The sequence below is a fragment of the Acinonyx jubatus genome, chromosome D2 (assembly GCF_027475565.1).
Source record: "Acinonyx jubatus isolate Ajub_Pintada_27869175 chromosome D2, VMU_Ajub_asm_v1.0, whole genome shotgun sequence".
NCBI classification, from domain to species: Eukaryota; Metazoa; Chordata; class Mammalia; order Carnivora; family Felidae; genus Acinonyx; species Acinonyx jubatus.
Window position 1 is genome coordinate 65,489,885 of NC_069393.1, and position 121,896 is coordinate 65,611,780.

The window sequence follows — 121,896 nt, forward strand, 5'->3', positions numbered from 1 at the left end:
ATTCCAGAGATGGAATTGCTGGATCACATAGTAAGTAGCTCTATTTTTTAATATTTTGAGGAACCTCCATACTGTTTTCCACAGTTGCTGCACCAGTCTAATCTTTAAAATGGGTCTGATAGGGGTGCCTGGGTGGTTCAGTTGGTTGGGTGTCCAACTTTGGCCCAGGTCATGATCTCACAGTTCAGGCTCACTGCTGTCAGTGCAAAGCCTGCTTTGGATCCTCTGCCCCCCTTTCTCTCTGCCCCTCTCCTGCTCACACTATCTAAAAAATAAAAATAAAATGGGTCTGGTGGAAGAAATTTGGGTTGGCATGTTGTCTCAGCCTCCTACCCCCATCACTGTCCTACAACTAAAAATCCTGTGTTTTTGTATTAAAAGTCTTGGTTTTGAGCGGCTCCCATTATATTTAAAGAGATGGAAAACAAAAGAACGTGAGATGCTTTTTGATGCACCTTACAGAAGAGCATCTCTTTGTCCACTCTTGCCGGGGGAAAGAGCGGTTGAAAGTGGGGAATGTAAACTTCAGAGGTGGGTCAGCTCTGAGAGAACAGGATAAGTACAACAGCTGGGGCTCTAGCCATGGGATGCATTTGGCAAAAGTTAGATAAGCAGAGGTTGAAATTTGAGAACTGGGACTTAGAAAAGAGAGCACTTAAGGGAACATAGACTGTGTTTTCAAATATTTGAAGGGCTGTCAAATAGGAAGAGGAGTAATCCAACCTGTGTGTAGAATTAGCATCTGGGGGGGAAAAAAGAGACAGTTTTTGGTTGAGTACTAGAAGCATTCTACAAGTTGCCAAATATGGACAAGGTTCCTCCAACTAGTAGTGAGTTTGGTGTCTCTGGAAGTATTTAAACAGATGCCAGAAGTACACTTGCTGAAGAGATTGCAGAAGGGATCTAAAAAGTTGGAGGTGGGATGAATGAGGAGAGTAGGAGTTCAAGACCCTTGGCTTTATCCAAGCCCATCCAGCTTCCAAGTCTAATTACCCATCATACCACGTGAGAAGTTCATATCTCGTGGATTAAGCAGAGAGATGCTGATACATCAGGTTAAGAGAGAGCCTAGGAATCTTAGGAATCTCTATTTTTAGCAAGCAATCCCAAGTGATGTCTGCAGGGGTAACAGCACTCTAGCTGCACTTAAGGTTTAACTTGCTTCAAGATAATACACTCCTTACTTGCTGACTGACTTAAGTGCCTCGATCCGTAACAGAACTGACTTTCTTCGAGGTTTACAGACCACTGGCCTTGAGGAGTGAAGGACCAGAACTTCCCCAGGCCACAGAGGCCAGCAAGCCTGTTTGAAGCTGCCTTGGCTTTCTGATTAAACCAGCAATTTTTTAGCCATTTTTTTTCTTTTTTTAGGCCACCCAAATGACTTTACTAACCTCCCTTTGTGCACCTATAGATCTTGCCCTCCTTTACAGAAAGAACAGAGTCCTGCACATCAGGAAACAGAAACTGGACCCCCTCTCACAACCCCCCGAACACTAAGATAGTATCTGTAGCTAGCCCCATCGAGTCTGTCCATAAACAAGAAATGTTACAGACTACTGTACTCCCTTTATTAACTACCCCAAATCCCTTTCAAAACCCTGAGCCAGGTGGAAGCCTCAGAGTTGGGTTTTGGACAAGAATCTGCCGTCTCCCCAGGTTGCCAACCTCCTGAATAAAGCTCAAACTCCTTTCCAGTCAAAATGTGTTTCTTGAATATTGGCCTTTCAAGTGTTGAGCAGCCAAACTTGGGGTTCGGCAACACAGGCATTCTATAATTTCTTTTTCATTTGCTGATCTCAGTACATTCTCATCCACCCCTTTGAGGTATGTGTGAATTTGCACATGAAAAGATTGAGGCTTTGAGAGATCATGTACCTGGTGAGTGACAGAGCGGAACTGTCAGATATGTTTTACTCCAAAGTCCCTTATCCACTATATATACACAGAGTCACAAAGTGTTTCTTGCCTACACGTAAGGTCTGTTCTTAGGATCAGGAGTTCTGGGAAGACACAAAAGAGGTGCCTCCAGGAACAGAACTGCACCTGCTTCACATCTTTGAGCACCATCTCTTGCAAAATCTTAAAAGAAAAAGTTATAATTGACAATATCCTCCTTCACTCTTGTGCTCTGAAGTGGCCCTGTGAGTATACAAGTGTAATGAATTAAAGGACAGGGATAAGGGGGGTGGGGGAAGAGGTGAGAGATAACTGGAAGGAAATATATTTTCTTACTGGAATAATATTTATCTGAGTCATGCCTTGGGGTACCTACCCATGTTGAATGAAACTCTGATTTCAGAGCCTCACAAGAGTTTGCTATAAGAACTGGTTGGGCAGAAATGTGATGATTATGTAAAGCAGAACCAACAATACAAATACAATTACAGTGACCTGTTTCAGAGGAGGGGCAGTGCCCACGGTGTTCCAAATTTCAATTTCCGATGCCTCCCCAGCTGCAGGAAGGCAGAGCCCGCCCTTTGTGATGATCAGGCAGCTCTGTTCACCTCTTTAGTTTATTTTTCCCCTCAGGATAGGACAATGAAAACAAGAAAGTCAATTTTCTTTTCATCTCAGGCAGATTGAATTTTGCCGAACTAAAACAGGCTCTGGATAAGTAAAGGTCAGCCCAGTCATGGATCTTTTTCTTCATTAACAAAAAATCAACACCAACATTGTTGCTTCCAGCGTTTTTACCAAAGATACTTGGAGATGCCATCACAGGGGCCAGTGAAGCATGCATTACCTTATCAAAATCATGGACGGCTGAGACAAGAGACAATTATATCTTATGTCAATGCATATATATTTTTCATATAGCATGGTAAATATATTTCACCTTGGTTAAATATCATACTATTAAGACTAGAGAAAATTACTTTCTGTAAAGAACAATGGGACCATTGTGTTATCCAGTTCTGCTTTCTTAACTGTCTTGTGTCTTTCAGATATAGGAGTGTCAACAAAGGAAGTCAGATGAGACACCATGTGCTACTTTTCTCTTTACCAAAGTCTTGAGCTATGTTAATATTCCCTTAGTGGTGCTATGTATGTGTGGGATCTTCAGAGAGATTGCCTTAAAATTCTGTCAGTAAACATAATCTGGAGAGGGAAGAGAAGGAGGAGTCGGAGAGACCAGTAAGGAGACTCCAGCGATGGAACAGCAGTGAACAATAGAACCAGAAAGAAGCAAATGAAAATAGACCTTGTTTCAGAGCAGATTTTGTGCCTGGCCCCATGGCCTGATCAAAAAAAAGTAAACATAAAAGAAGGAAAGAAAGAAAATGAAAGAAAGAAAGAAAGAAAGAAAGAAAGAAAGAAAGAAAGAAAAATGAGGTCATGAGAGCTTATTGTATAAGGACTCAACAAACATTTGCTTAACAGAATAGAATTTGGCAGCTCATCAGATAAAAAAGTTAAAGCTAATTTTAAGTTTGACATTTACATGACTATAATATTGATGGTAGGAGACACAGAAAAATTTCAAGTCTAGGAATAGATGGATCAAAGCTTGGTTTTACCCAGCTGGCTTCACCAATTGTTGCAATTATTGCTGGATAGATAGATAGATATAGAGAGAGATAGAGATGGATAGAGATATACAGGTAGAGATATAGATAGATATATAGAGATATAGAGATAATATATATGTACATGTACATGTACATGTACACTATAAATTGTGAAGTGTCATAACACCAATCAGCTACTTTTAATTAAATGTCATTATAACATATAAATATGGTTTCCATGTTTAGGGAGTTGGGGGGGAGTTTTTAATACACTAAGGTCTTTTTTTAAACTTACATCCAATTTAGTAGGCATATAGTGTAATAATGATTTCAGGAATAGAATCTAGTGATTCATTCCCTACATATAACACCCAGTGCTCATCCCAACAAGAGTTCTCCTTAATGCCCCTTCACCATTTAGCCCATCCCCCCACCCAAAACCTCTCCAGCAACCCTCAGTTTGTTCTCTATATTTAAAAGTCTCTTATGTTTTGTCTCCCTCCCCGTTTTTATATTATTTTTGCTTCTCTTCCCTTATTTTCATCTGTTTTGTATCTTAAATTCTACATATGAGTGAAGTCATATGATATTTGTCTTTCTCTGACTAATTTCACTTAGCATAATACACTCTAGTCCCATCTACATTGTTGTAAATGGCAAGATTTCATTCTTTTTGATTGCTGAGTAATACTCCATTGTGTGTGTGTGTGTGTGTGTGTGTGTGTGTGTGTGTGTGTGTATACACCACATCTTCCTTACCCATTCATCTCTCAATGGACATTTGGGCTCTTTCCATACTTTGGCTATTATCAATAGCATTGCTATAAACATTAGGGTGCATATATTTGGATAAATACCTAGTGATCAATTTCTGGGTGGTAGGGTAGTTCTAGTTTTAATTTTTTGAGGAACCTCCACACTGTTTTCCAGAGTGGCTGCACCAGTTTGCATACCCACCAACAGTGCAAAAGGGTTCCTCTTTCTCCACATCCTCACCAACATCTGTTGTTGCCTGAATTGTTAATGTTAGCCATTCTGACAGGTGTGAGGTGGTATCTCATTGTGGTTTTGATTTGTATTTCCCTGATGATGAGTGATGTTGAGTATCTTCTCACGTGTCTGTTAGCCATCTGTACATCTTCTTTGGAAAAATGTCTATTCATGTCTTTTGCCCATTTCTTCACTGGATTTTTTGTTTTTTGGGTGTTGACTTTGATAAGTTCTTTATAGATTTTGGATACTAACTCTTTATCTGATATGTCATTTGCAAATATCTTCTCCCATTCTGTTGGTTGCCTTTTAGTTTTGCTGATTGTTTCATTTGCCGTGCAGAGGCTTTTTATCCTGATGAGGTCCCAGTAGTTCATTTTTGCTTTTGTTTCCCTTGCCTCTGAGACATGTTGAGTAAGAAGTTGCCGCAGCTGAGGTCAAAGAGGTTTTTTGCCTGCTTTCTCCTCTAGGATTTTGATTGTTTCCTGTCTTATGTTTAGGTCTTTCATCCATTTCAAGTTTATTTCTGTGTATGGCATAAGAAAGTGGTCCAGGTTCATTCTTCTGCATGTGGTTGTCCAGTTTTCCCAACACCATTTGCTGAAGAAACTGTCTTTATTCCTTTGGATATTCTTTCCTGCTTTGCCAAAGCTTTGTTGGCCATATGTTTGTGGGTCCATTTCTGGGTTCTCTATTCTGTTCCATTGATCTAAGTGTCTGCTTTTGTCTCAGTACCATACTGTCTTGGTGATTACAGCTTCATAATATAGCTTGAAGTACAGAATTGTAATGCCTCCAGCTTTGGTTTCTTTTTCAGGATTGCTTTGGCTATTCAGGGCCTTTTCTGGTTCCATAGAAATTTTAGGATTGTTTGTTCTAACTCTGTGAAGAATGCTGGTGTTATCTGACAGGGATTGCATTGAATATGTAGATTGCTTTGGATAGTATCAACATTTTAACAATATTTGGTCTTCTGGTCCATGTACACTAAGCTCTTTTAAAAATGTCAAGTAAAAATCAGATGGTAAGGTGGAAATAAAACCCAGTGGTTATGTAGACAATGGATAATCATTATCAACTTTTTCCCAGCCCATGAAACTATTTTCAAGGAGAATTAAATGATGTTTTAGGATAGCACATCATTCAGAGTCCTGTTGGGAAAATTAAAACCACATTCTGTTTCAACCATATTAATTTAACAGAAGGAATTGGTAAGGTTATTACAAGGTCTTCAAGTAAGGGAAAGCTAAACTTTTCAGCTGCAGGAATGAAGGTCACATCTTCTAGCAAGGGAGACTCAAAGAGACTCAGGGGACTGAGATTCTCAGCTTCATCTTTCTGTACCCACCCAAATATATTCATTCCAACTTACAGGCCCTTAGTCTTTCCAAATCAGCATCCTGTATTGAGTTAGTGAAACCGTAAATTCAATCTAGTTTGTAACTTTATAACATGTACCACAATTATATTTATAGTGTGATTTTTCAGTGAGATTAGACCCACAGCTAGATTATTTCTATCCTGATATTTAGAAAATTGCTTTTATTAAATATAATGTGATACAATATAGTAAAAAAAAATTATACAAAGGCATAAAACATTAAAAAACAGTGTGGTAGTGGGAGTTTATAGATACTAGCTTATACTGCGTTTTCCTTTTTTCTAAAAGGATGCATCATTTATAAGAAAATAGTTTATCAGAACCCAAATGCATTAAACCATTTAATTTGTTTACATATTAAAGAGTAGAGGCTTTTGGAATTTTTTGCTTACTTTACCATAAAACTTACCTGGTGGTTAAAAAAAAATTGAGGGGCACCTGGATGGCTCAGTCAGTTAAGCATCTGACTTCAGCTCAGGTCATGATCTCACGGTCCATGAGTTCGAGCCCCGCATTGGGCTCTGTACTGACAGCTCAGACCTGGAGCCTGCTTTGGATTCTGTGTCTCCCTCTCTCTCTGCCCTTCACCTGCTCTCTCTCTCTCTCTCTTTCAAAATTTTTTGAAAAATAATTGAAAGTATGCATGGTAATGAATGCTAACTAGGCTTATTACAGTGATCCTTTTACAATATATTCAAATATCTAATCATTATGTCATATGCCTGAAACTAATGTTATGTATGTCAATTATACATCAATTTAAAAGTTTTTAATAATATTAATTTGACTAAAAAAGAAAAAACTTCCCTGGTGGTAATAAAATGTTTTCACATAAGTAGCAGTTCAGTTTTCCTTGTACAGCAAGTTAAGGGAATCAGGAAGTGAAAAAAATCAGGTATATTATTACATGAGTTAATTCCTATATGTTTCCTATTTTCTCTGGAATTCGGACCAAGCAGAAAAGAGGACTGCTCTGGAAAGGGTATGTGGCAAAGTAATAAAGCGAAGCAAAAAAGGAGAAAAAGAAAAAAAACAACTAGATTTTGAGCGCTAAACTTCAAACTGAAAGCATGAAATCGAAGTTTCATGCAAACTCTTGACAATTACAGAAGCATTGTCAAGTAATCCTGGATGATCAGAAACAAGAGCCATTAAAGTTGTCTGTGTGTAAAAGGAAAACATTTTGCAAGAGATCCTTGGTTGGCTGAAAAACTCTGATGGAACTTTTTGGTTGGCGGTATTTTAAAAATTTAATCCCTCCAGAAAATTCTGTAATTTATCAACAAGTTCAGGGATTTTGAGAAGTAAAAGAGGAAAACAGGAGAACAAGCTTCTCCACAAGAGAAACTGGGATCCAATATTGCAGGTACTTCCTCCAGGTAAAACGACATATTCTTAATTCTGGAGATACTGATCCCCCTAGAAAGAGCAATGTGTCCAAACCAATGATGACTGTTGTGAAATCCAAAATGGGAAGATAAAAAGTGGAAATGGGTCCCAACTTTCCATGTTTGTCACTCTTGAAAAAGTGGAAAATTGAGCAGATTCCAAAAAAAAGTAAAACCTTCACATATTCATTTCTTTACATTTACCTTAAAGATCTTTTTCATCAAAAAAAAAAAAATTATTGGTTAGCACTATGTTGCTCATACAGGATTCCTTGCATTTGGAACCATATGAAGGAGCTAGAATTAAGCCACCTTATTGTTGGCGTGATTTGGGCTTTGGCTATGTCACATTTGTTTGGATCAGTGTTACCAGATGTCTTAGTGTGTTTGGGCAGCTGTACCAAAATACCATAAACTAGGTAGTTTATAAACAACAGAAATGTGTTTCTCAGCATTCTGGAGGCTGGGAATTCCAAGGCCATGGCACCAGAATATTCAGTGTCTGTGAGAACTTGCTTCCTGTATCTTTTCACTGTATCTTCTCGTGGCAGGAGTGAGGGATGTCTCTGGAGGTCTCTTTCGTAAGTGCGCTAATCCCATTCATGAGGGCTCTGTTTTATTATCTAATCACCTCCCCAAAGTATTTAGCCCCGCCTCTAAATACTGTCACCTTGGGGGTTGGGATTTCAACAGATGGATTTTGTGGAGGGAGGAGATGACACAAACATTCAGACCATAGCACCAGATCTCACGCCAATGAGTGCTCAGCTGGCGAGATATACCTTTCAACTACGGACCTAGAAACTGATGACCTCCATCCTCCTAGCCAAAAACTACCAATGTCCTGGCAACCAATGGATGTGCCTCTTCATCCCTGCTAAAGGTGGACCCTGACAGTCAGTGACTTTTCATGAGGAGCTCGCCTGCACTGAAAGCCAGCAGTGGCTAAGATGCTGGCTCTTCAGATTCAAAGATAAGGCACAGCATCTGTGCTTACGATGTCCACAGTCTTCTGAGGGGAGGAGAAAGATTGTAATGAAGTCAGAGCTAAAATGAAGGTATCCCAAGTTATAGAGGGAGCACAGTGTAAGACAGAGGATGGGGTGGGATGAGGAAGGTAAGTCAAAATATATTCTGGGTGGCTCAGTAGGTTGAGAGCCCGACTTCGGCTCGGGTCATGATCTCATAGTCCCTGAGTTCAAGCCCCATGTGAGGCTCTATGCTGACAGCTTAGAGCCTGGAGCCGGCTTCAGATTCTGTGTCTCCTTCTCTCTCTGTTCCTCCCCTGCTTGTGCTTTGTGTGCGTGTCTCTCTCTCTCTCTCAAAAATAAATAAAGATTAAAAAAAATTTTTTCTAAAAAGAAAATATTCTTTCAGACATATCGTCTGAGTCTTGAAATATGAATGGGGCTTGTAAGGTAGATAACAAAGGAGTGATACTATTAATACCAAAGCCCACACATGTGAGCACTTGTGTTCCAGGCATCTGCTAAGTGGCTTTTAAACAGTACTACACTTAATACTTCAACATTGCTATGAGGTAGATATTATTATTATTATCCCTGTTTTATGGATAAGGACATGCAAGCTCAGAGAAGTATGTGGTAGACAGAATATTCAAACCCAGACTACCTGGGTTCAACACACCTACACTTAACCCCCTGGACCTTGCCTTCCATATAGTAATTGAGAGGAGGGCACATTAGACAAAGAGAATAAGCTATACACATAAAGGAGAGATGAGGGAGTATGGCAAAGCAGTAGAATGACTTGAGAAGGACCATGAGAAATATATATTATGGAGCTTGACTTTTATCTGGAAGTGAATGGAGGGCCACTCAGTTGTTTTAATCTGTGAAAGGGAAAGTTCTGATTTGCCCTTTATATAGCTTACCCTGGTAAGGGTGATTTGGATGAGCCGGTTGGATGCAGAGAGAGTCAGGGAAACAAGTCAAAAGGCTGTTGTGATAACCCAGATGAGAAATGAAGAGGGCCGGGGCAGAGGAAGGCCAATGACATGTGATAATAGAACAGTAAATCAGAAGCCATGTACAAGGTAGATTTCACTGGTCTTGCTATCTACTGGGTTCATAGGGTAAGTGACAAAAAAGGATTCCAAAGTTTTAGGGTAGAACAACTGGCTAAATAGTGTGCCACTCATTGAGATGTGGAGTCCAGGAAGAAGAGCAGATATAAGGAAGAAAATATTGGAAAGGCTTCTCAGCCATCAAAGGGAGACACCCAATAGGAGTATGTAGGTGTGGGATTCTGATAAAGGACATGGCTACATGAATGGCCAGAACAAGCCCTTTAAATTTAGCCATCTTATTTTTATGGGATATTGGAGGGAGGACTTAATCACCAGTTGGACTGTCAGATTTTAGACGTCAGAGATTTCCTGTACCTGTTCTAAAGGCTCAGTATAGTGTTTGACTAATACATCTGACTGTAATTTTAGTTATAATAATAATAATGATACAGATTTGGAATTTGATGGAGAACCTGAATTATGGTCACTCCTTCAATATTAAAGGGATGTTGAAAAAATGCCATGAGAATTCAGAGACAAATCCTCAAGAACGTAAGTGATGAAAAGTTCTCGAGATATATGTAATCATATGCACATGTGGTTTGCATGTCCTATTATACACGTATTCACATATTTATGTGGCTTGGTCCACATAGAGAGGAAATTCCTGTTTCTTCCACTGTGGGATTATTAGGAAGTTGTTTGCTAGAACCTGAAGATTGCAGGAGATTGGGGGGGCGGCGCCTGCTGCCTGAAAGAGCTTTCCTTCTCTGCAGCTTCACTGTTAGCCCAGAGCAAGAGCCCCTCTGATCTCTGTTTTCCCTGTTTGCTTAATCCTTCCAGAAAGAGAAAAGATGACTGTTTCTTAACATTTGTGGGTGACTTATTGTATGAAACAGAGTGAACATATGCAGAAGGACTCATATGCCCCTTACATAGCTTACCCTGTAACAACAACAACATCCCTTGGGAAGGGGAAACAATCAGGTTAAAAAACATTAGCCAGAGGGCCACCAGGGCAAGAGGCCAGGAGGGCAAGACTGTGAGTTGCAGCCCCTGAGCAAATTCCAGGGTCTCTGCTTCACCCATTGGGACACATCGGTGTTGATGCCAGCAAAGCAGGGTAAGTAGCGTTGCCCTGGGGGTCTTTTTGGCAGGCAAAGACTTTCAACATTGTACAAATCTACCAGCCCATCTCCTTGTTGTTCCTTGTGTTCTAGAGAGGATGGAGATAAATCCAGAAATCTAGAGCCCATCCCTATCCTTAAGGATCGGTCACCAGGACTTGTCAAACAAGACAGAGAGCTCCACTGTCCAGTAGAACTTTCCGCAGTGATGGAAACATTTTATAACAGTATCTGCGATACAGTAACCACCAGCTACCTGAGGAAATGAATTATTCATCTTATTTAATTTTACTTAATTTTAATTTAAATAGCCACATGGGGCTGATGGCGGCAGGTACAGAGCAGTCGAGCTGGAATGTGCCATAAATCACTGCTATCCTGCGAAATGTGAACACATGGTCCCTGCTCTCAGGAGCTTTATAGCCCAGTAGAGGAGCTAGAAATCACCAAATGTTCACATTATCGACTATATATTCACAATTATTAAGCGTAATATGTTAAGGAGGTTTAAGGTACAATGGAAGCTTGTAAAAGGAGAATTTCACCCAGACTAGGGAATCAGAAAAACTGACAATCAATCCAGGAAGCAGGAGCAGATTCAAATGAGCCAGTTCAGTCACCATCTATTGCCCAAAGAGAACAGGAAAAAAAAAGGACTTGCCTCAAGCCAGCGGATGATGGGACCTACTCAGCAGAGAAGGAAGGCAGCTTCCCAGAAGTGCGTCTATCTATGACTTACTCCCAGCCCATAGCCTCACTCTCCCTTGTAGACAGCTGTTTTGTGGGGAGAAGAATTTACTGTATCTTTATAGCAAATAACTTACTGACCCATTTAGGACTTTTGGCAGAATAGGCAGTATTTTCTACTTTGCTCAGCCTACGCTGACAAATGACTACATTGAAATATTCTTTAAAATAAAGGTAAGAGGAGACTCAGAAGTTGGATGAGTTGAACATGGGAACAGAACAGAACAGATTTTGTGTGATTACTAAGACAACTTGAGATTTTTCGTAGCGCGCGCTTCATTTTCCCTCACATCAGCTACAAAAATTGGCTCATTTTCGTTACCAATCCTGTTTGCATGGCACCAACATTTCAAAGACATTTTCTAAAAAAGAAAAAGAAAGAAATTGAAATACTTTTTTTAATTTTTAAGTATGAGCTACAGATATATTTAGATTTTAGGCATAAGCCCCATAACCTAGAAATGATTTGGCATACCAAAAAAACAAAAAACAAAAAAATGCCAACATGAAGACTGCATTTCAGGAAGAAAAAAAAAAGCATCCTGAACCTAAAGCAATATTAACACATTTAAGATAAAGAACCGCATGCATAAGAACGAGCAGAATTCTTAAACTGTTATGAAGGTGAACCGTGCACACCCCCACTCCCTAATGTAAGTCTAAACATGTGTTAATACTTATTCAACACTTTTCTGAGACCCATGGCTATTTACAGAACAAGGGGAGTTTTTGAGTTTCCAGGGGATTCATTTCAGGCTTCTCTCAGAGAGTTGTCCTGGATTAAAGTGCAATTCAGCTTATAAAAAAACTAAGCCACTCTACCTTCGTCAGATTGAACAAGTTCCTCACTCCTTAAGGGTCAGCTATGCAAAGTGACTCCCTTCCAAAGAGTGTGTATGGCAGGGAGACAGGGAGGTGAGGGGGTGGGTAGTGACTTTACAATAGAGAAACCGGAAAATCATAGGACATCAGATAAATCCCAGCTGAGGTCATTCTACAAAATTCCTGACCAATATTCCTCCAACTGTCAAGGTTATCAAATGCATGTTATGTGTGAAAAATTGCCCAGCCAACAGGAGTCTATGAGACATGACAACTAAATGCAATGTAGCATCCTCAATGGCATCCTGAAACAGGGGGAAAAAAAAGGATGTTAGGTTAAAAAGAAAAGAAAAGACAACCTGAATAAAGAATGGCATTTATTTAATAATAGTAGCAATATTGGTTCATTAATAGCAACAAAGGTACCATATTAATGTAAGATGTTATTAACAAGGGAAACTGGGTATGAGGTATAGGGAAGTCTGTGCACTATCTTTGCAATTTTTCTCTAAATTCAAACTGTTCTAAAATATCAAGTGTATTTTTTTGAGTTCATTTATTTATTTTTGAGAGAGATAAAGAGCATGCATATATTCATAGGAGCAGGAGAGGAGCAGAGAGAGGGGGAGAGAGAGAGAGAATCCCAAGGAGACTCCACACTGTCAGCGCAGAGCCCGACTCGGGGCTCCAATTCACGAACCATGATATCATGACCTGAACTGAAATCAAGAGTGGGACCCTTAACCGACTGAGCCACCCAGGTGCTCCTAAAGTGTGCCCCTAAAGTGCCCCTTTTATTTTAAAGCCTTAAGTGCCCATGACTACAGGAATGTGGCTGATTACTCTGGTATAAACCTAGGGAATTGGGGGCCAGGGGTGTTGTAGTACCACCTGTGGCCCAGAGGGGTCTTTTCGGGGGAATTATCCATAAACCTCGGTGGTATGAGGCTGATGTGTGGCCCCAGAAAGGTGCTTTCCAATGACCACCCTGGAAGTCGGTTGTTTATAGCAGCTGTTTTCCTGTAATGGCTCTTGACAGAGGTGAAATTAGCGAACACAGCAAATACAACCAAAAGCAGCCCAAGGCCATGAAAAGCCTTCTGCCCACCCAAGTGTATTTTCTGAGGCTTCTCGAGATTTATTTTCTTTATTTGGCTGCCATTCCCTAAAAATGATGGAAGATCTCAGCCATCAAAATTTGTGCAGCTTTCGGATCAGGCCGCTGTCTCTCTGGAAAGACAGCATGCCTCGGCCAGCAGAGCCAGAGTGAAGAAGGGGGTCAGGGATGAGGGAGACGCTCTCACAGCCTGGCCTGCTACTGCTTATAGAGCCTGTGTGTCTGACAGTCCATATTCTCCTCTCTACTAATGTAGACGAAGAGTCAACAGATCTTTCTACATGTTTCCAAGAAAAGTTTGGACTCAGTTAATACTACAGTTTGAAATAGCAGCTTTTAGTTTTGCTGCTTTATTATGACTCTCTCCAACTTAACTACATGCCATGTTTTCTTTAGGACCACCATGCTTTAGCTTGTGGGGGATACAGAACGCAAAGAGTCTCGGTGGTCTGGACACATCTGCTGCCTCCTGGGTTCAGTTGACTCCCATGGGCCCAGTACCACTACACCCAGCAGTGAATAACACCATCTCTGCTCTGGAATGCGAGGCAATTCCATGGCCTACAATCCCTGGAGCCTCTCTCTGGGATTGCCTCTCCTTCGATGTGGGGGTTTTGGTCCACTTCCCTTCTCACCAGCTTCATACCCATCCAACCCTCTCAGGCAGCAGTCGGACTTGACATGTGTCTTAGCGTGGGCTGCCATAACTAAACACCACAGACTTCATAACTTAAACAACAGACATTTATTTCTCACCCTTTGGAAACCTAGAAGTCCAAGGTCAAGTTACCAACAATTCAGACACAACAGTATCTTGTGAGACTGCACTTCCGGCTTGCAGACGGCCACTCTCGCACTGTGTCCTCACATGGCCTTGACTCTGAGCTTGCATGGGGAAGGAAAGAGAGATATCTCTGGTGTTTCTTCTTTTCATAAGGGCACTAGTCCAACTGGCTTAGCACCCTACTCTTATGAGTTCATTTAACTTTACCCCCTTAAAGACCCTATCTCCAAATACGGTCACATTAAAGGTTAGAGCTTCAGCATATGAATTTTAGACAGGCACAATTCAACCCATAACAACATGGAAACATAGGACAAGTAATTTTAATAATGTAAGAGAAAAATCATGAGCTTCGAAGTAAGAAAAGCCCAGTTTGAAACCAAGCTTACTAGAGGGGTCACAGAATATAGGCCACATGTCTTCTCTCATTTGTGTCTAATATAAAAAAATGAGAATAAAATCAATGCCTATAAGTCAGAGTTGTCACGAAGGTAAAATGTGACAAAGCATGTAAAATTCATTGTAATTGTTAGCATCCCTCAATTGTAATAAATTATGGGCCCGCGGGTTCTGGAAGTAAATGCCGCAAAAATGAAGGATTCAGAAGAGAGAAGTAACAGATTCTAATGGTGCTTCAATCCATAAAGCAACCAGGACAACTCTGAGCAGCCCAGAGTGTGACCAGCTTGCACTTTCTATCTCTCTGCAACCTCAGAACACAAGCCGCTGCACCCATCTGAGTATCTTCTGAGTACGAAGTTCAGTCAGGTAAAATCTGCACCCTACAGCATTTACTACCTCTGCTGGGGGGAATTTCAGAAACTAGATCGAGGCAATGGAGTTCTGCCTTTTTCCTGGACCCAAGCTTCAAGCTCCTAAAACTGAGACCTTCACTGAAAGGACTGATCAATGAATAGATTGGATCCCCCAGTGGCCAGCATTTTTGCTTCATACAGCTAAATTTCAATAACAAAGGAGAGATTTTCTTTGATCCAAGCAAATCCTTCATCCCTAAGGCCACGTGGTCATCCAAAGCAGAGCCAGGACCCAGACCTGGCCTCCCGGTTTACAGTTATTCAGCGTGTCTAACAAATGGTACCGAGCAGCAGCTGTGATGGGTTCTAAGAATACAGCAAAGAACAAAGCCAGATATTGTTCCTATCATTGTAGAGCTTCCACTCTGAGAGGAGACAAATATTAATCAAGTAACTACATCTATTGTATTAAAGTGTATTACCCAATGTATTACGCTTTATTTAAAAAGAAAACTGTTGGGGCGCCTAGGTGGCTCGGTGACTTAAGCGTCTGACTTTGCCTCAGGTCATGATCTCACAGTTTTGTGAGTTTGAGCCCCTTGTCCCTCAGGCTCTGTGCTGACAGCTCGGAGCCTGCTTGGAATTCTCTCTCTCTTCCTCTCTCTCTGCCCTTCCCCTGCTCACACTCTCTCTGCCTCTCTCAAAATAAATTATAAATATAAATATAAATACGAACATAAATATAACTTTCAGAGATGTATGGTGCCATGGGCGATTAGCCCAGAGGTCCTAAGCGACATGTGAGCCGGAATCTGGAAGATGAGCACCAGTTAGCTGGGAGGAATTGGGGAAGGGAGAGAAAGGTGGATCAGGGAGAAGTTCTGGCAGCAGCAGGAAGGTGGCAAGCGTGAGGCATAAAGCAGAGCGGTGTGGGTGCTGTGTTTGAAGCAAAGACAGAAGGTGGAGCATGGTGTGAGATGAGGCTGGACAGACACGCAGTGGAAAAACTATACTGGCCCTTATAACTCATGTTACAAATTTTTAAAATTGTTTTTAATTTTTTTTTAATTTTTTTTAACGTTTATTTATTTTTGAGACAGAGAGAGACAGAGCATGAACAGGGGAGGGGCAGAGAGAGAGGGAGACACAGAATCCAAAACAGGCTCCAGGCTCCGAGCTGTCAGCACAGAACCCGACGTGGGGCTCGAACTCACAGACCGTGAGATCATGACCTGAGCCGAAGTCGGACACTTAACCGACCGAGCCACCCAGGCACCCCTCTTTATTTATTTTTGAGAGAGACAGAGACAGAGCACAAGCCAGGGAGGGGCAGAGAGGAGACAAAGAATCCAAAGCAGGCTCCAGGCTCCAAGCTGTCAGCACAGAACCCGACACGGGGCTCAAACTCATGAACAATGAGATCGTGGCCAGAGCCAAAGTCAGACACTTAACCGACTGAGCCACCCAGATGTCCCTCATGTTACCAATTTTTAATCTTAACCAGGAGCAATGAGAAACCATTAGCATGTTTTAAGCTGGAGAAGGAAATGACTTGATCGGATTTGCTTTTTTGGATAGATCCCTTTGCTTATAATAGGGAACACTGGTTAGTTTGTGGGAACATAGGTCGGTGAGGCCCATAGTAAGAGTCTTTGGAGGCCATTCTGGCCAGAGATCATAGCAGCCTGGAGTGGGAACCATTGGTGGAGATGATTTATCCATCAAATATTTACTGAGTGCCTCCAAATGCCAAGTTCTACAACCAGGGCTGGAAATGGACAGGGTTGAGCAGTAGTTAAAAGATAAAATAGACAAGACTGACTCAGGAACTAGACGTAGACAGCAAGAGGAGAACCTGTCATCTCTGAGCCCCTAACTCATCAAATATGGAATGGATAGTGGAGCCCAAGAGGCCCATGTTGGGGGGAAAGTGAGCATTTGGACCTGGACATTTTGAGTTTCAATGCCTTTGAGACACTGTGGGGAGATACCAGTGGGACAGCCCGTGAAGTGAGTCCACAGCTCAGAGGGGAGTGCGTAAGTCACTGGCACACAGGACAGAGCAGAAGCCACGGGTGCCGTGAGATCTCTCAGGTCGAGTGTGTGAAGTGTGAGGAAAAAAGCAGAGATTGTAGCTAACCCTCAAAGGACAACCAGCACTTAATTTCTGAGGTCAGAGGAAGACAAGCCTGAAAAGGAGTCCGCAAAAAAGAGTAGCAAGAGAGATCAAAGGAAAACCAGGGTAGTGTGGAGCCATGGAAACCAAGAACAGCACAACTGAATCAATAGTGGAAAATTCTGCTGATGGGTCGGTCAAACGAGAACAGGACCAGAAACTTCCTTGCTCTGATCACAGCACTGAAAGCAATGAGAGGGCAGGGAAGGGACCACAGGCAAATGGCAGAAGGAAGACAGGGAAGGGGAGTGAGAAAGTAGAGAAAACTCCAGAGACGTTTGGCCAGGAAGAGCCAGGGAAGATGCAGGGCAGATACTGGAAAATTTTCCTACTATGATGCATAGCTTTACTTTGGCTCTGACATTCTAGGATTTCTACCTCCATATTCCCTGCTTCTCAAAAAGCACATGCACTCAGACCTCAAGGTGTCACATAGGGAGCCTGAGGGCTCAGCTCAGAGCATCCGCCCTGGCTCTGAAATACCATTGTCAATACAATTGTCAATTCATCTCAGGGAATAAGTCCCAGAGAAGGCCGGGACCTACCGTCAGGACCCTGCTTGGAAGTGTTCCAAGAATGAGAAGCAAACATTTGACAACCTGTATCTTTATTAACAAAACTGCTACTCTGGGTAATGTTTCCATATGAGCAAATGTTTCTGCTAATGCAGTCTCATTCACAAGTAACAAATGTTTTACATGACAGGCAATGTTGACAGATCTGTGTTCCTAAATACTCCATTTCATTAACGGAGGCTGCCTACTTCCTTAAGCATTAATTCACCAAATCCTACCACTGGGAGAAACTGCCTGAAGCAGACATCTATTCCTTAAGATCCCACAAACCTTGTTTCTCTATAGCTCCTTGTTGTTTTATTGTATGAGCTTTATGGTGGTAGAAGGTTGCAAACTGTCATTTGTCACTTCTTGGTGGCAGTAATTTAGCATCTAATGAGCAAAACTCACAAGTGCCCCAGGCGGTGCAGAAGCACAGGAGCTAATACCACAGGCACAAACAGGAGATAATTCATAAAGGAAGGGAATGCTAGCTCAGACACGGAAATCAGGCTGAGAAAAGAGGCTTCGACTGTGCTTGGGAAGGAAATACAAGGAAGCAACTTTAAGGGCAGGTTACTGATGGATGTCGACTAGTCTGAAGAGGGTAAGCTGATGTCACAGTAGTAGTAAGAATAAAGTAATAATCATAATATTGATGGTTGTCGCCATTTATCAGGGGCCTATCCCATGCACTGTACTAAGGGTTTTGCAGGATGATCTCATTTGATCGTTATGGCAATCTCATGAATTGTTGAAATCATCCAACTGCCCTGAACTTCAGCTAATAAATCTGCAAATAAAATTATGATGACTAGCATCACAAAGCTAACTTCGAGTGTTAGAGACAGACTTTTAAACCCACGTGCATCTGCCTCATGAGAGCAATTGTCCAGGGGCTGGAATGGCACAGAAATAAAGTATCTGAGATTTTTCCCACACTCGGTTACAAATGAACTATGTGCCTGAGGATCAGAAAGGTAAAATAACTTTTTCTGAGTTTCACATCTATACATAAAATGAGGAACTTGGGCTAAGTGATTTCTCTCCTCCTCTCCAGAATTAACACGAATCATCTTCATTGCCTTCCTACCTAGAAATTGCCTGAACTGTGGTATGTAACTAGTGACGGAGAGTTTTAAGACATAGTCCATGCTATTTCAAGAATAGAAATGACAGTTTGTGCCACAATCATTGTGAGGCCGAAAGATCTAGCAAACCTTCTTACAGTGTTAGCTGAGTGAATCACATAACCATCCTCTCCTCCTAGCTCTAGCCAACTGGTAACAGAAATTTAAAACCAAGAGCCAAATAAACATGAAACTGATTTCTGGGCCAACTTTGTCGCTGAATGAAGAATGTTTTGTGACTCCTCCCCACCCCCCGCCCATCTCCCATCTTATACTTTTATTATTTAACAGCATTACTGAAGTACAATTAACATGAAATAAACTATACATATTTAAGGTATAGAGTTTGAGAAGTTTTAACACATGTATATACCCATGAAACCCTCAACACAATCAAAAACTTCCTAGCACCCCCTTGTCATTCCACCCCTGGCCCCTTCTTTCCCATACCCTACCCCCAAATAACCACTTATCTGCTTCTTATAGATTTGTTTGTATTTTCTAGAATTTCATCTAAATGGAATCATAATGTGTATACTCTTTTTGTCTGACCTCTTTCCCTTGGTGTGATTATTTTGAGATTCATTCATGCTTTAGTGTGTATCAATAGTGCATTCCTTTTTATTGCTATGTATTCCATTGTATGTTATAACAATGGAATGTTTACCCATTCATCTGTTGATGGACACTTAGATTGTTTCCAGTTTGGGGCTATGACAAATAAAAGTGGACTAGTCATTATATGATTGATGTTTCATTCCTAGGAATGGAATGAATCCTATGCTAAGTATATGTTTACTTTTTTTTTTTAATTTTTTTTTTAACGTTTATTTATTTTTGAGACAGAGAGAGACAGAGCATAAACGGGGGAGGGTCAGAGAGAGGGAGACACAGAATCCGAAACAGGCTCCATGCTCTGAGCTGTCAGCACAGAGCCTGACGCGGGGCTCGAACTCACGGACCGCGAGATCATGACCTGAGCCAAAGTCGGCCGTTTAACCGACTGAGCCACCCAGGCGCCCCTATGTTTACTTTTTTAAAGGAATTGCCCAACTACTTTCTGAAGTTTGTGTACATCACTAACAGCAGTGCCTAAAACTTCCCATTCCCCCGCATCCTCAGCAACACTGGGTATAGTCGATATTTTTGTAAATGTTTATTTAGTTTTAAGTGAGTGCAAGTGGGGGGAGGGACAGAGAGAGGGGGCAGAGGATCTAAAGTGGGCTCTGCGCTGACAGCAGCGAGCCTGGTGTGGGGCTCGAACTCACGAATCATGAGATCGTGAACTGAGCCAAAGTAGGATGCTCAACTGACTGAGACACACAGGTGCCCTGGTATAGTCAATATTTTTTTATTTTAGCAATTCTAATAGGTAGCATCTTGTTGGGGATTTAATTTACATTTCCTAATGATAATGATGTTGAGCAAATTTTCATGTCCTTATTTTATATCAATATTTCCTCTTTTGTTAAGGGTCTATTCAACTCTTCTCACCCCCACTTTTTTCCCCCAATTTTATTGAGATATCATAGACATATGGCATGATGTAATTTTAAGGTACACAACATAATGATTTGATATATGTATACGTTGCAAAATGATAACTACAGTAAGGTGAGTTAACACACCCATCAACTCACATAGTTACAGTTTTTTTTCTGTGTGGTGAAAATTTCACCTTCATCTTCACCCATTTCACAAGCACTGCTCCCACCCCTAGCAACAACCTACCTGTTCTGCTTCTATGAGTTCAGTTTTTTTAAGATTTTGCATGGAAGTGAAATCATATAGTACTTGTCTTTCTCTGCCTGATTTATTTCATCTAGCATAATACCCTCAAGGTCCATCCATGTCTCAAACAGCAGGATTTCCTTCTTTATATGGCTGAATAATATCCCATTGTATGCATACACATTTTCTTCAACCATTCCTCTGTCAACAGATACTTTCTTTTCTTTTTTTTTCAATATATGAAGTTTATTGTCAAATTGGTTTCCATAATAGATACTTAATTTACTTAATTTCTAAAAGTCTTCAAGAAAGAATAGAACCAAAATTTTGTCCCCACCCAAATTACCATTTCAGTGAAAAGGCAACAAACATCCCCAAGCATGCAAGAAATTTGGGAAGAAAATTCCCCCCAAGTCTTTCTAGAAGGTGACTTTCTGGAAGATTCTTAAGGTCAAATTTTAACCAATTAAGAGATGAATAGAGAAATTATTCTAAATGTAGTTTGATTAAGTGAGGGGACAAAGCAAAATAAATATGGGGATTTTAGTTACACAGCAAAATATAAATGTTGTATAAGCCCTGACAAAAACAGAAATAATAGAACAATGTTGGAATAGGAAGAAGGAGAAAAAAAAATGGAACATAGTGTAAGCATCTTCACAGCTGGTAAATTGTAATAGAAGTGTATGTCAAAATCAGTGAAGAGTCCAGATTTTACACCATTTGCACGCTAACACGTTATTCTGCCACATTTCACGGATGCTTACAGAAAACCCTCCTGGGTCAGAGGCAAAGCAGCATGGGCCTCAAGCTCAAATAAGTTCCTCTTGTGCCCCCAAGTCCTACAGGGACAATGCAGAGCAGCCTGGAGCAGTCCTGTGCAGGCAGTGGCTCTGATCGGTAGCTGGGGACCCAGAATTAAGGAAACCCCAGTCTTTATAAGGGGTCTATTTGCAAACATGCCCTATACTTGCCTCAGAGGGAGACAGTATATTTATTATCTTAGGCAGCAAACAAATCTTTCCTCTGCCCTGGAGGGTGACATTATATAACCCAAGATTATTTGTGATGTAAACATCCTTGAAAAGACTCTTCCAAACAGAAGCTGATACAAAACATGCAGAAACACAGAGACCCATAGATGATTGTTACCCAACTATATAGAAATACTTAGGTGTTTACAGATAGGGACTAAGGAAAATCTGATAATCTGCTATAATCAGGAAGTGGACAGGAAAGAGGTGAGTTGAGAGGAAGCTGATACTGATTTCACTCCTGTTCATGGTAAGGAGTCAGTGGTACTAGTTACATATCATGAGAGTAGATGTAAAGAAACAGCCCACAGATATACTTGCAACATGAGAAACAAGAAATGCAGCATCATTTGCAAAAGCAAGATGCCTACTTAACCTTGAAGTTTCAGCTGAAATGTGGCTGCCTTGTGGCGGCCTTCCCTCAACACCAGACCAGGTTTGCTGTCCTTGGTAGCATCCCCCATAGCTGCCAATGTCACATAGCTAGTTAGTGTTGGAGCTGGGATTCAGGCCTCATAAAGCTGGTGCTGAACTCTGTGCTCTTAAGTAGCTCAGCTCCGCTGGCCGCTCACTGGCGCATCTAATTATATTCCATTCACATGTAATAGTACAGCATTTTATTTTAGCCTCTAAGTTTTCATAAATACAAGACTTAATTCTGCAGTACTCTTGTAACATACCCTGAGACGTATCTTATATTTCCTGAACATTGTCCCTAGGACCCGGCACAAAACAAGCACCCTTTGAAATCATTCAACACATGCTGTTGAACACAAATGAACACTTGGGGAACGGAGGTAAATGAAGATCAACCACATTGCCTTACAGTACACAAGTAGCAGATTAAAGGAGAAAAGTCAGGAATGACCCTATCTCCTGTTCCCAAGCACTAGGTCATTATCTGTCTCTAATGAATTATGTGTGAAATTTCTGAGGTTATACGGGAAAGCCCCATAAGACCTTGAAAGAGCTTTGAAGGGCGAATAATGCATGCTCTTTATTGGATGCATGAGAATGAGAAATGCAGAAAGTTGCACAAAAGAGGCCAAACTCCCATTCCTCGCAAAGATGGTGCATTCTATCTTCTTACCAATAAATGAGTCACTGGTTATTATGTATTTTTAAACACCTAAACAGTACGGCAGAGATTCTGTTCTCTGATCGCTTTGTGACAAACCATTCTTCCTAATCGGGCACATAATTGCCTGTATAAGTGATGCCAGGGATTTTTGCACCTTTTTGAAAAGTGGGCACCACAGCCACAGTTCCTATAAAACTGGCCATCGTGTTGCAATTAAAGAAAAACTAAATCTCACCGTCCTAATGACAGTCTCTACAACAAAAGCCAGGATAGAACAGGCTCTGAGAAAATGGAATCTTTGACAGCATAATTTTAACACTGTCAAATTATTCAGCTTTCTTCATAAAATTCACTTAACACTTCACACAGATACTACTTTTCCCATCAAATATCACTTCGGGGAAAGTTAATAATTGAGGAACTATTAAATGTCTTTTTCCATAGACTAATACAACAAATGTATGAGATGCCATACCCAGATAGCCCTGTCCCCCTGCAAGTTTTATGTGGTGGCTTCAGTTGGCATCAACAAAACGGGGCCTCCGAGAAAGGGAGCAGCAAAGAGGCACTCCCAGTAACCTGGAGGCCAGGGAGTCAGCAGCCGCATTGGAATGGCTTAGGAGGATGCTGTGATTTTTATGTAGAGAAGACACTTTTTCTATCCAGGAACAGCCTAATCTTTGACTTCAAAACTTAAACAAAAAAATACTGTTATTGCAAAGACCTCAGTCTTTGGGTTGAACCTCATTGATGGAGGAAATGCATTTTGATGTGATGACGGTGGTGATGATATTGATGATGATCACTGAGCTGACTGAGTGCTCACCACTGGCACATTTTAACCATCTTTTACAGATGTGAAAACTGAGGCACACGGTAATTTGGCTAAGGTCACACAGCTAGTAGGAGTCCTAGGTACTGTAACCACCACACTTTACTGGTTCCTAGCGACAGCTACGTGTGAAGTACGTACCAATGGGCCCCAGGGCAAGCATTTTCTCATTTGACCCCCACCAGAAAAAAATGAGGTAGATCCCGTGTTCTCATTTTATATGTGAGGCAACTGAGGATTATGAAGATCAATAACTTGTCCATAAACACACTGCTGTAACTACCTAATATTTAACTCTGTAGTGAAATAATAAGTCTAGGACATTAAAGGGTATTTAATTTACAGCATTTTTTATAGGTTCAACTTTTCTTGTTTCTTCTTTTTTTTAATTTTTTTTAATGTTTATTTATTTTTGAGAGAGAGCAGGCTCCATGCTCTGAGCTGTTAGCACAGAGCCCAATGCGGGCCTCGAACCCACGAACCATGAGATCATGACCTGAGCTGAAGTCAGAGGCTTAACCTACTGAGCCACCCAGGTGCCCCTTTTCTTGTTTCTTCTAATGGAACCTCGTTTCCAATTCATCTCAGCACACCCAGAGCCTTTGCAGTTGGAAGGGGCTGTCTGGCTCTGGTAGAAGTCTCCCGTCTTTGGAACTCCAACCACATGTGATGTGCCAGTGGGCAACCATGCTTCTCTGAAGAGGCCCATGTGGTATCTCAAGAAATACCTTTGGGGGATGCAGAGGCTGAATGAGACTCTGGCCTTGGAGGTGGCTTCCCTGGGGTTTTGCCTTTTTCACGCTGCCCCCGGTTGCCCCAATTAGAGCAGTGAGGGAGAGGGACAGGGAACTTAGTGTGCCCAGACACAATCAGTAGCGCCTTTGTTTCCTGAGCCTCAGAGTGATAACTCTGTGATACAGCCCATCTCTCTCCTCCAATCCATCCCTCACTCTTGACATTACCTCCGTGGCAACAGGAATGCATCCATGACCTGGAGGCTATATTTCTCTGCCTGTCTACGTATCTTAGGGTTACATTCACTAACCTACTTGTCATGTACTTGTCAGAACATGATGGTTTCCGCACACGTTTGAATTACCTTAGTGATGAATCATGAAATTCCAGGAATCACACTGCCCTCTTTCACACTCATGCTGTGCAGCTGGTCACCTGTATGTAAACTTGAGCAAGTTAAACTTCCTTCCTCATCTACAAAATGAGGAGAGAAATATAAGAATATTATCAGGATAAGCCCCACGTTGGATGTAGGGATTACTTAAAAACAAAATATTGGGGTGCCTGGGTGGCTCAGTCGGTTAAGCATCCAACTTTGGCTCAGGTCATGATCTCAAGGTTTGTGGGTTTGAGCCCCACATGGGGTTCTGTGCTGGTGGCTCAGAGTCTGGAGCCTGTTTCAGATTCTCTCTCTCAGCCTCTCTCTCTCTCTCTCTCTCTCTCTCTCTCTCTCTCTCTCTCTTTCTCTCCCTCTCCTTCTCTCTCTGTTCTCAAAAATAAATAAATGTTTAAAAATTATTTAATAAAATAAAATCTTTTTTTAAAAAATGGAGTGCCTAGCTGGCTCAGTCAGTAAGTAGAACATACTACTCTTGAGCTCAAGGTTATGAGTTTGACCCCATATTGGATGTAAAGATCACTTTAAAATAAAATATTTTTTAAAAAGAATATTATCAGGATTGGATGGGATCATTATCCATATTTTTCATATCCCATATGAAAAATAAACCTAGGATAATAACTGGTCTTTAGAAAGTGTTCAATGAATGTTAGCTTCACCTTTGGAGAGCACAGGGTAACTTTGCATTCTTTTAGTTATATAATGTGTTGGTCAAATAGACGTGGAAGATTTGTCTTGGGTTTTTCCTCACAAAGGGTTCCAAACGTTTCCCTTTGGTCACTAGTGATAACACCTCCCACAGAATAAGGCACCAATTATGTTTCTAGCTCACTCCAGCAAGTCATCTCAGAAACCTGGCAGGGAAATCTGAGGACACCCAGAGTAGAGGACCTTATAGTGAAACACATAGGTTCCTAAACCAGTCAAACCCATACTGCAAGCAAGTACCTTTAGTGACTGAAGAGAATTGGCTTTAATTACCAAAGCACCCCCTTCTAAACTGCCTTTTTGTTTCAGAAAATGAGCTAGAAGAGACTGAAGGAAGCCACCTCTTTCCTAACTTAGTCAGGCTCTCCAGGGGTAGAATGAATGAAGGCTTCTCCTTATCACACCATCAAACTCGGGGCAGGAATGCCCAGTTTTTCCTCTGGGGAACTTGAGATAAGAGACCCGGGGGAATCATCATGAATTGTCAGCTGCTCTACGGGAGGTGCCTCATTTTGTGGCTCAAAACAGGATGAAATCTAGGCAAACCTCCTGGATGTGCACTCATTGGAGCAAAGTCCTGTCTGTAACAAATGGCAAAGTTGAAGTTTTTTGCGCTGTATTTTTTTTTTTCAAATGATGCTCTACTCCAACCGACAACAAAGCGATTCAAGTCCGTACTTCCCATGTTTCCCCAATGCACACCACCTAGCCTCATCAAACCCACTGACCCACGATGACACACATGAGCAACTTCTGTACACGGGGTCTCCTGCCCCATTCAGCCTTGGAGTGCCTCTCTTCACCACCCTCCGCTTCACATCCTCTAAATCCAGAGCATCTTCCCCACTTGCACATGGTTGTCTCCATCAACTCCTGTTCGCACTACTGTCTGTCCTCAGAAATCCAGAGTAACTTATCATCTCTACCAAGAAGTTTCTTACACGCTGTTTACTCATTTTCTGTAAGTACTAGAAATTGCTTTTCTTCACAGCTATAAATTATTTAAAGACCGTTATATGTTCCTCTCATCTTTTCACAGCATAATAGACTTGAGTAAGTACTTGTTGGCTGGCTTATAATGACTTTTGTGTAAATACAGACTGCAAATTTTATAATAACTAATTTGAATATTTCACAATAAAATATTCCTTCCCCATCGCTGACCTTAAGAACACAGTGTTTTTAAAGCCAGAGGAAAGATTTCTCAACCAATCTCCTCATTCTTTAGGTCAATCAACTGAAGCTAAGGGAGTTAAAATGACTTGATTAAGGGCACAGATTGAAACAGAAGCCAGTCTAGGGCCAGGGCCCAGATCTACAGACTTGTAGTGATGTACCCTTTCTGCTACACAGCGCAATACCCCATCCTCACACCCTATGTGTAAGTTGGCCATCACAGCTCAGTAGAGGGAAGATCAGACTGGGAGTCAGCTGGCACAGAGCCAAGTCCTTGTTCTTTCACTAATTCACTGTATGGCCTTAAGGAAAGCATTTAACCCTTTAGACTCAGACTCCACAGCTACAAAAGCAAGGATGATAAATCCTACGTGATCTAACTCAGAGTTTGGTAAACTATAGACTACAAGCCAAATCTGGTGTATGCCTGTTTTTGTAAATAGAGTTTTATTGGCTTACCCATTCATTTACCCATTTTCTATGGCTGATTTCATACTACAAAGTCAAAGTTCAGTAACAATTAACATAGAGACCATTTGACCCACAAAGCCAAAATGTTTATTATTTGTACCTTTACTGAAAACAATTGTTGACTCCCAAACTAACCTATATATAGTATGGTTGTATGAATCGAACCTACAGTTAATAATGCACACAAAGCTTCTCTTAAACTACAAAGTGCTATACTCATATTTCAAAAATCACTATCAGACAACAATAGTAATAGTAGCAATAATAAGTCATGAAAGATGACTGTAATAAGAGACAACTAAAATTTCCTTTAATAGACGGTATCTATGTGACAGTATTGCTTGATTTGAAACCACTGTCTCACATATTATTCATAGTAATGTGTTTTTTTGCAGAACCAAGTGATAACTTTAACAGATCCAGGAATATTCCAGAAACAATTAGATCATTTATGTGTACAATACAAAACAAATGTTCTCAGAATAGCACGTCTTCCATGGAGGGCATCTGCCTTCACTTTCATCACTGACCTGACTCCAGTGTGTATTGGGATTAACATGAACCTGGGAATACTGACTTGACACACACTGACCTTGGATATTTAGCCCTGTTGATATAAGTGTATTGAGCTTTTCCATTGGCATTTCGAGAGGGAGATTGGTAGTTCAAAGTGGTTCTGCCCTGGCATGTACTGTGGACATGGCCACTAGCCAATCCTTGGCCATGTCCAACTCACTGCCACAGCAATAACAAGGAATTGTATCCTAAGAACCACAGGCAGTTATTGAAGGGCATTAGAAGGGCCCCTCTTCTGAAAGACAAATATCTCTTATATGTAGAATCTAAAAAAACAAATGAATAAATAAGCAAACAAACAAAAAGCAGAAACAGACCCATAAATACAGAGAACAAACTTGCGGTTGCAAGAGGGGAGGGAATTGGGGGGGTTGGGCATAAAGGGGTAAAGGGGAGTGGGAGATACAGGCTTCCAATTATGGAATAAATAAGTCACAGGGATGAAAGCTACAGCCCAGGGAATATAGTCAGTAGTATTGATAATAGTGATGTTTGGGGACAGATGGGAGCTACACTTGGGGTGAGCCTAGCATAATGTGTGCATTTATTGAATCACTATGCTGTACACCTGAAACGAATGTAACATTGTGAGCCACCTTATCTTCAATAAAAAAAACAAAAGCTCTTCCTCTGATACAACCACAGTGTTGAGAATGAGTTGGGGTATAAGAGTAGATGTGGGAACTGGCTAGGAACTTGTCAGACTAGTCTAAGCAGGGAACATGGATGACTTTGACTAAATCTGCAAACCATCAATGACAAACTGAAGCTGAGGTGACGTGGGAAGAAAGGGGAAGAGGAGGGGGCGGGCACTGACTTTATATTAGCCCAACCCCAACTTAGTGCTGCACAAGGGCAGTTAGGGAGAATCCAACCAGATTTCTCCTCCCTCAAATCCATTTCCTGCCCCTATTTAAAATGGACTTCGAGGCCCATAAAACCCATTCCAATTAGGGCCCTTTATTCCTTTGCAATAAAACTCAAAACTTCCATTTGATCCAGTAAAATTCTTAACAACATCTTTTTATTTCCCCTCTTTAAAAATTCATTTTACATGGTCTAAATAAAGCAATTATTTAGCAGTGGTAAATATATTCCTAGTCAAACAATTATTTTACTATATATTGTCAGCTTAAACATGTTTAAAGTCTGAGATCTTTCAAGGAAAGAAATTATTTTATTTATAGGCATTGGGCCGAGAGGCCTAATATTTGTGACACAAACGAGGCAGAAATGACCAGTATGAGATGAGGCAGGATTTGTTAGGCTATATGGTTGGGGTCTCTGCTTCCTCTGAAACGTTCCTCTGTGTTTGTAGATGCATGTTTGTGTATAAGTGTGTGTGTTGTGTGCACATGTGTGTACATGTGTATACAAGGCAGTTTTCCATGAAAGGTAAGAAATGCTTATGCAATGTGAATCCTCTCCCGTCCCCATCAGAAAAATATCTCTGAAATCTTTGTGTCAGAAGAGAGCCTGAACCCCCAAAATGTTAAAGGCAAATACCCCTCAGAGAGGTGACAGCCATAAATGACTCAGTGGGAGAATGTGTATCAGGTCTTTCATATTCTCCAACAGCTGCTCCAACAGCTGTGAATACAGCATCGGGACCATGCTTTGATGCAGGCTTTGTTGAGTCACAAACTGTTGAGTCATAAATTGGGACCTGGCACTTCCAGGCACCATGATGGAAATATATATAGACTAATTGGCATTATTAGGCTATTGGTTGCAGGGACAATAACCAAAGATCAGATTTTCAATTTCACAACTTTGCAGATGCCAGCTCAGATGACTCCTAACCAAATCATATATTAAAGTTGGGCTTGATTTCTGCCCATAGGGACAGGCCTCTCCAAGGTCTGTCTTGGCCCAGTCCACGGCCCTGGAAGTTGGTTGTCTGTATGAGAATAAGGGCTTTTCTCAGATACCGTATGTTTTCACTCTTATGTGGATCCTGAGAAACTTAACAGAAACCCATGGGGGAGGAGAAGGAAAAAAAAAGAGGTTAGAGTGGGAGAGAGCCAAAGTATAAGAGACTCTTAAAAACTGAGAACAAACTGAGGGTTGATGGGGGGTGGGAGGGAGGGGAGGGGAGGTGATGGGTATTGAAGAGGGCATCTTTTGGGATGAGCACTGGGTGTTGTATGGAAACCAATCTGGCAATAAATTTCATATATTTAAAAAAAAAGAGAGAGAACAAGGGCTTTTCCCCTGACCTTGTGAGGGTTTTTTTTTAAAGTTTATTTATTTATTTTGAGAGAGAGAAGGAGGGGCAAAGAGAGAGAGAGAGAGAGGGAGGGAGGGAGAAATTTCCAAGCAGACTCCACACTATCAGTGCAGAGCCTGACATAGGGCTCAAACTCTTGAACTCATGATCTACAAACCGAGCATCATGATCTGAGCCGAAATCAAGAGTCAGACCCTTAGCCCACTTGAGCCGCCCAGGTGCCCCATGAGTTTGTTTTTTAATAACAGAAATAGACTTGTATAGGCCTAGCTACACTCTTTTTCCTGGATCATTTCACTATCACACTCTATATGATGAGGCTGGGACAGGGAAGAATAGGCTGTCTGTGGACATGGAATGAGAAGAATTATCTAAATTGTGCATCCTTCTGTTCAACCACCTTTTCATCAATTCATTCATTTATTCAACTACTCAACTTCTATTTCCAGAGCACCCAGCTGTATAGATGCTGTGCTGGGGATAGGATATAGGGACAAGCAAAAGAGCTCTAATTCTAATCTCCTGAAGAGAAGAGCCAGTAGTGGACCAAGACTTAACTTCACTGGTCACATGTTGTCCTGGAAGAGTGGTGGATAGGGTCACCAATTCCATGCCGGCTTCACCGTGTGAACTCAGGAAACTATCTTGGCCTCTGAGCCTCATGTTCCGCATCTAGACTTCAGACCAGATGCCCCCCAAGTCCTATAATTCTGTCTCTTGTGGACACCCACCAAATATGACCTACTGTTTGGTAGGCACGCTTCTCATCAACACAGACACATCTGGATTCCTAAGAAATGCCTCAGGAGGATTCAGAGGTATGTGAGACTGTGTCGTTAGGGGTAGTTTCACTGGGGACTCTGACTTTTTTTCATTCTTCCTCTACTTTTCTAAATCCCTCCTGTGCACTGGCTAGAGAAAGAAGGATGCACGCCCCTGACACTTTCAGGGTGTTTTTTCTGAGCCTCAGAGTGATAAGAAAGGAGGAGAGGGGGTGTGTCTAACCCCTGCACTCTTCAGGGAACTAACCTAAAGTCCAGGGAGTGGAGTGACCCGATGAAGATACCACAGAAGAAAGAAGTCAGTCTAAGGTGAGGATGCGCATCTCCTACTTGCAATGGCATGCCCCTCCTGACACCAGCATGATGCCACATTGTCCCACTGTCCTGGTCATGTGGTGCTCGTGGTCTGGGAGTGGGGGGAGGGGAGGGGGATGGGGAGATGAGCATACCAGGAGTCCTCGCTCTCTCCCTTATCCCCTCTGCAGCCAAATCACTTAATGCCGATGGCCTCAGCAGTCACAGCTGCCGGAGGAGGAGAGATGCCTGATGCAGAATGCTGCTGTGCAAACTGAACGCAGGTCAGTGGTCACAGAAAGGCACTTTTGAAGTAGACAGTGCTACATGCACACAAACCACTGAACTCATAGGTGTTGGAAACGGAAGCAGTAGTAATTGTCACAGCAAGTCGTGAAAGAAACTTCACCCAAGCCCGCCAAGATTCTCGTCCCTCAAATGTGTGGCATCCAAAATGCTTCCATCATGTCCACAATAAAAGGGGAGTTCAAACACTAGATGATAGCTTTGAAGATTCCTAAAGTATTTTAGAAACAATTAATATAAAAGCTTGCAAACAAAACACAAGTAAATGTCAGAAGATTAGTAGCTCCCCCACAGCGGGTATCTGCCAGGACCTCACCAGCGTGCCTGCCCACGGACATCCTCGTGTGTTGTAAGTGTGCAGGCACACCAATCACCCGGGACATGGACTCGAGAGCAAACTGACTTCCCATCTTTAGATTTGTCGTGGTATTGATTACATTCATTATTAGTACTGTTATTAGCGTAGGATTGGCATTAGCACTTTTGAGAAGAAGGTTTGTGCCTCCGATGATTTATTTCCTAGTGTGCTAGGGACATGAGTATCGGTTAAAGAAAACACCATTCTCAGGAAAGAAAATTAATACTTGAACCCACTCAGCTCCCTACCCTTCCAGTCCTTGGAAGTGAATTTCTTTGTGGAAAGCTCCAGCCCTGAAGACAGAAAACCAGGTTCTCCAACTATCTACCTGGGTCTAAGTTTCCTCTTTAAATACATGGAGAGGGGCGCCTGGGTGGCTTAGTCGGTTAAGCGTCCAACTTCAGCTCAGGTCACGATCTCACAGTCCGTGAGTTCGAGCCCCGCGTCGGGCTCTGGGCTGACAGCTCGGAGCCTGGAGCCTGCTTCTGGGCTGACAGCTCGGAGCCTGGAGCCTGCTTCCGATTCTGTGTCTCCCTCTCTCTCTGCCCCTCCCCCGTTCATGCTCTGTCTCTCTCTGTCTCAAAAATAAATAAACGTTAAAAAAAAATTAAATACATGGAGAAAATATCTTTTTTTCCTCTTCATAAATAGTTTTGAGAGAAAACGAAAAGTAAAATAGATGTTATTGTGAACACGGAATATTCAAAAAGAATGCAGTACCAGGTAATTGTGTCATTTAGAGAGAAACTAGCCAATCCTTATGAAGTTCTTATTTTGTGCCATACACCATTCTAAGCGAATGACATAAAATAAACACTATCAGCCAGTAGTAGTAATAAAGAGTAAGTGTAATAGAACTTTATCCATATGGATATTCACAATTTTCAAGCAAAGTATCAACACTTTTTACCTCTCTCTACAACCACTCCATCTGGATTTCAGGACAGGATGTAGAAGTGCCTCTAAGCTTCATGTGATCTGTAGGAAAACCATTACAGTCCCTTCTACCCCTAAAGGCTCTTGAGTGAATGATTCCTGATCTTTGCGGTCCTCAGTTCAGTGAATGGAAAAACAGTCTCTCCCAGAGGGGAAGGGAATGAAATTGCATTCTCTCCTTCAGATATAATTCCCCAAGTCAGGATTAAGGTACTGGCTGCAGTTGTAAACCCCATGGATAAAAAAAGATAACCTAAAATGCACACTTCATTCCATTTGTGGGCATTTCAAAGGACTTCAGGGTTGGTCAGAGGACAGGAAGGCAATAACATGGTAGTTATTTGAAGAACCAGAGGATCGAGTGGCTTTGTTCAAGTACTGCTGGACTGATGTGTCCACAAATAAAAGATTTAAAACGTTGGTGTCCAAGTGCAGGAACTAAATAGACCCTGGGTGTTGTTTTTTTTGTTTTTTTGTTTTTTTTTTATCGTTGCTGTTGTCTTTGTTTTCCTTCTCCAGAAGGTTATACCTGCAATGTAAATAACTGGAAGTTTCTCCAAGACAAACACCCACTGACAATTCCCAAATGGGATGGAGCATGGGTGGGTCCGAGAGTCCTACTGGTCGCTCGTGGAAATAAAATAAGAACTAAAATTCTGTAGGTGGTGAGTGTTTGTTGTCAAAATCACTTAATATGTTCATTTTTTGCGTGTCAGGTGCTATATCAGGTGCTGGGTGGGATTTTAAGGGGAATAACAGCCCTTCTACCTTCAGTAATGCCAAGGTGCCATTTCTTGAGTGCCACGTTTGAAAGTGCAGTGCTGTAAGTGCCTTACACGTATTAATAGATTCTCACTGCAGTCCAAAGACAAGTGCTGCTATTCACCACTATTTTACATGTGAGGAAACTGAGACACAGAGAGGTTAAGTAACCTGCTCAAGGTCACTGGCTAGTGAGCGGAGTTGCTGGGATGTGAACCCCAGCAGTCTGGCTTTCGTGCTCATGAAATTAGCCATCACATTTGACACCTGTCCTGTGGGGGACAGGATATGGCAGGCCACGGGCATGATGATGCCCTCTGCTCAGTGCCACCCAAATGGTTCATATGTGCTTCAGAAAAGGGACATGGTTGCTCAAAGAAGGTTTCATGGTGGAGGGTAGGGGCATAAAAGTCTTCTCTGTTTCCTTCGTGTTTTGTAGCATGTAGATATTCACAGGCAGGGGTGGGCGGAAGCCATGTGTGGCTAAGGGGAATGGCGAGAGCAATGTCACTCTGGGACAAAAGCTGCTGGGTGCAGTGCTTCTCAAACTTTGATATGGATACGAGGCACCTGTTTTTTGCTAAATGTAGTCCAAGCCCAATTTAAAGCTGCATATGGGGTTCTAGCGAGAATCCAACCAGATAAGGTTTTCCCACAAATTCATTATCTGCCCCTGTTTATTAAAACGGACATGCAAGCACAGAAAACCGATTCCTATTAGGGTCTCTTTATTGTTCTCCGACAGAACTTGAAACTTTCATTTGAGCCAATAAAACTGTTAGTAACCTTTTTTTTTTAATTTCCCTCTTTTAAAATCTATTTTATATGCCCTATGTTAAAGAATTACTAACCAGTGAGAACATTTCCCTAATTCCAGTTGCTTTCTTAAAATTACCAACTTAAAAAATGCTTGAAGTCTGAGATTTGTCTAGAAAATAAAGTATTCAACATGTATAATAATTGTCTCTCGAATAATTATCTAGGCGTTGGAAAGAAAACGAATTGGGCTGAGAAGCCCTTCCTGACAGAAATCAAGCAGAATTTGTCACTAGAAATAAGGCAGGAGTGATGAGCGAGCCTCTGTGGCTAAGGCCCTGGTTTTCTGTGTAGGGTGGACGTGTGTATGTGTGTGTGTGTGTGTGTGTGTGTGTGTGTCGGTGTGTGTGTCTGTGTGTTGATGTGTGTTCACATATGTGCATTATGTGTGTGTGCATGCATATGTGTGTATTCATGAATTATCATAAAAGAGGAAGCTCTTATCCTCAGGCCTCAGATCCATATTATTTCTTCTGGAAAGGCCCCCCCAATTACCCCTCTCCAGTCTCCCACTCCCCAAATTACATTAGTCACCCTCCTCTGTGCTACCCTAATGCCCTGCCCTCCCTTTATCAAGGTTCCCACTTTGTATTGTAATTATCCTCTTACCTGAGTTATACAGATGGGGGCTGGGGGCTCCCTGACCCTTGAGATCAGGATAAAATTAAATTAAACCTCTCAATCCTGTGAGCTAAGGAAGTCCAATCCTTCCACAGGACACCTTCTAACCCTGAGATGAGGAGAGGGGGATGTTTCCAGAGACAGCCAGGCATATCTTTCTTACGTGAAAGTTCAGCTGAGTCTTCTTTTGAATATGAGAAAGGGTTCTTGCCATATACGTTTAAAGAACTATTATTATCTATCAAATACCAAACAGGGACGCCTGGGTGGCTCAGTCGGTTAAGCATCAGACTCTTGGTCTCGGCTCAGGTCACAATCTTACCATTTGTGAGATCAAGCTCCCCATTGGGCTCCCTGCTGACAGCATGGAGCCTGCTTGGGACTCTTCTTTCTTTCTCTCTCTGCCCCTCCCCAGCTTGTGCACACATGCTCGTTCTCTCTGTGTGCGTCTCTCTCTCTCAAAATAAATAAACTTAAAAAAAATACCAAATAATATTGTCATCAATGCGACAGATGCTAAAAAGGAGATTGCTGACCCCTAGCTAAGGTTAGCAAGGAGTCAGTTACCATCCATGGAGAGCTCTTTGGGTGCCACACACTGTGCCAAATGATTCACATACATCACCACAAACTCTACTTGATTCTCCCCATTTTACAGATGCAGAACAAGGCTTAGCAAGTCGAGGTGACTTGGCCACACTGTTCATCCACAGGAAAACTGGGAAGAAGACTGATGTATCTGACTCACAATTTCAAGCTCTTTCTACTACACCACACTACTCTGAAAGCCCAGTTAATGTCCAGGGACTATGGTCAAGAAAAGTGTTTTCAATCTGGATAAATAAAATTAGTATGTGTTGAATGTGATCAGATTGCAGTGCACACCCGGACAGTTGTTAAGTGTTGGGTTGCATAACTGGTGTGAACCTGACTATAGTCCTTCCTTTCTCCCTCAGAGACAGGGCACGGAGTGCTAATATGTTCTCTAGTTGGTTATTTCCATCAGAAGAGTGCTGGGTAGTAAATATTTCGTGCATTGTTTTTCAAATCTTACCCTCTATTCATAAAATCCTGAAACTTACACATGTGTCGAAATATAAGTTTGGCTCCCCATGTGCGACACGCATTAGGTTCTAGAAATATACAGATGCTAGTGGACAGGGGAACCCAATGTGGGTAAACTCCATAGTGCACAAAGAAAGTCCACCATTCAGTGGGTCACTGCATTTCTTGCCGCATTTCAGTGAGAAAAAAAACAGTTACAGTAAATCATTCCAGAGTGGACACTGGCTGGGGCCAAGAGGCTAGAATTCCAGGCCTTGTTCTTCATGAACTGTTGATGTGACCTTGAGTGAGTCATTTCATCTTTCTGGCTCTTACTGAACACGTTTAAAAAAAATTCTTGGGGCGCCTGGGTGGCTCAGTCGGTTAAGCGGCCGACTTCGGCTCAGGTCATGATCTGGCGGTTCGTGAGTTCGAGCCCCACGTCGGCTCTGTGCTGACAGCTCAGACCCTGGAGCCTGTTTCAGATTCTGTGTCTCCCTCTCTCTGACCCTCCCCCGTTCATGCTCTGTCTCTCTCTGTCTCAAAAATAAATAAACGTTAAAAAAATTTTTTTTTAATTCTTTTAACGCTTATATATTTTTCAGACAGAGACAGAGTGCGAGCGGAGGAGGGGCAAAGAGAGAGAGAGACACAGAATCTGAAACAGGCTCCAGGCTCTGAGCTGTCAGCACAGAGCCCGACGCGGGGCTCGAACTCACCAACCGCCAGATCCCGATGCGGGGCTCAAACTCACAAACCGCCAGATCATGACCTGAGCCGAAGTTGAACGCTTAACCGACGGAGCCACCCAGGCACCCCTGAACACATGTTTCAAAGTGGTGGTTTGGTTTAGGGAATGCATCTATGGAGGAAAAAAATAAACAAAATAGTGTTTACCCTGGGAGTGAGAAATAAACAAATAGTGTCTACTCTATGACTGAAAGAGAGCAGGAATGGGGTTGAGGTCCTGATCCTGTTCCGCTTCTTGATCTAACTGCTGTGGCAGGAAAGCATTTACTTTGCAAAATGGCATCAGTTTGTAAGCTTATTATTGGTGCACTTTCTAGATGTATTTTATTTTTTAAGAAGACAGTTTACATTAGAAACAAGTGAAACAGAAAATATACTAGCCACTTCAAATCCTAATTGGAAAAAAAAGGGCCAAGTGTAAACAGAGAAAAATGTTTCTTAAAGTGTTTAGGCCCCCGATGAATCTCTATCACATTCGAAGGGAAAAGTAAGTATAAGAAGGGGGAAAACCACCTCCACTCCAAATCATGATGGGATACTTCAGGCAGCAAATCCTTATTTACATGCTCACCTAACACGTGTTTCCATTTTGAAATATGATCCGAACACTACACAGTCTGATTTAATACCCTCTATGCTGAAGCATTATGGTATCTAATAAATAGTCGTTAGGAGGTATTAAGCTGAGATTTATTGTTACCAAAACCACAGAATTCTAGCAGCAACATTGTCACCCTACGGTGCCAGGATCCCACAACACAATATAATGGGATATCAAAGACGTCAGACACAGGGAGACCAGGCACATAGGAAAGGGGACCACACGCCGTCCTGTTAACACAGATGACATTTAGATGAAGGGAGTGCTTCCTTCGCCATTAAAGACAACCTTCTATTTTGGTGGAATCTCTGTTTGCAATAAGTTGGCTGTAGACAGTCGAAGGTTAGGAAGAGAAAATTTCAATGCTGTAGACACCGAGGCAGCACTCTAGCACACCACTCAGACCTCTGTGGACAGAGCCCTAGCCCTCAGACAGGCATCAGCATATCTCAGAGGCCCTCAGGCAAGTCTGACACAGAAAGACCCTCTTGTAGAAGTCAACACCCAAGGAGGCAAGCATTAATTTTTATAAATGCAGACCCATGGAAGGATAAATTGGTACAATCACTTTGGATCCTTATCCAGAAATCCCGGTAAATTTAAGAATACACATCCGTTGTGACCCAGCGATTCTGTTCCTTGGGGACTGCAGAATCCTATCCACAGATGCCCAAGGAGACATGGGTAAGACAGTGATTCCACCAACACGAACACGGATACATTTTGATGACATATTCACACAATACAATACTGTTCATCAAAGATGCCTGAATAAGAATGATGTGAATTGGGGCACCTGGGTGGCTTAGTCGGTTAAGCATCCAACTCTTGATTTCAGCTCAGGTCACGATCTCATGGTTTGTGAGATCAAGCCCCACATCAGTGCAGAGCCTGCTTGGGATTCTCTCTCTCCTATCTCTGACCTCTCTCTCTCTCTCTCTCTCAAAATAAATAAACATTTAAAAAAAGAATGATGTGTATCAACATGCATACATATGCATACATATACATCAACAAACATATTTTTATTCTAAATCCAAGTTTATGAAATATGTAGATACAACAATACTTTGTAAATTTTTAAAACAGGCAAAAAATAATGTAGTTTTTGTTAGGGATCCATACAAATGTAGTAAAGATAATAAGAGTAAAGATGGAAATGATGAACACCAAGTTTAGTAACCTCCTGAGAAGGAGAAAGGGGAACATGAACAGGGAGAGGCATGAGGCATTCATAGTGTGAATCAGAGTGGTGGGTCCACAGTTATTCATCATATTAGTGTATAGACCTTTTTGTATATTCAATATTTCAATATTTCACAAAATTCTTTTTTTAATTTAACCAATAAAATAAGAGTAGGATTCACTGGCACATTCACCCATCTATATGTCCGTTCATTTATTAATTAATTCGGCATGTATTTGTGAGTGTCTACTCTGGCACCCTTCAAGCATCCTTCTTGAGCCAAAGAGGGAAATGAGAAAAGCAGAATGGTTAGTCAGTGTCCTCAAAGGTATACAGTCTAGTCGGGGTGGAGAGACACACAGAGAAACTTCGACAACAATGTAAGCATTTAACAATGAAGGAATCTGTGTCTAAGAGGAAGACATAGTTTGGGACAAAAACACACACAGAACCTGTCTCCCGGGCGTATGGCTTAAGATGAGAGAGATCATGGGAGTGAAGCAAACCCAGCTCACAGGAGCACAGGACATAAATCCCACATTGGATTCCTGGCTCTTCTTTCCAGGATACAGTGCAATCCATTATCCTGGCAAGGGCTCCCACTCAGGTCTGGGTTGTTTCAAACACTTTTTACAATGGCTGAAATTCTGCACAAAGGGTGATTTCATGCTGTCTTGTGCTTCTTTTTCAATATAAGTGTCACAATTTTTCCCGTGGAGGCATAACAATGATAGGGGCTATATTCATCAGTCATTCTAATGCCTTGTGTTTGAAGAGCACTTTAGAGCTATTTTTTTGCCCAGAGCACTTTATATAAGAACATATTGGTTCAGACTAGAGCCTGTGCTCTCTCTCACTAAAGAACCAAAGGATGCATTATGGGAGGGCTTGGTTGTCCTTATGACAACCAGTTGTGAGGGACTGGGTGGGGGATGTTCCTGGTCATGGCATGATAGCAGAAACTGAACAAGGCGGAGGATGGGGCAGTATTCCATCATACCCAAGGGAGGGAGTAACTTACAACAGTTTTTACAGCCTGTATGATACCAATAATAACAATAAGTAGCAAACTAACAAGGGAATGATATACAAACATATTATATTTGAGTCATAACTCCAAAGATGACCATTATCTTTCAATGGTATACCGAAAGCCCAGAAGTAGTTTCTGGTAGAAATAATATTACTTTTACATTAAATACCTATTAGGCATCTGGAACAACAACAACAAAAAGATGGTAACTAAACCTCACTAATGTTATCCACATCCATGATTCTAAATGCTTTAATGATATGCACATGAATGTTCATTTATACTTTATAGCCTCACAGCCTATTACAGGAGGATGAAACTAACCCTCACATGGTGCAGATGAGTACACGGATATCCAGACGGGTTAAACAGGACAAATTAACAGTTTGTAGAAGGGCTGGGGCAAGCACCTGGCTCTCTTTATCCGCCCAGCACAGAGCTTGCGATCTTCCATCAGTGAACATAACAGTGATAAATCATTGTCAATAACTCATGAAGGCTGTGGTTCTCACTTAAACTCTCATTTGGGTTGGAGTTTAGTGACACTTCTGAAATAAGCTGGTTTTTCATTCACGGGCAACCAACGGAGGATTATGACTTTGCCCTCTGAGTAGGATGAGAAGTGGGAAGTAGCTGTATGCAGCATTAATTAGCCACAAGGTCCCCTTGTGTAGAAATACTTCATAGGAGCGCCTGGGTGGCTCAGCGGGTTGAGTACCTGACTCTTGATTTCAGCTCAGGTGTGATCCCAGGCATGGGATTGAACCCCACATCAAGCTCTGCACTGAGCATGGCTCTTGCTTAAGATTCACTCTCTCTCCCTCTGCCCCTCTCCCCTGCTCTCACTTCTCTCTCTCTCTAAAAAATAACAAATAAAAGGAAAATACTTTATAAAGATCATGACTACCCTCTGTCATGGCATCTGTGCTGCAAAGAAATCAGGGCAGTGGTGGACTTCAAGCTGTATCACAAAGCTGTAATCATCAAGACAGTATGGTACTGGCACAAGAACAGACACTCAGATCAATGGAACAGAATGGAGAACACAGAAGTGGACCCACAAATGTATGGCCAACTAATCTTGGACAAAGCAGGAAAGAATATCCATCGGAATAAAGACAGCCTCTGTAACAAATGGTGCTGGGAAAACTAGACAGTGACATGCAGAAGAATGAACCTGGACCACTTTCTTATACCACCACAGAAATAGACTCAAAATGGATGAAAGACCTAAATGTAAGACAGGAAGCCATCAAAATCCTAGAGAAGAAAGCAGGCAAAAACCTCTCTGACCTTGGCCACAGCAATTTCTTACTCAACACGTTTCCGGAGGCAAGGGAAACAAAAGCAAAAATGAACTACTGGGACCTCATCAGAATAAATATCTTCTGCACAGCGAAGGAAACAATCAGCAAAACTAAAAGGCAACCAACAGAATGGGAGAAGATATTTGCAAATGACATATCAGATAAAGGGTTAATATCCAAAATCTATAAAGAACTTCTCAAACTCAACACCCAAAAAACAAATCATCCAGTGAAGAAATGGGCAAAAGACATGAATAGACACTTCTCCAAAGAAGACATCCAGATGGTTAACAGACACATGGAAAAAAAAAATGCTCAACATCACTCATCAGCAGGTAAATATAAATCAAAACCACAATGAGATACCACCTTACACCTGTCAGGATGGCTAACATTAACAACTCAGACAACAACAGATGTTGGCGAGGATGCAGAGAAAGAAGATCTCTTTTGCACTGCTGGTGGGAATGCAAACTGGTGCAGCCACTCTGGAAAACAATATGGAAGATCCTCAAAAGATCAAAAATAGAACTACCCTACGACCCAGCAATTGCGCTACTAGGTATTTATCCAAAGGATGCAGGCTGCGCTGTTTTGAAGGGGCACATGCACCCCAATGTTTATAGCAGCACTATTGACAATAGCCAAATAGGGAAAGAGCCCAAATACCCATCGATGGATGAATGGATAAAGAAGATGTGTTGTGTGTGTGTGTGTATATGTGTGTGTGCATACAGTCAGAGAAATACAAATATCATATGCCTTCACTCATGTGAGGACTTTAAGATACAAAACAGATGAACATAAGGGGAGGGAAGCAAAAATAATATAATAACAGGCAGGGGGACAAAAACAGAAGAGACTTTTAAATATGGAGAACAAACAGAGGGTTGCTGGAGGGGTTGTGGGAGGAGGGATGGGCTAAATGGGTAAGAGGCACTAAGAAATCTATTCCTGAAATCCTTGTTGCACTATATGCTAACTCACTTGGATGTAAATTAAAAAAATAAATTAAATAAAAATTAAAAAAGAAAAAAAGAAATCAGAGAAATGGATGCAAGAACCATGAAGCATATCAAGCTCAGAATAAAAGAGCAAAGGCTTTCACTTCCCTTGAAATATACAGTGGAATGAAGCACAGTGCAATTTGGATTAGTTTCTGTGTTTTTAACTGTAGGAGAAAGGGAGATCTAAGATTGCTCTTCCTCAGGCCTGGGCCATGTGTCTGTGGGCAGGCTTTGTGCCAGCTTCACGGTGACACGGCATCCCATCACTCACATTGGAAGGAGATCATTCATTTATCTTTCCATTGATTCCTTTAGGCCTGAGCACTGGTGCCAAAATCTGAATTACCCTGGAATGTACAACTCTCTGGAGTCTAAGAAATACCCATGCAGTCTAGAAATGGCTGCCAAATGCATATCTGGCCCAAGTTCTTCTCCATGTAAGGGTCTGTTGGGGGCCCAGCTTTGTCCCAGTCATGGAAAGGGGTCATCCACTTGCCTCTCACTGGCTCTAAAAACAAATCATTCTACCCAGCAGACAGTAATCTTTGAGCTGGTTCAGCAGCCTCTCAACATGGCCCCGGCTTTCACTTGGGTGCCCCCTGGTGACTGGGCAGTGCTTGTTTTCCAAATACATTGATCCCCAGACTTCAGATCCTCCTATCTGGACTGCTAAGATCTGCCTGTATCATCTTCGTTTACCTTGGCTCTCTGGACCCGGTTACCTCACCATCTGTTATTTACAGTCTCCTGGGATGGGGTGAAATGTGGTGTTGATCTTGCACTTAACAGTATTACCGGGAGTTAGCCGAGGAAAAGGCCATGTACCTTCCAGAGAACTAGCTGCAGAGTCTGACCCTGTTCTGATCTGACACAACAGTAGCACCCGCAGCAAGGCCTCTGAACTGACGTCCATAATGCCACATGACGTATAGAACCAGTTTAACATGGGGATGGGCCTGGTGGCATAGAACATAAAGCCGCCAGATGACGAAGGCAGCGGGATGTAACAGAGGCTGGTGCTGAGCCCAGACTCCATGCCTTCACGACTTTCACTCTTTCTGTCCCTCATTAGCTGGATGGCCTTAGGACAGATACTGAACTTCTTTAAGTCCCAATATCATTTGTAAAATAGGAATAATAATCTCAAGTCCACTCAGTGATGACTACACCTATTACATTTCTTGCTGTGGGGCCTGGAGCATCATAAGCTTTTAATAAATGGTGGCTTTTATCATTATTATCATGACTAATAGAATGTGTGGAAGTGCTGGAATATAGTAATTGTTAAACAAGTGTTTGTGGAAGGCTGCTGGTTATTTCAAACCTTTTTTATTAATCTCCTCATAAATATATAGGACAGCAAGTGCCCATAAATCTTTTTTACTGACTCCTACCTTTACTGTGTCTCTTCTTTCCTGCATCGTGTAATTATCACTATGGCTATTCCCAAGTCCCAGAGAGTGCCACGACACAGTGTCCATAATAATGCTTAGGCATTTGTGTGACACTAAACAGTGTCTGCATTCCTCATATCTCGCATCCTCACAGCAGCCCAGTAGGGCATCGGAACAGGTGTTATCCTCATTCAGTGGATGAAGTCATTAAACATCATTTAACCAATTAGGTGTCAGAGAAAGGACCAGAGCTCAGATTTTATGATTTCTCACCCTGAGCTCTAGTTCCATACCATAGGCAAGTGTATTATATGCTCCAAATGACCCCCAGGACCTGTGAGTCAGATGGTTAAAAGAAACTATGTCACATAAAACTCCTTCCACCTGTTCTAAGTCTATATTGAGCAAAGCTATTCTGCAACGCATCAGACATCAACTAGAAGCATAACCAACCCCGTGTAAGGGGCAGTGGTGACTCTAAAGCACTCTCTCTGTCCATAAGGTGGCTGTGGTCTCTTTAAAGAGATAACATAACCATCATGATGGCAGCAGCATGAGGTCAGATATAATTTTGCAGCTACAATGTAAAGGAGCATTAGAAGACTTACATACTAGAATCTGAGCCAAGGTGGGCTTGATTTTGTGTAATTCTTTTGTATTCCTTGAGTTTCGAGTTGTTTGATTATTCCTCTCCCAGAAAGGACCTAGAAACAAGACAAGCAAAGGTAACACTTTGGCAAACAAAGATAAATAGGATGTCCTATTTAAGATCTACCCCCAGATTGGGAGAAATTATCTCTATCACAGACTCACAGACACTTGCACGCGCGTGCGTGCGCGCACACACACACACACACACAGCAGAATATTGACATGATAGAGCTAAAAGCAAAACGCAAAAGATATTATTTTTAAATCTGTCTGGCCCTGGGATTCATCTCTTTATACCCCATTACAACATCCCAGGAGCTGCCATTTCGTTTGTGAAGATGCCTTAGTTTCCTGATGAACACCTGCATCTGAGATATAGTATAGATCAGAAAGAAAGAAACCTCTGAAGCAATGTGGTTATGACATTGCAGGATGGTGACCCATTAAAAATGCCAACCCACATTAAGGGGAATGAAACTTGGGAAGAATTGTTGAAAGCCACCTACGTCATTAGATTCCTTCATAATATAAGTTGCTGTGCAAAGAATTGAGACATTTGTAACACAAGAGCTCCCAGAAAGGAGAAAGTTCTAAATATATTCACAGCTGTCTCCCCTCAGGGTTTAGGTTTTTCTCTGGAGCCAGTTTCAGAGTCTTATTTCAATGGAAAGCTTTTACCCAAACTGAAATGCATTGTGATTCCATCAGGTAGAATCCATTGAAGGAAATTGCTTCCTGCAATGATATATGATTCATTCATTCACATCTCTGAGCTATTTAGAGGAAATTACCCATGGATTGTATCATTAGTTTAAAAGCCACTGCAGTTGTTTTTCTGTCAGTATAATTTTAAGCCACGTAGGATCATTAGTTGGGAAAACATATTTGAAAAGGGTATATAACTAGTTCTCTCACTGGAACAGGATGATTTGTATTGGAGAAACATAGCATTGGAAATTAAACTTTTAAGCATAAATCATTCCTGGGACTGACATCTGAGCCGCTCTTCTCCCTTGACATACCCCACTGCAAAGGCACCCAAAAAGTGCAAAGAGAACTCTAGGGGTACAAAATACTACTGTGAAGATATTTACTAATTACAGCTGCAAAATTGCCATGATGGCAAAATAAGTCTCCGTTGGCTCACTCAGAAAAAAAAAAAAAAAGGCAAGAAAACATTCTAAAGCTTCATTATTCTATTTGACCATTCAGCAGCCTTAGCTTTCCTTAGTTTGGCAGCCTCCTTGAGGGTGGTCAATGTGGGGCTGCGGACAGATGCTTTGGCATGAATTGGGAGGCAGAAGGGCCACCCAAATTGCTGAAATTGCCATCTTTCTTGGGGTTCTGTTCTTGACTCCTAGGTCACCTCTTCCTCTTTCCTCTACATAAAGGTAAAATTCAACATGAAGATGAAATTCAACATGAGACCCATAAATGTCATTTTGTGGTTTTGCCATCCAGAAACATCAGCGCAGCACAGGATTGTTTATAAACTTTATCTTTTGTTCTCACTGTATTTCTTACTATCCAGCACTAGCTGAGCCATTAGAATCTTTCTTGGTGATGGAATATAGTCTGAAATATCTCCATAAATTCCTTAAGCAGAGAGATGATGGAAAATGGAAGGGTGAGTGCAGCCAGACAAGTTTACTAGAAGGAAAAGATTATCGTTTGCTTGTTCATTCTTTGGGCTACCATCAGAACTTTGATATTTGTGACTTGCACACATTAGGAGATACAGAGAGACACTGAATGATGTTGATTCTCAGGGGACGGAATGTGTCTAACCCACAGCCTTCCCTGATTCAGATGCGACAAAAAGAGCTGGAGGGGTCAATCCCAGCTTTGTCACCTTAATAGTTTTGTGATTTTGAGCAAATCATTTAATCACTTAACCACTCTGCATTTATAATCTTCAGATATAAATCCGAGGACATAATAACCAATAGAATTTTGAGAGCTAAGTAAGCTAACTTATGCAAAGTACTTGGTATAATGCCTAGTTTATATTAAGCAAGTGAAGAGTAGCTATTATTGTTAATAATAATCACATTGTTATATTTTTTCTTATGGACTTGTTTTATTTCTCAAAGCAATTTCTCTCCCCAATGTACAAATAAAGAGAAAAAAGTCATCCCCAAATCCAAATTCACATGATTAAATAATAATCAAAGCTTTTAAAAATAGCCCATTTTTGGGGTGCCTCGGTGGCTCAGTTGGTTAAGCGTGCAACTTTGGCTCAGGTCATGATCTCACGATTCGTGAGTTTGAGCCCTGTGTCGGGCTTTCTGCTGCCAGCGTGGAGCCCGTTTCAGATCTTCTGTCCCCCTCTTTCTCTGCCCCTTCCCCGCTCGTGCACACTTGTGCTCTCTTTTTTTTTTCTCCAAAAATAAACATGGAAAAATAAAAATAAATAAAAGAGCTCACTTTTCCCAAATTACATGTTTATGGTAGGTAAATCAATGTCACCCAGTTTAGCAGTAGTGGGATCTATAGGATCTGTCTTCAGGAAAGATGGTCAAAATTTTGTGGCTCCTGAGTGGTTCCCATCAGTTGAGCATCCGACTCCTGATCTCAGCTCAGGTCCTGATCTCGTGGTTCATGGGATCGGGTCTTGCATCAAGCCCCGCTTAGGGCTCAGTGCTGATAGCACAGAACCTGCTTGGGTTTCTCTCTCTCCCCTTCTCTCTGCCCCTCCCCTGTTCTCGTTCTCCCTCTTTCAAAATAAACATGAAAAAAAATTTTTTTAAAGAGTACAAGCTAATTAATTATAGAATGTCCTTTGGGTTAAGGTTTTCTGCTGTCCATCATTAGCTTTGCATTTTATCAAGAATCCCACAGAAGTGATGCCATGTTCTCAGCGCATCGTATCAGGAGACCTGATATTCATGAGCCCCATGTTGGGAGAGGTAAACTTGTACCTGCCTGGTGCCTGCCAGATTTCTCCATTGTAGAATTAATTGATAAACACATTGTAATTATTTGAAGCTACATCTCGGGAATCTTTGGCTCCGCATCATGAAAAGTCTTCCTACTCAGGAGAGAAAAAAACGGTGTTCCCTAATTCATAGGAGATGGCTGACTGTCATAATTTTAAACAAAGAGTAAGGATTATTTAAATAATTTAAATAGATTAATAAAGGAATCATACTTGCTTTATTATCTTGTTGTCAAAACCATTGGATTTTTACCCTGATCTTATGTGACATCTTAGTGGCATTTGACATTTTGGCACTTCCTTATGTAAAACACTCCCTGTTTTGATACCTGTGATGGCAATCTCTAGGGTCTCCATTCCTAAATGGCTGGCCAGACTTGCTTCTCTTTCTGACCACTTATATATCTGTTTGGTTCTTTAGCTATATAATGATATATAATGATTAAATATATCTTCAGATAAATACCTTTTTGACAAAAGAAGAAGCTTATTCTGGTAACATAATTTTATGTAGATTTTTTCACTAAGTACATTGGGATTATTTTCCTATACTTTGAAATACTCATATAAATAATTTTAATGGTGGCTTTACATTCTATAGTGGAAATGTACCATTATTTATCTATCATATTCAAGGATATTTATGTTTTCTTTTTAAAAGACATGTAGTAATGCCATAGCAGGGGTCAGGAAAAAATACAATAACAACAGAAGAGAAAAAAGTTGTTATTTCCCCTTCTCCCAAAATTACTACACATGCACACACACACACACACACACACACACACACACGAAATACTTTGGAAGAACATATACCAAATATCTACAATTAATGTCTTTGGGGGATAGGTTTTGCGTAAATTTTATGTTTTTTAAAAACTTTTAATGTTTATTTTTGAAAGAGAGACAGCATGTGAGTGGGGGAGGGGCAGAGAGTGAGGGAGACACAGAATCTGAAGCAGACTCCAGGCTCTAAACTGCCAACATAGAGCCTGATGCAGGGCTTGAACTCACAAACCGTGAAATCATGACCTAAGCCGAAGTCAGACACTTAACCGACTGAGCCACCCAGGCGCCCCAAGAGTAAATTTTATTTTTAAAGTAAAATAAAACCTGAAAAGTATTTTATGTTACTGGAACCAAAGGACCAAATCAGACTCATCCGGGGGGAACGGAACGAATATCGGAAAGAGAAACACTGAGTCGGTAACAGAGACCTAGGAGGGAGAGTCCCAAATGGGAGATGACCTGTCCATCAATGTTCACGAGTGGTGCTGCTGAACACTTAACACAAACATGCAAGTGTATTGGAGAATAGCTACATGCACATCCATGTACACACATACATATCTAGGACGTCTGGTAAGCAAGACTCATGCGAGCACTGAATATTAAAATTTTTGAAATATAACATAGGCAGAATATTATTTATTTGGTATCATGGATATCTGAAGGTACATCAGAACAGAAATGAGTGGGATTAATGATATTTATCATAAATATATAATAACTGCGATCACCATCACTTCTTGACAATATTTGAGTCTTAAGATGTGCCAGGTTTTGTGCTAAAACTTTTTATCAGTATTATCTCCTTTAATCTCATCAATTGCTTATAGGGTAAATACTAGTATTATTCACATGAGTAAGAAAACAGACGCTCAGAGAGGTTCGATAACTTCCCAAAAGTCACATAGCCACTAAAGCAGCAGAACCTATGTTTGGTCCCATCTAGTCTGACTCCAGAGCCCATGTTCTTAAAAACTATACATACAATGTCATTAATTGATTTGTCTTTATTTATTTTTAAGTTAGTCATATCTTTGGGCCCAGCTAGGTAGAAAACATAACAAAAAATCTGAAAAAGATTACATAATTTCTCTTTTTTCTTTATTTATTGAAGTATAATTAGCATACAGTGTTATAGTAGTTTCAGGTGCATAATATAATGATTCAACAACTCTGTATATTAATCAGTGTTCATAGCCACAATTTTCTATGTTAAAAAGCAAACCCGAGAAGTTTTTTAACCTTTCACAGTTTAAATAGCTGAAATTTGTGGCTTATTTTGTTTTTTAACTCCCACCCTCTTTATTTTATTGTTTTTGTGAAAACAGCACTTAACATGAAAACTATCCTCTTAGCAAATATTTAAGTATACAATACACTATTGTTAATTATAGGTGCTGTGCTATATTGTAGATCTCTAGGATTTATTCATCTTGTCTAACAGAAACTTTGCACCCTTTAATTAATACTTCACCATTTTCACCTCCCTGGAGCCCCTGACAACCACTACTTATTCTCTGCCCCTGAGTGTGACTATTTCAGATTCCTCATATAAGTGGTATCATGTACCATTTTTACTTGTGTGCATGGCTTGTTTTACTTAGTACAGTATGTTCCTTGTTCATCTGTATCATTGCTAATGGCAGGATTTCCTTCTTTTTATGGCTGAATAATATTCCATTGTGTATATACCATATTTTGTTAATCCAGTCATCCATAATGGTCATTTGGGTTGCTTCCAAATCTTGGCTATTGTGAATAATGCTGCAGTAAATATGCAAGTGCAGATATCTCTTCAAGATCCTAATTTCAATTCCTCTGGCTAAATATCCCGAAGTGAGGGGAGCCTGGGTGGCTCAGTCAGTTAAGCATCTGACTTTGGCTCAGGTCACGCTCTCACAGTTGGTGGGTTTGAGCCCCATGTCAGGCTCTGTGCTGACAGCTCAGAGCCTGGAGCCTGCTTCAGATTCTGTGTCTCCCTCTCTCTCTCTGCCCCTCCCCCATTAGTGCTCTGTATCTCTCTCTCTCAAAAATGAATAAAAACATTTTTAAAAATTTAATAAATAATAAATGAATAAATATCCAGAAGTGAGATTGCTGGATTATACGGTAGTTTTATTTTATTTTTTTAGGAACTTCCATGCTGTTTTTCACAGTGGCTGCACCAATTTTCATTCCCACCAACAGTGCATACCTGTTCCCTTTTCTCAACATCCTCACCAGCATTTGTTGCCTCTTGTCTTTTTTATAATAGCTGTTTTAACAGATATAAGGTGATACTGTGGTTTTGATTTGCATTGCCCTGATGATTAGTGACGTTGAGCACTTTTTCATAAAACTGTTCACCATTTGTATGTCTTCTTTGGAGAAATATCTATTCAGTTTCTTTGCCCATTTTTTTAAACTTTGTTTTGACTTTTTTTAAAAAACATTTATTCATTTTTGAGAGACAGAGCACAAGCAGAGGAGAGTCAGAGAGAGAGGAAGACACAGAATCTGAAGGAGGCTCCAGGCTTCAAGCTGTCAGCACAGACACTGACACGGGGCCTGAACCCACAAACCGCAACATCATGACCTGAGTGGAAGTCAGACACTTAACTGACTGAGTCATCCAGGCGCCCCTCTTTGCCCATTTTTTAATTGGATTATTTATATTTTTGACATTGAGTTATAGGAGTTCTTTATATATTTTGGATATTAACCCTTTATCAGGTATGTGGTTTCTTTTACCCCATTGCATAGGTCACCTTTTCGTTTTGTTAATTGTTTTCCCTTTGCTTTGGAGAAGCTTTTCAGTTTCTTGTTTATTTTAGATTTTTTTTACCTGTGTTTTTGGTGTCATATCCAAGAAGTCATTGCTAAAACCAAAGTCAAAAAGGTCTTCCCTGTTTTCTTTCAGGAGCTTTAGCATTTCAGATATTACTTTTATGTATTTAATCCATTTTGTTAATTTTTATGTATGGTATATAAGGGTCAAATTTCATTCTTTTATATGTAGATATCTGGTCTTTCCAACACCATTTATTGAAAAGACTATCCTTTCCCCATTCTACATTCTTGATACCTTTGTCAAAGATCAGTTGAATGTATATGTATGAGTTTATTTCTAGGCTCCCTGTTTTGTTCCATTGGTCTAGGTGTCTGTTTTTTATGCCAGTACCATACTGTATTGAATATTGTAGCTTTGTAATATCCTCTGAAGTCAGGAAGTATAATGCCTCCATCTTTGTGCTTCTTGCTCACAATTGCTTTGGCCATTTAGATTCCTTTGTGGTCCCATTTAGAATTCTAGGATTGTATTCTCTATTCCTGTAAAAAAAAAATACCATTGAGATATTGATATGGATTTTAACAATATGATTTCTTCCAATCCATGAATATGAGATGTCTTTACATTTATTTGTGCCCACTTTAATTTCTTTTATTAGTGTCATGTTTTGCAGTATACAGATTTACCACATGGATTATTAGTTCTAACAGTTTTTGGTGGAATCTTCAGGATTCTCTACATGTAATTTCATCACATCTACAAACAGAGATCATTTTACTCTTTCTCTTCCAATTCAGATGTCTTCTATTTCTTTTCGTTGCCTAATTGCTCTGTTTAGGACTTCTAGTACTATGTTAAATAGAAGTGGAGAGTGGGGATTCTCACGTTACAGGAAAAGTTTCAGTTTTATGTCATTAGATATGATGTTAGCTGTGGGTTTGACATATATGGCCTTATTGTGTTGAGGTAAGTTCCTTCTATACCTAATCTGTTGAGAGTTTTTCATCATAAAGCATGTTCAATTTGGTCAAATGCCTTTCTGCACCTATTGAGATATCATAGATTCCATGTCTCCTTTTTATTTATCCTTCATTGTGTTAATGTGTTGTATCATGTTGATTGATTTGTATTTGTTGAACTATCCTTGCAACCCAGTGATAATGAATGAATGAATGAATGAATGAATAAAGAGGATTGTTGAGGCCCCCTACTATTATTGTATTGCTATCTATTTCTCCCTTCACATTTGTCAATGTTTGCTTTATACATTCAGGTGTTTCCATGTTGGGTGTATGTATATTTGTCATTTTTATATCTTCCTGTTGAATTGACTATTTTATCATTATGTAACAATCTTCTTTGTCTATTTTGACAGTTTTTGAATGATATAAATATAGTCATTCTTGCTCCTTTTGGTTACCATTTGCATGGAATATCTTTTCTCATCCCTTCATTTTCAGCTTACGAGTGTTCTTAAATCTAAAGGGTGTTTCTTGGGGCACCTGGGTGGCTCAGTCAGTTAAGTGTCCGACTTCAGCTCAGGTCACGATCTGGTCCATGGGTTCGAGCCCCGCGTCGGGCTCTGGGCTGATGGCTCAGAGCCTGGAGCCTGCTTCCGATTCTGTGTCTCCCTCTTTCTCTGTCCCTCCCCCGTTCATGCTCTGTCTCACTCTGTCTCAAAAATAAATAAACGTTAAAAAATTTTTTTTTAATTTTTTTAAAAAAAATAAAGGGTGTCTCTTATAGACAGCATATAATTGGGTCTTATGTTTTTATATCCATACAGCCACTCTGTATCTTTTGATTAGTAAGTTTAAACTGCATATTTGAAGACACAGTCATCTCTTCCAGTCTTTACAAATTGGCTTCAGCAGGGAAAGCCCTTCACCAATCAGTCCAGTCAGAGATTCTGAGCAGACCAGATGGTAGGAACCACAGAGAAGGTAGGCTAGAGGGCCCATGGCTGGACCCACTCACTGGATCTGCAGGTGAGTGGGGCTGGTGATGGGGTCTACGAGTTGGTGGGTCCAGTTCTGGGGTCCACAGGTGGGCAGGCCCAGGGTCAAGGTCTGCAATCAGGCTTTTTTTTTAATGAATGATGCTTCAAGGATTTCTTACAGCTTTATCTAATATCACTGACATACAAAGAACTACACACATTTAATATGTACAATTCACTGAATGCATAGACCACAATTATCCATTCATCCATCAGTGCACACTTGGTTGCTTCCACCTTTTGGCTATTGTGACTGATGCTACTACAAACATGAGTATAAATATATCTGTTGAAGCTCTTGCTTTCAGGTCTTTGGGGTATATTCCCAAGAAGTGGAATTGCTGAGTTGTATGGTAATTCTACTTGTAATTTTTTGAGAAAATGAGTCGATGAATACATTTTCATTTTTAAATTCATACATCTTAAATTATTAGTGAGGAATGACATTTGGAACATTTTTATGGGTCTTGACATTTCTTTGTGACTTATGAGTACATAATAACATTTATAATTTTTCTAATATCAAGGATAGTAACTATTTCCTCTCATGTAAGTTTTGAGTATTTTCCCACTCGTTATTTACTTGTTACTTCACTGAAAGGTGATGTGTCTGCTTGTGTATGGATTTATTGTAGGAGTGGGAAGGGAGGGATGGGGCCATTCTTTCTAAAACAAATATTTGCAATGTGAAAATTGAAAGTTCACATTTTGATGTGAAACATAGTCTTATGCAAATGGCTTCCAGAGAAGATCACATCTGGCATTTGATTCTTTGTCTTTGACATGATCCCTGACAAGCAGGCACACCTGTTTCACACCCCAAGTTCCTTCTGCCCAGTATTTAAAAAGGTGGATGTTCTTGCAGGAAAAGCAATAAATCTATGGAAGAGAAGCCCATAAAGTCTCGTTCAAGGTGCTTAGTGTGAGAGACTTTGGCAGAAATAGAAAATTCCAACTATATTGTCACTAAGCTGTTTGAGAAATAGGCAATCAGGCTTTGATTAATGAGCATTTCCTTCATCACTTATGCCCAACCTCTTTACAGCTTATTTCTGTAAACTCTAATACATGGCCCCAGAGGAAATGCTGTTTTCTCTGGTTTTGAGATCTCTTTGCCTCCTAGGTCTAGACCACCCAGGCAGCAGGCAGGCTGGGCAAAAAGACTCCAAAAATTATTAGGCTTAAAAAACAACAAACAAAACAGACAACTCTCAAGTATGAAACGTCTACTTTAAATCTTAGCTCACAGGTATCTTCAAATGTCTTGAAATTCTTTTTCTTATATCCCTGGACTGCCAGGTAACTGTTTTTCCTATTCAAAACTTAAGAGTAGCATCAATATGTGTTAGTCAAGCAGAAAGGAAGATGGAAAATGTGTATCTTTGCTTTAATCTTAAGATCAAACACACTCCTTTATAAAAGTGTTTCTCAGTATTTTTTTTTCATTATAACCCCCCTAAGGAGCCCTTTTAGACAATTTTTCCTAACTGCCCTCCTCCAATGAAATTTTAATATCACAGATATAAACACAATACATAAAGAGATAAACAGTATACCTGTGCATTCAAAGAGTGAGAATTTTTCCCCACCATCCCCCTTCTGCAAGAAACAATTTTGGGGGGGGGGCACCTCGGTGGCTCAGTTGGTTAAGTGTCCGACTTTGGCTCAGGTCATGATCTCTTGGTTTGTCAGTTCAAGGCCCACATCAGGCTCTGTGCTGAGAGCTCAGAGCCTGAAGCCTGCTTTGGATTTTGTGTCTCCCTCTCTCTTTGTCCCTCCCCCAATTCATGCTCTGTCTCTCTCTCACTGTCTCAAAAATAAACACTTAAAGACATTTAAAAATTAAAAAAAAAAAAGAACCAACTTTTGAACCCTATTGGGAATGAATGATCTACAAAGTTTTCTCTAGCCATCCCACATTCACCTTTGAATCACAGACTCTCAGAGATATAAGGGAACTTGTCCTAATTGAATTATCCTTACCCACTCATTTTTAGTAGACTCAGCTGGGAAGGTTCTTTTTTAAAAAATACAAATGCTGGGGCTAGCTCTAAGATGTACTCTATCAGATTCTCTATAGTTGGAGCCTGGATCATTTGTTAATGCCAAGTGATTAAGGGTACACTCTAAATTTTGAGCCCCTCATTGAGTCCAATCTTTATCTAATAATAACTTTTAAAGTGGCTCATGTTTATTGAATGCTAATGATGTGCCAGGCCCTGTCTAATTCTCTCAAAGTGCTTAAATCAACCCTATGAGTTAGGTACTACTATTATTTCTTTTTTAAGGAGAAACTGAGGCATAAAGGAATTAAGAAATTAAGCCAGCGATACACAACTGGTCTAGGCAATCCGAAGCCACAATTGTCACTCTTCACCATTAATCCACACAGCTACCATGTTTATGCCAAGTTTATGCATAAACCCCTTCTTCTCCATGTCCCTCTTGTCCATGTCCTTGCTCAGGAAGACACGAGGGTCTGTGCCTAAGATGCCAGTACTGGTGGTGCTGGAGGGATGCCCTGCAGAAGTGGGGAATGGTCCAGTCACAATTCCAAACATCACTGCTTCTATGTCCCAAAGGGAAACTGCTTGAGCCCAGAGTCCCATAGATCCCCCTTTCCAGTTCTCTCACTATGGCCTCCAACCCTTTCCTACAAACCAAAACAAGACCAGGGGATGAGGGGAGAGGCATGCCTTTCCCTCTGATATCTACTCTCTCTCTCTCCTCCTGTGTCAGCCCGTAAATAAATGCTCTTTTGCCAAAATAAAATAATAACAGCAAAACAAAAGTCATGCATTCTGATTCATGCAAATTGGCGCCACGTTCCCAGCCAGGTCTCCCTGCTCCACAAGAGCAGAGGGAAGCAAGGCTGCTCAGACTGAGGTTGCTGAGCTTCCCCAAAAGTTTCCCTGCTGAGGCTGTAACAAGTTAAAAAAAAAAAATTCTTGTTTAAGAAAGTACCATCCCTCAAGGGGCAGCCCTGTATTTCTCTGTGACTTGAGCAATGTCACCACTCTCCAGAGAATGGAAAAGAGAGGGGATTTACTGCTTAAAAGGCTTCTCAATAAGTTACTGGCCTCAGTAGAGAATGCATATCCATAATTTGTGGAGGAAGCGATGAATCACTAGAAAATACATCCTGCCCATTAAAGTGAGCTGTCGGCCTCCGGACTCGTTAGCCCAACCCACTGCAATGGAGGGTCTGGGCCAAGGACACCTGGAACTGCTTCTCTCTCCACTGGTGTTCAGGGCACAGACAGGACCTTTGTCATTGCCGCAGAGGCTTCAAGGTCTATGAAGCTAGGGGTGTGCAAAGTAAGTTCATATGAGGAAAAAAGAGGGAAAAAGAGAGCCCTACTTCATCAAGTCTGTCTTAAAGAGAGAAACTTTTAGCTATTCCTGCAGGTGATGGGGAGTGTGCATGAATCGGCAAGATTCACATCTGTGGCCAGAAATAAGATCCGGAGGGTGAAGCCTGGGGAGCAGGCTGGGGATATAGAGACATACAATGAGCATTGGTTTATCTAATCCACTTGGCAAAGGGAGACTGAAGGGAAAACAAGAGAGCAAGTAGGACAGAAGTAACCAAAGAAGAAAAAAGAAAATATTTACTAATCAACCCACCAAAGGGAGACAGAGAAAGTTGAAATCAGCATCATAATGTGTCTGTAATTACTCAGCAGTCTGGCAAACTTGGCCCAAGTCTAATGTCATTCTTATTTTCAAATGCTCGGGAGCTCAAAGAGATAACTGTTTCCTGTCCCCGTAATTAATGGAAGTGGAAAGCTCAGCAGACATTCTGAATCACACCGACCTGAGCCCCACTGGCTCTTCTGACCACACAATGGTAGCTCTGGGGCTGCTGCCTCCTGACCCACGGGAGCTTTCCATGAGTCCGTGAGCACCTTGCCCCCGGGAGAGGAAGAAGGCCAGTAGGAACAACTGGGAGGTATTACCCTCTTCTGCTCCCACTGAGGCATCACTATAAGAGCCTTTGCAGACTGAAATGAGAAGCAGCCCCCTGCCCCAGTATTCTTATTTCTTTCACCCAGGGCTCTCATAAAAGAAAGCATCCACTCCTCCTCTAATACAACCTCAGAGACATCACTTATACCAAGATATCGCTGAAATTTCTTCCCCTCGGTGTTTTCACATTTTAATTAGGACCAATCCCTATGTCAAAAAGAATGAATTGCTTAGAGCAGGATTTTAGTTAATAGCCACCCTTATGAGTAGGCTGGGCCCCAGGAAATCACCCTTGATATGGCTTATAAGACACTGAAGGACCCAGTCTCTGCCCAGGTCTCTAACGTATCCAACCCTTTGGGACACCCATCTCCCCCTCAAACACACCACCATCTCACCAGCCCCAGGGTCTTTGCACATGCCCTTCTTTCTATCTGGAACTCTCCCCTACAGTTCCTCACATGGTTAATAGTCCAGCTTAGCCTTCACATCCCAAAAAAAATATCATTCCTTCAGGGAAATCCTCCTTTGTTGCAGACTATGAATCTGGAATTCTTCCTTGTCCAGCAAAAGAACAGATGCAGAACTGAATACAAGAGAGGGGCTAATGCCCAGGAGGTGACAAGAGCCCTGAAGAGGGGTTTCGTCTCCATATTTCTTGATCTCACAAGATATTACTCACATGGAGAACATGAAAAAAACAACATCTTACATGCGTAAATGTGGAGAAGACAATCAGACAGTAATCATTAACTTGTGTGTATAAGAAGCAAAGGGTCTGGCAGGGGTGGGGTGCAAATGGAGTTTGTGATCAAGGTGCCAGATGGAAAGTAATTTCCTGCAGGTGATCTAACAGGTTACTCGTGATCCCATTAACATTAAAACATCTTGCTAGCTAACCTTGGGCGTTTTGCCCTAAGCTTTTTTCTAACCCATTTATGTAAGTAGAATCTATTTCCCCACACTTCCTGCTTCCCCAGACAAAGTCAGGCCTCCTTACTCTAGGCTCCCCAGCATCATGCACTGCTTCTCTGCAGCACATATAATTCGTTCCTTCCTGCCATAAAGGCCCTAAAGGGTCACAATAAGCTTGACAGCTTCCAGCTACTTAAAGAGGGTCTGTGAGGCTGGGAGAGTGGAAAGGGGGAATGAGTAGGTTCAAAAGGCAAATGAGTCAGGCCCATAAAAGCTTAATTCAGGATTTTATTCTAAGCGCAACCAGAAGATGCTGGAGGGTTTAAACAATGGAGTGATACAATCTGATTTATATTATGAATGGTTCCTCCAGCTTCTGTGTGGAAATGGATGGAGGTAGGAACAAGGCTAGGAATATAGTGGGGTTGTGCTAGGGGTATTTGGTAGAGGAGGAGTAGACTGATTCAATGTGTATTTTGAAGGAAGACATCACCCAGTGTATCGATAGATGGAATGGAATGTTTGAGGAAAAGAGAAGAATCAGTTTGTGGCTTGAAGTAACTAGTAAATGTGGCATTGTTTATTAACATGGGGAAGACTGGGAAGGAGTAGGCAAGGGAGGGAAATCAATGTTGTCTTGGTGAGTTAAACTTGAAAACTCTTTTAGATAAGTGGAAATGTCAAGAAAGCAGATGGTCCTGCTAGGAAAAGTCAGAGCTGGAAAAAGATACCCAGCCATCATCGACCTATAGGCAGATTTAGCAGGATCAAGGCTACTGGCCAAGTACAATGAAGGAAAGGGTTGGCATCAGTATGGAACCACAAAGCCTGAGTGAGCAGGGAAAGAAGGACCTGAGAACAGTGGGACTAGGGGAACGGAGCAGTGAACGTCACCAGAAGGTGATGTAATTGCCACAGAGGGAGCCCTAGAGCAGGAGGGGTGCAGGGATAGGGGGTGGTTGTCAGAGGGTATTTAAGGAGGCAGTGACCTCTACTTTGGGACTCACCTCTTTAGGTTAGCTCTCACATTCCAGTCCCAAGCCCCTGCTATGCTGCTGGAGTTACTCTGCTCCAAAACGTCTTCTCTGCTTTTTAGGTTCCCCTCCTTCCATGGAGGCTGTCGCACACTCTGCAACTTTAATCCAGCTTAATGTGCCTGCGGACCGCCTACACATTGACCATTATATGAGCTCTAGAAAGGCTCCACATGCATTCATGAACACCTTCCCAAATCACTTCCTGCTTGTCGCTGCTCTGCTTGATTTCTCACCCTGCGCTACTCTGCGCAGCCCCCACACTCTTTGCCCTAGTCCAGAGTCTCGGGTCCACTGTCCATGCAAGATCGTGCTTTCTGCTCTGGATTCCATCAGATGGCAATCACTGCTCCATTTAACTCTGTGGCACTAAGCCTCTGACTGACATGGCACCCCAGCTGGCCCTGCCTGGTTCTCCCTGAGGGACAGGATTAGAAAACACCCACAACCCCCTCTACGACCCCCTCCGTGGAAGGCCTCCACCAGCAGGTGCCATCTCTGCCCTGACGAGCTCCACCTCCCATTTTCTCTTTATACTTGAGAATATGTTCCCATCCGCTTTGTAAACATGTTCTTTCTGGCATGTTTTAATTGTCTGTAGAAATGTTATTCTTCTCCTTAGTTTCTTTTTTTTTTTTTAACATCTTTTTATGGAATTCCATCTCTATCTTTTTGTTGTTCATTTTTATGAGGAATTTGGTTGCTCTTCCTTCCTAACGTCATGGCTCTAGAGCCCCCTCTTCTGCTGCTTTTGTGAAATGTTCACAATAGGTTTCCCTGTCTAAAAATCCATCTCTCCTCTTCTTTCACCTGGACTTTCTTTTTTCTTTGTCTCTGTTGATCCCGTGCTGCTATGTTGGATCTTATTCCCAGCAGTCTCCACTCACGGTGGGGCCCTGTCTTGGAAGGGAGTTTTGTCTGGTTAGTTTTGAGGGCTTGTGGGTCCCTGACTACCAGGCCCTTCAGATCTTGTCACTTGCACACAGCCTAGCAGAGTCTAAAAACTCCTCCAGTTCCAGCCATCATTCTCAAGTTGGCCTAGTACATTTCCGGTGAGTGCCCATCTACTTGTTTGGGAGATTATGGCATACATCAGATGCCCTGTTGCTCCCCTTTGCTTTCTCCAGCACAGATGTTGATACAATTCTAGTCTTGGAGTGTTGGTGGGTTCATGAAGCTACTTTGTCAATTAGCTTTTGTGCCAGTGTTGGCTATGGATTTGGGGAGTTGGGGGAGGAGGGTCTATCTAATTGCTTTAATTTTAGAGGTATATGTGGAGAAATTACAATATTATGCCACCACTGCCATTTTCCCAGAATCCCTTGGTTTATCTGTTTATCTGTTATCTTTTAACAACACTCTGAGGTGCTTACCATTATTATTCCCATTATACAGACGAGGAAGCTAAAGCCCAGAGAAGTTAAGCAAATTTCTTAAGGGAAAACATTGTAAGCAGTAGAAATCAGATACAAATCCAGGCATTCAGCCGATGTAGCATATACTAACCACTCTGCAAGGCTTCATTTAGCTGTCCGTAAGCCATCAGAAGGATGAGTAGAAACTGAACAAATGAACAATAGGGAAACACTTGTTTTCAGTTGAAAGAACAGGATAAACAAAGGCCCTGAGGCTTCCCTGATTTTGAGGAATTGAAAGAAGCCAGTGTGGCTAGAGACTTGTGAGACATGGGAGGATTGCATGAGATGCTGCACGAAAAAGAAGCCAAAGTAGATTATTCAGGACATTGCAAGCCATGGAAGGATTTTGCATTTTATCCTATATGCAATGCAAAGTGGTCCAAGAAACTCTAATTTTACACAATGGAACTCAGAAGAAGGATTACTTTACTCCACTTAAAGAACTAAATTCTGTGTCTTTGGACCTAAAAAATGATTTGACCACAGAGAAGATGGGTGAATCACACAGTATAGTGCATTCATTGCCTTTTAGGAAATGAACCAAGATAGGAGGAAAATAGTACCCAGGGAATGGAAGAGTCATGAGAAAGGAAGATAGATAGCTTGGATAGGGGACCAGTTGGAGAAAACCCTGGACAGTCCTGCTCAGCAGGCTCCTGGGAGCAATGGCCTTTCTACATATCAGTTGCTCCTGAGGGAAGAATGTTGACTGAGCCATGGATCCCGTGACATAGGCAAAGCTAAAGAGAGCTGCTGCTTTAGGCTGACTACAACAGCACATTCTTTCAAGAGTCTGCATCCTTTTACAATTTTTGGGACTCTGCATCAGAAGGTCAGCAGCATTCACCTGTCAAGATATTTTGAGTAGTAATGACTCCCCTTTCTTGCTCTTCATATCAATCGCCTTTTGTTATAGTCACCAAGGCTTTGTGAGTTGGCTTTGTGATATGTCTTCCAGACAATGTAATATTTGGCACTTTCTCTATTCACATTCAAGCTTCAGGAAAAGTATCAGGGCCTGTGATTCAGGCATTATTTTTATCTACACTACATGGAGGAGAGTTGCTAAGATGCTGTGGGATTGTCTTTCTGGGATTTCATATCTTTGATAAATAAAGCAGAGTCACTTTTCCACACTCACTTTTAATTTCTAGAGCTGTTCTAGGTTTGCATTTTAAACTCTGTCTTCTATGGAATCATTGGGAATTATTTTTTAATGTTTTCTATGATTTATTTTTGAGAGAGAGAGACAGAGTGTGAGCAGAAGAGGGGGCAGAGAGGGAGACACAGAATCTGAAGCAGGCTCCAGTCTCTGAGCTGTCAGCACAGAGCCCGACATAGGTCTTGAACTCGTGGCCTGCGAGATCATGACCTGAGCTGAAGACGGACACTTAACCAACTGAGCCACCCAGGTGCCCCTGAATCATTGGGAATTATTTATGGAAAGGCCACAGGAGAGGGAAAGGGTCATGGGTCATAGGCCATAGCCCAAAGGGAGGTCAGGACAGCTCTGCTCAGCTAAGGGCAATCATGGGAGATTATCACTAGCCATCCAGCTAGTTTAGATGGCAGGTAGGAGGTGGGGTAGGAATAAGGTGAGGGACTCAGGACAATGCTGGGGTGTGCAGCTGAGGCACTTGGTCCCTGGAAGGGAAAGGCGGCAGTAGTGATGCCATCATAAGATTTGATGCTTGACATGAGCGTGATTGTTTTCTACTCAGCTGGAGCTACTCTGGATGGAAACTGGTGCCTCCAATTTACTTACACACCCCTACATGAAACCTCTCTTCCTACACCAAATGAGCCAGGGATCCTTTACTTAGCATACCAGTGCTTCTCAACATTACCTGGGAACACGTCAGAATACAAAACAGGGACCCCATCCCAGAACTACTGAATGAGAAACTCTGGGAGGGGGGCCAAAAATCTGTCTTAACAAGCCCTCCAGGGCATCCTCATGCTCCCTGAAGACTAAGAACCCACGCATCACGTTAAGCCTAGAAGCTAAGTAGGAAGCATGGGGTGGCCTCTGAAGTCTCCTTACCTCTGGGGATGTGGCATTTTCCCTGCATCGCTGGCACAGACCAAACCGTGTGCTTTCCATGTGCTCTCCATTCAAGCCAGACCCTGTGGAGGAGTCAGAAGTCAGGGCCAGCTGGAGGGCACATCCTGGCAAACTTGCTGGGGAGCAAGGGGATCTGTGCCTTCTACACAGTCACAACGAGTAGGCTTTAGAACATGCCCTTTTCCAAACTCCTCCTTATGCAGTCAGAATCTTCATTATCCACTGGTAAAGGAGAGCGGAATAGCCACCTTAAAATATACCACATTGGCATATTGATTACTTTGAATTAAAGTTACTTGAGAAACAGCTGATTCAAGAAGGACACTCTGACCTCCTTTGTCCTCCTAAAAGCAGGAAATAAATCTCCCATGTGAATGTACACTCCTTATATCAAGAGGATGGAAGGCATCCTTATTGCCAGAGACAAGGAATTCGGGGCTGAGGGGGCTCTATAAACAAACCTTGTTACCTCATTACTAATTAGCTATCCCAAGCCCAAATACCTTTTTTTCATCAATTCTTCACAAATTTGTTTCCTTGCCTAAAAAGTATAAAAGATGCCTGCTTCAGCCAGTTCTTTGAGTCTCATATCTTTATGGGCTCCCCTACATATGAAATTAAATTTGATTTTCTCCTATTAATCTGCCTTATGTCTATGTAATTATTAGACCAGCCAAAGAATCTAGATGGGAAGAAGGGAAACGTTTTTTTCCCCTCACTGACAACTCCTTGTCCCAGGTTGAATATCAGTTTATCTGCATTTGTCTAAGCAGCAAAGGAAGGCAATTTCCACAGATGAGGGTCAACTAACTGTGTTCATACACTCCACCTCCCATATAATGATGATGACGACGACGACGACGACGACGATGATGATGATGATGATATGATCCCACTGGAAAGTCATCTGCTTCATCAACAATAAGATTAATTGGGACACCTGGGCGGCTCAGTTGATTAAGCATCCACTCTTGGTTTCGGTTGGGGCCATGATCTCATGGTTCGTGAGTTCTAGCCCCGCATCTGGCTCCTTGTTGACAGTGTGGAGCCTGCTTGGGATTGTCTCTCCCTTCCCATTTCATGTGTATGCTTGCCAACGCACACTCTCTCTCTCTTTCAAAATAAATAAATAAACTTAAAAAAATAATGAAATGAATGTACGATGGATACTTGGAAAAATCTCTCCAAAGGCAATCTTTAGGAATCTTCCCTACTACAAAAATGAGGAAACATTTCTCTCCTCTTGCCCATCACTCAGAATCCTTTATAGAATCACTTGCACTAATGTTTGCAATAAATCCAAGTTTGGGAGGGTGGAGTTTGTTCTTGTTGTTTGTAGTGTTTTATCTTATTTTAAATGGAGGTTTGGAACAAAGACTTCAGAATCAGAAAGATTTAGAAATACACAACTCACTTGCTGTGTATCTTGTAATCTAAAGCAATCGACTTAGCCTCATTCAGCCCTTCTAGGGCTCTGTTTTCTTATCTGTCTAGTGGAGATGACTGTCTATTTTACATAGTTGAGCAAATTATAATAAAATAACTTGTGCTTACTCTGTAGAGTACCTTTTTGTCTCTCCTGCTGTTTTCTCTTTTACTTGCCTTGTGTAATATTCTTGCACACAGGAACCTCATGGGTGAGACTCCTTTCCATAAGGGAAAATGAAGGATATTACCTTGTGACTTTCCAATTTTTAATAATCCTTATATTAGTAAAATCAAATCCCCCACTGGACTAGAACACTTCCTTCTCTCTATAAGCCTCTAGAGTTTGTGTCTCATGTCCACCTGGAATGTTAGAACCAAAAAGGGCCTTAGATTTGGTCCATTTAATGTATGTTTTTTCTTTTTACAGTTGAAAAAACAGTGATCACTAAAGCCAAGATGACAGGTTCAAGGTCATTTGGTTAGGTAGTAGCGAAGCACAGATTCCAATCTATTCTTGTCCATCTTCCATTCTGTTATCCTACCTAACAGCGAAATTGAAGACACCACAATTTTCCCTTGGTTAGCTTCCTGCTAAATTTTTTAAAAACTGGAAAGAATCTGATTTTTCTTCCACTCATTCCTGGCTCAACATTATGCACCTACATTTTTTAATCAACAAATAATGGAACAGGCATGATCATGAATATACTTCAGAGAGCAGAAAGAGCAAAATAATTCCATGGATCTCAAACATCTTTTTAAAAACAATAATCTTTGCAGAGTCCAGTAAGGAAACTCAGAAGCCCTCCCAGACCACCCACAGGTCCTGCATTCAGGAACACCCAACAGGAAGCCGAAGACATGACCCAGAAAGGAAGCTAATTAAAGCACACAGCAGGGAATGAAGCCGGCCACCTGCATCATCAATAACCAGTGTTTGTTCAAACAACTGTAGCATTGAAAGAAGAAAAAGTAAAGAAAACTCCACTGTTGTAGTTGATTCCAAGAGAGGCGTGCTATGATTTCTTTGATGTTCCACCACAGGATTTCTGCAATAAGCAGCCCGGCCTGAAAACAGAGCTGCCCCATTGGGAGGTCAGTACAAAACCAAATGATATCAGGAGAGGATGGACCCAAAGATCACTACATGTGTGACGAGGATACAGAGCAAGACTGTTTCCAAATGTCAGATTTGTACTTCCTGATCCCCTCCTCTTGGGCTCATGGGTCTTAAACCCTTGATAATTCACTTTGGGCCATGATAGTATCATCCACTACTGACCTCTTTGTGTTCCTACTCAAGACTTACAGAAAAGTTGGGAATGTGAGCTCCTGCTTCTGTGTCCACCACTTTCTTGTGGCCCCAACACTGGCAGAGGCCATATAGGAAGCTCTTCACCAACTCAACCCTAACAAAACACATTGCTGATGGTATCATAGTCCTGCTCATACATTCCACAGACCCCCTGTCTTTCTCTCAGATAACACTATTTACTCCTACTTTTTCAACTCTTCATGATCCCTTTCCCTAATGATGCCTCTGGAACAGTCTTCTCTCCCCTCCCCCACCCCCCCAATGACTGAAAAATAATCCTCTGTTTCAGTGACTCCTACAGCCACTGGGCTTTCTATTCACCAGTTCCCTCCACTTATGTCTTTGAATGATACAGCTTTTGGAATATCAGTGATTTGTGCTTATCTATGTAATACCTGGGTGTCTCTTCACTCTTCTTATCCACATTTAACTTGGACTTAAATATCCCAGTGAGCTATCCACAGTGTAAGAAAAATAAAAATGTTCTCTAGGAGCCTCCTAATTTTCCCAAGACATATGCTTTGGTTGTTATCCTTAAGTATTATTGTTAGCATTATTTAACAGTGAACTGGCTGCTGAGAAGAAACAGAGATGTATTCCCTTCTCAGTGAGTTAACAACTTAAATCATAAAAAAAGCACATATATATGTTTGTTATACATAACTTCCTTCAGTTTCTGCATATGTGTGTGTGTGTGTATTTAGAGAGTATACACACACACACACACACACACACACACACACATCAAGGAAAGCACAACAGGAGAGGAAACAAAATACTAAGGAGATTGGTAATTACGTTGTAAGGATGTTTGAGGTGCACAGAGGGGTGTATGCTTCTGAGCATATGTTGGCTAAAGCCTGGGAACCCGCCAAAAGGCACTTGTGAGACCCTTGGAGCATTTCTTGGATGACTTAAACTGGCAGCAAGCTAGTTTCCAACTGGAAAATAGTTCCTTTACTCAGTTTAAACAGTCAGTGTTAATTGTTCTAATCACTTTGAAAAACCACCTGCAAGTCCCTGGATCATGGAGGCTATTCCTTGGCCACTCCCAGATGGGTCACAGCTTGCTGTTACAGCATGGGCTATAACCTACACAGTCATTTTCCCTACAGAAGAGAGTATGTTTCCAGTATGCACAAGACACTAGCAGGCCCTAGGTCTCTGTCTTCATGGAGTTTACACTCCAGTGGAGTGGACATGCTTACATGTAAACCCATGTGATTATGTGTTTCATTATACCTGCTTTGGAGGTCAAGTCCTGTGAGAGTTCATGGCAGAGACCCAGCCTCTGGGAAGGGAGGTGGGCAGAGAAATTTTCTCTGGAGATGGGGCAATTAAGCAATGATATAAGAGGTGAGTAGGGATTAATCAGAAAAACAGAGGGGTTGGCAGCATCTGGAGGCCCATTAGCATAGAGAGGGTGACACATTTGAGGAAATGGACACTGGCCAATGTGACTACACAGGCAACATTAGCCATACATGAGGTTGGAGAGCCAAACATGGACCAGATCAGGAAAGGTCCTGTGGCTCATATAGACAATTTTGAATTCTATTCCAAGTACAATTGCTAGTCACTGGAGTGTGTTAAACAGCTGGATTTGTGGTCTGGTAACTATGGAACATGGAGCAAGGTTGAATGTTTAAATCACGCTTATCTTTGGCCGATATAAAGAAATAGTGCTTTGAATATCTCTCCAATTTGTGTATGTCTTTTTACAAATTAAGAATGTCATGTGAGGCCTTTATCCTCTCAACACCTGGGATCCGGAATTCCATTTGGAATCTGCTTCTAACTGCCCCGACAGGATGGGGGATGAGTCTGGTTCTGTTTTGGCTCTGGTGACAGCAGACACACCACTTGTGTGCTACTTGTCTGCCCTCTTGTGTTTACTTCAGATCCACTACTGTGTAAGCCTGGTTTCCACTATAAAGCAGACTGGGAGTGTGAATGAGGGAGGAGACGGTGGGTTGGGACTGTAGGGAAAACAGCGTCTAAGTCACAACATGGAGGAAAGTAACGCCATCTTCCTCACCTTCATTCCCCTGACCTCCCGGGATGAGTGTTTAAAACTTGGGTTTATGAGATTAGCATGAATAGCTATGGAGTTTTGAAGTGGATTAAACATCGATTCAAAGTTAGCAGCCTAAAAATTGACCAAATCCATACAGATTACGGAAATCAGTATCTTGAGGCATAGTCTAGTTTAGTAAGAGTTCATTATTAAGAAGAATATTTTGTTGATCCTGAGCCACTTCTGCCTCCTCAGATCCATTCTGGGGGTCATCGCCCCCCAACTAGTCCTTCTGTCAGCATTTCCTGGCACAGCCCTTGTTTGCTCTCATTCCTCTACCAGCCAGCAACTACTCCACACCCACCCAGTCTATCTCCTCATGACTCTTCTCTCTCTCTCTCTCTCTCTCTCTCTCTCTGTCTCTCTCTCTCTCTCTTTAATTCTTAGTGATTTCTTTATGGAATAAAATTGAATAAAGGGAAATGTATGAGGAAATTGTACACAATATTATTATCTCAAGAAGACCTTCCTAAAAGTCAGTTCCATTACATGGTAGAATGAGTTCCCTGGAGAAATAAGAGGACAGTCACCTGAGTTATTTAAAAATCAACTGGACAAAGCCACCAAGGATGTGCTGGCAGGAAGACCCCAGTCTCAGCCCTCCTAGAATGAAGGAAAGGAACCTAATAAGATTTTTCTCTCCTTGTCTCCCTTTTTCTATAGGCTGAATTCTTTAACTCATACTGAAATCAGTTATATCCAAAGATAGCAAGATTCACTGCTTTCCTGTGGCCAAATTCATCAGAAAGTAGAACAAAAGCTAAGGAGGGGGATATTAAAGAATTCCTTCTTTGACTATCAGTGACCACCCTGGTCCCATGGGAGCAAATCAATGCACAGCTTTCATTCTACACCTGCTCATGATTCTGTGTTCAAAGCAAAAATTCTCTGAAAACAGGAGGGTAAGTTCTGCTAACATTTCATGGCAAAAACTGCTATATTATACGTAGCTTCCTGCAGTGTCTGCAGATAATTTTTGTCCATCAACAAGTAAAGTTTTATCCCCCAAATAACACCTGTTTTTCTATTATATGTTTATGGTAATTTCTCTGAAGTCCAAGGATTATTTTTTCTTTGTTTACAGCCTTGCAGAGCTTTGCAGTAATTTTTTTTTCAAAATCAAAACATGTAAAATATAAGCATTACTGTCTTAGGACAGGTCAACATCCTTACTGTCTAGCACTCGAGGGTCCAAGGAAGTGTGGTGGCTTTCTATAGGGCATGCTCAAATAACCACATCCTTTGACTTTACCCCAAACTTCATTGAAAAGTCTACTATAATTTGATCATTTGATAGTGCCTCATACATAGAGCACTTGTACTTTGTAAGCTCTTTTACAAATACCCACTCTTTTGATCTTTAATTTGAGCATTATTGAGCTCATTTTACAAATTAAGGATCTGAAGCTCAAAGGGGGGAAATAATTTGCTCAGTGAATAACACAGAGATAGCAAGAGGAGGCTGGAATACAACCTCGAATCTGTCTACAAAACCCAGGATTCTTCCTATTCAACTACCTTGCCCTTCTCAGGGATTTGGGGAGCCTTGACCTAGAAACCTGCAGATGACAAGTTTTGAATGCTGAATCCTCAGTCTATGTCAGACTGAAAAAGCTATACACTCAAATAGAAATGATATATTAATAAAAATGCTGTTTTAATCAATAGCCCAGATGAAATAGCTGCTTATCTACTTTCAAGTATTTTTCATTCACAGGGAAACAATCATGCAAATTAATATGGACTTTTTGTCTCTAAGTTGAAGGAATTCACCTGATTCCCCCAAATTGGATCCATTCTGCCTAATCTCTTTGCAGAACCCTCTTTTCCCCACCTCTCCTACACAATCCCCTTTACTCCACCAGTCAGAGTACCTCGGGGTGAGCCCCTGAACTTCGAGAAAGCAGTGTATTGGAGTATCAATAACTTACTGTTAACTAGATTTCGCTGGAAGATCAAGCAATGTAAACCCACACAGCATCTTGAGCAGGAGCTCTCTGACTTCTAGAGCTGACTATTTCTCTGCTAATTCCAAGGAACCAACAAAACTGCAGAAACTTAACCTTAAGAATGGCAAAGAGTAAAGGAAGCAAGCTTGCAAACAGAGAATTAATGCCTTACTAAAGGGGGCCTTGATCAAGTCTTTAATGAGACAAACCATCACCCTTTGAAGAAAGGCAGGACCTGATATTTGCTTCTAACTAACAGAATATGGCAAAGGTGATGGGACGTCATTCCCATCTGACTGGATTGACGAAGTAAACAGTCATGTTCATAAAGCCCATGTAATAAGAAACTGCAAGTGGCCTCTAAAAGCTGAGAACAACCTCCAATCAACATCCATCAAGAAGCTGGGACCTTCAGTCCTACAACCACAAGGAAATTAATTTTGTCAACACAGGAAAGAAAATTAATACATCATGCAAAGATACATTTGCCCAAAGAATGAAATAATACTTGAGTGGACCAGTTAGACATCAAAACGGTACACAGTTATGTTTTCAATAATTTTTCTTAACAGCTAAATGGCCCTCATTAAGTGCCTTTGCCCTTCTACATCTTGGTTACTGTATCCTTAAGTTGCTGGAGGATTTAGTGAGATAGTATATGTAAATCACATAAGTACCCCCTATGACCTAGGTGTCTTTGCTTCTTTCCTTTGGCTTTTAAAGCTAGCCATGTCAGTAGTGATCAGATTTCCAAGCAATATCCTGGTTGACCAAGCTTATGCTAAATGGTCTTCTGCCTCAGATATCAAAGATATGAAAATACTGGAAAGCACCAGTGCTACACCAACCTCCTCCCCAAACCCAAAATAAAACAACCCATTATTACACTGTAAGAAATCTTCACAGGAGAAAGGGTAGTGTATTAGTGTTCTATTGTTCATAACAAATTACACCAACTAGAGGCTTACAACACACCCAGTTATTATCTCACAGTTTCTCTAGGGCAGGAATCTGGGAATGGCTTATTTGAGTCCTTTACTCAGGGTCTCCCAAGATTGCAGTCAACATGCTGGCCACAGTGGGAAAGATCTCCTCAAGCTCCCTCAGTTGTTGGCAGAATTCACTTCCTTGTCCTTGTAGATCTCATGGTGGCTTGCTTCTTCAAGATAAGCAGGAGAGTTTCTAATCTCAGGGAGAGCCCCCAGTCTCTCTTTTAAGAGATTTCACCTGATTAAGTCAGGCCACCCAGAATGATCTCCCTTCTGATGAACCCAAAGTCAACTGATTTGGGATGTTAATTACATCTTCAAAAGTCACTTCATTTTTGTCAAATTCTATTGGCTAGAAGCAAATCACTAGTTGTACACACACACACACAATGGGACGAAATAAAAGGACATGACTCATTGGGGGTCATTTTGTATGTCCAATACAAGCAAGGTGCAGTCCAAACATTCTGATCAGTGTCAATACGTATTTTCTTTTAGCCATATTACTTTACCAATTTTCATTAACTTTTAATACGTTCGTTTAGCCACTATTATTTTACCAATTTTTTATTATCTTTATGATGAGGATCTATATCTCATACATATTGTCAGGTGGCTCTCTATTAGGTGTCAGCACGCAAATTAGGTTATATTTGAGCACATACTGATTTCTGTACTTATAAGACCCAATTTAGGGGTTCCTGGGTGGCTCAGTCAGTTAAGCGTCCAACTTCAGCTCAGGTTATGATCTCACAGTTTGTGAGTTTGAGTCCCCCATTGGGGTCTCTGCTGTCAGCGCAGAGCCTGCTTCTAATCCTCTGTCTCCCTGTCTGTCTGTCTCTTCTCCGTTCACATGTGTGCACACGTGAGCTCTCTCACTCTCTCTCTCTCTCTCTCTCTCTCAAAAATAAATGACATTAAAAAAAAACAATTTATAGGTGAACCAAAAGGATATTACAGTCTCCTAGCTGCTAGGTCTTATAACATGTTAGTATTATTTAATCTTGGAAGAGGCAAAGCTTAGGGTCTGCAACCACAGTGCCTGAGAGTTACTTGAACCCCTGTAATGTACCATGCTGACCCACTTTATGATGAGAGTGTTTTCCCACAGACCTCCTTCCCTGCCAGCCTGTCTCAATTTTCCAATCCTGAGCAGGGGCAATGAGCAGTGGTCACCAAGGGATTAGAGGATAAGGACTGAGTGTGGGACTCTGGCAAGATTCTTAACTTTCATGTTTAATTTTTATCTCTTTGGATTAAATAGGTAAGTGGTCTAGACATACCCCACAGCCTTCATTTTTAATCTGCCTACAGAAAGTAGGAAGAAGAGTCTGTCCTTTATCCAAAATTGGTCAAAAGAGCAGAGAAAGAAAAACACCACATAGGATCACCTATAACCTAATAGAGCGGAAAAACAGAGTAGAAAAGTGATTGTCAGGGGCTAAGCATTGAAAGAAATAGGGAGATTGGTAAAAGGTACAAACTTTCCATTAGAAGACAAATAAGGTGTGCGGATCTAATGTATAACATGGTGATCATAGCTGATAACACTGTATTAGGTCATTGAAATTTGCCGAGAGTAGAACTTAAATGTTTTCTCAAGAAGAAAAGAAATTTTTGTTTTAAAGGGGTGGGTGCACCTGGGTGGCTCAGTCGGTTAAACATCTGACACTTGATTTGGACTCAGGTTATGTTCTCATGGTTTGTGGGGTTGGGCCCCATGTCAGGTTCTGCACGGACAGCAGCAAACCTGCTTGGGATTCTCTCTCTTTCTCCCTCTATCTGCCCCTCCCATGTTTGCACTCCCTCTCTTGAAATAATAAACTTTTAAAAATTTTGTTGGTTTTTTGGAGGGACACCTGGTGGGGCGGGGGGGGGGGCGGTGCTCAGTCGGTTAAGTGTGTGACTCTTGATTTCAGTTCAGGTCATGATTCCAGGGTCATGGGAGCATCAGGCTGCATGCTAACCATCCGGCCCACTTGGGATTCTCTCTCTCTCTCCCTTTTCCCCTCCCCCACTCATGCTCACTCTCTCTCTCTCAAAATAAGTAAACATTTAAAAGAAACAAAAAGAAAATGCTAATGCTCGCATTTCATTCCCAGATATTGTGTCATAATTCTAGGATATGAAAGCAACATAACTATTCTTTAACAACTCTAGTTGACTCACCTGTGAAGCCAGAATACAGAACTACTGGTTGATCTTATCAACACATCCTATGCTCCTAGCTATAGTGACTGCTTCGGAGATCAGAATTCAAACGTACCTAATATAATGAGACCCTGACTCTAAATATTTGTCTCTTTGCAAGAGGGAAGAGGAGGAGACAAAGTTCTCTCTTTCCAGCTGGAGGTGAAGCTAACATGCTATAATGTTTGGAGACACGGTGACCTTTGGAAGCATAAGAATGAAACCAACACTTGGAGGAGCACAGCACTGAGCAGAGAGAAGGAGGAAGATGGGTCATTGTTCCAGGCTGCACCTGAAGCTACCAAGAGCCCAAGAGTTTGCAGTTCTCAACCGGTACAATTCTTTTTGGCTCAAGATAATTGAGGGGACGGGGGCGTTTTGGTTTCTGTTACTTGCAACTCGGAATTGTCCTAAAACATCGCCACTGGCAAACTCAGACCAAACGTATAGTTTCCCAGGTTGATCTCCACAACAACATAGATCAATCAGAGTTATAGATTTTTTAAGGCTAGAAAGAACCCATTGAGTTTCTAGTCCAACACACTTACTTTATGGATTAAGGTCTACAGCACTTTGGGGAAAAGCCCAGTAAGTGACAAGCTATATATCAAAATCAAATTTCTTGACTTGAAATAAAGTGATTTGTTTCACTACTCCACACTACTTCAATAATACATTAAAAATTTATTAGAGAGGGATTTTTGAGAACCAACTATGTGTTCAGTTGTAGGATTCTTTCCTGTAAATAGTCAGCTGTCCAGTAGAAGATGTGGTTTTCATTCTCAACAAATTTGCATTCTATCTATTATAAATTCCCCAGTTGAAGACAGAAATATGAACACAGAATTAGTGATAAAGCATCCAGGCTTGTCAAGCCCACCCACTTATTACCACTTTCTTTTGACCATGAATGATACACCTAATTTCTTTAATTTCTCTATTTCCTCACCTGAAAATGTAGTTGATACATGCCTTCCTATGGCACAGACTCAGTTAAATACCTTAGATTTGAGTGCTTAACACCATAACAGGTATTATTCAATGAATGAATATTATTATCATTACATACATGAAAGCCTATGTAATACAATGCACAATTTAAATATCACCCATGAAAACTGAAATATATCCGATAGCACAAAGCACCAGGTGGTAAAGTGATGGATGCATTGCCTCTTCACAATTTGTAAATCATCGGCCTATAGGGTCAATCTAGTTGGCAAGCCCATTTGTGTGAGCCACACCGTGTTTTAAGAAACACTCAAATTGGGGCGCCTGGGTGGCTCAGTCGGTTAAGCGTCCGACTTCAGCTCAGGTCATGATCTCACGGTCCGTGAGTTCGAGCCCCGCATCGGGCTCTGTGCCGACTGCTCGGAGCCTGGAGCCTGCTTCAGATTCTGTGTCTCCCTCTCTCTCTGCCCCTCCCCTGCTCATGCTCTGTCTCTCTCTGTCTCAAAAATAAATAAACGTTTAAAAAAATTAAAAAAAAAAAAAGAAAGAAAGAAACACTCAAATCATTTTCCAACCACCTAAAACTTAAGACATTTTATATAAAAACCTAGGTTTCTCTCTTCATTTGACAAATCAGAAGCTTCACAACTCCTGGAGCTGCACTCCAGCATTGCAACCATCAGCTGGAGTTGAGAAATGTCTGCCCAATTCAGAAAGACCCACCTTCCCCTTGTGTCACAGACCCTACTCAATTGTAGCTTTTGTCCAAGTCTTGTAGGCTTTGGAGTTTTGTGACACAAATCAACATGTAAAAAAGATGTGCTTAGGGGCGCCTGGGTGGCTCAGTCAGTTGAGCGTCCAGCTTCGGCTCAGGTCATGATCTCACGGTTTGTGAGTTCAGGCCCCGCGTCGGGCTCTGTGCTGACAGCTCGGAGCCTGGAGCCTGTTTCAGATTCTGTGTCTCCCTCTCTGCTCCTCCCCAGCTCGTGCTCTCTCTCTCTCTTTCTCTCTCTCTCTCAAATATAAATAAACATTAAAAAATTTTCAAAAAAAAGATGTTCTTAGAATCCATGCTATGCTAACATACGTTTCACATAAACACACACACACACACACACACACACAGTGTCTCCTTGGTCACATGCATTAGGAAATGCTTCATAATAAATCCTCAGCCACTTAGAGCATCACAATTCACTTAAGGTTCTAGAAACACTACAAGAAAGAAACCTGTTCAGATTGTTGTAACCTGGGATTTCTCAAATATATTAGACTGTAGAAAATTTTCTCCCAAAGAAGACTTGGCAACACTATCAACACGAGTGTTTTTGGAAGACAGCTGGAGATTGTTGGAACAGATTTTAAAGGGCCTGTGTACTCATAAGAAGAAAAGGTTCATTAGAAGTAGTGTATGTCATGGCTTCTGTCCAATGTGTAGACATAGCCTCCATACTAAGGCTTCAGGGTAAAGTTAATAAACACTCTAGGAATAAAGAGAAGCTGGTAAAATGGTATATATTAAGGGAGATAGAAGGAAAAGAAATATATTCTGATTTCTCATTTTTAAAAAAGAGGGCTTAGGGAATTAAGTCATGTAAATATTTTGTACCATTTCTTGAAGAGAAGCAACTCCATGATCATGGCACTCAGGCAGCAAAAGCAACTGCTGGCATTGTAACAGAAGTTCAATTTTAATCTGCTGTTTGTTTTGTGTGCCTTTGCTTTTTCCCCATATGCTACATTATGACATCTTAAGAGCAGATTTTCCTTTTATAATAACTAGACAGGAAAATTTGACTAATGATCCACTCTTCTTCAGCAAACTGAACTCAAAATGAGCAGTAAACCTTTGGTTACAAGGGCCAGCATATAAGTCCTTTGTTCACTGGCTTCCAACAACTCAAAAAGTTGGTTTTTCTCTGTGCTACGGGCTTGGCTTGGTGAGTCGTCAAATATTAGCAAGCACCAATAATTTGTGGCCAGATTAATTTGGCAAAGCTTAAGTCTTTAATTTTATGAGGAGTTTTTGTTTATTTGTTTTGAACAAATAGCTGTTAACTAAAGAAATTTGGAAAGCGCAGATAGAAGAAAGTCAATTAAAAATAATTAAAGGCAAATAATAACAATAATTAAATGTAGAATTAAGGGCTAATACTTTGATGTATTCTCTCAAACTTTTTCCAAAAAATATTTAACATATACATAGTATTTGTATAATATGAATTTTTAAACCCATAATTTAAAACATATTTTTAAATAAAACATTATATTTTTTATTTTTAATTTAATTATATTTTAATTTTAATATTCTATTATCTATACAGAATGAGAATGAACTCTCTGAAATCATATATACTATAGACAAATTCCTCAGAAACATAACATTAAGTAGAAAAGGCCAAACACAAAAGAGTACAAATTATATGTTTCTCTTAATATAAAATAGACAAAATAAAGTTATGTAATTAGAAGCCAGGATGGTGCTTTCTCTTCAAGGAATGATACCTGGAAGGTTCTCACAAGGTCCAGCTGGGGTGCTGGCAGTGCTCTGCATCTGTGTGTGGTTACAAGACGTTTCTGTGTGTGAAGATTCATTGATTTGTGCTTAAGAGTGCCAGACACATACAGATATACATGTTTAAGTATCTGTAGGTATGTATGTATGTATTATATATACATATATACATGTATACAGATGCATATACTATATATATACACACATATACGTAGGTATATGTTATGTACATGTATATATACAGTATATGTATCCATACACATGTATATGTATGTATGTATGTATATATAATTTTTTAATAAAAATTTTAATTTTGTCCAATTTATATAAGCCATTATCTCAGAACTTAAATGGGACATCTGCCTGCAGCTGGCCATGGCCACTGCTTTCTGCTCCCTCTTCAAGAAAGACTGAATATTGAGTCTTTGGAAAAACTGCCCTTTGGAAAAATGGAATAAAAGCATTTAAAATGTCAATGCAAACAACAATAAAAATTCTGTTTCCTCTTCAAATACTTAAGATGATATAAGATTTTGCAGGATTTATGTTTATCCACATCTAACGTTCTCAGTCTTCAAAATGGCCTATCATTTTTAATCCAATTTTTTTGTGGGAAGAGGCACACAACACAGGATTCAGAATAAAAGGAGTAGGTGGAAATATAGTTGAACTATACTTATTAAGGATCTTTTTAATAGTATGTTTCCAGTTATTCCTTCCTGACCTTTATGCTATCATTGTCATATATTTTAATTTTGTGTATGCTATAAACTTACCAAATATTGTTGTTATTTTTCCTTAAATAAGCATGTATAATTTGGAGTAGTTAAACATAAGCAAAAAATTGCTTAAATAAAAAAAAAAAGACTGAGTAGTTTTTCATTCCCTCTCTCTTACTTTTCTTCTTCCTTCCTTTTCCTCAGCCACCATTACCACTATTATCATTTAATGCAGAATATATTTTACTTAGTCAATAAAATTGATCACAGATCAGATTTGACATGTCCTAAAGTTGTATTTTAATAGTTATTTTTTTATTGAGGTACAATTGACCGTTAACATTATATTAGTTTCAGGAGTACAACATAATGATTCAATATTTGCATACACTGTGAAATGACTGCTACGATAGGTCAATTTGTCATCCATCATCATAAAATGCTACAAAATGTTCCTTTCTTCTGATGAGAACTTTTAAGATTTACTCTCTTGACAACTTTCAAATATGCACTACAATATTATTGACTATAGTCACCATGCTTTACGCTACATCCCAAAACTTATTCATAACTGGAAGTTTGTGCCTAATAGAGTTATTTTTAATGGGACTCGAGACTACATATGGAGGTAAGAAATTCCTTACCTTGACCATAATTTTTTGTCTGAACCAGAATTTAGAATCACGATAATAAGAATACTAGCTGGAGTCGAAAATAGATTAGAATCCCTTTCTGCAGAGATAAAAGAAGTAAAAAATAGCCAGAATGAAATTAAAACTGCTATAACTGAGCTGCAGTCATGGATGGATGCAGCAGCGGCAAGGATGGACGAGGCAGAACAGAGAATCAGCGATATAGAGGACAAACTTACAGAGAATAACGAAGCAGAAAAAAAGGAGATTAAGGCCAAAGAGCACGATTTAAGAATTAGAGAAATCAGTGACTCATTGAAAAGGAACAACGTCAGAACCATAGGAGTCCCAGAGGAGGAAGAGAGAGAAATAGGGGTAGAAGGGTTATGTGAGCAAATCATAGTGGAAAACTTTCCTTACCTGGGGAAAGACACAGACATCAAAATCCAGGAAGCACAGGACCCCCATTAGATTCAACAAAAACCGACCATCAACAGGGCATATCATAGTCAAATTCACAAAATACTCAGGCAAGGAGAGAATCATGAAAGCAGCAAGGGGAAAAAAAAGTCCCTAACATACAAGGGATGACCATAATTTTTAATTTCTTTATCATATAATAAATGATTTCTGAATTATGGCCATGAATAAAATGAAATTCTCTATATAAAATGTAATATTATCTAAAAGTTGTAGGTTTTTTCTCCAGTCATTTTAAAAAAATTTTTTAATGTTTGTTTATTTTTGAGAGAGAGACAGAGCATGAGCTGGGGAGGGGCAGAGAGAGGGAGACACAGAATCTGAAGCAGGCTCCAGGCTCTGAGCTGTCAGCACAGAGCCCGACGCGGGGCTCCAACTCATAGACCGTGAGATCATGACCTAAGCCAACATCGGATGCTCAACCAACTGAGCCACCCAGGCACCCCTTTCTCCAGCCATTTTTAAATATAACAGTTCTATAGTATCAGAGCCAGCGGTAAGTAATTTGGACCTCTTGTTTTACTTGCTTTCAGTGGCCAAAATAAAAAAAAATTATGTTGATACCAAGAAACCATTCCTTTTAGCAAGGAATGAGCTGGAAGCATTGGATCAAGAACAATCCCTAAATTTGGATTAGTGTTACATTTGATTCAAGCTGGCTTTGCTCTCTGGTTTAATTATAGCATGTATAGTCAAATGTAAATTCCTTCATTTACATTTACATTGTTGCTTGTGGCCAAAGTAGAATAACGGACTTATCCAATCCCGTATTCTGTTCTATAGCCAACCTGACCTAATAGATATTTATAGAACATTACACTGAAAACAGCTGAATGCACACTGTTTTCAATTTCACATGTAACATTCACCACAACAGACCAGATGGTAAACCATAAAACAAGACTCAATAAATGTAAAAGGCTGAAATTAAAGAGAGTATGTTCTCTGACCAAAATATAAGTAAATTAGAAATTAACCAAAAGGTATCTTAAAAATCTCTAAATATTTAAAAATTTAACAACATGCTTCTAATTAACCTATGTGTCAAAGAAAAAAAACACACCAAAAAAATGAGAAAAATGTTGAACCGAATGAAAATTAAAACACAACATATCAAAATATGTATGATGCAATTAAAGAAGTGACTTCAGGAAAAGTTATAACTTTGAATGCTCACATTAAAAAAAGGAATAAAGGAGCACCTGGGTAGCTCAGTCGGTTGACCATCCGACTTGATTTCAGCTCAGGTCATGATCTCACGGTTCATGTGGGTTCAAGGTCCACATCAAGCTCCATGCTGACAGCTCAGAGCCTGCTTGGGATTCCCTCTCTCTCTCTCTCTCTCTCTCTCTCTCTTTCTCTCTCTCTCTCTCTCTCTCTCTCTCTCTCTCTCCTTCTCCCTCTCCCTCTCTCTGTCCTTCCTGTGCTTACACTCTCTCTGTCTCAAAATAGGTAAATAAACTTTAAAAAAATATATAAAAAAAGAATAAAGCTATAAAAATCAAAGGTGTAAGTTTCCAGCTTAGGAAGGTGGGAAAAGTGAAGCAAATTAACCCCAAAGTGAATAAAATTAAGAAAATAAATAAATAAATAAATACAGACAAGCAGAAACCAATGCATAGAAAAGGGCCAAGGAATTAATTGAGAAATACAATATAATCAAAGTTAGCTCACTGAAAAGCCCAGTGCAGTTGATAAACTTCCAAGTTTATCAAGAAAAAAAGAAGAGAAGACACAAATTACTGATGTCAGGAATGAAAGAGGGGATATTTCTACAGATCCTACAGATATTAAAAGGATAGAAAGGAAATGTGGAAAACTTTATGCCATTAAATTCCACACTTCGGATGAAATGAACAGATTCCTAGGAAGACAAAATCCCTAAAAAGACTAAATCATCACAAGAAATTAAAATGCTAGCAATCCGGGGCTCCTGGGTGTCTCAGTCAGTTGAGCGACCGACTTCGGCTCAGGTCATAATCTCACAGCTCGTGAGTTCAATCCCTGCATCAGGCTCTGTGCTGACAGCTCAGAGACTGGAGCCTGCTTCAGATTCTGTGTCTCCCTCTCTCTCTCTGCCCCTAACCCACTCACATTCTGTCTCTATCTCTCTTAAAAATAAACTTAAAAAAAAAATGTTAACAATCCTATATATATTAAGGAAATTGAATTCCTATTTTAAAACATTTCCATAAAGGAAATTCAAGCTCCAAATAGTTTCATGATAAAATTTATCAAAATTTAAGAACAATGTAATATAATATTAAACAAACTTTCATAAAATACAGAATGAAGGAATACTTCTTTTTTTAATGTTTATTTGTTTATTTTGACAGAGAGAGAATGGAGGAGGAGAAGAGAGAGAGAAAAAAAAATTCCCAAGCAGGCTTTGCGCTGTCAGCACGGCTCAAACTCACAAATTGTGCGATCATGACCTAAGTCGAAATCAAAAGTCAGTATCTACTTAACCAACTGAGCCACCCAGGCACCCCGAGAGGAACAGTTCTGAAGTCATTTTATGATATCAATTTGTTCTGACACCAGAAACAAAGATATTATAAGAAAAGAAAACTACAGGCCAACATCCCCTGTGAATAGATTCTTAAAATTATTTTTTAATTAAGAAATTTTACCCAGCAATGTATAAAAAAGCCAATAAATTGTGAACAATTTGACATTTTCCCAGGAATGCAAAGTTAGGTTAACATTCAAAAATTAATATAATTTATCATATTAGCAGAATAAGGGAGAAAAGGCATATATTACTTGCTTAGATGCATAAGATGTTTTACCAAATTCAGCACTCATTCATAACAGCAACTCTCAACACACTAAGAATGGAGGAGAATGTCCTCAACCTGATCTTAAAAAACCATCTGTGAACCATACTGACTGATGAAAGATTGAATGCTCTCATCCCTAAGATCAGGAACAAAACAAGGATGCCCATTGTCATCACTAGTCTTCAACATTGTACTAGAGGTCCTAGCTAAAGAGATAGGACAAAATACATACATAAGAAAAAATAACCAGCATACAGTTAGAAAAAGAAGTAAAAATGTCTTTAGTCACAGATGACATAATTATGTACGTAGAAATCCTAAGGAATCTATATAAAAGCTACCATAACTGACAAGTAAGTCTAACACATTTGTAGGATACAAAGTCAACATATATAAGTCAATTTTATGTCTATGGAAAGTGTATAAAAAACATACTACCCACAATATCATCAAAAATCATGGAATACTTAGAGATAAATGTATCAAAATATGTGCAAGACCTGTAAAAAAATTATAAAATACTGCTGAAATTAAAGGAACTCTAAATAAATGGAAGATATACCTGCACTAATCTACAGATTTAATGTATTCTCCATTAAAACCCAAAGAGTCTTGTTTGTATTTAAAAAAACAGAAACCAGTTTCAAAAGACTGGTAGAGTCTAAACAACTTCGAGAAAGAAGAATAAATACAGAAGGGCTGTGCTATGTCATTTCAGACAGTAATTAAAGCATGTGGTATCAGCATAAACATACAAATTAATGGACTAGAACAGAAAATTCTGAAATAGACCCACACATTTATAGTCAATTGATTTTTGGCAATGTGTCAAGGTTCTTCACTTGGGGAAATAATAGCCTTTTCAGTAATACTGCTGGAATAGCTAGATATAAATACGGGGGAAATGTACCTTGACTCTTACATCATACCATATATCAAAATTAACTTTAAATGGATCATAGACTTCTATGGATAATTTAAAACTCTAAAACTTCTAGGAAAAAAAGGATAAAGAAAAAAGATCTTTGTGATCCTGAGATGGGCAAGGATTTAAGAAAAAGTAAAATTGAACGTAATCGAAATTTAAAGCTTCTGGTCATTAAAAATAAAAAGACAGGGGCACCTGGGTGGCTCAGTCAGTTAAGCCTCTGGCTCTTGGTTTCAGCTCAGGCCATGATCTCATACTTCATGAGATCAAGCCCCACATCCACGCTGTTAGCACAGAGCCTGCTTGGGATTCTCTCCCTCTCTCTCTCTCTCTCTCTCTCTCTCTCTCTGCCCCTCCCCACTCATGGTCTCTCTCTCAAAATAAACAAAGAAACTTTGAAAAAAATTTAAAAATTTAAAAATGCAAACAACAGATCAGGATAAAATATTTATACTACATACATTTGACCAAATCTAGATTTTTTTAAACTTACAAAATAACATGAAGATAAATAATAAAAATTGTCCAAATACTTCAGCAGACACCTCACAAAAGACGATACGTCAATGACCAAAAGCACATAAAGAGATGCTCAATGTTATTAGTCATCAGGGAAATACAAATAAAACCACAAAGCAATAAACATTACTCCACATACACTAAAGTGACTAAAATTAAGATTAACAATACCGGGGGTACCTAGCTGGCTCTGTCCGTAGAGCAGAGACGCTTGATCTCGAGATTGCGAATTTGAGCCCCATGTTGGGCATAGAGATTATTTTAAAATAATTAAACATCTTAACAACAACAACAACAACAAAAGGACTAACAATACTATGTGTGGGTGAGGATAGGGAGCAACAAGAATTCTCATGCATTGCTCGTGGGACTGTAAATGGTACACAAACTTTAGAGACCATTTGGCAGTTTGTTAAAAATTTAAATTCCTATTTATCATATGATCCAGCAGTTCTATTCCTAGATGCTTAGCGAAGAGAAATGAACACGTAGGTCTACAACAAAGACTTCTGTTCATAAAAAACTTTATTCGTATGAACCCAAAGTTGAAAACAACCCAAATGCCCATCAACAGGTAAGTGGATAACAAAGTATGGTATATTTATAGAACGGGATACGCTCAGAAACAAAAAGAACTACTGATATGCAGAAGAATGTGGATGAATCTCAGAAACCGGACGCTAAGCATAGGAAGCCAGAAACAAAAGTACATACCACATTGTTCCATTCATCTAACATTCCTGAATAGGTAAAACTAATCTATAGTGACAAAAAGCAGTGGTGTAAGGGGCATGCAGGGAATGTCAAGGGCATGAAGGCATGATGGAGGATGATAAAAATGTTCTGTATGTTGATTGCGATGGTTACATGGGTATACATATTTACCAAAACATTAACTAGTACACTTAATGTGAGTGCATTGCATTATAGGTAAATTAAACCTCAATAAAGTTGGTTTTCCTAAAAAAAAAAAAAAAAAAAAAAGAGACGCAAAAGCAGAAATACTTTTTCCCCTTCAGATTAATTCCCACTTCTCGTGTGGTATTGGTCCTCCCCAAATTATGTGCTGAATGTGCTGATAAGCCCGTGTTGTGGGCTGGAAGTTTCCTATTAGTGACGCCAGCTGTCACAAGCAGTGCCTGAGACATGTCCTTGAGAGTCCTTTAAATGGGTCTCAGGTCCTTGTGGCTATGAAAGTTGGAAGGACGGCAGCTCCTGCCTTCCAGTCCCAGGGGACAAAGATGGCATTCTGATTTAAGGACCAAGTAATTTCCTTGGCAGTATAACGGATGTGTTCTCCCAGTGGCTGCAACTAAGGGAGTACTTGCTCTTTGGCCCCTCGCAGTGAGCAGAGCTTCCTGGAGTTTGTTAGGGCTGCACCCGGAAAGCTGGCAAATTACACACAGGGACCCCAGAGACATTATACATTATTGTTGCCACATAATCCTGGCACTTGTCAACATCTAGTAATCCCCTATAACCCAGGCATGCTTCTAAATGGTCAGCAGTTGTTTCTGGAGCCAGTAGAGGCCTAGCAATTACAAAACTAATTACTGAGACCAAAGGAGTAGGGACAAAAGGAGGAGGGGGAGATGATAGGGAAGGAGAATGAAAAGATGGAGGAGAAGAAGAAAATAGTAAATAAATATTGTCCTTGCAGACTTTTTACCAACTTGTCATCAAGAAGCAACTGGCTTAGCTGACCTCCACTAAAAGGGTTATGGCATGCTTTTAGGGAAGAGACACATCTGGAAAGTAATTTTTTCCTGGATGTTTCCAGATGAATTTATCAGGGATATTAGGAGGAAAGCCAGGAAGAAATATATCAAACAAAGAAGGATGTGTCCCTGAATTCAACAATTCACTATAGAATTCCATAAAAGTTTGTTATATCCTCAACTTTCTCATCAAAGGACAACATTCAGATCAGAATATTGTGAAACAAGGAACAGGAATGTGGGCTTGTTTGGGGGGACATGAGAGGAGCCATCTGTTCCAACTTTGTTTAAAACTCATGAGGTTCGGGAGCTAGATGGGACCCTCAAGTCACTGGCTCTGAGGTTCCCCACACTCAGGAATGAAGAGGTAATGCCCACGGAGACTAAAAATCAAAGGCAAACATGATTCATCTTCTAAGATTCTATGTACCTAGAAGGTTTCCTAGACACACATTATTACATATGAAAACAAACACGAATGAGCAATTTGCCAGAATTGTTTAAGAAATTTTTTTTGTTTCTTTATTTATTTTGAGAGAGTGTGCACATGGGAGGGGCAGAGAGAGGAGAAAGAGAATCCCAAGCAAGCTCCACACTGTCAGCACAGAGCCCGATGGGGGGCTCAAACTCACTCAAGCTTGCAAACCACGAGATCATGACCTGAGCCAACACCAAGAGTCAGACACTCAACTGCTCAAGTGCTCAACCAACTGAGCCACCCAGGCGCCCCTTGCCAGAATTTTTTTTAAAGGCATCATCAAAAAACTTCACCGATTATGGTCGCTATTCCAAACCCACAGGCCTTTTCTCCCCACTGCCACCAGGTGCACCCAGTGGAATGTCAGAGGAGCACAGAATGGACTGCTTCCTCCGGTTCTGTGATGATGAAAAGGGGTCCCAGGAAACAAAAAGGACTTGTCCAGAACATACTGTATTTATGGACACAGCCAGACCTCAACTCCCCTTTCTCCTCCCCAAGGGATCTTCCTCTGACCTGCAATGGGGTAGAGCCTGGAGAGGGGAACGTGCCCAACCCCACTTATGCCACTCTGGCCTTTGAGATCAAAACAGATACACTGGCTGCTCTTTCTCTGGAGAAATCAGCCCCTGGGTGATAGTGCCTGGCCCTCCACCAGGAGCCCAGTCACATCCCTTCTCACACTGTTTCTACCTTCCTGCAATACTCTCCCCTCTAAAATAGAGCTGAGTACCCTTCTCTCTTCATGGGTCGTGTTTGAGAGAGCTCGTTCCTTCATTCATTCCTTCACTTTTATTCTCTGCATGTTGATGGAAATACAGAGCTGAGCAATCCAGCCATTTCCTCTCCCCTCAGGGAGGTTACAGTCTAGTATAGCAAGAAGGTAGGGAGAATGGTGTATGTTCACTTGACACGCAGTGTGTATTCTCCTTCCCGGTTCTCACTCCTGTAGGAGATTTAATGGCGAAGAAAATGATTTGTTCTGCCCATTCCCAGCAGCTGAGATCTCTCTGTCTTGTCTCCCTGGCCAGAGAAAGCAACTGTCCCTTTCTAGTCCTGCCCCCAGTACAATAAAATATATCCACCACAAACAGTGGAACTGATGTTCTAGAAATGCAACATTTGGGTAAATATGTGCCTGCTGATAATGAAGCCTCCAGCAAACTCTGGGAGAACAAGTCGTGGGGCTAAGACGGAGACTCGGGTGCTTTGTGTGTCCTAAAGATTTTCCCCCTTGTTTCTAGGTGGTGTATACTCCCCTCTGGCTCCCATCTGTGTCTATGTGAGGCAGGATGGAGATTAAGGCTGGCCACCCTGACCAACGGTAACAGAGGGTGGCCCCAGGGAGCCTCAGCCAAGTGGCTTCCCCTCCCTGGCTCCCTCCATGAGCCATACCCCTTCTTCTGGTCTTGCTGATGTCTTGTTTCCCTACATCCTGTCGAAGGAGCAAGTACCACAAGCAACCCTCCTCTTCCCCTGGACCTTCTAAGGAGAGGACTGTGGATGTCAGAGGCCAACCTGCCACCTAGAGTCTGAGAGTACAACAGAATCCGTGTTTGCAAATACAACTGTTGGCAGGTAGACTGTGTTCCAAAGTGTCACTCTACTTTGCCATTCACTACATCTCTCCATCCTCTACTTTTTTTGCCATTTAAATTTTAGTTAGCTAACCTACAGTGCAATATTGGTTTCAGGAGTAGAATCCAGTGATTCATCACTTACATACAACACCCAGTGCCCATCCCAACAAGTGCCCTCCTTAGTACCCATTACCCATCTAGCCCATCTCTCACCCACCTCCCTCCATCAACCCTCAGTTTGTTCTCTGTCCTTAAGAGAGTCTTGTGATTTTTCTCCCTCTCTCCTCTTTTCCCCCCCTTCCCATATGTTCATCTGTTTCATTTCTTAAATTCCACATGAGTGAAATCATAACTCCATACTCTGCTTAAAAGAAAATGGCAACATCTTTCCTTTTTTGACTCATGATAAAATGGGATTTTCTTGTTCCACTGAGCTGCTGAGGCAGGAGACTTGGATTCTTGGAGACACATTGGCAGACACCAGCTGGTCTGCTGGTGAGCGGTCGTGTGATTTCTCACACAGATTCTTCTTGTCCAGTTTGATATGCAAATGTTTGGTTTGTGTATAGTTTGTGACCAGGTATTTTGATACTTATAATTTCCTTGCTGATCCTTGCTACAATTCTGTGAGAATTTTCTCAGTTCTCATTTCTCACTGAAGAAGAAACTTAACCAATATTTACTAAGTGTCCTCCAAGTGCCATCATTATGCAGTGGATATAATGTGGAGCCAGGCACATCTCCCATTTTTAATACTTACAATACTCGGTGATACATGAGCCTCGCCACCCACACACTATCATATATACAGGATAGTAATAAACACTGATGGTTGTCCTGTCATCTGCTCTACATGGAAAGAGCAGGGGAAGATCTAATGAAGTGATATGCTAGCAGGAACTTGAAAGACAATTTACCAAGTGACAGACTTTTGAAGTAAAGAGAAGAGGGCATCCACCACAGAGGTGACAGGGTACTCAAAGATCTGGCAGCTTTAATTTGCATTGTAGCATGTTTATGGAACTTCATAGTGGGGTGACAGTAAAGTGACTTCTCTGAGGTCCTGCCGCAAGGCTGAGGATCAAGGTCAGCTCTGTTTCCACCACATCTTTCTCCCCAGTTGTAGGCGGCCAAGCTCTCCCTAACACCCTGAGCTTCCTGAATGGAATTCTGCCTGACCAGGTGCCCTCCCAGCAGGTGCTCACAGTGAATCACCTCTGCTATTCTTGATTTCAAGCTGCATCTCTTTGGACAAGTTATCTCAATACACTGGCAAATTGCAATAGTTATGATCATAGTAATCACATCACAAGAATAATCAAATGCTATTGAAACAAAAATGCACCGATTTAGGCTAGGCTTCAGCTACTGTAATGTGCATTTAAGTTTATGCACATTTATGATTTATGATAGAGATGATGCCCTTTATGATTCCCTGGAGATGTAATAGACTGCCCCCTCTGCAATCTGGTTTTGTTTGGCAATTTACTTCCCCTTCCCCCACCCTCCATTTTGAGAGGGAGGGAAAGCAACCCACTTGCTGCAATCTGAGCCCCTATACACTAAGGCAAGGCTAACATCATGATGAACTACTAATTGATCATTCCCTTCAATCCACTTTTTACGGGACAGGACCAGATTGGGTTTGTGTAAACAACTTTCGTGTAGCAATCAGTTCAGCAAGTTGGTCTCTTTATCACTTTCCTGAGGCTGGCTGGATACCACATTTTCTGCCTCATGTCTGCTGGTCTCATTCTGGCTACTCTGTAATTTTCAGACTTTTGAAAGCAGCCAGTGTTTGCCACTGGTTTTCTCTGCAGAAAGAAGCTGTCTGGGGGCACCTGGGTGGCTCAGTTGGTTAAGCTCCAACTTCAGCTCAGGTCATGATCTCGTGGTCCATGGGTTCGAGCCCCACGTGGGTCTCTGTGATGACAGCTCAGAGCCTGGAGCCTGTTTCAGAGTCTGTGTCTCCCTCTCTCTCTGACCCTCCCCCATTCATGCTCTGTCTCTCTCTGTCTCAAAAATAAATACACATTAAAAAAAAAAATTGACAGAAGCTGTCTGGTTGTTTGGAAGTGGGGGCCAGAAGACTTTTTTGAAGCTATTGTATTGGCATATCAAGGACATTGGGTCTACTTCAACTGTATGCTTATTTGAGGTGACTTGGGGAGAGGTGATGCCAGGCTCTCACCCCTCAGTACCACTTTCAGGGGACCACACATTGGGAAGGTTGCTTGGTTCTTCCATACCTATTTTAAATCCCATATTTCCTAGCAGCATTTTCATCCAGGAGGCCAGGAAATCTTTTATTGACAACCAGGGACATAGCCCTAAAAGAGGGAGGCAGGCAGGACTGAAAACTCCAGCCCTCCATCTCCACAGTTACTTTGGTGCTCTTCACCTATCTGAGTGCTTATTACAGGCTTCCAGGTCCTAGGATTACTCAGCTTTGTGTATCTTTTCTCCATTCTATGTTGAGCTCTTAGAGGAGAAAGAGGGTCATAGTTATCTCTGCCTCCCACATGTCCAGTAGAGGTTCCATAAAACCTGGGCGGCTTGTCAACAGCAAAAACCAGTCCATTGTATCTCCGTAAAGCTGGGACAAAAGGCGAACACCAGATGAATGAGAAGATTGACTGTATTCAGGCTATTGCAATAAGAAGAGCACCCCAGATCCAAAGATCGGGATGTCTCCACAGGGTGGTTTTGCCTTAAACTTCTATGGGAACAAAAAGGAGAATAAATAAGTTCCAAGTGGGGAGGTTTACAGTTGGGGTTGTTTTGCAAGAAGGACAAGTCTCAGTCAGTTATCAGACCAGGAAATGTTTTTCTCTGTGGTTAGTTAGTTTCATGGGGACAAATAGTTCTAATCTCAGCTAATCAGTCATGAGACCAAGAACAGGAAGTGGGAGAGGCTGTGTCCAGCCTTGTCAGCAGGTTCAGACAAAAGGGAGAAGGGCTGCGTTTGGCCCTGTCACAGGTAAATAAGGGAGCCACCCCCATGTCTTATGACAGCCGTGAGAAAGAGTGGACTTTGAGTCTTATCTAAGTCACGTGGGGAAGGGTAGTACTTTGTGATAAACTGTTTGTTGGAACACAAAAGGTTGGGAGACTTCTTAACTGCCACTGTTTTCCAGGAGCACGGGGCTCAAATAAAGTTTAATATTGTCAAACTGAATAAAAGCAAATGCACGAGAGAGAGAGAGAGAGAATATATTTATGCAGAGTATATACATGTTATAAACACATATTTGTTCAATATATCAGTCTATATTGGCCAGTGGTCTCTTCAAATAAAGATGATTCCTGCTCTCTCTCCCCACTTCTGCTCTTTATTTGTGACCTACTCAAATGAAAAACTAGAGACAGAAGACAGAAAGTCCAAAGGGAAGAATTGCCTTTGAGGTTTTTAGATTTTAAAACTTGTAGGATAAATATCACACTGGCAACTTTTCCACCGGAACAGAAGGTGTGAGAAGCAGTGAAAACAAAGAGAGCTTCTGCGTGCATATTAGGGTGCTGATGGTGGCCAAGGAGGCTGTGATCTGAAGAGCTGTGGTCAGGCGATCATGAAAGTTCAGTGTGATCCTTGTTGACCCCCCAGTGGTCCATCACTCACCATCCTCCCAGCTTGGTGGAGCTGAAACCCTGTATCCAAGCTGTTTTGCAACCACCCACCTATACCTGAGGCTCACTGGGTCAGAGCCTATGAGAGAGTAATGATTGCTCAGGAGCTACCTACACATCTCTCTCCCCCTACACATTTCTCACTCAGGGCACTGAGCTTTCGCCCATGTGTTTCCAGCCCAGACTTGGAGAGGAGAGAGCAGGCGTGAGCCATAAGGAAAAGAGTTGGAAGGTGAGGACGTTCTCTGAAAACCAAGCTTTGTTTGCAGCCCTATCTCTTTTAAGTTTCAGTTTGTTTATTCTTAACAAACAGGAGATGAGCAGTTCTGGATATAATTATTTAAAGGAGGGGCCAACATGACGGAGAAGTAGGGGGATCCGAACTTCCCTCGACTCCCAAACAAAGAAGTGTTGAAGCCAAAGGATTTTGAACCCCAGGAGTCTGGGAGGAAAAAAGACAGTCGTGCTTCCAGGGACCCACCGGGACAACCTGACAGGCCATAGGTGCATGATTGAGAACTGGGAGAGATAAAATGAATGGAGGGGAGGGATCCCCTTCCACAGAGAGACAAAGGGAAGAGAAAGAGCCACTGGGGAAGTGTAGGACTGTATCTAGACAAGAGAAAAACCTCGGACCAGAACGAAGAAAGATCCAATCTCTAACTGCGGGACTTTCTCAGGACTGGTACCGGCTGCCCGGATGGTGCACCTGGGGAGGAGGGGAGCCAGCCTCAGGCTCGATGGTAGGTCAGGGGCGCAGGCCACAGTAGGAGAAAGAGATCCCCTCCGTGGAGTGCTGTGGAACAGGACAAAGCCTGAGGCGCCCACCAGCCAGAGACCATATATTGGGAGGGGAGCTGCACTTCCCCAGTACTGGGGCACCCAGAGCAGAAGTTTGAATCCCAGCCAAGCACCAAGGAAGCAGGGGAGTCAGTGGGGTGAGCCAAACCACCTCATTTATGCCCACAGCACAGTGAGGATGACTTAAACAGAGTGGTTAGGGACACCGGGTCTGTGGAGGATACACTGGGGTGGGGGGGGGGTCACCATTTTTCTCCCCACCACGACCGAGGTGGGGCCTCAGGGATCAGACAGTGGGCCCACAGTGGAGGCGAGACCTGCCCACACCAAACCACGCCCCTCGGTGGTAACTGCATATCTACTGGAAAGGGATAGATGCTGAGGAACCAGATGGCCCCTCCTCGAGACTAGCGTTGCTGCATTGCCTAGATTAATTCTTGGACAATTCTTGTTATATAGATATATTCTTCCTTCCTTTTCTCCTTCTTATCTGTTCCCTCCTCTAGTCTAGTTACTCTGGTTGTTGGTTTGTTTAAGCAGATATATTTAATCCATTCTCTTGATACATGTTCCACACCTCCTTCTTTATTCTCCATTCTGCCTCTCTCAATTAAGCCATATAGTTTCTCTATCTGGATAACTTTATTTTCTTTTTCTTTTTCCCCACCTCCTTCTTTATGTTCCTTTCTCTCTCTCTGGATTAGGCTGTGTAGTTTCTCTGGTGAATTTTTTTTTTCTTTCTTTTTCCCTGGCCCTGTCATTTCTCTCTTTGTATGGGATAAGGCCTCTCCCATCAGCACTGCCTCCACCCTGTTGTTTACTTGTAACTGGTTATTCTGTTTTTCTGTTTTTCTTTTTTTCGGGGGGGGGGGGGTTGTTTTGTTTTGTGTGTGTGTTTGTGTGTTTTTGCTTTCTGTTTGTCTGTCTGTTTTCCTTTCCAAGGATATTTCAATGAACAAATCAAAGCACACCTGGGGGAGGGTCCAAAACATCACTACAAGTCACAACAACAGAGGACAAGTAACACTCTCCAAAACACACCTCCTGAAGGGCCTGGCCCTGGACAATGTATGACCCCTCTTTAATATAGTAGTGCTCACAGGTGCAGGGCACATAACAAGCTTTAAAAACACATAAGGGATGGAAAACTAGCCAAAATGATGAAACGGAAGAATTCTCCTCAAAAGAAATTCCAGGAAGAAGTGACAGCTGAAGAATTGATCAAAACAGATATAAACAATATAACTGAAAAAGAATTTAGAATAATAGTCATAAGATTAAATCCCTGGGCTTGAAAAAAGCTTAGAAGACAGCACAGAATCTTATTGCAGAGATCAAAGAACTAAAAAATAGTCATGATGAATTTAAAAATGCTATAAATGAGGTGCAAAATAAAATAGAGGTGACCACAGTGTGGATTGAAGAGGCAGAGGGGAGAATAGGTGAATTAGAAGATAAAATTATGGAAAAAGAGGAAGTGAGAAAAAGAGATTAAAAAAAATCCAGGATCACAAGGGGAGAATTAGAGAACTAAGTGACTCAATCAAATGGAACAATATCCATATCATAGGACAAGAGACATCACTACAACCATGAAACCTATGGATAACACAATGACTCTAAACTCCTATCTTTCAATAATAACACTGAATATAAATGGGCTCAATGCTCCAATCAAAAGACTTAGGGTATCAGAATAGATAAAAAAACAAGACCCATCTATTTTCTGTCTACAAGAGACCCATTTTAGACCTGAGGACACCTTTAGATTGAAAGTGAGTGGGGGGCGCCTGGGTGGCTTGGTCGGTTAAGCGTCTGACTTCTGCTCACGTCATGATCTCACAGTCCGTGAGTTCAAGCCCCACGTTGGGCTCTGTGCTGACAGCTCAGAGCCTGGAGCCTGTTTCAGATTCTGTGTCTCCCTCTCTCTCTGCCCCTCCCCTGTTCAGGCTCTGTCTCTGTCTCAAAAATAAACATTAAATAAATAAATAAATAAATAAATAAATAAATAAATAAATAAAAGAAAGTGAGTGGATGGAGAACCATCTATCATGCTACCAGAAGTCAAAAGAAAGCTGGAGTAGCCATACTTATATCAGACAAACTAGACTTTAAATTAAAGGCTGTAACAAGAGACGAATAAGGGCATTATATAAGAATAATAGGGTCTATCCATCAGGAAGAGCTAAAAATTATAAATGTCTATGCACTGAGTTCAGAAGCACCCAAATATATAAAACAATTAATTACAAATATAAGCAATCTTATTGGTAAGAATGTGGTAATTGCAGGGGACGTTAATACTCCACTTACAACAATGGACAGATCATCTACACAGAAAATCAATAAAGAAACAATGGCCCTGAATGATACACTGGACCAGATGGACTTGACAGATATATTTAGAACTCTACATCCTAAAGCAGCAGAATATACTTTCTCCTCGAGTGCACGTGGAACATTCACCAAGATATATCACATACTGGGTCACAAAACAGTCCTCAAAAATATGCAAGAATTGAGATCATACCATGCACACTTTCAGATCACAATGTTATGAAACTTGAAATCAACCACAAGAAAAAGTCTGGAAAATCTCCAAAAGCATGGAGGATAAAGAACATCCTACCGGGGCGCCTGGGTGGCTCGGTAGGTTAAGCGTCCAACTTCGGCTCAGGTCATGATCTCACGGTCCGTGGATTCAAGCCCCACGTCGGGCTCTGTGCTGACAGCTCAGAGCCTGGAGCCTGTTTCAGATTCTGTGTCTCCCTCTTTCTCTGACCCTCCCCTGTTCATGCTCTCTGTCTCAAAAATAAATAAATGTTAAAAAAAAATTAAAAAAAAAAAAAAAAAGAACATCCTACCAAAGAATGAATGGGTCAACCAGGCAATTAGAGAAGAAATTTAAAAATATATGTAAACAAATGAAAATGAAAACACAATAACCCAAACTCTTTGGGATGCAGCAAAGGAAAGTACATTGCAATCCAGGCCTATCTCAAGAAACAAGAAAAATCCCAAATACAAAATCTAACAGCACACCAAAAGGAACTAGAAACAGAATAGCAAAGAAATCCTAAACCCAGCAGAAGAAGAGAAATAATAAAGATCAGAGCAGAAATAAATATAGAATCCAAAAAACAAAACAACAACAATAAAAACAGTAGAACAGATTAATGAAACCAAGAGTTGGTTTTTTGAAAAAATAAACAAAATTGATAAACCTCTAGCCAGGCTTCTCAAAAAGAAAAGAGAAAGGATCCAAATAGATAAAATCATGGATGAAAATGGATTTATTACAACCAATCCCTCAGAAATACAAGCAATTATCAGGGAATACTATGAAAAATTATATGCCAACAAACTAGACAACCTGGAAGAAATGAACAAATTCCTAAACACCCACACACTATCAAAACTCAAACAGGAAGAAATAGAAAACTTGAACAGACCCATAACTAGTAAAGAAATTGAGTAAGTCATCAAAAATTTCCCAACAACTAAGAGTCCTGGACCAGATGGCTTCCCTGGGGAATTCTACCAGAAAATTAAAGCAAAGTTAATACCTAGCCTTCTCAAGCTGTTCCAAAAAATAGAAATGGAAGGAAAACTTCTGGACTCATCATATGAAGCCAGCATTACTTTGATTCCCAAACCAGACAGAGACCCAGCAAAAAAGGAGAACTACAGGCCAATGTCCCTGATGAATATGGATGCAAAATTCTCAACAAGATACTAGCAAATCAAATTCAACAACATATAAAAAGAATTACTCACCATGATCAAGTGGGATTCATTTCTGTGCTGCAGGGCTGGTTCAATATTCGCAAATCAATCAGTGTGATACATCACATTAATAAAAGAAAGGATAAGAACCATATAATCCTGTCAATAGATGCAGAAAAAACATTTGACAAAATACAGCATCCTTTCTTAATAAAAACCCTCAAGAAACTCATGATAGAAGGAACATACTCAAACATCATAAAAGCCATATATGAAAAGCCCATAGCTAATATCATCCTCCATGGGGAAAAACTGAGAGCTTTCTCCCTGAGATCAGGAACACGACAGGGATGTTCACCCTCCCCACTGTTGTTTAACAGTGTTGGAAGTCCTAGCATCAGCAACCAGACAAAAGAATAAAATAAAAGGCATTAAAATTGGCAAAGAAGAAGTCAAACTTTCACTCTTTGCAGACGACATGACACTCGACGTGGAAAACCCAAAGTCTCTACCAAAACCAGCATTCTTCTCAAAGCTCAAACAAACAATCCTAAAATTTGTATGGAACCACAAAAGACCTCAAATAGTCAAAGTAATACTGAAGAAGAAAACCAAAGTGGGAGGCATCACAATCCCAGACTTTAGCCACTACTACAAAGTTGTAATCATCAAGAAAGTATGGTATTGACACAAAAACGGACACATAGGCCAATAAAATAGAATAGACAACTCAGAATTGGACCCACAAATGTTATGGCCAACTAATCTTTGACAAAGCAGGAAAGAGTATCCAATGGAAAAAAGACAGTCTCTTTAGCAAATGATGCTGGGAGAACTGGACAGCAACATGTAGAAGAATGAACCTAGGCCACTTTCTTACACCATTCACAAAAATAAACTCAAAATGGACAAAAGACCTAAATGTGAGACAGGAAACCATCAAAACCCAAGAGGAGAAAGCAGGCAACAACCTCTGACCTCAGCCGCAGCAATTTCTTAATCGACACATCTCCAAAGGCAAGGGAATTCAAAGCAAAAATGAACTATTGAGACCTCATCAACATAAAAATCTTCTGCATTGCAAAGGAAACAATCAACAAAACTAAAAGACAACCGACAGAATGGGAAAAGATATTTGCAAGTGACATATCAGATAAAGGGCTACTATCCAAAATCTATAAAGAACTCACCAAACTCTATACCTGAAAAACAAATAATCCAGTGAAGAAATGGGCAGAAGACATGAATAGACACTTTTCTAAAGAAGACATCCAAATGGCCAACAGACACATAAAACGATGCTCAATGTCATTCATCATTAGAGAAACACAAATCAAAGCCACACTGAGATACCACCTCACACCAGAGTGGCTAAAATGAACAAATCAGAAGATTATAGATGCTGGAGAAGATGTGGAGAAATGGGAACCCTCTTACACTGTTGATGGGAATGCAAACTGGTGCAGCCACTCTGGAAAACAGTGTGGAGATTCCTCAAAAAAATTAAAAGTAGAACTACCCTACGACCCAGCAATAGCACTGCTAGGAATCTACCCAAGGGATACAGGAATGCTGATGCATAGGGGAACATTACTCCCAATGTTTATAGCAGCACTTTCAACAATAGCCAAATTATGGAAAGAACATAAATGTCCATAAACTGATGAATTGATAAAGAAGAGATGGTTTATATATACAACGGAATACTACTTGGCAATGAGAAAGAATAAAATCATCCCATATGCAGCAATGTGGATGGCACTGGAGGGTATTATGCTAAGTGAAATAAGTCAGTCAGAGAAAGACAGATATCATACGTTTTCATTCATATGTGGATGGTGAGAAACTTAACAGAAGAATGTGAGGGAAGGGAAGGGGGGAAAATCACTACAGAGAGGGAGGGAGGCAAACCATAATAGACTCTTAAATACAGAGAACAAACTGAGGGTTGATGGGGGTTGGGGGAGAGGGGAAAGTGGGTAATGGGCACTGAGAAGGGCACTTGTTGGGATGAGCACTGGGTGTTGTATGTAAGGAATGAATCACAGGAATCTACCCCCAAAACCAAGAGCACACTGTATACACTGTATGTTAGCCAACTTGACAATAAATTGTATTAAAAAATAGATAAAATATATTAAATATGTGAATAAAAATATTAAAGATAGATGATATATCGATGATAGATAGATAAAAATAATAAATAAGTAAAAAGCACAGGAAGGAGACTTTGGTTCCGGATGCAGATTTGGTTCTAGATTGCTATATATTAGGTTGCTTGTGTGACCTTCAGACAAGTCACTTTACCTCTCTGGACTTGAGTTTCTTCCCTTGCAACAGATCATGAGTTTTGTCATATGTAATGTGAGCAATGTGCCTTACACATGTGTGGTTACACATTAGAACATTTGAGGAGAGTTTTTTTTTTTTTAATCAGATGTCCAGGCCTCTACCCAGGCCAATTAAATCAGAATCTCTGGAAAGTGGATCCCAGGCATAGATGTTTTTTAAAGTTCCCCCGTGTGGTTTTTTTTTAATGTTTATTTATTTATTTTGAAAGAGAAAAAGAGTGTGAGTGCAGCGCTTAGACAGAGGAGTGACAGAAAGAGATGGTGAGAGAGAAATCGAGAGAGAGAGAGAGAGAGAGAGAGAGAGAGAGAGAGAGAGAATATGAATCCCAAGCAGGCTCCATACTGTCAGCACAAAGCATAACTCAGGGCCTGAACCCATGAACCGTGAGATCATGACCTGAGCCAAAACCAAGCGTCAGAAGCTTAACAGATTGAGCTACCCAGGAACCCTCCCTCCATATGATTTTAATGTGCAGCCAAGTTAAAAACCCAATGAACTAGGTGATTTTTAAGAGTTCTTCCAGGTTTAAGATTCAAAGTACCAGACACTTGATAGAACAAGATAAAGTAGATAGCCCATTATTTGAATTGAAAGGGGTCAGTGAATATAGTGTGATGCAAATAAAAGTTATGCACTCGTGATTTGGGGCAACCATTTGAAAAGCTGAGCCCAATGTGGTGAAAAGATATACGAATCTGGACAAAGATCATGGGATTGACCAATAAACCTAGAGATCAGCATCCTGGGAGATTTGCTGCATTTGTTAATCAATAAATATTTAGTGAGCACTATAGGCCAACTGCTGCCAAACTCTATAGTTGAAACACAGGCAAAATGGGACATGTCCACACTACCAGCAGAGACACTAATCATTTCTCTGTAGGCATCATGAAACGCCTCATGGAGGAGGTAGCATTTGAATGAAACCTTAAGAATGGCTGGAAGTATATGCACACGTGGAACTCAGGTTGGGGGTGGGAAGCACATTGGAGACGGGAGAAAGAGGGTAAACAAAGAAACAAAGCTCCATGCTTCACACTAAGCGAAACTGAACTCTGTGCTTCTCCAAAGACAGCTCTTTCGCATCGCCATACCTTTAATCAAGGTATTCTTCCTGCCTCTGACATCTCTCCTCTTTTTACGTGGACAAGTCCTGTCATTTCTAAAGAGCCAGCTGAGAGTAACTTCCTCTAGGATACCATCACTGAGGCACCAGGTCTGTCTCCCAGTACTTCCCCATGTTTGCCTCCATCGTGAGTCTTACACATAATAGCCCCCATCGTGCTGTGAGCTCTTCAAGGGCAGGAATGTCCCACATGTTCATACTCATTCACGGTCTGGTTTCCATTGTCTATCACATGTCCTGGCTCTTATAGGTCTTTGGTAAGTATTTATTTAGTTGGTCTAAGAAAATAGTCTTTTTAAGAAGATAGATTTTATCATTCTTTAGCTCAAATTTTTTTTTAATGATTTCTTGTTTACTTTTAATAAAATCCAGACTCTTTACTGGGGTCTACAAAGTCCTAGATGATTTGGACCCACATGTTTTTCTAACCTTTAATCTTTCCTTCTTTTTCACTAGGTACATAAAACAAACTTGAAAGTCTTGAGGCCCAAGTAAATTAACTACCCGCCAGGACAAAACTTAACTCTTCTTACAAGGAAAATGAAGAAATACAGATAATCACACTGTGGCATCCAGCATACAATCAGAACTTTCTAGTTATGTGAAAAAGCATGAAAATGTGACCCAAATCCAAGAGAGAAATAAGTCAATAGGAACAGATACAGAAATGAAAGGGATGATGGGATTAGCAGAAAGGGTTTTAAACTAGCCATTAGAGGGGCGCCTGGGTGGCTCAGTCGGTTAAGCTTCTGACTTGGGCGCAGGTGATCTGACAGCTTGTGAGTTTGATCCCCGTGTCAGGCTCTGTGCTGACAGCTCAGAGCCTGGAGCCTGCTTTGGATTCTGTGTCTCCTTCTCTCTCTGCCCCTCCCCTGTTTGCACTCTGTCTCTCTCAAAAATAAACAAACATTAAAAAAAAAAATTGGGGGGGGGGACGCCTGGGTGGTGCAGTTGGTTAAGCATCCGACTTCAGCTCAGGTCACAATCTCAAGGTCCGTGAGTTCGAGCCCCGCGTCGGGCTCTGGGCTGATGGCTCAGAGCCTGGAGCCTGCTTCCGATTCTGTGTCTCCTTCTCTCTCTGCCCCTCCCCCCTTCATGCTCTGTCTCTCTCTGTCTCAAAAATAAATAAACGTTTAAAAAAAAATTTTTTTTTAATTTTTTTTTGAATAGCCATTAGAGGAGATAAAATAACATAACTAAAAAAAAATCTCAGTTAATCTCAAATAATGCAGGAAAGGAGGAAAAAGGAACGAAGAACAGATGGCCCAAATGGAAAACAAAAAGCAAGATGGGAGACTCGATCCCAGTTAAAGGTAAATAAACACTCCAATTAAAAGACAAAGATTGGGGCTCCTGGGTAGCTTAGTTGGTTGGCCGTTCGACTTCGGCTCAGTTCATTATCTCACAGTTTGTGAGTTCAAGCCCCACATCAGGCTCTGGGTTGATAGCTCAGAGCCTAGAGCCTGCCTCAGATTCTGGGTCTTCCTCTCTCTTTGCCCCTTCCCCACTAGCACTCTGTTTCTCTCTCTCTCTCTCTTAAAAATAAACATTTAAAAAAAATTTTTAAAAGACAAAGATTGGCTGGATAAAAGCAAAACTGAAAATAATCACATGGGAAATGGCAAATATCCAGTTGGACCAAGTCATCAGGTGTGAAAAGTTAAGTAATGGGAGATAAGACTGGAAAGTCTGACTGAAGCCAAATTATGTTGGGTCATAGATGTCAAACCCTATACTTATTTCAGGTGCTTGTGTCTTCTGTGTGCAAATAAATAGTCCACCCCATAAAATGGAATGACTTTCTGGAAGAACAGGTATAAAGCTGACTTATTTTCCAGAATGTTTTAGTTCATAAGAAAAGCAAAGCTTTCTCCCTTCTGATTCTTACCTTCCTCGTGAGGAAACAGGGTGGCCATGGTCATGCATCAGCTGCCCAAGCCACCAATGCATAAATAAGCCAGGTGACAAACAAAACGTCAACCTTTAAGCTACATACTATGATCTTTCTTTTAAAAGTGAAAATGTACTTGGACACTGGAGAAAGTAATAAGTTTAGTCTTTTCTTGTCATTAAATCAATAAAGAAATTAAAGAAAACATTACTCAAAACTGTGGTTCTTGGAAGATATCGCTTTTTTTTTTATTATTGTCATTATTATTATTGTTATTTCATTTTTCAGTGGCCACTGAGTATAAAAGTTCCTGGAGTTAAAGGCATAGCAAGATATAGAAAAGATATTGCTTTTGCCTGAGTTTCATGAAGCTGATATCAATCTTTTATTTCATAAACGTCAGGCTGGTTATTGCGTTAAACGTAGGCTTTGGTGCATTAAAAGTGGCAGTGACAGGAATACAAATAAGAGAATCCCCAAGGATACTAAGCAGGGGCCTGGGGAAGGACTGGCTTCCCTCCGACACCCGGAGAATGAAATTCAGGAAAGGTCACGCAGCAGCCAGACTTTGGAGATAAATCAAAGCTCAACTGACTCCGTGAATAACTCAGCGGTACAGTTTTTGCCATTGTTTTTTTCTCAGCCAGAAGAGAAAAGACAAAGGATGTGACTGAGCCTCAGAGGGAGGTCTGGATGTGGGGAGGTCTAAAAAGGCCCCGACTTGCCTCAGAAGATCTGGAGTTTACCCCCCAATTCAGCCGCCCCCAATAGCGCCCTCTGAAGGCCTCAGTTAGATCTGCAAGATAACAGCATTTTTGAGCACTCTTTCTAAAAGTCCTTTCTGGCTTGAAATTTTAAGGACCTAGTACATACCTATAGGGAGCAATCAGTGACATCTGGAAAATACTCTCCAAATACCAGTTGTCCTGATGCCAATCACAACCTTGAGAGGAACGAAGGGTAGAGCTGAGTAAAGCGAGTTTTACCTAAACTGACGGACAAGCAGTTAGCTAACCAACTGATAGCTCTGGTCCTAGGTCACAGGTCCTCTGGCTTCCAACAACACGTGCTCTATCCTATCCGTGGCAACTGCCTTTCAACAAATAGAATATAAGGCTTGTTTAAAGGGTACGTTCAGGCAAAACGGGGAAACAGTGCTTTTGAGCTCTTCAGGAAGAATTTGGATCTGGGATCAAACAATAAAATGGAATGGGGTTGTCCATCAGATCAGGATTAAGAATGGAGTTTGCCTACTTCTGAGTATATACTCAAAAGAATTGAAAACATGTCTTCAAACAAATCTTTGAACACAGATGCCATTAGTGCCAGGGGATAAGAACTTTAGGCAGTACATCTGGATAATTTCTCCATTGGCAAACTCTTGACTTCCAAAGTCCCAAGTGCCTACTCTTGCCTTTCCTCATTACTATTCCCTTCATGTACCTCATACCCTGGTCAGACCACAGGACAATTTTTCCTGCCCTACACTTTCCTGAAATTATATCTCTGCTCACACTATTCCCTCGGTCTGTATTGGATTCTATGCCTTCATCTAAACATAGCTCCACAATTCTGAGAGGCATTGTCTGATGCTTCCAGATGGAAGGGCGTCTCTCCCTTTCTCGTCTGTATACTTTCCTTCTTTCCTATAATTATTCCTGAACTTGGCTCAACTCCCCTCTTAAACAGTACATTCCTTTAAGGCTAGAGGAATGTAGATTGTCACAGCACATGGACTTAGGGACTCAAACCAATCTTATCTTGATCTTTACAGTGCCAAGAGTACTTAATTGCCATCTCACTTTGGATATTAAACAGCAAATGCACGATAATATTTGTTGAGTGTTATTTCTTTACTTATTCATTTTATTTTAAAGCCACTTCAACATTAAAGCTCTTTTTCAATATTTATTCATTAATTTATTTTACAACTCGCTTTTGAAGTAATATTATGTAATACCAAAACAAATTTACAAAATAGCCATAGACTTCTATGAATATTTTTAGGGAATTTTCTTCTACAATTTTCTAAGGAAAAAAAGGAGGTACTAAAGATCAAGACTCAGGATCTCTTTCCCAAATCACCAGGAGAACCTTAGCCTTCAAGAATGTTCCTTGTGACAGGTTTTTAAAGCTCCCAGACGAAAACATGCTGAACTGAAAGGAAATACTTTCTTTTCATTGCTTTAAACCCTTATTCACTTGACTACTAAAACACATACCTAATCATAGCACATATTTAAAGTCATGAAATATTTTCAGTGCACTGCCTGAGGCAAATGATGTATTGTATATTCATCCCACAGTTCAGTAAATTCTGGATACAAAGATGTAAACTGATGCTCTCAAGTGATCGTGTCAGCGCAAACAAACTTCCCTTAAAAAACAGTTCTTCCTCTCCGGAATTTGATTTTCTTTCTGAAAGATGGTATTCTTTAGATATGTCTCAGGTGACATACATAAATCTAGGCTACAGATCTTTCCTACAGTCATCAAAGTACATTCTGCCCTGTGACCGAATCACTTCCGCACAGGTGAGGCTCTTTCTGCTGTTCCTAGCAGGTTAGAGCTGCCCCCTAAAAGCTTTACGTCCAAGTAGGCATTTGCTAAATGAAATAAAAATTCTCCATTGAATTTGCCAGAGTTCTGATCAACCCCCCGCCACTGTTTTGATGTCTCTCAGGAAGTGCTGGCTACCTCAGGGAGTTAGCAGGTAGCAGACATGAATCACAATGTGGCATGCCAAGCGCCTCTCTTTGTCAGAGACTGAGAAACTGGTTTACGAACCTCTGTATTTTATCCATTTGCTTCTGTAAATCCTGTGGTCTCTGCAACTTTGCCTTTTCCAGCAATTCTACCACCAGTATCTTTAGGGCTTTTTGTCCCTCTCTCACATTGTACAGTAGACCACTAGAATGAATGGAAGATTATTTGTGAAACTCTGTTACCATGTGTGAGGTACTGCGCTAGATGCCTAGAGATTAAATCGCGAAAACAAATATGGCCGCTTACATGGTGGACCTCACAGTCTAGTGGGTGAAGACAGACTGTCAGTCAAATCATGACACAATAAATGGCTTACAGATGCGTAAGCGCTACATAGAACAGCATGTACTGTTGAGGTGGTAAGAGGGTTTACAGGAGGCTCTGAGCTGTTCAGGAAGGACAGGGATCACTTCCGCCAGATAGTGAAGCACTAGCTGAGAACTGACTTGTGAGTGGGAGCTGACAGTGGAGGTGAGCATTCCAGGCAGAGCTAGTGGCATGTGCAAACGGCCTGTGGGAAGGAGTCTGGAAGTTATGAGGGGCTGAAAGTCAGGTTGTAGGGCTAGAGCAAAGAGAGTTAGAGAGTGGGGAGAGGGAGAGACCTAGAGAGGAAGGACCATGTCAAGTCATACAGGCCCTTAGCTCTACATTCCAGGGTCCTTATTCTATGAGTCTCAGAAGTCAAAGGAGAATTTTAAGCAGAGGGTTGACCTAATTGGATTTGGGTTTCAAAACCAGTGTGAAAATTACTGATACAAAAGGAGGAGAGGGCAGCAAATTGAGGGGGAAGAAATAGTAACCAGCAGATTAATATTAACAATGTTTTCATTAGTGAGCCTTTGCTGTGTCCCACTCTCAGTCCTAAATTGACCATCTAGTCTTAGAGAAGCAATCCATTTGAAGTCATCTCCAAGTAGATCCTTGACAACCCAACCTGCCGTATTAACTTTCCGGCCTTCAGAGGTACTAATGGAAACGAGGGGAGAAAGAGCATCCTCTGTGGCCCGCTCCTAGAAAGTGTGGTGCACCTGCTGCACTAACTCACTCAGTTTCAGCATGAGATGAGCTCAGAGGCCACCTGAGTATGCAGTTCCCTGGGCCTCTGGTAACTACAGTGTCACTGTGCAGCCAGCTCCAAACCGCATTCCTGTCCCGGAAGGCCATGACTGAGTGAGGACGACCTCAGTCGCATGCCACCTCACTCTTGCAGGAATTCTGAGCATGTGACTTTAAGTTATAGGTCCATCACATTACTTTTGTATATGAACCAATCCCTCTCTTTGCTTTCCCTCTAGGGTGTTTTTAATGACAATGATTCCTCACTATAGCCTTGAGCTTAATACATAATAGGGGACTGTCTGACAAGTGAGGAAGCTTTTTTCCTTTTTTTTTTTTTTTGAGAGAGAGAGAGAGAGGGAGAGAAGGAGAATCCCAAGCAGGCTTCATGCCATCAGCACAGAGCCCAGTGAGGGGCTCCATCTCACAAACCTCAGTATCATGACCTGAACCGATATCAAGAGTCAGACGCTTAACCGACTGCACCACCCAGGTGCCCCAAGGAAGCTTTTTAAATGAGAACCCCATCAACTTGTGCACTTAATCATCTTTATGCGGATGATACAACTAAATTTGGGACTACTGTTTATTTAGAAAGACTCCTTAAATATCAAAGACATTCTACCTGACGTCCTGAACCTTTATCGTCAATCCTATCTTCCTAATGAAACTAAATAGTCTGGTCCTGGCGGGCTCACTGATTGTCAAACCTGCTATGTCCACAAACCCAAGAGTGACTCTATAGATGTCCCCTTGTCCTTTCCCTTGGTTGAAATTCCACCAGTCATCAGGGTCCATATTTCTAACAATACCTCTTCTGTTGAGCTCTTCCTGATTACTGCCCCTGAAGAGGCCATGATAGCTTTCTTCTCTAAATCTTCCAAAGCTTCAACAATGACCATCTACTGCCTGCTGGTGGTGTTTGCAGAGTGCGCTCCATGCGTTGAATGTAACTGACATGCAGATGGTCCCCAAGAGCCCTAAACTTAATCCCAGTCCTCCCAAGGCTGTCTCAGCAATGCAGGGAAATATGTTTCTCATTTTTGAGCTACTGTTTCCATCAGCAAGGCTGGGTCTTCTTGTTGCCAAGATAATCATAAACAAACCTACAAAAATGGTTTGCAATCCCATGCATGTAAATGTGTGAAAATCACTGACGAGAGTAACGGGTATGTATCTGCTACTGTATCCAGAAAACTTACTTATATAGGTAAGCAGCTCTTTGCTTTTCCTACAGAACTTTGTACTGCTAAGGAATTGGGGCCACTCTGATCCTTGTACTCATAGTACCCAGAGCTATGTCTGGTTGATAGAAGCCCCACAAATATTTGTGATTCTGGTATGTTTTGCCACGATGATGAAAGTACTACATTATAACAGTGTTATCCCTTCCCAGACATATTTCCATTTTAAAAAGGACACCTGCAGAAAATAAAGCTTGTCCTACATCTTTAATAAAGTTGGCTGCTGCTTCTTTGAACCACAGCTATGGGATGGCCCACTCACCTCTCAGAAGATTCTCTGCTCTCCCAGCTCTATTTTGAGTTTGCCAACAGCAGGGACAGAGTCGTGCATGCAGCTGTCAGTCACCTGGCACAGAAGTGAGCAGACAGAAAGAATACAGTAAAGATTTGGTATTTCTGACCATATTATGTGCACAATCTCATAATTGTGGGAGAGAGTACATGGCATTGCCCCTTCCAATCCCAGCTCCAGGAATGGACACTACTGAGCACCAGGCTATCCTATGCCAGAACATTCTCACCCACACTGAAGAAGACACGTCCAGGTCTTCCAAAAGGGCCAGAACTAAGCAGTCAAAAGAGGATCAATAAAACAAGGATTTGGCTCTGTTACTTGTGAACTTGACTTTTTTTACCTACATCATCACCAAGAGATGGTCAGCCCACTAAACCTGAATGCCCTCTTTATCCTGTCAAGGAAAAAGTCCATCTTTGACAGCTCTGCCTGTAGAAATTCATCCTGATACTGAGCCTGTCTTCCATGTAACTTCCTACTATTGGAGGAAAAATTAGGTCCTCAATGACAGGGATTTTTGTCTTTTTTTCTTTGTTTAATTCTTGGCTTCAGGAGTAGAACCCAGTGCTCATCCCAACAAGTGCCCTCCATAATGCCCATCACACTTTTAGCCCATTCCCCACCTACCTCTCCCCTCCAGCAACCCTCAGTTTGTTCTCTTTTATAAGCGTCTCTTATGGTTTGCCTCCCTCTCTGTTTTTATCTTATTTTTCCTTCCCTTCTCTTCTGTTATCTGTTGTCTTTTTCAAATTCCACCTATGAGTGAAATCATGTGATATCTATCTTTCTCTGACTGGCTTATTTTGCTAAGCAAATACCCTCTAGTTCCATCCATATTGTTGTAAGTGACAGGATTTCATTCTTTTTCATCACCAAGTAGTATTCCAGTGTGTGTGTGTGTGTGTGTGTGTATTTACATATAGGTATATATATGTTTATATACATATATGTATGTATGTATATATAATGTATATATATACATATAAAAGAGAGAGAAGATATATATATATATATTTAGATATATATATAAAACCCCAGTGTCTAGAACAGAGCCTGGCACAGAGTAGCACTCAATATTTTCAAATGAATGAATGAATGAATAAGTCCTCACTCTGCTTCTCAGAGCCACATGGAATAAGTCTCCCTCCTTCCACATACCATCTTTTTAGACAATGAAGCCCCTCACCTTTCTGCTAAAATTTCTCCAAGACAAATTTCCACGCTGCTTCACTATCCTGGTCAGTCTTCTCTGACCACTAAATCAAAGTGCTCAACAGGCTGGCTCAAGGTGGCTTTATCTCTCTAACAAGACTACAGATCCTGTGAGAATGGGGTCACGGTCACAATTAGGTATATAATATGCATTATGCTCACATAGCTTGATAGAGCACCTTGCATCACAGCATACAGTAAGCGTTCAATAAATGCTGATGAATGAAGCTGTTAGCCTCCCTTTAGGTTGGTAGTGCTCATCTGGATTTCCATGGCAAGTTCTCTTGCTTCTTCTTCCTTTCTGTTTTGTCTGTCTTTTCTCCGTAGCATTCACTCTCAATGAACTCCTCCCTCCTAGGACTGATTGGGGCTTATCATTTATTAGGAAATCAACAACAAAACACACTAACTGGGGCACCTGGGTGACTCAGTCAGTTAAGCATTCAACTCTTGATTTCAGCTCAGGTCACGATCTCACAGTTCATGAATCCAAGCCCTGCATCAGTCTCTGTGCTGACAGCACAGAGCCTGCTTGGGATTCTCTCTCTCTCTCTCTCTCTCTCTCTCTCTGCCCCTCCCCTGCTTGTGCTCTCCCTTTCTCAAAATAAATAATAAAATAAACTTTAAAAAGCCACACACTATAAAGTGGAAAAGTACCCTCTTAACCAAGGTTATTCTTCTCCCTACCCCCACCCCATGCACACGCATAATTCTTCAACGTGTACAGTAGGCAGTAAGAGCCATGGGAGAGAATTAGAATGATCAGGAATGATCAGTGAGACAAAGGCAGAGACTGGAAGAGCATGGATTCCCTCATTCACGAGTTAAGTGAAATCTTTGACACATGTTCTCTTTACATTTGTAAGAAAGTCTTGGCTTCATTTTTATAAATATATCCCTTAACACTTTCTAGAAGTATAGGAGCATAATTGATTAAATAGAGTGATATCCCATGTTTTTAATTAACCCAGACTTAGCTTGCTTTGGGAGGTGACTTGGGCCATCATCGAGCGCTGTGGGCCCGGCCCCTGGCGAGGCGAGCATGCGACATTCCTCAAAGAAGGGAAACAGCTTGAGGCTCTGGAGTTGCACCCTAAGCAGGACTGAGCACATATGAACATCCAGGCACTCAGTCTCACTGTGTCACTCTCCCTCCTGCTGTCCTGTCGGCATGAGAAAACTGAAGCTCAGGTGACTTTCCCAAAGCCACTCGATCAGCAATTAGGAGATCCAGGATTTAAACCCAAGTACGTGGCTCTGCTATCACAGCCTGTGATCTCAGTCACTAGACCGTGCGAAAGACAGGAACCAGAGACTCAGAGTTCCCGCCACTGGGACAGGAATTGTCCCTCAGACCGGTGACGAAACAGATACAACTTGCCCCTTGCCCCAGGTCCCTGTCTACTGCTATTTAATCCGCATGCTTCCCAGCCTTCGAGCCTCTGTGCAAATCGCTGCTTCTTGGGAGCCTCCCCCTGTCACTCACAAGGCTGAGCCCTTCCTGCTGTGCAGCCTCAGAGAAGTTGCCAGTTCTCCGGTGGCACTGCCTTAATCTGCCCCATTTTGTGTGCTGTGCTGCTCAGAGAATGTTCCTAGGTCATCTTCACATGTGTGTGCACATACGCCCACTCTCACCCCCAAGTCAGCTTTATGTTTGTGGCTGCAGAGAAGGAGACTTGGCTGGTTTTCGCAGCGCCCACCTCGGAGCCTGCACACAGTGCCACTCGGTAGCTCCCGTCCTGTTCAGCCTGAGGGAGACTGCCAAGGCTACTGACAGCCGGCCGGAGACAAGCAGACACAGGAACAGTGGCAGGTAACCTGGTGTGAACAAATTACGTTCAGACAAAATACAGAGTAGAGAGTGGAGCAGCCTCTGGAGAGGTGTAGACGAAGTTCTAGAGAATCCTTCCAATTTGGGGTGTGGGAAAAAATCAGGGTGGGCTAGAAGGAGAAGGTGACGTTTCCCTTGGGCTTTGATGAATGGTAGAAGTTGAGGATGTGGGAGAGGATGGGAGTTCCAGATGGGTAGCAAGGGCAAAAGCCCTGAGGTGAGTGACCCCAGGGAGGACACAAGGGAGAAAGAACAAATCCATTCAGTGCCTCATCTGGTGCAGGAAGGGTGCAGCAGGGGAATGAAGTTGGTTAGGTGGGTGGGGTCCAGATGGGGGATGGCAGTGTTTGAACCACAGGACTGGCATTTGAGATCTAGTCTGTGGATAGTAGGGAGTCATAGGAGGTTTTAGAGCAGGGGAGTGGTGCAATCACAAATGGGCTTCAGAAAATATTCAGCTGTAATTCACATGGAAAGTGTATTGGAAACAGAAGAGACTTATGGCAGAGATACCAGTATGAGAGGTCACAACAAAATGAACAAAGTTCTGAAACAACTGGGGCAGCAGTGTGGGAAAGGAAAGAGAGGGTTGTGAGGGCCCTGGGAGGTAGAACGAATGAAATTCCACACAGAGGGCATCAGAGAGGACACCTGGGGAGCTGAGAATAGTAACATTTACTGGATGTTTACAGGCTCCGTGCTGAGCAACGATGCACATCTTAGCCCTAGAGATCCTCACACCCACCCCAGGAAGTGGGCATCCCCATTTTACAGGTGTGGTCACTGAGGCACCAAGAAGTTAAACAACTTGCCACACACACACACAGCTGGCAAGTGGCAGCGCTGGGGAGTTGAACCAGACCATCGTGGCCACAGCTCACACCCCTCATCACAAGACTGGGCTGAATCACAGAATTCCAGCAGGTTAGGGCAGAAAAGCATGAAGAGCCTAAGAAGGTGCCTGCCGAGAAAGCACTGGAGAGCAAGGTGGAGACAATGGCAAGGGGGGGGTGTCCAGGGGCAAAGGGGGAGGAGGGTCTCAGAAGGGAGCACTCCTCACTGACCACTCACTCTGTGCTGTAGCCAAGCCAAGTACTTTTTTTAAATTAAGTTTTTAATTTTAATTCCAGTATAATTAATGTGCAGTGTTACATTTGTTTCAGGTGTGCAATATAGTCATTCAACGGTCCTATACCTTACTCAGTGCTCATCATGATGAGTATACTCTTAATCCCCTTCACCTATTTCAACTAACCCCCCCCCTCCACCTCCCCTTTGGTAACCATCAGTTTGTTCTCTATATTTGTGAGTCTGTTTCTTGGTTTGTCTCTTCCTCGCTTTTTTTTCCCCTTTGCTCATTTGTTTTCTTTCTTAAATTCCACATGAGTGAGATCATATGGTATTTGTCTTTCTCTGACTTATTTCTCTTAGCACCATACTCTCTAGCTCCATCCATGTCATTGCAGATGGCAAGATTTCATTCTTTTTTATAGGTGAGTAGTATCCCATTGTGTGTGTGTGTGTGTGTGTATGTATACATACATACACACCACATGTTCTTTACCGGTTCATCAGTCAACGGACACTTGGGCTACTCCCATAATTTGGCTATTGCAAATAATGCTGCAATAAACACAGTGGTGCATGTATCTCTTCAAATTACTGTTTTTTGTACTTGTTAGGTAAATGCTAGTAGTACAATTCCTGGACAGTAGGGTAGTTCTACTTTTAACTTTTTCAGGAATGCCAGACACTTTGGGAGCACCTAGGGTGGCTCAGTCAGATGAGCATCTGACTTCGGCTCAGGTCATGATCTCATGGTTCGTGCCTCACATCTGGCTCACTGCTGTCAGCCTGTCAGTGCAGAGCCCGCTTCTGATCCTCTGCCCCTCTCTCTCTCTGTCCCTCCCCCCACTTGCACCCTCTCCCTCAAAAAATAAATTAGGGGTGCCTGGGTGGCTCAGTTGGTTAAGCATCTGACTTCAGCTCAGGTCATCATCTCGCGGTTCACGAGTGGAGCCCCACGTCAGGCTCTGTGCTGACAGCTTAGAGCCTGGAGCCTGCTTTGGATTCTGTGCCTTTCTCTCTCTCTCTCTCTCTCTCTCTCTCTCTCTCTCTCTCTGCCCCTCCCCTGCTCACACTCTGTCTCTCTCTCTCTCAAAAAAATAAATGTTAAAAAAATTAAAAAAAGAAAAAAGAAGAAACAGAAGCCCAGAGCTTGTGCATGAGGTTCTAGGATTCAACCCAGGTCTGTTTAAAAAAATAAATAAAGAGATTAACTTAGGTCTTTTTGTCATCAAAGCCAAAATTCTTACCCATCCTTTGCCAAAATGGACACAAGAATTCACACAAATGAGAAAAAAGAAGAGGCCACTGTCTATGGCTGCTAAGAGGCGGTACAACCATACAGCTCCCAATCCAAACCAAACACTTCTCTCAGGAACTAACACTATTAGTAATCACACTGGCAGAACCAGTGGAAGACGGGGCCATCCCAGGCAACCTAGCAAGTGCACATCCTGCTGAAAGGACCCTGGCTGCATTACATGCCATGAAATAATTGAAATAAACGAGATAAAAATAAAATAAAATGGCGCTGAGGACGGGGCCGGACAACCATGGGTGGGAGGGAAATAGGACATGAGGAAGTGGAGAAAATGAATGTGGAGTCAATGTTTTCACAAAGTCTGAAGATGCTGACTATCTCTAGAGAGGCAGTGAGACCGGCCCCGCCCTGAGTAGGGACAGTTCTTTGTAAATAGCTGTTTCATTAATCGAAACCGGGGAAGGGGTTGTTTTTTTGGGAGGAAAAAATATTGAGTAGATTTGTAGTCAAAAGGAAAAGGCCCTACAGGGGGAAAAAAAATTTTTTAATGCAAATACAAGAGGAAGTAATGAGATAAATCAGATTGGAGAGCCCAAGGGTCCAAGTGGGAGAAGAGCTTGCCTTGAAAGGGAGGAGAACTTTCTTCTCCAGAGAAGTAATCCAATGAAGCTGTGATGAGCAGAAGACTCATGGGGCAGAAGTTGCTCATCAGCAGAGGGAACTCAGGAGCCTCAGGTGAGGACAGGATACCAGCAACATCCTTTCCACATGTCACCTAACAAGTATCCCGGAGCAGGGCCCCTAAAGTCGCCAGCACACTTTCTAAAAGGGAAGAGGTCACTAAAGGACTAAGATGCCTGAGGCAGGGACGGGTCTCCAAGCTAAGCCTCAGGGGCCCCAGTCCCAGTTTGACCACTGACTTGCTTGGTCACCCAGAACAGGTGCTTCCCCTCTCAGGGGCTCAGTTGGTCTCTACCAAATCTAGAGGTTGAACTTGATCCGTGGATTTCAAAGGACTAGTGGCCCAGCATAGACAATGACGAAGTGTGTGTTTGCAACACTTAATCCAAATATAATACATCCATGTCTCGTAAGTGTATGGTTCTCTGGATATTCACACCCTGGGCATGCAAATCTCTGGGATATTCACACCCTGGGCACACCCAGATGAAGAAACAGAACATTACGAGTAGGTCCAAAGCCCCTTGCGCTCACTTCAGTCACTAACCCCCCACCCAGAGGAGCCCGTGCCCCAGCAGCAGAGATGAGCCCCACCTGTGTTTGTCCTGTCTCTCCATCAGGCCTCGAGGGCACTGTTTGGGGCCAGGTTTCTTCCATTCAGCACCACCCACGGCGCGGTGTGTAATGAGGGCATTGGCAGTAATACCTTCCCCCCAACATGACAAAAATGAAGGCCATCCCATGACTCCTTCAGCAGATTAAATGCATTTAAGTTCAATGACCCTCCTTTATTCTGAAATAATGTTCTTCCACCTATTTTGTGACAAAATCTTGTCCTCGAAGTTTGGTTGGTTTTCTGGTTTTGTTTTATTGTTGATACACTCGTCTTTACCCCTGTGCCGCAAATCCCATCTCTAAATTACACGGCCTTGAAATTTGGCTGGGCCAGGAAATCCCTGGGTCTGGGCCCTGCTGGTGTGAATGAACTCCAGGGTTCTGGGCACTGTGACTTACTGGGCAGAGTCTCTTCAGGACTCTGAGCGTCCTGGTTAAAGGCCCCTCTGACGGCTGACTGTGGAAGGAGAGAGCTAAGTCCACAGACGCTCAGCGGTGCCCGGAAAAGCTGCAGAACTGAAAGTCTTTACTTTTCTTGAGAGGAGAATGGAGAGAGGGAGGGGAGGCGAGTAGGCCACACACACTGTGTCCACACAGTGACGGGACTCCATAGTGTCGACTGCTCTGTAAACCAGACCAGATGAGGTTCAGTCAGGCAGCACAGAAGTCTGGACCCGAGGAGAAGGTGGGGAGCCCACTTACAGGACAGGACCGGAGAACAGAGCTAGACCACGCGAAGTCAGGTCTGAGTGTCCTCACCTCGGAGTCCCCCGGGGAATTCAGGAAAGAGGAGGATGGGCCATGGGCTGTGTCCCAGGAGGCCCTGAGAGCTGAAGCGGGACCTTGAAGAGCCTGCGAGACCTCATGGCAGGCACTCAGTTAATTTAAAGGAAAAAAAAAAAAAAAAACTTGCTACACTAACTGACAGTAAGAAAATCACCTGTGCTGCTGCAAACACTACCAGCTGTGATGGAGTTTGAATCCATCCTTAAAAACAACAATTCAGGCTCAGTCACTGCCCTGAAGGAGCCATGAAGGCAATAGCATAAATGTGAAATAAAATACAAAATAAAAAAGGGAATCTCAGAGTGCCCAGTTCTTAAAGAATAATTGTCTGGTGAGATTATGGAGCCTGTGATGGAATCTTCCATCAGGATCTACTTACTGAAGGGGAGGGGCCTTCAAGGCAAAACTCAGATCTGCCTTCCCCACCGGTGGTGGGGTTACTTATGCAGCTAAATCTCCTTCAGAACAATTCATTACAAGGCAATCCTCCCTCACATCAAATCAATCTGAGGCCATGTTTCACATCACTAGTTTGTAAAAGGAGGCACCAAGAGCTCCTTGGTGTAGGTCGTATCCTAGTGCATCTGACATCCTTACAAACGTAACTTTTTAAAACACCTTCTATATGGCATAAAGCAAAATATATATCAGCATTTCTCCATAGTTGGTTGTTTTTGCTACCGGGTCAACAAGGGGCAGCTCTGTTTTGTTGCTGGCTATCCAGCCTTCAACACCCACCGTTCCATTTGTTCCTCCATCTCCTGTTTGGGAACATTTCCCACCTTTCAAGGCCTTGGCAGAAGGTAAGTCCAACACCTGCCACCACACCCTCCCTCCTCTATTAGCAGAAGTCAAGGGGCCGCGTTGTTTCTCCACCGCCCCCTGAGGCAGGCCGGCAATCCAGGCTTCACAGGTCAGATACTTGTTCCTGGTACCATGAGCGCTGGCTGAGCGGTGCTAATTCAGGGAGAATGTTTGAAGGTCAGATTCAGCACAGAAGTGCATCCTTCTGATGCCAACTGTTCCCAACACCCGTGCCACCAACAACCCTCCATAAACCTCTTCTCCCTCCGCTTTTTTTCCCCTAAATATGGAGTCAATTTCTGATTCTTACAGATGAGAACCCAGCGAGTGCATTTTCTACTACATATGTAATGGGGCCATACATCGGCCCAATAAGCCCTACCTCCAGATCACAGATTCTTCAACAGTAGAGACATGTTCTATTATTTCTTCCCATAGATGCTCAACGACAGGGTTGGGTGATACTAACTGATGCTAACAAGAAAGAGAAAGGGATTAGATGACCTCATAAGGGAATGTATCGAACTTAGTATGAAGTTCTCTGAAAAGAAGTCAAATAGAAGCACTTTGAATCTCCCAGAGTGGATTTGGTTTTCAATAATCCAATAAGCTAACATGTTGAAGTGTAAGCATATAAATAACTCCACTGCATATCTGCCTCACGAGACATTATGTCCCAGGTATTTAATTTTAAAGTCACACTGAACATTATGTTTTAGTTAACGAACCTTGCTTCATAAGGCAATGAAAGCATTTCTGCCCATTAGCATCAGGTCCACTTCATATACATATCCCTCTAATTCTGCACTCGCCCACTGGGGTGGGGGGGGGGGTAGAAGGTAATGACTTGCCTTTCACTTTATGTACACTTTCTGTGTGGGTATTTTTACCCCCTGGTACCTCGCAGTTGGTCACCTCTCTGCCAAAGAACAGCTAGAACATCTACATTTGCATCTGTACGTGCTGTTCCTTGACCCACGATCATAGCAAATTTAATTTCCTTCGTAGCAGAGAATCACCGTGTGATTCCAGCTCTGTGACATTCTCGAGAAGGCAAAATATGGAGACAGTAAAAAGCCAGGGGTTGCCAGGGACAGAGGGGTGGGAGAAGAACCCCTGGGGCACAAAGGACTTTTGGAGCAGTGAAAAGTTCTGTACGCAACCATAATGATGAATATACATGTTATTACACATTTGTCCAAGCCCCCAGAATGCACAACACTAAGAGTGATATGGAATAAACGATTGATTTTGGTGGTTATAATGCATCAATATACGTCCATCAACTGTAACAAATGTACCACTCTTGGGGGGGGGGGGTTGTTAATAGTGGGGGAGGCTGTGCATGTGTCGGGGCAGGGGTATACAGGGTATCTGTACCATCCTCTGAATTTTGCTGGGAACCTAAAACTGCTGTAAAAAAGTTAAGTCTTAAAAAAAAAAGGCCAGAAAGCAAAACTGTGGTGATTTTCTAGCATCTAGTATGGTAAGCCACCTTAGCAGAGGCCAGCAGAGGTCGCTACCTTAACGAGATGGGCTCGCACTACCCAGGAAGCCTGAGATAGGAACAGGATGTCCGGATGGGACCAAGCACTAGGGAGGCCTTAGAGAGGTTCTATAGAAACCTCCTGCCTGTCCTACTTACATTATAAAGTCCCCTGTGCTGTAGTCACGTTAGGACATGTGTCTCCATTAAAGTACATGGTCTGTGAGGGGCCCCGTGGCAGGCATCTTTCTGTTCCCATGACACCCAGCTAAGGGTCCCATCGGAGCTGGCGTTTCAGTCCATCTTTGTTAAGTGAACTCTACCTGCATTCCTGCGCATAGACGTGGGCTGGGTACAATGAATTCTGAAAGAACACTGAGTGGCAGCTGTGTGAGAACACGAGGGTCCTCCTCAGGTCTTTCTTAGTAGCTATAATCCAATGCACTTCCTCCGAGGCTGGCCATCGTTGCTCTCTCTGAAGAACCACACTGCCATCTGCTGGCGGAACACACAGGAGGGCCTGGATGTCACCGGGCCCACTCTGCAGGGGCTTGAACAAAAGTCGCAATGCTTGCCTCCCAGAGTAATGCCCACCCAACCCCTGGCGCGTGCAACACTTTCAACTGTGGAAACCCCAAGATTCCACCCTTATAGTTCTCCCAGCATCTCCTTGGAGGATTCTTCCTTTTCTTCAGAAATGTTTGTGTTGTTCAAAAATGTATGTCCTCCACCATGACTCCGGGCAAATTGCAGACTCTTCTGACCCCGGGAGGAAGGAAAGAAAGCATGGGATGGTGGAGGAGACATGTCCCACTCACCCCTTTTCCAAGGGCCTCCTTCACCACAGCCCCAGATCACCCGAGCAGGCTTGGTCAAATTTTCTATAATGAGGTTTGTTTCCCATTCTAACAACTCAAACATGAGGATGCACCTTAGAGTCATAATGCCTCTGTGTGAAAACCTTCTTTGATACCTTCTGGGGAGGTCGAGAGATCACCAGCATCAAAACCTCAGTTTATAGAATTGCACAGTGTGGGAATTATATCTCAGTAAACTGCAATTTCAAAAACAAATCTCTCAGGCTCGGTGGAAGTCACGGGCGTCCACGCTGAGCTCACGTTCAGGGACATGCTCTCTGAGAGCTTCCTCACTCAATCCTCACGACCAAAGGACAGGGAGAGGCCGCCACTAATCTCCCTTTGCAGAAGGAGAAACGGGGGCTCAGAGAAGTTGTGCTCTCACCCAAGGACTCACAGCTAGTTATATGGTCCCATGTGATTTGGAACCATGTTCTTAATCACTATAGTACTCTGCCTTTCACATGCTACTTCTGTAATAGAAAAGTAAAACAAAAACCCCCTTAGAAAGAAAAAAGACTTTCCCTTTTATTAAACAAATATGATAGGAAAAAAACAAGATGTCTTCCACCGGGTGAATGTATAAACAAACCGGTGTATCTAGAAGATGGAATATTATTTGGTGATGAAAAGAAATAAGCTATCAAGTCAGAAAAAGACAGAGATAAAGCTACATATTGCTGAGTTAGAGAGGCCGATCTGAAAGAACCTACATAGTATATGATTCCAATTATACGACCTTCTAGAAAAGTCAACACTAGAGAGACCGTAAACGTATCAGTGGGTGCCGGCAGAGTGGGGCAGAGCGGGGGAAGCCTGAATGGGTGAAGCCCGGGGAACTTTTTCAGGGCGGTGGAGCTATTCTGTGTGACACTGTAAGTGTGGACACATGACACTATTCATTCACCGAAACCCAAGGAACCATACAGCACAGAGTGAATCTTACTGTGTGCACTTTGGCAAAAATCATTCAAGAGGTCAAGGGAATCCCAGGATGGAACTCAGTCTGTGACCAGGCGTTCTAACGGCACTCAAATGTGTGAAACAAGCTCCCTAAAGGGAGAGGAGGAAAGGGCGCTGACTCACGTCACTTCGGAAATGAGTGGCGTCTGCAAAACCAAAGCTAAAAGAACTGCGCGTGAACACTGTACCCGAGTTGTTCGAGATTTCCGCACAGGCGCACAGTGCTAATACTGCCACACATGTGCATCAGAACCGAACAACTAGGTAAATGGATGGGGACTGTGGGAGTCGGGTTTCTCACTGGTGGAGCAGGAAGCTTCCAGAGAAGCAGGGAGAGGTGATCATGGACGAGAGCTAGCGAACCCTAGCACGAATCATGTCTAGCTTAATAGAGACACAGATGGTTACATATAGAAATGTATAGGTGAATAGATGAGAGAGAGAGAGAGATGGGTTAGCGTACACACATCGGGGTTTCCTTGCTCCCCGCTGAGAGGGCCTACAATGACAGTCCAGTAGCAAAGAACCCATTTACTGCCCAGATGGGAGCTTTAAATCGCTTTCTCCAAGAAAAGGAACTAGGGCTCCTTGGGAAAACGGCTGATTCTAGAACTGAGGCGAGAAATATACCGGATGAGCCTGGAGCTTCTTGTAACGCCAGAAAGTAAGAACATGCTTAACGCGCACGCACACGCACGCGCGCGCGCACACACTGACACACACACACACACACAGAGAGAACTGTATCAAAAAGACAAAGGAACCAACTCAAAGAGTTCCCAATGGCCAAAGCTGGAACAATTTGAGCAACAAAATAAAGAAGTATTAGTTATAAACCAAAGCACAAGTCACCACGGATATGAAGAAATAATTGAAAAAATGAATTAATGTGAGCAAAGAGACAAATCGTCTGTGCACAATTCTAAATAAGTGATGTAGATAGTCCACCTTCGAGAAAACTGCGCAGAGCTTAGTGGACCACACAGAGTGCCTTCCTCCCAAAGAGTACAGTCCAGAATGGAGGTTAAATGAGTAACTGCAATGGAGAAATCTGACGAACACTACCTCTGCCAGGTGACCAAAGTCAACAGCAACAGGAAAAATGACTCTTTAGCTCTGTGGTTTTCCTCCCCAAGACCCAGAGCCGCAGTCTAGTCGTGAGAAAAACATGAGAAAAATCCCAAGAGAGGGACACTCTAGAGCACTCCAAAACAAAGAAAGTTCAAGAAACACAGCTAAGAGGAGCCAAAGGAGACACGACAACAAAATGTCGTGTGATATCCTGAATGGGATCCTGGAACAGAAAATGCACATCGGGTAAAAACTAAGGAAATCTGAATAAACTGTGGTCTTTAGTTACTAATAATGCATCAACATCATTCCATTAATTGTGACAAATGCACCATAATATGTAAGATGTTAATAATAATAATAATAAGATGTTAATAATAATGCCCCGGGAGACCGGGGCACTTGGGCACCTCAGTCGGTTAAGCCTGTGACTTCAGCTCAGGTCATGATCTCATAGTTTATGAATTTGAGCCCCGCGTCGGGCTCTGTGCTGAGAGCTCAGAGCCTGGAGCCTGCTTCAGATTCTGTGTCTCCCTCTCTCTCCTCCTTCCCTGCTCTCTCTCACACACACACACACACTCTCTCTCTCTCAAAAATAAATAAACATGAAAAAAAATTTAACTAATAATAATAGAGGAACCAAAGGAATACTGTCTTCACAGTAAATTTAAAACTGTTCTAAACAGTAACATTTATTATTATTATTATTTTTTTTAATAATGATATGATGGGAATGCAAGCTGGTGCAGCCACTCTGGAAAACAGTATGGTGGTTCCTCAAAAAACTAAAAATAGAACCACCCTATGACCCAGCAATTGCACTACTAGGCATCTATCCAAGGGACACAGGTGTGCTGTTTTGAAGGGACACATGCACCCCCATGTTTATAGCAGCACTATCAACAACAGCCGAAGTATGGAAAGAGCCCAAATGTCCATCCATGGATGAATGGATAAAGAAGATGTGGTGTATATATACAATGGAGTATTACTCAGCAATCCAAAAGAATGAAATCTTGCCATTTACAACTATGTGGAGGGAACTGGAGGGTATTATGCTAAGTGAAATTAGTCAGACAAAGATAAAAATCATATGACTTCATTCATAATGAGGACTTTAAGAGACAAAACAGATGAACATAAGGGAAGGGAAACAAAAATAATATAAAAACAGGGTGGGAGACAGAACAGAAGAGACTCATAACTATGGAGAACAAACTGAGGGTTACTGGAGGGGTTGTGGGACGAGGGATGGGCTAAATGGGTAAGGGGCACTAAGGAATCTACTCCTGAAATCATTGTTGCGCTATATGCTAACTAATTTGGATGTAAATTTAAAAAAATAAAAATTAAATTTAAAAAATAATAATGATATGAGAAAATTAGAGAAGGAAGATATAGGGGGACAATAAACAGAGAATTTAAAACAAAATGGGTATCTCACCTTCTGCTTAAAAATACATATGTCCCAGCTAATTGAGTACTTAACTAGCTGTCTAGCATTAGGCTAAGTGATTTGTGCACATTTTGTCACATAATCCTCACGAATATGCTAACAGTAAATATCATATCATCTCCACTTACAGATGACAATCAGGATACATAAAAGATACATAATTTGCCCCACACCAGCTAGTAAGAGGTGGGACCAAACTCAACTCACTCCTGTCATTCACTCTCCTATAAATGTGTTTAGAATGTTTTCACATCACTCCACCAATCAATAGATATTTATTGAGTACCTACTGTGTGCCCTATCCTGGCAATGGCTGGTGTTGGACCCCAAGGAGCTACAAGTCTAGTTGGAGAGACATGGGGGAAGTTCGATTTTAAGAAGGAAATATCCATCACAGTTTGTGAAGAAAGTAAATGCGAAAGAAATTTAGAGCAGGGACGTTCAGTTGGAGCAGTCAGGAAACACTTCGTGGAGAGACATGTGGGACTTGAACTAGATTCAGAAGAAGGCAAGAATTGGAAGGATGAAGGACAGGAGGGGGCTCCAGCAGGGAGGCTGAAGCCAGCGGCAGCCATACCTGCTGGCAGGGCAAGCACTGGGGACGCAGTGGAAGGAGCCCTGGCCCCGAGAGCCAGGAGACCAGGAACTGGTGTGGCTCTCATCTGGGCCTTCGCTCTGACCTCAGTTTCTTCCTATGGTCTGGTCTACCTCTTTACAAAAAAGTGATAAAACAATAAAAACAAAAAGATGTTCACACTAACAATTAGGAAGAGATTCTCAGCCATGGGACCCTGTGTGTCTTTTGCAGCATGGCCTCTCAGAGCGGATGGGCAGAGCAGAACCCGGGGTGAAACCGTCCCCTCGATCGGCAGCAGTCACCTGGTCTGTCTTGGAGCTGAGCATCCAATGAGAAGACACAACTGCTGCCCAAGAACTCAATTCAGGACCCACATGTTTGTTCGGCCCATGCACGTTTTTGTTTTTTCTTTCATGTGAAATCAGCTGTGGATGTTTAAAAAGTGGGGCATGTTGCGCGCGCGCGCGCGCGCTGCGCGCACACACACACACACACACACACACACACACACACACACACACGTTTCAGCTCCTCTTTAAAATCACATTTTTGGGGCACCTGGGTGGCTCAGTCGGTTAAGCGTCCGACTTCAGCTCAGGTCATGATCTCGCGGTCTGTGAGTTCGAGCCCTGCGTCGGGCTCTGTGCTGACAGCTCAGAGCCTGGAGCCTGTTTCAGATTCTGTGTCTCCCTCTGTCTCTGACCCTCCCCTGTTCATGCTCTCTCTCTCTATCTCAAAAATAAATAAATGTCAAAAAAAATTTTTTTTTAATAATAAAAAAATAAATAAAAATAAAATCACATTTTGGGGCACCTGGGTGGCTCAGATGGTTAAGTGCCAGACTCTTGATTTCAGCTCAGGTCACGATTTGTGAGTTTGAGCCCTGGACTGGGCTCTGTGCTGACAGTGTGGAGCCTGCTTGGGATTCTCTCTCTCCCCCTCTCTCTGTCCCCCTCCCTTGCTCTAAATAAATAAATAAATAAATAAACTTTAAAAAATAAAATCATAAAATAAAATCACATTTTTATATTAAATATAATTTATGTCAAACTGGTTTCCATATAACACCCAGTGCTCATCCCAACAGGTGCCCTCCTCAATGCCCATCACCCCTTTTCCCCTCTCCCTCACCCCCCATCAACCCTCAGTTTGTTCTCAGTATTTAAGAGTCTCTTATGGTTTGCCTCCCTCCCTCTCTGTAACTTTTTCCCCCTTTGCCTTCCCCATGGACTTCTGTTAAGTTTCTCAAGATCCACATGGGTGAAAACATATGATATCTGTCTTTCTCTGCCTTATTTCACTTAGCATAACACTCTCCAGTTCCATCCACGTTGCTACCAATGGCCAGATTTCATTCTTCCTCATTGCCAAGTAGTATTCCATTGTGTCTATAAATCACAATTTCTTTATCCATTCATCAGTTGATGGACATTTAGGCTCTTTCCATAATTTGGCTATTGTTGAAAGTGCTGCTATAAACACTGGGGTACAAGTGCCCGTATGCATCAGCACTCCTGTATCCTGTGGGTAAATTCCTAGCAGTGCTATTGCTGGGTCATAGGGTAGATCTATTTTTAATTCCGTGAGGAACCTCCACACTGTCTTCCAATAAAATCACATTTTAACACTTCTCCTGTGACCCCTCCTCATCACAGGTCACAGGATGCAGGTGGGTACCTCCTACCTCCTTTGCATCTGACACACAAAAAAACACATAAAACAAAGGTGAGTCTTGAGTTACAATGAACAGCCTTGGGACCACAACCCCATGTTACTTCTGACCTCAAGTGTCACTGGGAACAATTCTGGATGGAAATATCACATTTTTTTTCTACTGTTCAGTTACTGGATCATTTGTTTGAATATAAAGGATTCATTCTTTTTCTTTAAAGTAGAATAACTATTACAATATGTCCTGTTGGTCACCCTGGGTCTGTTTATTCAGTTTTAGGGTGTTCCTCTTCCATGTGTACTTTCAAACTTTTTGAAGTTTTTTGGGAATGTTTTCTAGAACTGTAGTTTTCTTGCTTAAGTTTTCTTCTTTGGGGAAACCTATTGCATAAATGTTATATTTTTCCTGTCTTTTATAACTATCACTTTCTTTTAAATCCTTTTTATTTGTTTGTTTTTGCTTTTTGTTTCCTTTACTCACCTTTTATTGATCTTGAAACATTGTTGCATTTATTCATGCATGCCATGTTCCTTCTGGTGTCTCCATTTTTTTAAATGCTTATTTATTCGTTGAGAGAGAGAGAGGGAGAGAGAGAAAGAGAGCAGGGGAGGGGCAGAGAGAGAGAGAGAATCTCAAGCAGGCTCAACGTTATCAGTGCAGAGGCCAAAGAGGGGCTCGATCTCACAAACCACAAGCTCATGACCTGAACTGAAATCAAGAATCAGATGCTTAACTGACTGAGCCACCAGGCCCCTGTGATCCTTCATATTTAAACAATTGTTTTTTCTACTTCTTTCCTGAATTCTCAATTTCTCATCTTTTTTAATTCTGTCTTATGTTGTTCTTGCATGTTATTTTTAAACGTGTAGATATGTTTTGAAGCATTTTTGTTTTCATCTGTTTTAGGAGCATGTCGTGATAAAGTATCACTGTAGGCAGGTCATCCTGCAGATTATTTTTCTTTTTAAGTTTGCAAGAACACTTGGGGCATCTGGGTGGCTCAGTCGGTTAAGCCTCCGACTTTGGCTTAGGTCATGATCTCACGGTCCGTGGGTTCGAGCCCCGCATCAGGCTCTATGCTGACAGCTCAGAGCCTGGAGCCTGCTTTGGATTCTGTGTCTCCCTGTCTCTGCCCCTCCCCTACTCATGCTCGCGCTTTCTCCTTCTCTCAAAAGTAAATAAACATTTAAAAAATTTTTTTCAATTGCAAGTTTGCAAGAACTCTTTAATCTTTTTTTCCCCATTGCCCATTTTTAGCTGAAATGCATTTTTCTGAACTTATGGAAGAGACTTGAACTAGGATAGCTTCATTCAGGGCTCAAGAGCCTCCTTTCCTGTTGGTTTTGTGAAGTGTTAAAAAATACAGCACTTACTTCCTTCAAAGTCCTGGCTCTGTTCCCTCTGACTGGACCTTTGCTTTCCTTTGTGTCTCCTGCACCTGCACCGCTTCCTTTGGGATCCTGTCCCCAGCAGTTTCTCCTCAGCGAGGGACTTTGTCCTAGAAGTTCCTGGGACATTGACTGCTCCAGCCCCTGCAGGCCTCACCACAAATCCCTCCCACTCACCCACTGGGGTGTGCAAACCACCCCCAGTTCCAGCGGCCGCTCCCGAATTGGCTCACTGCGATTTCAACTTCCTGATCATCATTTGGGGGTTCTTGGGTCTACCAGACGACCTGCTCGTACTCAGGGTTTGTGGGGCTTGTCACCTAGATCTGGCATGGATCTCATCCAGGAGTTTTAGTTTTGCTATCCCAGCCAAATTCTGTTTTTATGGAGTGATGTGGGGAGATCCAAAACCTATACCATAACTGCCACCTTACCAAAATCTGCATTTTTGTTTTTAAATGCCGATCCTGTGTATTTAATCCTTACTCTGTACTCCCAACTACTCTCACACCCAGCAACCACAGTATGGGCTTTAACTGCCAAGCCCCGCCCCCAGCCCTCCCACTGCCCCCCCTGCCTCTCCCCTAGGAGCCAACAGCACTGAAGCTGTTGCATGGAAGGGGTCACAACGTGCTTCCTGCTGAGTCTTCCGGTCTTTGCAGAATAAACCCCCCACCTGTGGGGAAACACCAAGGGCAAAACGTGTTTCGTGGCTCGCGGGTACAACCTTGCCTCCTTGCACAATTGCTCACTCCTATCTGATGGGAAATGAAGGATGTGAGTGTCAGGCAGCTGGATGCCAGGA

The 121,896-nt window shown here is 41.7% G+C and overlaps 1 long non-coding RNA gene across 1 annotated transcript; it reads right to left on the minus strand.

Annotated features, from left to right (window-relative positions):
- Positions 1-48,097: 48,097 nt before the first annotated feature.
- On the minus strand, positions 48,098-121,655 carry LOC113600290 (uncharacterized). Its single transcript, XR_003421291.2, has 4 exons — positions 121,077-121,655; positions 103,334-103,417; positions 61,211-61,293; positions 48,098-50,370 (listed from the first exon to the last, which is right to left on the minus strand). It is a non-coding gene; the product is annotated as an uncharacterized LOC113600290 (long non-coding RNA).
- Positions 121,656-121,896: the final 241 nt, after the last annotated feature.